This window comes from Lepisosteus platostomus, chromosome 1 (genome assembly GCF_059453375.1).
Source record: "Lepisosteus platostomus isolate fLepPlt1 chromosome 1, fLepPlt1.hap1, whole genome shotgun sequence".
NCBI lineage: Eukaryota > Metazoa > Chordata > Actinopteri > Semionotiformes > Lepisosteidae > Lepisosteus > Lepisosteus platostomus.
In genome coordinates, this window is record NC_142611.1 from 45,126,873 (window position 1) to 45,271,051 (window position 144,179).

Consider the following 144,179-nt stretch of genomic DNA (forward strand, 5'->3'; position numbering starts at 1 on the left):
TCTAGTTGAATAGACGGCTGCAATTACTTGGCTGAATACAGCTACCAACTGTTGTGGTACACATGGGTAAAGACCTATTTTTACTGTGTGAAGTAGAGTAAATATGAATGGCAGCACATGCCTGTGCAGAATTTTGGTTTCATTCTAATATTTCTTCCATTTGATTTATACAGTAATATGTTTAAGTTTGTTAATTTTGTGTTGAAATCAAGGTATTTTGAGTTTTGTGAGAAATACTTTTTTTATTTTAGCATTTTCATCATAAAATAAAAAATAAGCAACTCCAATATTAAAATTTAATCTTGGAAACAGTAGAGGAATGCTGAGGAGTAACAGTTGCAACAGATGAATACAGATGAGCAGATGAAGTTGCTTGTATTGTTTTAAATGAATCTGCTTCATAATTTCTGTTACATACATGCTTTTTAGATATTTTTATATAATTACAGATGATAAAAGTACAATTCTTTCTTAAGAAGGTTAAGGTGCTTGAATCAGTTAATTGCTGAAATGGTCAAGGACTTCAACAAAATGCAAAAGTTCAGTTCTGACCTGCTTGAATGGTTTTCTAACCATCACGTACAAAAACAGCATATAAACTTTGGTTCCAGTTATTCCTTCATCTCCATGTCAAGGAATAGAACACCTGTACTGTATTGATAGCTATAGAAAATGATGCACCCAATAAGGTTTAGCCTTTTATGTATACAGTGCTAAGTTAAATAGCAGTTATTGGAAGGTGGCTCAGATGCTGGTTGTTTAATTTTTTAAGCAATACAGTACCTCTTGTAAGATGTATATATTATAATTTTTTTTCTTTCTCTTAATGTGCCATTTCACAAGGCAATGAGGAAGGGTAACTTTTGTGGATTCAATTGGCTAGTTCTCACACAATTCTATGAACCGAGCAAGAGCACAGATGCATGTTTTAGATACTGTATAAAATACTGTGACCTTTCTTCTTCATGAATCCCAAGGATTATAAAATCCCAATAATAATGCAGTTGAGCAGAGTTGATCCCTTTTTACTGGTACAAGAAAACGTTTAATTTGTGACACTGTATGACTTTTTTAACCAAAGTGTCATCATTATGTTCTCTATTGAGTTTTCATAAATTGCAAAACAAGTAAACAACAAAATATTTTATGTCACAGACTCCACAGGAAAATATAAAAAAATACAAAAAAATATTCTGTGTTATTTTACGTATCGATAATTTAATGGACATTTTTATGGGAGTAGTCTTGATAAAATGAAAACAAATAACATGCTAAAGGCAGATGAAATTTAGAATTTTAGATCTGCCTGGCAATAATGAAAAATTAAAGCTACTGTATTTTATTTTGTACTTTATCTTTCATTTATGACCACTGTTCTGTTGCATTTTGCTCAAATAACAAAAGTTATCTTTTGACAGATGGCAGTAAATAATTTATAATTCAGTATTTCCAAACTTCCAGCAGGGAAGTGACATATAAGAACTGTCAATGTTGTAAATATTTTAAATTGTTTCCCCAAGTGACTTATCTATATTTCATACAGTGGTGCTAAACCAGTGGTGCAGGATTCATCTTGGCAACTTGTGCTCCTGGTGGAAGCACGCATGTGTGGAATGAAGAGATTTACTTCAGAGAGCAATTAAATAATTAAACAAAAATTCCTTACTGAACATAAAAGCTTACAGATATGACTTATTTTAAATTCAGCATGCCCAGAGAGTTTTTACATTTCTTTAAATTATGAATCATGAGAACATTGATTATGTTACATTACTTACCTCGTCATAGTCACTTCTAGTCCTTTTACTGTAGGTGTCGTTGTCACTCTAGTCAACTGTATACACTGCAATTTTTATATCCTGCAATATTAAAGTCATAAACTAAAAAAAAAATGCAGTATATAGATTAGCAATATATGGAATGACAGTACTTACAAACTTATGAACACAGACCCAATCCGGCAGACCAACTGATCTGTTGTCATTTTCTACTGTATATACATTCAATACATGCTCTCGTGCTTCAGATTATTTAAAAGCTTTCTGAAATACTGAAGACTACTATAGATTTATTGTAAACAACCACTATGTTTCTAGAACTGTGCAAAGCTACATGTTCATGTTTCTTAGTTTGTCTTTGTTGTCTGATTTGCAATGAAATATTATGCTGAGTAATTAACATGACATGGTTAAGAACATAAAAAGAAAAAAAATGAAATATCTCCATACCAAATGCCAATAGTGTTAATGACCCTGTAAAAACAAAATTATCCAGTTCTGCCTAATTAAAAAGATCTATGTTATATGAATAAAATAATATGTCAGTAATTTTGGTCTAGTTCTTGGTCAAAACATGAAAGAGGTAATGTTTTCACCTTCTAAAATTCTAAACTGTTTGTTGTTTATTGTTGCTTTAATTAATTTAACAATTGTAAAGCTATGGCAACAATTTGAGCTTCCTTTCATCTTTAGAAAAGATAATGACAGAAAATTAATAACTGTATTTTCTTTAAAAGCTAAAAATGTAATGGCTACACTGAAGGCCCAAAGAAGCACTTCAGTACTGTATGTTACATTCCACATTTTAGATTTTGGTCACAGACAGACAGCATATCATTGAGAGTTACAGAAAAGCTTTGTTTAGTTTTCAACATTTTTCCATTCCTCTGCACATACTGTATAAAATAAGCTTACTCCTCAGCTTTCATTTTGGATTACATTTTCTTTTCTTAATGTATTTGTTTTGTTAAGTTAGCTATTACTATATAATTTCCAGGTTGGCTAGCTTCTGTTTATCCTAACTGCTGTTAGAAATACTGTATATTTAAATTTTCAAAAAGATTTCTCAGTATTAATCTGTAAATGTTTCCTAACAAACAAATTATACACAAAATAAGGGCTGTCATTATTTATAACAGTCCACTCTGTAAGGTATGACGTGGTTGGTGTTAGTAGTGGAGGGGTGTTAGATTCCAAAGTAGGAAGAAGCAGCCAGAATCCATGTGTCAGCCATGAATCTTCACCCTCGAGCTGGTATATAATATATTACCATAGAAAGAAGAGAGACATAGAAAAAAATGTCTACAACTACAGCATTTGCTTTCATTGGAACAGAGCAGTTAGTAACACAACAGTACAAAGAAGCCAGACAAGCTATGGATTGCAATGCTGTTTGGCCTTATTATGACCAAATATTTATTCATTGACATCAGCTTTCACAGCAACATTGATAACTATATCGAGGAAGATTTGGTGACAGAAGCAACATATCATTTTCTCTGAGAAATTGAGAAGTTTATTAATAATTAATAGTTCCTTGTACTTATATAATTACAGTACATCTTTTCATCCTTAAATATCTCAAAGCTCTTTACAAATAACAAGAGATCCACTGCAACCACCACTGAAATGCAGCACTGGCCAGCTTTTTACCTAGAGAACTAGAAATTGCTTCACCAATTGAATTAAGGTGAAATTTCAGAAAGGCTAGATTTTATAAGACCAGGGTAGAATTTAGCCAGGACACAGGGGACAGTCATGACTTCAGATTTATATCTTATTTGAAGAACAGCCCCTTGTATTCTCTCCCCCAATGCCATGCTGGCTTTAACATTATATTTATTTTCTTTTCAGCATGGAATAAACCTTTACTTGATCATTTTTACAGGTTGTTTTTTTTTCTCATTGTTTATGTGTTGTCTATTATTCGACATGCATTCCATGCAGTGGAGTAAACTAGTTGCATGTCTTTATATTTAATTCTTGACTTTCAATTATAATATCCATAGGAAACTTACTGTATAACAATTATTATTAAATTAGCTTTAGCCTCCCCTCACATACCACAGCTAGGTATGGTTTAAAATAGAAATGATAATTAAAACTAAATTAGAATACTTACAAAACAATGGGCATTTTAAGAGGAAGCCAAATGGATTAAGAAAGTGAATGTGGTTTTTAAACTTCTTTTCATTGAACAAGCAATGACAGTTTATTGAACTGAAGCATATGACATAATATAAGATTTCCAGAAAACATTTGTCAAAATTGCTCATTACAATCTAGTTCTCAAATTCAAAGCAATGGGAATCCAGGGTAATTCATACACATTAACGGAGAAATGGTTAGCAAACAGAATCCAGTACATCTTAAGGAAGATAACCTCTAAGTAAGTATAACTAAGCAGTAGATCCTCAGGGATCTGTTTTAGGCCCATTTCCTTATCCACAGTTTTCAATTTAGATATAAGTACAGTATACTGCTAATTACATTTTCAGAATATTTAAAAATAAGAGGAATGGCAAACAGCCACAAGGCAATTATAAAAAAATCATGGACTGGGTAAAAGCTTGGTTAATAAAATGTAATGTTGATAAATGTAAATGATCTGCGCAAGAATTAAGAACTCTATAGATATTGCATGGATGGTTCTGAAGTGCAGGAAGCTAGAGATTTAAAGGTTTTGAGTGTTTATATACTGTAGTGTCCTCATTAAAGCAATGTGGGAAAGCAAAAAAAAAGCAAACAGAACTGTACAAATTAAATCAAGTGAAGATATGATCAAGCTGTACCATGCACTAATAACATCTCATTTAGAATATTAAACTCAGTTTGAGTCACCAAACCATAAAAATAAGATAGTACAGTTTTATGAAGAGTTCAAAGAAGAACATAAAAAATGATTCCTGGTCTTAATAGGTTGTCATATGCAGACAGATTAAAGATGCTACATCTTTTTGGTCTAAAGCAAAGGAGATTGAAAGATTAAGAGGAGATTTGTGTAGTGCATAAAATCCTAAGGAGTACGGACAGGATCAACCCTTTCACTTATTTTGTGCTTAATCATGCAAAATGGCCATAGGGTTACTTTTGGAAACCTTTAAAACTTAAGATACTGTAGGAAATGCTTCTTTTTATGAAACATTTGAGGTTTCTAAACAAGGCTTCTGGCCAGGTTACTAAAAACCAAGCTCTGAGTTCCTTTAGGACATAACAGGACAACATTGCATCTACTGTAACTTGTGGGCAAGATGGGACAAATGGCCTCTCACACTTCCTTAGGAGCAGGGAAATCAAAATCCCCAAATTTGTACAAGGTAATTATTCAGGCTTTGGGAATATACTGTACCTATAGGTCATGTTATGTTTTGTTTAGAAGGCAGCTTCATCTCATCTGTTAGCCTTTGTAGGTGTTATACTGTATAGGATTTGAAAACTTAGTATCAGTCTTGGATTTTTGCCCAGGAGGCAGACTTTAAATATGCATTGTTTGGGAGTTTGTAAATGGCTTAACTTCTATGTTGTATGTTATGTTGGGTGTTGTTTAATTTGTTTAATTTAGTGAATGAAGCATTCCGGTGCCTCCTATTATACCAAACACTTGGATATATTCTTGGAAATTTGGGGATTTTCATTATTCCTGATATTCACTGTTTTTAAAATGCCTATTTGTAACAATACATTTTCCTAGACATCTTTTTTGTTGTTTTTTGTTGTCTGCTACTCAATCCAAGAGCTATTTGGAATTGAAGGAAAAATAATATATTTAATATAATGTTGAAGTATGTGCCAAATATTAAAACAAACTTTTGAAGTAAAATACAGTACATATCAAGGAAACATACATAAAAATACAGATGTGTTAAAGTAAATGTAATAACTTGAATTGCAGGCCTTAACCACCCTCCTCAAATGTATTCTCCAATCAAAAAACTAAAGAGAAACAGTGAATTAATTATAATGATCTCTTTAATTTAAACTTTAATTACACAGTTGAAAGCTTAAAGAAGGAGCAAATTAAAATGTGTATAATATGGTTTACTTTTTTTCTTGTACTTTAAGACCAAAATTAAAAGTTTAATCTTATTCAGAAAAATAACAAGTGCAGGATTCAGAGATGTTCTATTCTATAGGTGGTACTCTGCACTAATATTAAAATGGAACTTTAAAGATGTAAATTATCTTTGACAAATAAATAAAGAACTGATTTTTTCTAAGAATGTCCCTGAGAAACTATATATTGACAAGTTATATATATAAATGTCTGTTCAATGTCATAGAGTTTTATTAACCTTTACTTATATGTTCATTGTTTGCCAAAATGATATCACAGAGTTGACAGCGAAATTGAAAAGATATGCATCTTTGAATCCATGAGGGAAGAATAAATCTAAAACTGTTATTTCATTTTATGTTATTATTATAACACGACCAAATCAAAAGCCTTGGCAAGATATGGATACATTCAGAAGTTTAATTGCAAATCTTTTTTTTTTCCATCAAATTCTTGAAGATGTAAAAGACAAAATTATTTACAGGAAATATGGTAAATGGTGAACTCGCAAATCAGCTGACAGTTAATTGCTTTTTGCATCATACATCTGTTTTATACAAAGGTAAATAAGGTATATGACTGTCTATTTTTAGAAAATGCATTGGAAGAACATCAAAAATGTAACTGCAGGGAGTTTTTAAATGCATATTACACTTATGTTTTTTGTTTTGTAAAGTCTAGCTTTTGTAAAGCAAAAGAGAAGGGAGCTGTCTTAGGGTGAGCTCAGGGTTTCTAGCAAACTGGTGGATTGTGGACCCTGACCGGGGAGGCACACTCCTGGTGCTTCAGGATCGTGGACAGCCAGATTGCTAGGAGTTGGCTCCCCACTCCAGGATGGTGAAAAATCTGACTGCACACTGCAACTGAGTGACAGTCTGCTGCATGGCCTTTGACGGGCACTGTGTACTGGGGAGAGCCGCTGGCAATTGGTGGTTGTATGGGTGCTGAGGGAGGTACTGCTGCAGGCCATTCATGGGGCAATTTCAGCAGGTTGCTTTGGAGTCAATATCTATAGGGGAAGCTGCCAATGGGACACCCTGCACTTCGCAGACCTGGCAGGCATAGAAGGGGAATACTGTCCTGTCACAGGTGTACCTGCAGCAGTACCTTGTGTGTATAATGATGATGTGCACTCAGACTGGAAACTTATTTAGCCTTGTGGAAGACACCCGTAGTGGTGGACACACTGCTGTAGGTGCTGACAACCCACCTTTGAGGTTCTCAAGGGGCTCCACGGCCATAAAGGGTTGGAACTTTGAGGAATTATATTTCAGGTCTGTTCCACCTTCAGAGTGATGAACTACGAGACCACCTACTTTTACAAGCACCCAGAGGACATTTACCACCCCATCTACAGGGAGACCAACAGTTCCTCTGGCACAGGATCTGTATCGTTGCGTGTAACAGGAAAATATCAAGCTTTTTTCAGTAAGTTTCTAAAAAAACTGCAGAATACTAATTTGCATAGATTTGCATTTCATTGCTGTCTTCTGCATTTACAGACCCATGCTAATTATTTTAAGTACTCACAGGTGAGCTAACGCATACAGTATATCTGATATTGATGTGGTTCTACTTAGAAATAACATGGAGATACTTTATTTTCTGTGCTGTTAAAGCAGGATGTTCAGAAGTGCATTAGCATAATCATCTCCTTATTTATAAATCATTGAGAAAGCAATAATAGTGTTTTTAGATCTTTTGGATTAGATGGTTGTGTTAGAAACACAATAGAAATAAAACAAGACAGAATTCTCAACTTATCCGTGTATAAAAAAGATTGATTTTAGCTTGAAACAAATTAAACTGTAGTTAATAAAGCTGATAATTTACTATTACCTACACCAAAGATTAGTATTTAACTTGTTAAAAGTAAACTAATACCAGAAATCACAGTAACATACCTTAGCTTCTGTCTTTAATTATAACTAATAATAACACAAAATCAGATTTCATAAATCATATACAGTACACACTGTATCTAAAAAAAAAAAAAAACAGCTGCGGTGCAATCATCCATTTCTACATGAGTCTGGCCTTTCATATTTATGCACATGTTTTATTGTTTAATAACATACCACAAACACAGTAAAGTAAGAACATGTGACCATAAAATTGATATTTCATTTTTAACCAAATTTCTATTCACAGTCCAAAAGGATACATACTTAATCTGCTACCCAATATGATCTAAAAATAACAGTGGTAAAAAGGAATATATGTTTGATATAAATTAATTGCAGATAGCCTACAGTATAACTTCTCCCCATAGTGATTCATTTTCATCCCACTCAATACTAATTAAGAGGATCAGAACTATAAAATGAAAGTTCATTTCATAAAGAAAATGTATTTGTATGATGTCATAGAAAACCACTCAGTCCTGCTGAAAAAGACATTGCACTACCATTCTTTCTGCTGTGGTCATAAACCAACATGAAGCTGTTCATACATTCCAGTAATGAATCTTGACATTATTATTATTTGAGTTACTTTATGTACAAACAGATTTTAATTCTGTTTTGTTACTGATGTGCTGAATCAAGGGTTCCAATCTGGTGCTACTTAACCCCTTTCTGTGGACAGAGGATGACTCTCACAAAGAGAGATTAGGTACTGTTTGGATAATTTTATCAGATCCTCAGGCTAAAAGTTCAAGGGAAAGTATATTCAGGGTTGCTTTTATCTGCATCCTATTTGATCTGATTCAAAAATTGTCCTGTCCTCTGTTTTAGGATCTGAGACAGTTCTGTTTTTCTTCTTTTTGTTTTTTTAAACCAGTGGAGTCCATGGTGCTCACATTGTAGTTGTTCAAGTTCTTTGAAAGACAGTATAAGCCTAAATAGTGGAATTTCAGATATGTAATAACACAAAAAACTAGTTTGCACTTAATTAACTAAGATTCTCAGCTCGAAAGGTTTTTTATTGAAAATATGAGAATGTATTTGATCACAATCATATCTTCCTTTTTTAAATTGAATGAGTTCTATAGTATGAAGCTTACATTGCTGGTATTCTGTATTTGAGTCCAAGAAAAGGTAGCACATGTGAGAATAATGGGAATTAAAATCTCTCATTTTTAACAAAGTGGTATACACATTTGTTATACAGAATATTCAATATTGTAAGAGTAATTGAAGGAGGTAGCTGCGTCAGCATGCATAGACTGCAAAGGAACAAGTTTTATTCCATTCTGAAAATAGAAAAAAAGAAACACAATGTTTCAGCTGTGGAGCCTTCTTCAAATGGAATAAACCTTTACTTGTTCCATTGTAAGAGTAATACATATTTAATATACCTACCTGATGAAGATCCCACTCAGCATTGCCAATTAAAAGTAGTGCTAAAAGAAAGCGATTACAATGCCATTGGGTTCTCAAGATGTACAGTATAGGAAAAAGAGTTCTTGACAACAGTCTGGGTTGCAATGATCCCATTGTATTTAAATATTTGTATTGATGTATTTTCCAAAATATTGTACAATATAATTTCCCAAAATATAGAATACTAAGAGTATTACTAACAATAAAATATTTTTGCTATTTTTTTCATGTTTTGCTAATATTGTCATGTGTTTGCTCTGAAGTGGCACAAATATATTTGAATCAATTTGAAATATTTGAATAGAAAATGCTTACAGTATATAGTCATTTACAAGGTATAGACATTCCTGTATACACTGTATATGAAAATGACACAATTTTTATATCCGGTTGCTCGTTTAATACGACACATAAATCATACAGTACATTACATTGTTTTACTATTCACTGTTCTTTTTTAATGGACTTTTTGGAGGAAGCACAATGTTTATCAAAGATAAACCAATCATTAGAAAATGCAACATATATCATTTTATAATGGGCCACTTCCAAAGACTGATAATAAAAATACATTTTTCCAAATACTACTTCTATTATTACAATTGAAGACTGGTGAATGGGAAACAACTTAAATGGGACTGGCTTATGCATTCATAAATATCAGACAAAGTGTTCTGCTTCTCTTGTACAGTATGTTGTACAGAGGAGCAACAATGCAGGGAAGCTATCAGTCCTTCAATTTTCAGTTTGCTTTTCTTAACTCTATGTGGGGGAAGATGTTTAGTGAATGCTTAGCATCATTTGTCGAGCATTCTTCAAAAACATGCAACTGGGAGCAAACATACAACTATGTTGCTTGGAAGGAAACAAGTCTGAGAAATGTATTGACAGTGAGTTCTTTCAGAATTTTAGAATTCTTTAGATGCAGAAAATGAAAGTGGAGAGAATTATAAAATGAGTGCAAGCTTACATTTTTTCAGTGGAAAGTAATCATATTAAGAGGGAAAAGCGCAGAATAAGTTAATCTTAGAAACAAAAACTTCTTTGGACATCTACAGTATTTGTTGGATTAATTTTGTAGTGGCTGCTCGTTTGCAGAAACAAATGGAACATGTTGCTTGTCATGGTGTTCACGGAACAATGTTTTGAAAACCATTATAGAGTTTCATTTATATCAGTTGAAGATTCCTTGGTATTTTATAAAGATTATTTTATCAATATTGTCAAAAAACTATGCACCATTTAAGAGGTTTAGAGTTCAAAATCATAATAACCCTTGGTTAAGCCTTGAGCTGTCAACTTTAATCAAACAAAAGAATTAAACTTGATGAAATACTAAGGCCTCTAAGGATTCAACTGGTTTGCTTACCTTTAGACAAATTCAAAATAAATGCACTCAAGCTATTAAGAGCTCCAAAGTGAGTTATTACAGTCATCAATTCTCCAGCCTCTTAAACAGTCCAAAGAAATATCTGAAGTAATTTAAATGTATGGATAACAAATCATTCTCTTCTCATTTACCTGTTTCAATTATTTACAACAGCAAAAGAACAAATAATGCATCCATTCAAATGTGAATTATTTAATTCTGCTGGTGTGTATAAAGTTGCAGGCTCTGCATTGAGATCCCCTACATTTCCTCTCTTGGCATCACTGGATCCTGGCATACCTTCATGTTATTTTAAGGAAATTTATAATCTACAGGTATGTTGCCAATGGAGGTAGAGGTGGGGGTGTTGGAGGCCTGGTGTGCTGCTGCTGACACAGAGCCTTACATGATGTTTAATTGTAGATGTTTGACTGTGTTTTAAAAGTCCTCCAATAGTAACCTAGATATGAGTACTAGGGAGGGGGGTGGGTGAGGAGTTTTTGCATGAGATGAGAAGATTTTTTTTTTATTTTGTTTTCAGGACAACGTGGTGGCTAGACAGACCTAGGGTGCTATCAGTGTAGAGTTAGAATATTCTCCCCATGTTCACACTGGTTTCCTCCGGGTGACCTGGTTTCCTACCACAGTTCAAAGACATACTGTGCTAGTAGGTCAACTGGCTTCTGGGAAAATTGGAAAAGTGTGAGTGTGTGCGTGTCAGTGCTTGTGTCTGTCTGCCCTGAGATGAACTGGGATCCCATCAAGCAAGTATCCTGCTTTGCGACCACTAATTGCCAGGAGAGGCTCCAGTTCCCCTGCAAACCTGAATTGAATACAGTGATAGAAAATGGTTTGACAGATTTAGTTTTTTTTTTGTACTTTGAAAAGTCACTAAAAATGATTATACAGTTCCTGTTGTGCTTTTGTTAGGTTGAAGTTTAAAAATAATAAAGATTCAGATGAGTTTGATGCTGTCGAGTTCCAGAGTCCCTTCCTTTTTTACAATACAGTCCGTTACTGAATCAGAAGCTTACTGACCTAATTATAAATACGATGTCTTGTAAAATTTCCAGTAATAAGTACACAGGTTAGGATCATATTGAACATTTTTTTAATGAAACTTGCTGCTCGTTTTCTCTCTAGTCTTCTGACCATTTTTTCAATCTTTCATTTAAAGATTAAAATACCAGCAGACTGGATGTGTTGCCCTTGTTGACTCTTTTCAAAGGGGTTTGATGAGTCAGGCATGAAATGTTATAGATGTATTACAATTTTGCCTTGCCCCTCTGAATAATGGAAATAATTGTCAATAAGCTCTTTTTAGATAGTGTCAGTACCGTATATTTTATCATATGTGCAGTCTGCTTTTTTATCTGGTCATGGATGTGTTATAGTAATCTTAAACGTTTTGTCTTTATGATAAAAAAGTTTTGTCACAAATCTTGATGAAAAATTTAACTTGTTCAGATATCTTTATAGATTTATCTATAGAGTTGCACTGGTCTTGATGTAACTTGTATGCTTTCTGAATAATTTAGAAACAAATGTACTGTATTTCTGATAAATGTATTTAATGACCTCATCCACTTATTAAGGGAGTCCAGCAGGACTCTTTCTGGGCCCTACTCTTCTCCATTGATAATAACAGTATTAGTCAGGCAGTAGGTAACACTTATATCCACATTTCTTATATAGGCAATTCTTATATCCACATACTTATATTCAACTAGACCCACGTTATCTCCAGTAATGTCCAACTTTAAACTAAAGACTGACAAAATTAATTTTCTATTCTGTTAACTTCAATAAAAGTTATCCTGTTCAAAAATACCTAAAACAGCTTCATTATAACTTATTTGCTAATATTATAAGTAAGATGAAGCTGTAACAAGTCATGTTTTATAAATGTCGAGGCATTTGGCCAGAGAGACCTTTAGCTTTTCAAGTCTTATATGAATAAATTACAGGCAAAAGTCTGGCATAGACTGGTTGCCTTTATCATCGTCTATTACACATTCCTCTAGAATAAAATAGTTAAAATATCCCTGTTTCCAGTCTTAGATTATTGTTTACAGAATGGCCTCAAAAGCTGTTCTTAGGAGACTTACAGTATCTTATTACACTCTGCTGTACAGTATGTATCACAGGTGTACCCTGTCACCTTTTTATTGTGTTCTTCACTCTTTGATAAACATCTTTCCTTCATACTAATTGAATGATTTGTTGGCCTAAGTTATTTTCTAGATTATTTATTTGGAAAACACCTTCCATTCTCACTCATTTTATCTATCTGTGCAGTCGGACAATGTAGTGCCAAAACTATGCTAACTTTGTATCTTAGAGCATCGTCTGTCTGATACTTGTAATATTAAGCACACGTGCTATGCTACAATCCTGTTAATTGCACTTTATTTATGCAAATTGAATTGACTGTCCTTTATTTTGCTATATTCTGTAGCAATGTAGGCTTCTGGGATACATGGATGATCTCCAGGTCATCTTTGTTAATGAGAGTTTATTTTTATATGACGTAGCTGGTTAAATAAAGGCTAAAATAAATAAAAACACAGAGTTCAGTGGCTTGAATGGAACTTTCTTGAGAGGACCCAATATCACATCCAAATGCCACTTGCTCAGTCAGCCATGATCTGAGTGCCACAGAAACAGCAGAGTCTGTCTCAGTGGGAGTATCTCACTGCCACAGCAGATGAGGAAACCATGTCCTCCAGAGACAGAACAAAGTCACCAGAAGATTCATATAGAATTAGGAGACGAGGAGGAAAAAGAAACCTGGACCGCCTGTGCACCAGTACAGTATATACTGTACAAGGCTAGTCAGCCTCATGAGTCCAAAAGGGAGTACCAGAGCAGTCGGATTGTTATTTCAATGTAGACCAAAGACAGAGATGAGAAAAAAGAGGATTGATCCCTTTTATTTGTGAGTTGCTGACAAAGGATAAACAGAGAGCAAAAAGATTTGTCTGACTTGTCCTGCAAGTTGAGCAAGAAAGAAAAAGAGCGTCAGTGTAGCACTAGCTTGATCTCAAGGGAGGGAAGGATCAAGCAGCATCACATTGGCTGAGCTTTAAACAAATCATACCTTCTCATGTCTCCGACGTAATTTCATGGAGCGTGTCTCGGCTTGTTTTGATTGACAAAGAATCTTAAGTGTTTCCATTTTCAATCTTTTCCAGTACTGAATTTGCTTGCAAGAGAAATCTATTGTTGCAGTTGCATAGTGTAGAAGTGCCAAATACAGTATACGTTTTGGTTTCTTCATACTGTATACTCCAATTGTTGGTTTCATTCTCAACGTAATCTTTTGTTAACAAGTGGATGCAGCTAATAACCTTATGTAATCAATAACACAACATACTGTACACTAGCTTTTCATGTGTGATAGTTTAAGGCTACAGCAATGCATTTGGATTAAGAAAACAACAGAAACATACCATGCATTAAAATCCATTGCCTGAGAAGGTGAGTGCTGGAACACAAAGCTGCAGGACATTTACATAATGGAAAACACTGAGGTCATGCACAAGAGGTTAAAATGTTAGTCTGAACTATGTAATGCTAAGTAAGAACAATAGTAAACAAGAGGAGCCATTCGAATTTGAAGTTTGCTGGGGTGCCTTTGACAGTGCCTTTGAGGATGTTGAATGTTTGCATTATGTCCCCTCATAGTCTATCTAAAATTTAAAAAGTTCAGTTTCTTCAGCCTGTAGGACATTCCCTATCACCTGCACGTACAACCCTACAGTGTTAACACCCTTAGCCTTAGGAACACTCCCATGAATCTGTAATAGCCTGGTTTTAAGTGCCATCTACTAGTCCACCAACACCACACCAAAACCTGATTCTCCATGTACTGTAGGTCTTCCATTCAAGTATTGATCAGTATCAGTCTTACATACTGTAGTTAATGAAATATAATGAGATAGGGCAAGGTGGTGGTAATATTATAAAAGTATTACAAAGCCTAAGGTTGAGCCTATGAAGTGAATGCCAGTGAAATTATGTTCAAATTTATGAAATTATATCTCAGAATTAAGTGATTCCTTTATTCAATCCAGAGAGTGTTCTCTTTTTCCCACAGAGCAAGTCATTTTAGATACAAGCAGGAACTAGGTTAAACCAGTTTTTCAAATTTTGAGACCTTCCCTTACTTTCATTATTGTTCTTGTTTTTGAAACACTTGCCTAGTGTTTTGCTCTGAAGCTGAAGATAACATAGTCCATTGTTTCTTTATTTTTATTTGTCGCAATTGATACTAAACCTGGGAATGATCACGTTGTGCGATCAAATACATACAGCACTAAGTCCACAGTTTTGTTGCCCTTCACTTATTCATTTACACACAGTCTTTTAATAAAGCTTTGCCATTAACTTCTGTAGTATTGTCTTGAAGAGTAGATTGTTATTTGTTCAGATAACAGATCACTGTATATCAGAAATATAAAAAAACAGAGTGAAGATGAATATGTAAAATATGTTTTTTGCAACAGTCATATTAAGGCTAATATGGTCTAGTAGATTTACATAGTTTCGTAGTTTTACATAGCAACATCGTTGTTTTTTCTATTACAAAATCAACATGCTGTGCCCAAATAATGACTTCACAGAACTATTCAAATATACTGAAAGAATAATTACAGATGTGCCAAGTCTCAGCTGTGGACTCCTGGAGGTTTCTTTTAAGTTTCCAAAATTAATTATAAATATGTTCTGGTAGATTTGTATAGTTTCATAGTTTTACATAGTAACATTTTTTTTTCTATTACATCAACATGCTATGCCCATATAATGACTTCACAGAACTATTCAAATATACTGAAAGAATAATCACAGATGTGTCAAGTCTCAGCTTTGGACTCCTGGAGGTTTCCTTTAAGTTAAATGAGGTTTTTCCTCTCCCCAGTGCTGTGCAGCTCTTTTTTGGACGTCAGGAGCCGCCCTTGAAGGGGGGTACTGTCACGCCCTATACACCTAGAGGATGCTCAACTTCTACTTCCTAGTTCCCTTTGATTATTCAAGGCTTTTCCAGTGTGTCTTGTGTACCCAAATTACAGTACTTCCTGTGTCTGCTCTGCATCTTGCTCAGCATTGAGGGTACGTACAGTATATCATGAGACCCGCCTATTACCAGGTCGCCCCACGTCCGTGGCCTGAGGGCCTAGGTTTCTACACCAACATCATCCGACCCCCTGAGCTTGGGCTAACCTCTGTGTTGCTCCTTTTGCCGCTACGCATAGGGTCTTTATCGCTCTCCTTGTCATTCCACGGCATGCCCTTCCAACATCCGTGACACAAAACAGGTCTACTTAGTTTTCAGAACTTAAAAATGTAATTGTTCTGAAATTTGTTTAGTTGTATTTATTGTTGCAAACTGGAAGCAATTCATTTAGAAGGACAGAATTCTCTTGGCTATTGAATGTCTCTAAAGACCAGTGTGCCTTATGTCTCTAAGCTTAAACAATGCAACTAAATGTTCCCTAACAGTAATATCTGAGGCTGTCTAGATTTTAAGAATAGTGTTTTTTTATGATACGAAAATAAAATGCAAAAGAGTTTTGAAAAGCAAAAAAATATTTTAATACAAAAAGTTTTCTTGTTGACCTATTAATGAACAAACAACAGACAAATAAACCATAACCATACTTTTTACACCTCAAAACAGCTTTACATCCTACTCTATGCACAGTATGCAAAAATACAGTATGTTCTTAATGCACTGTTAATAGTAATGGTACAATTTGTAATGTTCTGTTGTAGATCAGCAGAAAGGCAGAATAAACATTCATTGAGAAAACACAGGGTGGCAAGATGGTACAATGGTTTGCCCTGGAGCTACCTGTATATGTGTGGAGTTTGTATTGTATATTCACCTGTATATTCACATGGGTTTTCTCTGGGAGCTCTGGTTTTTCACTCACAATCCAAAAACTAACTTGTAGATTAATTGGCTTCTGGGAATATCGTCCTAGTGTGAGTGTGTGCATGTTTGTGTCTGTGTGTATCCTGCAATAGATTGGTGGCCCACTCAGTTTGTATCCTGCCTCTCGCACGTTGCCTGCTGGGATAGAGTCTGGTTCCCCTGTGATCCTGTGTTGGATAAAGTGGTTGGAAAATGAAAATATGCATATAAGTATACATTTTACATTGAAATTTAAATCTTTAATAGAATCCTTAATCCAAATTAGTGGATTACTCAACATACTTTTACAGTGAATTGATTTATGAAGTTCATAAAAATGTTCCTGCCAAACGTGCAAGTTTTTATCATACATGTAACAATGTTACAGTACATCAGTTTAGATAGGTCTTGAAAAGACACATCTCATTTGAAATGTTTATTGATATATTATTTTAGTTTACCATCTTTTACTACTAACACAACCTATTTTTAACATAATAATTTATTTGCTACCAAGTGAAACTTATTACAAGAATCAAACTTATTGTCAAGGCTATAGGAAGAGTCAAAAGACGCTTATTCAGTACAGTATATCAGATATTTTTAGCAGACACGGTGGTGAGACTTTACACTTCCTGCAGTATTCCAATTTTTATTTCAAACGTTTAATGGATATCTGAAAGCAATAAACACATTGGATATGTACTGTATGTTTCAGTCTCTAAATTCTTTTTAATCCTTTCTAAAGGCTAGAAATGAGCAGGATAGTGTTTAATAAACACACAGTTTGAATAGTCTCTTTCTTAACTATTTCAATTTAAAGCTGGAATACTATTTTAAAATGCCAACACCACTGAGGGAAATGTATAATAACATACATATTATAAGTATCATAAAGTAACTAATTTTTCCAAATAATTTATATTATATATTGCAATTAGCAAATAAATCATTTCTGGTAATATACAGTTACATGCTCTAACAACATTTAACATAAGTGTACCATCTAAAGAAGAATAACTGGAATGTTCATTCTGATTTATTACTTTGCAATTGGCTTTGCATCTCATTGCTACAGATGCAGCCATTCCATACAGACACGTACCGCAGGTAATTGGCTGCGGTATCGCGTATCATGACGCAAGACGACGCGGTACGTAATTGGTTGACCGACAGGGGCACTTGTGGTCCATTGGTCTGTCGTAGAAAGACTTACTGTAAACGTCTTTACTGTGCCCGTTGTAGATATTGAATTTTACCACTGAAGGGAAATCTTAGTAGCTGAGCATAAAAAGAATAGGAGCATACTGTAACGCGTGTAAAGGCCATAAACGATATTAATTTTGGAACATAAACATACAGTATATAGCTGGTCTTGGTACTTTAAAGAAAAAAATACACACCAGTATTCCATTTCTCCCTAAACATTTTAAGCTTCGAAGTCTTTAACTAACGTGATACCGGAGTCAACAAGCATACTTTTAGAATTTGATTAAAAGGGAATATAATATGGAATCGCGTATCTCAAGAAATTAATAACGATATAATTATATTCATGTTGCAAAAGAACTGCAACGGACATAAAAACTCCTTTGCTTTTAACAGAGCGTTCCATAATTTCTAACTACGAAAATGATTTAAACTGCGACACTTATCATTCAACCATATCATCGAAACTGATTATATAATTATACGAATTACACGAATATAATTATATCTTATTAATTTCTTGAGATACGCGATTCTTTTAATACAGTCTTTGCTGTGCTCTAGAGGATCCTTGTGATATTTCGAGCTCTGGTTGAATGATAAGTGTCGCAGTTTAAATCATTTTCGTAGTAAACCAACGCATTAGCATGTTAAAGCAATTCTATTGAGGGAGTAGCCCAGCCACCACTTAACACTGTACTTCCTACTTTGAATACCTCTGAAACCTGTTTAATTCATCACAGCCAGCACTCCGGGAGAGAGGGGGTTGAGTAGTGGAGGCAGGCGAGATTTCCAGCGAAAGACACCTCCCCCTTAAAAACCCAGTAAGCAGTAATGCTTTACAGTAAGTTTAAAATTGAGGTAGATTTTGAGGATGATAAAGAGGGTAAACTGGGATGGGAGGAGGGTTTGGTTTTGCATAAGGGTTTTGCATAAGGGGCAGAAGATTTCCCTTCTGCTTTGTGTAAGGGAATTGAGTGTAAGTAAAATTACCTTACACTCAATTTAAACACAAGCTGTCTTTCTGTATGAACCTCTAAACTGGTTCATACAGAAAATGTAGAAATGCATTAGCCTGATTATGATTAAAAAACACATAATTAAACACGCATTTGCGATTTAAATCAGAACACGATTTAAATCAATATAAATGTTTATATTGTAACGCATACTGTCCAGCCTCCATTTCTCTATAAAAATTTACTCTGTTGCACACACACACACAATAGAAGCAGGAACCGCTGCCAGAAGGGAAGAAGGTGACTATTCATTGTTATCAAAAATGACTTAGAATCGATCATGTTGCGATATTTTGAAATATAAAAGTCAATTGATTGTCCATAATATCGCTATTCTATTTTTTCGAAGAAATGTTTGTTTAAAGAAAAGTCCAGCACCAGCTGGATTCAAACACACAACCTGTGCGTTGTTAGTCACGCACCTAGACCAGTAGGCTACAGGGGAACTCGCATGAACAGGGAGGCGAAACAGCCTTACACAGCCCTGTCGCAGTACACGAATATAATCATACCGTTATTAAATTCTTTAGATACGCGATTCCATATTATATTCCCTATTAATCAAATTCTAAAAGTATGCTTGTTGACTCCGGTATCACGTTAGTTAAAGACTTCGAAGCTTAAAATGTTTAGGGAGAAATGGAATACTGGTGTGTATTTTTTTCTTTAAAGTACCAAGACCAGCTTTATACTGTATGTTTATGTTCCAAAATTAATATCGTTTATGGCCTTCACACGCGTTGCAGTATGCTCCTATTCTTTTTATGCTCAGCTACTAAGATTTCCCTTCAGTGGTAAAATTAGATATGAATATTCAATACTTAAACGGGCACAGTTAAGACATTAAATATACATATACATACTGTATACAGTACAGTTTGCATACGGTAATATGTTTATGTTCCTAAATCAATCTCTTTTATGAGCATGTGAAAGGCATGGTGAATCACTGTACTTTGCATGATTGGAAAAAAATGCGTGATTGCGAAATGCTGTGGTGTTACTTTTACAAAGACGGTCAATGAAAAAAAGAATGTTGACCAGGGCAATACTTTGAGTTTACACTTACAGCTTGTCCAAGGTCATTCATTATTAATACTATTAGTAATATCTTCGTTAAAGACTGATGGCCACAGCTCAAACATGAGAGGTTGAGCTTTATTAGCTCCACCTTGCGGAAGTTCCGGATACTATTATTTTGCTTGTCGTATTATAGGAGAATTTACAGTAAGTAGCGGTATTTACCGGTAACTCGCGGTATTTACGGGTAGCTTGCGGTAGACTGCGTACAGCGTACCAGAAAATAATGCGGTATCGCCCGCGCATTTTGAATGGTTGCATCTGTATGTGGTTGTTAAGATGTTTCAAGATCAGATCAAATACTCATATTTTATTTTCAAGGTAAATGCACAGTAAATACTTTAAAACATCAATACCAACTAAATTGGAAACATGTTACTATACACAATATTATATTATATACAGTATGGTGACATTAAACTGTCATAGAAACCATACATTAGCAGTATGTGTCCTTGTGGTAGAAAAGGAGTCATTATTATTTAAATTAAATCTTCAGGGCTATTAGAACGTATACAAATGAACATAAAAACACTTATACCCCAAGTTACTGTGAAAAGATTTCATAATAAATAATGAATTAAAAATGCATAAATATTACTATTATCTTTGTAAAATTCTGTGGTTGTGATGATATTCCATTTTAATCAGAATAAAACAATATTTTCAACTATGTACTGTATGCTTTTTGTTTAATTTCAATGTAACATCATAGCAGTAACATTTAGATAAGTTCCTTTGTTTGACACACAAAGATTTATATCCATGGACTCTCACATAATCTGAAATGGCTGCTTAACCAAGGGGGGTCATTTATATTCTGTGTGATGAAATAAGATGAAGAGAAAGCAGCTATTTGTGTGAAAATGGGCTCATGATTTGCTTGCCCCATTTTTCTGGCCTTATACACTGAGCAATATACTGTGGCGTTTGTCTCAAGAGAAGAAGAAAAGAGCAGGCCTCAATTTTTCATTCTCACTTCTTTAGTTCATAAAACAGTCCAGCAGCAGGGTTCTCATCTGAGAATGGTTGAATCCACTGAGATATTTTCTCAGCATACAAAATAAACGGAATCAATTCTGCTCCTTGTATGGAGCAGTTGAATAACCTTTTCCTTGCTATTGCCATGGAAGTGGCTGACCTTGGTAGTCAAGTTCCATATACAACACCAGAGAAAAATGAGTCCCCAAAGCTGCCAAGTGGTAGGTCCAAATGAAAAAAACAACACATGCCACAAGGTGAAGAACATACAGAACTTTAAAAATAGTGTCCAACATCAAATACACACACATTTAAAAGTGGAAGCTCGAGTGGTTTGTAGATCACAAAACACCAGAAATGTTATCTTGCATTTTTTAAAATACAGTACATGGATACCTCTTGACTTACCTTAGAAAAAAAAATTACACAGGAAGCAAACAATAAATACTTTTGAAACAGAAAAGAAAATGATCCGTTTGTTAAGATTGTCCTTGCAATCTTCTTGCTTGCTTGACAACAAGTGGAACCAGTCTAAATCACCAAGAAGACAGACTCTGTAGAAAACAATGCTTGTCTCAAGAGAGCCAAATTCAAAATACATAAAAACAGAGTATACAGTAAGTGGTTCATTTTTGCTAATGCATATCTTTCATGGTACTCTAGGAACTAGCTGTTGTTATGTCATCAAAATAAGTTTAGGAACTGCAATACTAACAAGCAGCATGCATACAGTAATTTGATTTACCTACTGTACTGTACGTAAGACAAATCCCAACGCAACTGTCTTTTCTGTTTCATTCCTTTTTTGCTTGATATTTTTTTTATTTCGGAATACAAGCAAAATACTTTGCATCAACACTAAGGCAACATTTCATTTTGGTCTTTGAAACTTTGACATGATCAGAAAATAATTGTTTTTGAGTAAAAAAAACAAGACGATTTAGCATAACATGGACACATAATATATATATATTTTTAAAAAATCTGTTTTAGGCCAATTCCCAAATTTGCAAATAAAAGTAAATAAAAAAAAACTTTGATTATCCTGTGTTTGTGGTGTGTGTGTATGATGTCTGTCTCCAGCAATGTAATGAAGACATGTTCAGGTTGCAATCCTTGTATTTTATGTTTCTGGGGTAGACTCTGCATTGCCTCAACTTTTACCAGTAATAACTGGCTTTCTGATAATGGATAGTTTGATGAATTCCAGTAGTAATAGGCTGTAGACATGTTCATTTTCAGCATGGTAAATAGAATTAGGAACTTGTTGTTCACCTTTATGCAATATCTTTAATCTATCAGAACAGCTGGGAAGTGCCTTGTCATTGCTTTGGCTCTGGGTTTAAATTGATTGCTACACAAGAGGAATATCAAATAAAAAAAACATTAGGCTTTGCATTGCTTATCAGCAGCAAATAAGTATGTAACTGTTTGTCTATCCAGTAAAACAAAACATTAAGGGAGTCATAATAATTAATTTCCTGGTTTGTTACTATTTCCTTTTCAGGAGGATAAGGTTTCACTTACAATAATGAGCACACTACAAAGTGCTGAGTAATCCTAAGGCGTGCTTGTGGCTGATGCAAACCTGAATATTTTGCATCATCATAAGCAGCAGTAACTGAGTGTGGCAGCAAATTCTATATAATCTGACACAGAAACAGGAGCTGGAGCATGATGACAAGGCAGCTGGTAGGGAGAGTATTCAGTTGAGAATAGGCTCAACTTACAGTAAGCTGGGGAGGCAGTGTCTCTTTTTCACAGCAGCCACAGAGGGCTTCTGTCAAGTGTATGAGAGTTCAAGGCAAAGCCAGAACTGCCAGCTAAAGTTTTGACTGCCTGCAGCAAGTAAGATCACACATATCATCATGTCCAGGACATCTGCTGCTGTTAATAATGCCTACACTAGGGGATATATTAGAGGGAACTCCAAAGGGAGCCCAGGTGTAGAGTCGCGTAATCAAGATGCCACAGGTAAAGTAGAACTAAGAAAAAAAGTAACTTTGCTGAGAGGAATCTCAATTATAACTGGGACCATCATCGGAGCTGGGATATTCATCTCACCCAAGGGCATCCTGAAGCACTCTGGCAGTATTGGAATGTCTCTTGTGATCTGGAGTGCATGTGGGGTCCTGTCATTGTTTGGTAAGAAGCTGATATTTTCATTTTATACTACAGTTGTGTAAAATAAAATGATAGAGATGGAAGACACTGAAAATAAGACAAAGTGTAATTGATGTCTTTTGCCCAGTTAATGTGTTCTGAATTATGGCCTCACAGTTATAATATAAGTTGTTTATTTATTAAATGAAATCCAAATGGTATTTAGATGTTTATCTATTCACATTCATTATCTTAGGCCATATAAGTTAATGATGAACACATTAATGATTTATTTTGCAAATACCTTCACAGTTTACCTAATAAAGTTTGGTTAATTATATTAATCTTATGTGAGCAAAAGCAATAATAATCATCAAACAAACACAAAAATTCATGTGAGTTGTTTTTTTAAAAGGTTGAGAAATGTAAATTACAATTCTACTATGGCAAACACCCTTAAATAAAGAAAAGGAAATGAATGTGCATGCTCTCTTGTTCAAGCAAAATTATAAACATTTTTGAAGCACCTGTACTGGTGCTCTCAGATGAAGGTATTGGAATAAAGTTTGAATATTTTAATAAGAGGATTATTTAATTTCTAATTAAAAAACACACAAACGTGTATTTAACTAGGGTGTTACTTGAGATAAGTTTTTTTTTAACAGTGACTACATCAAGAGCATGAAAACAGAATGGCAGAATCACACAAGCAAACATACATGTATGGGAAATGCAAATTATATGACTTTAAAGTCAATAAGGACTGAAACAAGAAGGATGTTTGCACAGAACTGCTTTAAGAACAAATACTGTAGGTATCAGTATTCCCATGTTCTCCACTGGCTGTAGGGTATAAAGGTGGGTCACCAGACCAACACTTTACAGCATACGCTGTGCATCACATGCAACAGTCAACTCAGTTCTCTTTCTTTTGCTGAGTTTTTTTTCTGAACTGCTTGTAGTCCATATGACCAAACATCATCCTGCAAACCTAATAGGATAAGGCAAACCTTATACCATACTTACTCCATTGCGTGTCTACTGCCTTGTCCTCATGGCCAGATATTGACTCTCAAGCCAAGCACATTAATGTCAGACATTTCTGTAAAATGCTCTCTTTTCTCCAATCATTTTATCGTAACTGTCAGAAACTATGAACCGTCACAGCCTGTTACTGTTATCAGCATTTTGGTGTAATTACATTGATTACAGAAGACCTGGTTGGTTTCTGGAAGTTCCTGACTTATTTTTCCACATCTGCAATTGCCTTATTAGGCTTTCATATACAGTACGTTCTGATTTAGTAGAAATAAGTAAAATATATTGGATTTGTAATAAGAGTGTTTTTTTAAAGAAGCTAAGGGAAATCTAGTAAGACTTTTTAAACTGCAGGACTGTAAAATCTAAAAAAAGAAAAGCTTTTCATTGGTAAAGAAAAGTGAGACATTTAAAATATACCAAAAGAAGCAGTGAAGAAGTGTTTGTAAGCACTTAGAATTTTTGTATGCCCTTTTATGCGATAGTCAGACTTTAACATCCTTAGTCAGATTTCAGAGTTACACTGGTAAGTTTAGTAAGTACTCCATTGTCTTGAATTGTATTTTACTTAAACAATATTTTCTTGATAAAAATTCAGTAGATTAAATTTCATTTTTTTTCCATCTAACTGCTTTATCCTATACAGGGTTATAGAAGAACCAGTTCAGGGTCAATTTTCCCAGAAGCCAATTAACCTATCAGAACTATTTTCTACTGTGGGTCAAAACTGGAGTAACCAGAGGAAAGCCAATCAAACTCCATACAGATAGAACCCCTAGGAATTGAACCCTGGGCCCCATTAGCACAAGGCACCGATGTTTTGCATGGCACCACTATGCCACCCAAATCTGCTTGTATTTTTAATGTTTAATTTGTATAACAGAAGGATTAAAATAAAAGTAATATTACTTTTACGATTTTAAAGATGTGTTAACTGTATTAAGTTATTCCATTTAAAATAACATCTGTTTCTATACACTGCACCGAAGCATGAGGCACTCTTCTATCAATATGGAGCAACTCTAATTTGCTATTTGCTGCGGGCTTACTTCTGTAACGGAAGCCGATCCAGGCTCCCATGAAGCGTAGTTCAGGACCCTATGCAGACGGTATAATCAGGAAGTAAATGGAAAAGGACAAGGGGAGGAGACAACGAGGATTAGGAGGGGTTGACAGACAGGGGGCATGACGATGGTGAACTGGTGCTCGGGGTGTGTAGCCAAGGTGAACAAGTCCAAGGAGTCCAGGGGGGAAATATGGGGTGAAGTCCAAAAGTCCAAACGCAGTGATCCAACCGAGACGTGACAAAACAGAGTTATGAGGTACGAGATCCGGTACAGGGATGGGGAATAAAACCGGGATGATAAGGCCAGGCGCTCTGAGCCCCACACTCAGCTGCGTCGAGACGCCGATAGGAGGCCCACATCCTCAAGCTGTGGACGTAGGGCGACTTGATGCTAGGCGGGCCTCTGGGCGTCCGTCTTCCAATGCAAAGCCCAGAGTAGTGAGAGTACCAGGTTTAAATAAGGAGGGGCAGGTGCATGAAATCATCAAAAATGTGAAAGAGCCGGAGCACCCTTAAGAGGAAGGATTAAGATCATGACAACTTCAAAGGAAACTTAATGTTATTCTGAATTGCATAGTTTAACACACAAGTAGTGCTAAAAAGCATCATCAAGATATTTCAAGACCACAAAGACAGTGTAGAAAGAGAAGAAACTATTTCCATTCCTCTTGCAATAATGTTAATACTGAAATTAGAGAAACCATTATTCAGTTTCACATTTTCACATTATCTTTTAAACTCCCATTCAGTCAATATAATCTATCATACTGTATGTTTGTCTTAAATCTTCTTTAGTCAAAGTAAAAAAAAAAGTGAAACTCATATATATATAGTATATTGTATATACTATATAAGCAATATGCTGTCTCTATATCATATAATTTGTATTTGTATACAATATACAAATACAGTACAAGTTGAAAACCAGTCATGCATCATAAAAACTCCTCAATTGTTGCACAAAAACCTGACAACTGGGTTATTAATGGATTAGCTGGAATTTAAACTAAATTCTGAAACAAATTCCCAAAAATTATTTAAAGAAAAAAAGTCTGAAAATTAGTTCTTCCAAACTGGATGCACATGGAATTGTTCTAACCCGACCACTGGGTTATTAATGGATTAGTTGGGATTTAAAACAAAAATCTGAACCTAATTCCAAAAAAAGTATTTAAAGGAAAAAATATCTGATGTAGCATAAGGAACTAGGCAATATTGTTTTTCTTTGAGAATGTACCTTCTTTCAATAAAAGCGTGGTGCAATTTTAACTAGCATCTCCAAACAAAAACACTTTAGGATATATCCATTTTTTATACAAGACTTCAACAGTTATTAAAATAAACAGATCTAATCATTGACATTAAAATATTTGAATAAGCTGAACACGTTTTTATAAATATTAATTACAAAGTTAATTACCAAATTCTATTGTTGTGCTGGAATCTCATAATGAGGTATTAACATTCAGTGCAATGTAATGTCTCAGTCCACAGTTTATGAGTGCTATTGAAAAACAGTCTTATGCCAGTATTTAGTAGTTCACTAAGCAAACTTATGTCTTTAAGAAAATACTTATCCTATTTAATAGTGTGTGTATTTCTGTCTGTCTATAATCTATTTTATGTATTTAATAAATCAACCTTGAAATCTCAAAAATGAATTCAAATGTTAAATTTTAAAGCTTATCTCACAAGCAGTTCAATTGTGCTATCTTTTGAAACATCAGAAAATTAGTTTTCATAACACTTCAATAACATTTGTTTATTTATGCTTCAACTCCATTTCTGTGATAGACAACTTTCCAGTGACATTATACCGTACTGTATGTTACCAGAATACAACCATTTATGAGTTGAAGTCATTAAAGAAACGTGTGGCTGTTTTTTCATTTTCCAAATCCTTCTAAATGATACCACAATGCAGTATCATATGGTAAATAATGCCATTTATTTATTTTATGTTGCAAAATGGAAAACTAAAATGGGGAAATGTTCATCAAAGTTCTGACAGGTAAAGAGAATCAAACATGATATAAAATCCTGCTCTGAGTTAGTTGAAACCACACAACCTATCACTTTATATACAGTATATACTGTAGAGTAATAAAAATGGAAAAAATAGTATCCACTTATCTCTAAAAGTTGATGTCAGGTCACAATGTAGAAAAAAAAAACTTGTTATATTTTAGGTCATTATGCAAATCATTTAAAGTAAAACTTGAAACAGTAATAGCCTATTTTGCATCTACTGTATGCTCTTTGTGTTATTATTATAATTTTAGTGTTAATATTAAAAGTCATTGTTTATACTATTTTGTATGATACACATCTGAAACAACACCATTGAAATGAAAAAATGATCATTGCACAAAATCTAAAGTTACTATAAGAACTGGACAAACCAGTAGTGTGTATTAAATCATTACAAAAAAAACAGCGGAGACTGTTAATGGTCTGGGTAAACATTGTATGGTCTCAGGGCATAATAAAAACAATGCTTGTAGACAAAATTCAAGGAAAAACATCTGGCCAACAATAATCTAGGACAGGCTGCGCGCAGGAATGTGACATCTTTCATGTTGGGGCAGACCTACTCCATCTACTACCTTATAATTAGACAGAGACAGATCTTTTAAGTTGGTTCTGTAAGTCTTGGGAAGTTGGCACAATGACATTTAAAATAAGATTAATATGATTCCAATGAGTTTTTATTCAGAGTCATTTAACATCATTTTGATCTAAAGGCCTTAGATAAACAAATTGCAAAATCAACTTTGCTAAACACACAGCTGTATTAATGCACTATAGCCTAAAACAAAGTTAATACCTTGTGAATCAGACATTGCATTTGAAGCAAAGAGCTTGGTATTGTGTTTAATTCTGGCCAAACTTTGTAACTTCACTAATGCTACCAACAGTTATTTTTTTGGTTAGCGAGTATATTACACATATTAATGTATAATTTTACTCAAAAGCATTCTAATTAATTCTTCTCTAATTAATGCACACTGAAGTACTTTAACATCCTTAGATGGATTTTATGTAGATAATAGTAAAACATAGTACAGCCAGCAGCCATGTCACCCTGCAACTTACAATTGGCAGCCCACTGAAGCTAAGCAGGTGTGAGCCTGGTCAGTACCTGGATGGGAGACCTCCTGGGAAAAACTAAGGTTGCTGCTGGAAGAGGTGTTAGAGAGGCCAGCAGGGGGTGCTCACCATGCGGTCCATGTGGGTCCTAATGCCCCAGTATAGTAACAGGGACACTATACTGTAAACAAACGCCGTCTTTCGGGTGAGATGTAAAACCGAGGTCCTGACTCTCTGTGGTCATTAAAAATCCCAGGGTGTTTCTTGAAAAGAGTAGGGGGCCTGGCCAAATTTCCCATGCCTCCTAATAATCCCCCTCGATGAATTGGCTACATTACTTTGTTCTCCCTCCCCCCCCCCTCTGACGGCAGGCGGAGCGACACACTGGTTGGAGTATTCTCGGTCAAAGATTTGGTTCAAACCAAAAAGGTGTGCCGACAAGCGGATTAACGCTAGGATGAGAGAGAATAGTAAAACAGTACAGTTCTTCTCAGTGCAATAGCTTTATTAATAAATTATCCTATTATGCATATTATTTTGATTCTGCCAATATGAAGCTAACCCTAACCCTAAACTTCAGTTTAGTTCATCACATATAATTATAGGCATTTTGTTTAGAACTCTAAAACATTACTTGTTTTAGTTTAATGTAAATGTCTGATCTTGTCATTCCTCAATCCACCATACTTAAGTCTCAGAATTGCTCATTACAAACAGACGCTGTGCTTGCTAATTGCTATTATTTACATCCTTATTTACATCCTTGCTCTGAGTATTTCCAATGATTAGGTATTACATATACTGTTGAATAAATACATCTGCAATATTGGAAACCAAACAACATATCAGCATTACACCATCTACACTATTGCTTCAAAAACTTTTATTTGTATTTTATTAAAAACATTATTTTTTATAAGTGGCAGGCCTTTATGGCAATACACAATATGCTTGTATAGGGATGCAAGATGCCACAGAAAATTTCAGCGAAGGAAAGGCCTCCCAGAGATCACATTTGGACAGGTCCCTATCTGACCTCCATATAAATGCTCACAAGACCCTTCTGTATTCTAAAACATCTTCAATTACAATAGACTGCATTTAAAGTTGCAAATTTTTTATGACAAGTATATTCAAAGTAAACATTTTGATTTTTCATACAGATTTCCACATACTATTACTGCAAATAGCAGTATGTTTCTGATGCACAGCACTTTAATCATTATACAGAAAAATCCTACACTTTGAATGAGAAATGATTATAAATAAGAAACAGTACATATAACCAGTGAATGCTCATATTGGGGTGGTATTATTAGTGGAGGGCCTACAGAGATAATTACTAGGACCACAGCTATTCCTATTTATATAGAAAATCTAGATTCTGGTTTAATTAGCAAACTAGTCCAGTTTACAGATGAAACCTTATTAGGAGGATTAGCAAAAACCTAGTATAGAAGCATCCCATTACATTCAAAGTTTTACATAAAAGTAAAGACTTCAAGACTGATGATAAATGTAGACAGGTGCAAGGTTTTGCCTGAAGGTATCAAAAACAAAGCATTGATACAAAATGGGAACCACAAAGCTAGAAGAAGAGGAACCTTTTTTTATTCTTGAACACAGAAGACCACAAAGGGAGGCGATTCAAAATATTAAAAAATCCACAAATCCCACAAAGACAAATTGCTTGATATAGTCAATCTAGATGACTTCTCCAGAATGAATAGTGAACCACAAACTGGAGGACTCAAATGGAGACTAGGTGAAAGTCCCTTGAATATTGAGTTCAATATCCAGACACATTGTTGAAGTGAATAACCTGGCTTCTTTCAAGAAACAGCTGGATGAGATGTTTACATTAATCAGCTAGTGATGACAAAAACAGGCTAGATGGGCCAAATGGCTTCCTCTCATTTGCAACTCTTCTTCTGTTCATATTACAGTGTGTTGGTACAGTACAAGTTGGCGGAATGTGTGTCAGTAAATGCCACATCTACATAATAAATATGAAAACATTGGCCATGATGGCATTGCAATGCATTGAATGCTACTGCTGTATATGGCTTCAGAGAAGCAAATATCACATCAAATATGAATAACTCAAGTCTTAATTAGCGAATGATATACCCTGGGATAGAATGCAGCCTAATTTCATGTTTCTGCAGGAGCTGTATGAAAGACTCTGAAAAGAGCACATCCTGACTCTGACAAGAGTATGCAAAACTCAAAATTTTGATAATTAAAGTATCTAGTATCATATTTTTCATGAATTTTTCATTTATTTTTGTAATCAATGTTCATCTTTTAAATTAAATGTTATTTTTGAAGCCTTCCATATAAGTATTCCACATTTTCCTGAACAATTATTACAATTATTTTACCAACAGACATAATGAAATGACCATGACATGTGAATGTAATGTTAGAATACCATAATGTGTACCAATGAATTATCATTATTTAGTCGTACATGGGTATAGTATAATCAGTTTTACCCAAAATAAACTCTACCTGTGTCCTTTCTTATATTGTCATTACAGTCTGAAAAAAAAACTGGAAAAAGAAAAGATAGACAAAACCATGATTGAAAAAATGAATGCCAATGTCAAGTACCAGAGCAGCACATGAACAAGGCTCAGAATTTTACTTTTTTGTGCAAAACTTTAAATTCATTTCCCCATGGTAGTTTATTAAAACAAGGAACATGGAGAGGTGCTGTGGTTTTTTTGCATAAACAGCATTTCTTCAGGATACAAACTAACACTTATATTAGTTTTAGAAATAGGATACAGTGTGGAAGGTCCATTTACTGTCAAGGTGTTTGATAGGATTAACTTCCGACAAAACTGTATGCTAGATTAAAGAGGCATCTTGTATGAGCTATGTTACAATGCCAAAACTATACAGTAAATAGCAGATTCAGGCCTGAAAGTTAAAAGGCAGAGGCTATAAAAGATGTGCATAAGCACAGCGTGAAGAGTAACCCTAAACTGTTTTTTGGCTTTTGACTTTTTGTGCAAGTGACTTTGTAATTCATCCTATCTATTCTTTACAGTAATGCAAAAATACAGTACATATTAAAACTATAAATACAAGACAATATATATGTTTATATACACACAATTTAGGCAAATTTCATTTATTTGATTTCAAATATATAATTGTCAATACAGAGTAATACACACAAAATGACCATTGTAATAACAACAAAACAACTTGTATTTTGAATTTTATTATTCAGTCTGTTGATAACTGAATAGTAGCCTGTATGACATGTTGTAGATCATTTACATTTTCTTCTTTTTCTACTGTACAATTATAGTAATTGTCGGTACAGATGTGATTGGTATCACAGTTCCATTATTAAGCCTTCATCCTCAATAGTAAGAGAAGTTAGCAAAGAACAAAACTGTGTCTTTAACACTTCCAATTCCTGCCCCTTACTGTAAAATAATTTACTACTGAGAATTTACTACTACTAATATTCTGTGTAAACTGAGGACATTAAACATCCTATGCCACTTTTTGTAAATATTCAGGTGTTTACTCTATATCACTTAATTTAATACCAAAAATTGATATAATAAAAGTAGGCATCATTAGCAACTACCTTAAGTGTACTTTATGTTTGTCTCTTACCTCTATTAAAAGAGATCAATCCAATTATTAAAAGTTCTTTAAAAAACATATGCTAAAAACTGTAAGCTTGAATAATTTCTGATTCAGTTGCAAGTACATTCTGTAGAGGCAGCCATATGTTGACAATCATGCCCTAACTCTGATTAATTATCTACTGTATAAGTAAACAAAACTTAAAATAACACAAAAAATAAAAAAAAGATGTACACCCTAAAGGGGACACATTCAGTGTTTCTGAGTCAGAGGCCATGAAGTCTACGTAGTTTTGTGTGGGAGTGATAATTTCCTGTTTGTTCAATGTCATGGTCACAGACTGCAATAGACACAGGATAAATCACCAGCTTTATAGAGTAAAGGAAAAAGAAAAAAGGGAAGAGATGACTAAACTCTATAAGGTTTGCTTTCTTTAAACCAAAGTTTAAAAAGTCTGTGACTCAGCCACTGCCCACAACATTTTCACTTCTTTTCTTGAAAGTATTATTTTGATGTGTTTTGAAATTCAAAGGCAAAAATATATGCAAAAATCAAATTCAAAGATATTACTATGATGCTGTTTCCAGTACTGTGCTCACTTTGTACAGAGTCGCTTGCCCTTATAAAGTATTCCATAATGCCCCTTAAAGCAGAGGCAGATTAGAGAACAGACATCCAAACCTTAGATGGGAAAAAAAATAAACAATTAACATTTTAGATTAAATTAATACACTGAAGAAAAGTACAATACCCCATTGTGTAACTGCAAAATAATTTTTGGGCAATCTATACTGGAGATAACCTGCACAAAAAGACTGCTACAACAGATCACTTTAAATAACTAATGTCTTCTAAAACAGCATTCCTCAGCAGTAGAAAGAGAAATGTCTTAATACACTAAACAAAAACTTCATTACACAATGAAACATAGAATTTACATTTACTGTAGTTTGCCTCTTGTACTAAAAGGTACTGTAGAATTGGTGTTTGCTGTTTAAACTGACTTATCTTTGTCTCTCCAAATAACCACAAGGTCACACTATTTATTAGAGACATGCACTGTCCTGTCTGCATCTTTTCAGACTTATCTTCCTTAATGGAAACAAATGAATAAGTGATTTAAAAAAATAAGCAAACAATTATTTTCTCCCAATGTAATAATATTTTTATTTAACTTTACAGTAATTCAGTTAAACCTGCTTTTCATGTTTGACCTATTCTTTCTTTCCAGCTTAAACATTTCTCAAAAAATCTTCTGATCTTCTTTTGTAATCCCTTTCAGGTGATAGCTAGTCATTACATTATGTTACGTTAAGACTATAAATCCTACTGTCAAAATGCATAACTTCTGAAGTGACAGATGAAGATGTAAATCAGAAACTAAAGAAGTGATACTGAAGAAGAAAATTAAAACAAAAATTAAATGTTTAATGTAGCTACAGTCATTCCAGAAAACAACAATATGGCAATAAAGAAAATAGCCTGTCGTATTTATTTGCATCCGCTGTTCATACAGTATAAGCTCAAACACCAAATGTTGAATGCCTGAATAAAACTAAGCAACCATACAGAGAGGGAAACGAAGAAATCCTCTCTAACTTATTTAGTTTTAATATCTAATTTGTGGACTTAATGTAGATACTCAAATGTTGAATCTTTCAGGTATTTGAAGAAAAAGACATTCAGTGAAGTGAAGAATATTCTTCAAAAACAGTACACACCTTCTGCTAAGCATAATCAGCTTGGAATTTTTTTTAGTGATCTTTCAATGATTCACAGGCAAACAATACTTTATTTGAAAGAAGACCCTATAAAGTTGTTTTCCTGTGTTTTGTTAAGCCTAACATTTCAGAAATCTGCTTATATATTAAAATCTTTTCCAAAATATTCATATTTATTGATAGTTCTTATTTTACAATTTTCCCAAGTATTCAAGGTTGATGTAAATATTCACTATGTTTGTGATGTCTTTTACAGGAGCCTTGTCATATGCTGAGCTTGGCACAACTATCAGGAAATCAGGCGGCCATTATACCTATATGCTGGAAGCTTTTGGCCCACAAATCGCCTTTATAGGACTTTGGGCAGACTTGGTTGCAATCCGGTTAGTAATGCAAGCTAATTCATCCTTAAGTTCTTTAAAACAATAATGACATCTATAAAGCATGATAATGTTGAAACAAATACTAGAAGTTCTTTAAATATTTTTACAGATCCTTTTCATGCATTTCTATGCTATATGCATGCAGACTATACAGTAAGTAGATAATTGTACATACAGTAGCATCTAATACTGTAGTTCTTGTCAATTGCTAATTTGCATTCTTATTCAATGAATTTGCAAAGAAGTATAAAGAACCTAAATAAGTTCAAGAATTGCAATATACAGTATAACACTAGAACAGGTAGCATTCTGCATAACAAAGCGTTGAAGAATAAGGTCTTTTTTATTCTTATCTTCCGAGATTTCAAATAATGAACAAATGGTGATAAGAGCTTACAGGTTGATATACATATCATAGGATTTATAATAAAAATTGAGATTTGAGCTGACAACTGAAAAGACAGTCCAAATGCCTGCAGACAAAAAAAAAACGGGAAACACTGATACAGAAGTGCCTACTATGAAGAAAGACTTAGGTGTTTATGTTGACACATTGCTTATATCTTCTACTCAATCAAAAAGCAAACCAAAAGTCAGGATATATAGTCAAGAACTTAAATCAAGGAATGTTATATTAAAATTGTACATTGCCCTATTAAGTCCTTATTTAGAATCTTGTGTAGAATGTTGGTCAACTCACCACCTCATAGAAAATTCACAAGAAACGAGAGCAGCTGAAGATTGTGCGAAAATAGAATCTTATTGATTGTGTTGAAAATTGACTTAACCGACTTTGTTCCGGGCCAACCTCCCAGACATGCCCAGGACGTGGACCCCAATGCCTGGTAAAAAGGTGACCAAAGGTAGTAGCAAAGGTGGCAATTGGGTGGAGGAGGGATGCAAAACAAGGAAGAGGAAGAGGAGAGGGTGACATGTGGTATATATAGGAATCTTAGAAATTAGGTCAGAAGTAGTTGTGGGTTGCAGAAGCAGAACTTAATAAGCCCATGGCTGCTCTTGTCCCTCTCAAACTTTCATTACAACTCTGTTATGTTCCTGAGCTATGAAATTAGTCTTAAAGTGTCATTTACAGAGAAAATTATGAAGTGACTTGGTGCATGTATGCAAAATCTTCAAAGGCATTGATAAAGTTGACCTATTTGACTTCTTCAGAATCAGAAGTGAAGTACAAAACTAGAGGACACAAGTGAGAATTACTAAGAAAAGGAGGCAATTCTTTACCAAAATGGATGTGGGAGTATGGATGTGGGAGCTACCCAGCCATGATGTTTAAAAAATATCCTGGTTTTCTTTGAGAAACAGTCGGATGGAAATCTTGGACCAATTAGCTATTATCTACTAAATGTGCTAGATAAGCTTCTATTCAATTGTAACCATTCTTATGTTCAGATACTGTAACTTAATCTAAAAAAGGGTTTAAAACAAAGAAAAATGAGCAGGAACATGAAATAAGAAAACAAGAAACAGATTCAGTCAGTTGGCCAGGAAACCTGAGGAGAGTAGATGAGAAGGGGTACTGTATAATAAGAGACAAGACATTACGGCCAGCAGCCATATCACTCTGCAACTCACAACTGGCAACCCACTAAAACTAAGCAGGTGTGAGCCTGGTCAGTACCTGGATGGGGGACCTCCTGGGAAAAAAGGTTTCTGCTGGAAGAGGTGTTAGTGGGGCCAGAAGGGGGCGGTCACCCTGCAGTACATGTGGGTCCTAAGGCCCCAGTACAGTGATGGGACAATATACTGTAAACAGGTGCCGTCCTTCGGATGAGACATAAAACCAAGGTCTTGACTCTCTGTGGTTATTAAAAATCCAAGGGTGTTTCTCGAAAAGAATAAGGGTGTAACCCTGGCGTCCTGTCCAAATTTCCCATTGGCCCTTACCAATCATGGCCTCCTAATAATCCCCATCTATGAATTGACTTCATAACTCTGCTTTCCTCCCCACTGATAGCTGGTGTGTGGTGAGTGTTCTGGTGCACTATGGCTGCTGTTGCATCATCCAGTTGGATGCTGCACATTGGTGGTGGTGGAGGGGAGTCCCCATTACCTGTAAAGCGCTTTGAGTGGAGTGTCCATAAAAGAGCTATAGAAGTGTAAGCTATTATTATAAAAGAGATAGGAAAGAGGGTGACAGTCGTGACGAAGAGAGCAGCAGGCAAGAATACAAATCTTGTGGAAAGCGACAACCAGCCAATAAAACAAAATTAATAAAAAATAGGGCCTGGATCAACATATGAGATAAAAGAGCTCCTATAATAAAATGTGGGCGCTATAGACTGCAGGTTGAAGGAAATTTACATTGCACTGTGCTGTAAAATGACTTGGAAAAATATTATATAGTAAAGGTACTTCTGCTCAGTATTTCTTCTTAATAAGCTTTGAGAGATCTTCACAGAAGCCTTTTCTCTTCTGCAGTATATGTATATAGCAAAATAAAATGTAAAAAATATGTGCACCAGGCTAGTTAAACTTTGTTCTAAGAAGCTATAAGTAACTATATGACATATTAATTGAAATTTTGTCTCTAGCCCTTCAGCTATAGCTGTTATAGCCTTGGCTTTTGGGCAGCACATTCTGGAACCCCTATTCATGCCATGCGCAGTACCGGAAATTGCAGTGAAACTTGCCACAGCCATCGGAATAAGTAAGTATTCAGAAAACATTCTGTTTCTAGAGAACTGACCTTAACTATAGAACATGTACTGTTACTTGTGTGGAGAAACCACACTTATTTAGAAATTCTCATAAATTATTTGCAAATAAACTTTACTTAAGGATAAGTAAGATAAGGAGAGAAATGTTAAAATGGTAACAAGTGATGTTAGATGTGGATAAAAAAAAATCAGGAAATGCCACCTGTTTTCAGATGAAAAGAGATTGTATGTCTCTCAATTAAAAGGGTTCCAGTAATATGCCTAGTGTAGTATGGAAGCGTTTTAACTATTTTGGTTTGCTGAGTCAACATAGTGATGTGGTCTTTGTGGTGTGTGAAATTCTCCCATTCTGGAGCTGGAGCTGTAATATACAGAAAATGAATGGAGAAGTGCCCTAGATGCCGTGTGGAGGGTTATAGAGAAAAACAGTTCTTCACCTGTTCCTGGTATGTGCAGTAGCCAAAAAGTCCTGAAAGACAGCAGAGACATTTTGGGGGTTATTCCTTAAAGGCAGGCATTTGTCAATGAAAATGTTACTGTTTGGAGCACATTTGAGAGAACTGGCTGAGGAGCAGTTCGTCAAATCATGGATGGTACTGACAGCACGCAATAAGGCATTGTGGCAAAGAAAGTGAATTCCACTGAAAGAGAACACCCTCCTTTTAATAAACAGAATGTTAGAGGTAACAATGGATATAAAGAAAGGCTACGTGAGGAGAGAATTTGAAAGTACTGATCAGGAAGAGGCAACGAGCAGATAGATGGTGAGCTTGGTTTTTGTTGTTAATGTTTTGAATCATTGAAGCAAAATAGCTTGTTTTGAAAGGACATGTCTTTTGTATGGGAAAGATGCTTTCGTAAGCAATGATTTATGGACCAGTGTATATGTAATATACAGTATATTTAATGTTAAAATGTTTTGGTTAAAGGTTGTAATTATTAATATAATAAATATTATTGTTTTGTGTGTTTACTTTTTTAAGCAACAAAAAAACTTTGAAACAGGGGTGATTGTTGGGGTACAGTATGTTTGGCAGCTCAACCTGGTTCATGAGCAACAATGTCTAAGTTGATGTCAGCTTGTAAATGTGAAGTAAAGACATCATCATCACAATGCAACATTTGGAAGAACCACATACTCCAGGATTATGTTATCCTTGCATTAATTCTAAATACAAGGCAGATCAGGTGAGCAACTGCAGATCAATTGACTGGGGAACCTACAGGATAACAATGCCCTCATCCACAGTGCATGTGTGGTTGCCCAGTGGTTTGATGAGCTTGATACTGCTGGTACCCATACTGTATGTCATGGCCTTGCCAGTAACCAGATCTATCCCAATCAAGTACTTACAGGATAGTGTTTTTCACCTCCAACAGCCAGGCATGGGTTGATTGAGCTTCTAATGGAAGAATAGCAGCACACGGCATTATGCAGCAGAGATACTGCACCTAGACTCTATGTTGCTTTCCATTGATGTTTCAATTTTTTTGGCCACTACTTGATAGTTGGATTGTTGTACAGTTGAATTTGTGAAAGACTGAATATAACAAATTATTAATTTTTATGTCTCTATTGTATGTCTTGAACTGCCAACCTATAAATCAATTAAATGCCGTTTTTATTTTTATTTATTGCAAAGTTAATCTTACTGAATGAAATGACATTATTTAAACTAGGAAATACTGTTTGGAAAAATGAATCCGCGTTCATGAGAAAATATTTATGAATATGTTAAAAACAGTGTTTGTTTTCAAGCACACTAGGAAGAATGGTTAAGTAAACAGTGATTAGTTATTTAGACATATCTTGCTCTTCTAAAAATGAACAGGGAATCTTTTCAAGAATCTTCCCTTGAGCCCAATTTGGTAAAATTGATAGCAAATGATCTGAAAAGCATTATTATCCCATAAGTATAACAATTTATTCTACTAATAAATAGTGAACTAAAAATGTCAAAGCTAACAGTGAAACATAACCTAAGGGACTATTTACAGGTTAACAAACATCTGTGTCGAATGTATCTGCTTTCAAAATATATTGCGTTTTTATTACAAGTTAAATAATAAGAATACTACTACAGTATTTATTTTATGAAAAAGGCCCTGTGTAATACACTTATGAATTTGAATCATTGAGGGAATAACCTTTTGTTTTAGTTTGATTCTAGTCAATCCATCCAAATACTACATCAGCTACAGTATATTACTTATTAGACATATCCTAGTAATGAAGGAAAATTAAGGTCATTTCGCAACAGGTATTTTTTTAAGGTAAGGGCCAACAGCTATATGCTTATTATTAATGTGCTGATAAAACAAGTTATATGATGCTTTCTTTTTTGTCATTATTCACACTTCTTTTCTTTTTTCCAGATAGTATTTCTCACTAAAATTCAAATCAGTTTGTGTGATCTCAATCTATTTGCTCATTGCTCTAGGTTCAAAAGATATGCATGACTGGCCTTTAATAATTATAAAGCTTTAAGCAGTTATGTCAAATAAGAACAACAGTTTGCTTGCCATGATTAACTGGTACCCATTTATACAACAGGGGTATTTAACCAGGACCATCTGCTTGAAGTACGTTTGCTCAAAGAGCATCAGCAGTGCACCACGCAGGGCTAAACACTCATCCTTTCAGTTACAAACCTAGATCCCAAACCATTGTTCTACACAGCAGACTACTTGAAGGTTTGAAAAACTTTAAAATCAATTGGCACAATTAACCATGTAAATGTTTTAGATTGACTTTATTTATTCTTCCTTTACCCAATGTACATCTCTTTAACAGCCACAAAAAGCCTATGTTTACGACACCTTGTTACCCCAAGCATGATTCTAGTTGACTAGAAGTTTCTTCATTTAGTGTCTCATAACAGATGTGACAGACATCCATACCGCCTTTCTGAAAATCTGCTAAATCATATTTTTTATCCATAATGCAATGATTATGTTGCAGCAAATGGTTGTAAACCTACCCGCTGGGAAGCATTCTTGTGTTATTTAATATAATTTGTATAACTTTTTTTCAAGCAAATGTATGAACCAGTTTAATTTTCACAGTCAAGTAAAGCGTTTGTTAGCTGCAATTCAAAATAATGGTGTTTTGTTATAAAAGCTTGCTTGTTTCACAACATGAAAGGCCATACTTTTGACAAAACTATTCTTTGGCTAGAGTTTACGTGGTATATACTGTACCATACAGTACATATTACATGGGCATTAGACAATGTTTCATAGATAGAGTTAACTGAGTGATAGTATTGGAATGGAATTGATGACAAGTATACTGTATAATTTTGACTGTTTGCATGACATTTACTTGTCTGTATAAAAGTGTAGACATGAGGTTTATTTGTAAGTTGATAGACTAAAACAGGTCCCCAAGGTAATATGGAGTTGTAGCAGAGCTAGTGTGGTGACATCAGCACCCTCACTGCGCGTATCAGGGTCCTCAGCTGCCTGGGCTGAGGGAGGTCCCCTTTAGCTCACGCGGTTGGTGCCCTGTTGCGTTACGCCGGAGACTCTGTTTTTATTTCAAGAGGTATGGTTTGGACAGGAGCTTTATATTTTACATGCACCTATTGATCTGCTGTCTGTCTTTTACCCAGTCACTCTGTGACAGTTACGGTTCTGCATGGGGTCGTGCCCCCCGCTGCCCATTCCGGCCCCCACACCTGGGGGCACGACCCCGCGCAGAACCGTAACTGTCACAGAGTGACTGGGTAAAAGACAGACAGCAGATCAATAGGTGCACGTAAAATATAAAGCTCCTGTCCAAACCATACCTCTTGAAATAAAAACAGAGTCATATTATACAATATTTCTTTGTCCATACTCACACATCCACTTTATTGGTTTTAGGGATTAATTCAGATTTACTTTGTTATAGTTGCAATCAGTTTTGAGCATCAAAGAACAAAGCTGTAAACTGTACTGTAAATCTAGCTCTGCATTTTTTACAGGTAGTAAATTATAGCACATATCGCACACACAATAAATGTCCTTTTGACACAGGAATACCTGCACAATATAAGGGGGAAAAACAAATCAAAGGATTGTTTTGCAAAGAATACTATTTTCATACCATAATATTTGCAAACCATATACTGTACTATCTTTGTGACCATGTGGAAATCAAAATTAAATTAATTTCATAGTAATTTGATTAATAAGATGTACTTGTACTTAGACCCAGATTCATTAGTTGGGGAGGGGAGTGTTAAGTTCTCACCTGTCCAACTTTGAATCTATCCCAAAAGCCAATTAACCTACCAGTATGTTTTTAAAGTATGCAGGAAATTGGAACGCTGAGAGGAAATCCACATAAACACAGGGAAAACATACACAGATAGCACCCCAGGCCCTGAATTGAACACAGGGCTCCAGCACTGCAAGGCAGCAATGCTAAACTGTCCCACCTTGCAACATTTTAATATCCTACAGTATATTATAAGAATGGAAATGTTAATTTTAACCTGATAAAAAATGCACCTGAAATCTGACCTTTTAAATTATTATTAAACAACCTTGGGTTTGGAAAGGTGCTTTATGAATACAAATTATTATTTTTTAAAATTGCAGAGTTTGAGGAAAAAAACACAAATCAACACACCATTTCAAGTGAAGAACTGATTGATATAAACATTAAAGTAGCACCAGTGTTGAACAAAACACAAATCTACAGTATATAACCCTAGTTGCAGAATATAAAAATGTCTTATATGCTTTTAGTTTCTGATGACAATGTAATCTCTATCTCTTTCAATAGAAGTTTTCTCACTTATGATCAAGCATGCATTTACGGTATGCCTAAACCAACTCCCCAGCTTTTGTCTAATCATCCTATATATTGAAATCTTCAACCTGCCGCTCACTGTTCCCATTATATGCATGGCACTTAACATTCTGTCTTCACAGTCCTGAAATGATATTGTTTGATTCTTGTTCTGGCACAGAGCCCAGGGCCAAGGGAGACTCCTCTTTCTAAAACACCATCTTTTCTGCTAAGCTGTTGCCAAGCAAACATGTCACACAAGCAGAAAGCATAATTCTCCTCTGAAAGGAAGATGTAGAATCTTTCACTTTGATGGTCCAAATGTGACCCAGCAATCTGAGGCTCTGTGGCCTAGCTCAAGCTTCAGTTGCTCAGCTTAGGTTCAAATAAAGATTTAAGCCAGGATTTCTTTAAGAATACAACAATTTGGGTAAAAATCAGGTAATGTTAAATGTTTAAGTTCCTATAAATGAAATAATTGCAGTTTTATTAATTACTTCTTCTACGTATTTTGCCAGGCCTGAGACATTTATACTGTACACGTATCTTTACTGCCAACCTAATAATTTATCCTGGTATATGCAGTACAGTAATAGCAGTTCTGTGTAACCCAGGTGGCTGCTGCACTTTGTTGGTGGCTGAAATGAATCTGCTCTTATACCTAATGCATATATAGGATCCTTTAGGATGAAAAATGCTACAGAAATGCAAGGAATTAGTTATACAGCAATTTAATTTATCATCTACAGTATATCTAATTCAATAAAAAATTTATTCATAGCCAGGGCATAAGATTAGAGTAAGAAGATGGTTTGTTTCTATCACAAATCTACTGTGTTTAACTTCTAAAATGTCCATAGAAGAACATGTGCTTTTTTTAAAATCAGCCACTGAGGCAGCAAGAACAACAGGCAAAATGTTTGGTACAAAACAATCTCAACTAGACCTACTCAGGCTTTCTCTAAAGATAAAAAAAGAAAAAGGAAAAATCAAATTTTTGGAAAAGTAGAACAATACTGAACTGTATGTCTTAATAGTAAACCATACCCGTAAGTGCATAAAACATATTACAACTACTGTAATATATCCAATTGTTATAAATTTTATACATAAAAGAATATTTTAGAACAGTAGGACCTAGAGCATTCCTTATGGTTCACTAGCTATTACATTATCTACTGGCTATTAATGCTTAATGGCCACAGAATCCTTCTATAAATGTTAATATTTTCACTTAAACATTAATTCTGGTCATAAATCATTATACAGTTTTTTAGTTGCCACATTAATCGTTTGTAAGAGGAATACACTCTGTTCATATTTGTTTTTATAATGGGCAAACATTTATTTCACAAATCAGAAACTTTTATGCCTATTATGCTGGTTTTGACAGCAAGTGAGTTTTTTAAAGCAAATTCCATTTATCTTTGGACATTTGCTTTCTATATTTTGCATTGCATTTGATTATCATCATGAGAACTGTTATTATCATTAAAAATAAATGCATATCTGCTATTAATTATTGCATTTAGAAAAAAGAATAGACCAATGAGGAAAATAATTCACATAATCACATAACTGTATACAAATTACATGGGAACAATAACAGACTGATAATGACCAAAAGGTATCAAATGAGCTAATTAAAATGTTTTATTATTTGCAGCCATAAAAAGTGGAAGGAAATGAAAGTGCAATTTACTGGGCTATTTGGTACATTTCAATATGTTATGTATTGAATATGGATTATTTAATTTGCTTTACACTGTCAAAGGTGCTTAGTAATTTGAGAAAAGAAGCAACTATACTGTACGTATATGACTGGGAAATATCAGTTGTCAGCCAAATGGCAGTAGAACTGTTACCCTAGATTGAAATAACCATTTGTTGTCATTAGATGAATGGTCACATCAAAACTACTGTCAAAATTCAAACAGAAAAAACAAGTAAATCTAGGTTTAGCAAATTATAGAATGAATAGTTTAATGACAAAATTAAGAAAAAAAGAATGAGGAAAGAATGAAGATAGGCTTTAACACCTTGAAAAAAAGGCCAAACATTCATAAATAAATACAGCATTTATGCTCAGTTGAAAATGACAATGTAAGTAGGGGGATTTGTTTAATTTGCTTGCTAAAGAGCTGAAAACATGAATAGGAGGAAATGTATACATAGGAAATAGGGACTCTCTGCACTATTTTTAAATTAATAATAAAACACAAAGATAAAGCTGCACAATTTTAGTTTAACCACTTTGCTAAAAAAATTACGTGTTTTTATTTTACAGCTGCTGTGATGTACCTGAACAGCATGAGTGTCAGCTGGTCTGCAAGGGTACAAATCTGTCTGTTTTTTTGTAAGCTCATTGCTATTGCAATTATCATCATACCTGGGATGATTCAACTTTTTAAAGGTACCAGTATCTTGGTGGTGGGTGCAATACCATGTGTAATGGTGGGTGCCTTTGCAAAATAATTCACATTTTGTTAGTTTTCAAGCTTGATGCCATTTTAAAATAGTAATTATTTGTTATATAAAATATACTCTACAATTCCAAACCAAAAAAAAAAAAAGAAAGAATACAAAAGAAAAATGAAAGTTTTGATCATTTAAGTATTCCAATCTTTTGCTTTGACAAACCTGTGTTATTTTAGGATTTAGGTGTACACACTTACAGTACTTTAACAAGCCACACAATTAAGTGAGTGACCTTTATCTGCTTCCAATATGAACAGTTCACATGATTTTAGAATAGTGTAAATACATACATCAACGTAACGGCCCTCAATCAAGTAGTGAATTTAAATCAAATATTAACTATGAAGAGCAAGGAGCTTTCAAAACAATTTAGGGAAAAAGGTATAAAAAGGCACATGTCAGGAAACATGTCAAACATCTACAATCACAATACAGGAATCATATCAAAGATCCACAATATGTCTTTGACCACTGTGAAGTAAATTTTTCAAAAGTAGAAGTCATTTAGACACTGCCTAAATCAGGCTGTCCCTCCAAAATGAGCAAGGAGGGAAATGATTAAGAAAGATTAAAATGTCCAATGACAACTTTGAAATAAGTCAGTTGTTGTCATCGGAGAAAATGTCAAAAATATACAAAAGGGGTTTGTATTGAATTGAAAAATAAAACATTCTAAATCCCATATGGAGTTTGCAAGAAAAATATTTTGTGGTTAGGCAAGAAAAAATTGGAAGTTTTAGCTCTAAACACAAAGGTCTTACACTGTGGATCAGTTAATCAGCAGCAATCCTCCTATCAAACATAGAAGAGCAGCATTGCAATAGTTCTGTTTCTCAAGAGTAGGGACTTTGAAGCAAGTCAACACAGATGGGGACATAAGTGGAACAAAGCAATAGTAAATCATGGTGGTAAACCTGCTTCAATGGGACAAAAATTAAAGCATGACATTGTCACAAAGTACAAGGCCAAAGGTGCACTGGGGTGGCTTAAGTATAAGAAACTGAATACTCATGTGTGGCTCAATCAGTCCTAATTTTCTATTGAATTCAGTGTGCAAAGTTGGTACACCTACACTAAAGGATTTGCATCAGTTATTGCAGCTGAAGGTGCTTGTATGAAATGTTGCGTTCACTCAAGGGTCTGAATACTTATGTAATCAACACCTTTCAGTTATTTTTACTTAATTCTTACTATCATTTTTAAAATATTACATTTAAAAAATGCATATTTAACTTTGTAATTTTGCAAAGTAGGACTCCTAAGGATACAGGTTATAGAGAAACACACAATGTACAGTAAATGGAAAGTCTCAGAAAAAATAACATAGCATACTGTATTCTTCCTAAAATCCTCATTTCTTAGCAATCTTTTTATTTTAAAATGATGTTTTCTCCTGTTCATATTCTCCCTAATACCTTATACCATTTCCTTTGTTGAAAAATTCTATTTTCACCTGTTGGCATAGCAACAACTTTCCTGTGTGCATTAATTCATTTTTGTGCCCGGCTCCCCTTGAAAGAACTGCTGTTGTAAACATTTTGTGCATGTTCAAACTAATTAGGTTATCCTGTCTTTTGGGAATTAGAAGAAGCAATGACGTTGAACATTTTTAAAAAAGTAAATAAAATTACTTTTACTACAAATAGAGCAATGGGCTTTTATTCTAAAGGGACTATTAGCTCAGAAAAGTATTGAATCTTTTCCAAGAAAATATATGATATGCCAATTTTACTGTTGCACAAAGATGTCAGATCTTTTTGTCATATGTACAGTAACTAATTGAGAATTCTATTTAGAATAAACCACAAAAAGAAATTCAACACTCAAATCTTATGGATTTAATCAAATATTGACAATGCAAATATCAAGAAGTCATAGAAACTATGAACAGACTGAAGACTCCTAGGCTTTCCATGTGTCATGTGACATTAACAAAATTAAAATGTTACAAAGTTTGTTATCAAGTATGACCTGATGCTCATATTCCTGACATGGAACATCAACACAATCCCAGCCTGAATAAACAGTTTGGGGATTTTCTGTTGATGTACAGTAATCAGCTGGTAAAAGTTGACCCATTACAATTTCCTTTAATTGATGGCATTGGAGATTTGGTACTGTACCATACAGTTTATTGGACAGATAATGTATAAGATAAAAATTCAGTCAGAAGAAGAAAAGTTCCTTGGCAAGCCATTGACTACTGTATATACTGTACTGTATAGTGACTGTATAGTGACACTGTACAGCACTGGATTAATAAGATTGTAAATGCATTGAAGCAGTAAAATAAGTATTTTTAACAATTGTTAGCAAAAGTGCTGCACCACTTATTTTAGAAGAAAGGACATTTACATTTTACTGTTTTAACTGAAACTCCTCAACCTTTTGATATAGAAAAATAACAATTTCAGTAGTTGCCTCATTTGAGGGCTAAAGATTGAGTTTACCATTAGGGTCAGCATTTGGGTACTATAAAATAGGATTATGGAATAACAATAATTTGATTAGCTAAATTAACATGGGGAGTAAGAGCTAATATACCACAATGCTTATGCATTGGCAAGAAATGCTTAAGATGCCCACTGATTTATTGCTTCAATGCATCTGCAATTATGAACATTAGCAAAAAAAACTAAATCAGCATAAAGGAGCACATGGAGCCCTGTATTGGCCAGATGGAAGATCTGGTTTGGCTTGGCAGAGTGAAAAAAAAGAATAGGCTTGTTTGTCATCAAAGACATTCATTTAGGGAATTACTGTATACATCATCATAGTTTCACCACTCTAGCATTTGGTTGATAAATGCATCAGACAGAACAACACTCACTTCAATGTTTTCACACATCCTTCTATGTGGCTTATCAAGGGCAAAACAATATTCATTGGTGAAGAAAACACTCCACCACTCTCTGCAACCATCTCAGATGTTCTTTGACCCACGGGGGATGGGTATTTTTTCTCCTGGCTGTCCATGTCACCCTCTGAGCATGAATATCATTGCCATACAGATGTTGAGCTAGATTTGTTCTTTTGATGTGTAGGTTATTTCTGCATCAATGTTTCATTATTGTACATGTGACTAGGTACTGTATGCATGAAAATCTGTATGCCTGGATCCTAATAGAATATTTCTAGAAACTATTTCTGCATTAAGTCCTTTCATTATAATCTAAACATTGTGTATTAAGAGAAACCATTTTGTAGAGATCATGGACATACCAAGAATCTTGAGAAAGAATATCAGATTATTTAATTGGAAATGGAAATCTGCTACTGTTTCTTCACCTGTCTTGGTGACCACCCAGAATCATAGTACTACTGCAGATTATTTGTGGATATGTACACATCTTTTTCAGTGTGTTTTCCACCTTCCTTGACCAGAAATTTGATGTTGACATAATGTTCAATTGTAGTGAACAATTCATTTTGTCCGTTAAAAAAATGTTTTAATTCACTATACAAGCCAGAATGATAATCCGTTGCAAAAGAACAAGCTCACAGAAAAATCTTTGTAAGAATTTACATTAATTTGCTGCATTAACTTATTGCCTCATACTCATATGAGTTACAGTATAACACATACAGACAAAATGAAGCCATGAAAACAGGTTTGCTGATATAGTGGTAGAGCCTTAATTTAGAAAATGTATAGTAGGATTTTCCTTTACTTAAAGCATCAGCTATGTTGAAAGTGTATTTGACATTTGTAGTAGAGTTGTTGTCAGTTAAAATTGCAACTATTCACTATGACTAGTTATTACTCTAATTCAGACCTGCAATTCACTGGAAAGTGTAATTTGAAAATACACATTCATTCAATCTGCTGTCAGAGTGAATAACTATATTTTCAACTAATGTTAAGTCTATATTATGTCAGCACTCAGTTTTCACAAGGTAGACATTCTTATACAGTACATACTATACACAGGTCTGGTTTTCTATGTAGAAAATTCATTGGCCTATAAATATACAAAACAATTCCAAAATCAATACCCCAGTCTAGTGGCAAGGGACACTGCACTGGAAGTAGTAACACTCAATTGAAAACGCTGGTTCCCCAACACATACTGTATGATGCAGGGAGGAATTTCATTCAGTACAATAATACCTTTTATGCAGATTAAGGGTAACTTTACTTCTCAGAGAGACATTAACAAAAGTCGTCAAGTCAACAATTTTTGTGTTGCTGCAAGCCAATTCACAGCTGCCAATTTTCCAGCGGTAGAGTTCAAGACTACACAGTTCTAGAATTACAAAGCATGACTTTGAAAAACAAAGATGAGGTCTTGCTATGGCCAGTTTTGTCTTCTGCCCTGATAAAACATCAATAGAACATCAATGGAGTCCATAATTCCTTAGTTCTGTTCTTAGTTCCCCAAAGTGGAGCTCAAATGGCCAGCAAAAATTTGGGAACTGCAATTTTCCAGTGCTGACCTGCAAACTCATGTAACTCAGAAGGTTACCTAAAAGAGGAAACCTGAAGAATATTGATTATAGATATCAGATTGATGTTTTTATATAGGATTATTCAGTGATCTGAAACATTTCAGGCATTTGCACTAAAGAGACTCAGAATAAAGTATATGTAGGGAAAGACGCTACAGTACATTTTTTCCATATTTGTTCCAGTTTCTTAACCCACCTGGCAGAGTCTGCTGCTCTTTATTTATCTGCACCTTATTGTAAGGGCCAATTGACCTGCTTTTACTGGATTATTTGTTCTATGAATAACCTTTACTTTCTCATATAAAAATTAATATCTTTTTCTGGGTGTATTAGGTAGGGTCCGTCATGGTATTAAATGTTAGAGTTTTTATGCTCTCCAACTCATTCCAATTGTACATATTAGTCTATATATTTACATACTAGTAGATACTAGTTTATTCATGATAGTTGGTGTGTTTCTTCTTTGTAGTTTAATAAGTCTTTTAAGCTCCTGCCTAATTATCAAATTGTTCACAGAAAATTAAAAAGCAACGTGACCTGCTCAGTATTCCCTGACCAGTGGGAGTGTTTTATTGTTAAATTTAATTGCAAGTTCATTGTACTGAGGTTATCAGGACTGACTAATATTTAAACTCTATTAACTCTTAACGCCCCACTAAGGTTACAATTAGTCATTAAAAGAAATAATTCAACTTATAATGTATTTTTCTTTTGTCTTTCAAACATGAAATATAACTCTATTCAATATGTACAGAATGTATTATTTACAGTATGTTATGTTTTTGGTATATTACAACTTTAATTATTTGTCTTTTTATTGTTTAATACATAATACAATTGAAATCAAAGGTTTTTTTTTTATTTCTTGTGTCATTAAAGGTGAAACCCAGAATTTTGAAAATGCATTTGAGGCTAAAGAGGTTCAAATAATGGGACTACCTCTTGCCTTTTACTCAGGAATGTATGCCTATTCTGGATGGTAAGCTTAAAAAATAAACTTGTTGTCATGGTAATGTGACTTAAAAAAGAAGCAAAGAAGGAAAGAAAGAACCAATTTGCAAAACAACACAGGCATCAAAAATATTTTGCCAGTTGCAAAATATCATATATGATTACAAATTCTAACTCAGTTTCTTCATATTTTTCATACAATATATTAAACAGTAATTGTTCCCAACACCCTGCTATACAGTATATGTTGCATTTACAGTGAAAGTTTGTGTTTAAAGCATTAAATGTAGTCAACAAAATATATACTTTTTGTTTATCAAAGGTTTCACTAAAAATGACAAATATTACAAACAGGACTCTATGAAAGAAAATATATTATTTGCTTTTACTTACACTGTACTTAACATTTTTTTCATAATCTTTATATGTGAACAAGATGACAGTGGTCTATTTACCTATTTCTACTTTTGTGAGACAGTAGCTTCAATAGCTTTTGTTTTTTACAGCTCATCAGTACGACACAATTAGCTTTGTACAGTGAAAGGCATAAATCAATGTGTTTCTTAAATATAACACCTTTCATAGTTGTGTTTCAAGTTGTTACTTTACAGTATAGTGACTGCTTGATCTTTAAAACATAGATGTCACATGTAATATTATGGTTATACACAATAAAAGAATATTATAATATTAAACTAATTAACAGTCATATCTATACATTTATATATACAGTACTTACAGAGAAAATTAGGTAGAGGAAACAATCACAATACACATTGGTATGGATTTACTACTGCTTAAAATGTACAGAGATCACTCATGCTTATTAATGGGTGTGAATACTGTGAGGACTAACACAGGTACGGTAAGTGTTTGCGAGAGAACCATCCAACAATGCCCCAGTACTGCCAACAACTGCAATGGTCGATTGTTGAGAATATTGTTGTCAAACACAATGATAGTACAGTTATTACAATGTCAAACAATGACAATAAAGGCCAAGCCAACCCTTAAAAGAATTACTGAAGTACCCTGGATGTACAGGGACAAGCATTGTCATATTGGAAAATAAGCTGTCCATGTGTAGCTGGTTGCGTTGGAAGGAGAACTGGTCTCAAGTTGCTGTCCACATAGCATTTGGACTAACGTGTACAACAATAGGTATGGCATTTGCTACCTAATGTCCCATTTCAATTTGATGTTGGTGAGTAAGAATTGTTTGCATCATTATTATTAATAATCTTCTTTACAATTGAAGTCCTGTTACTGTACCTATTCCCTCTTCTTTTGAGGGTCTTGTTTTAAATGTCTCTGTTCCCCACTCTACTATAATTACCACTGTTTATAGAACATCCAAAGCTAACAAAGCCTTTTTAGGTGAGTTTGCTGATTTACTTTCATTTTTATGCCTCAGATTTAAGAGGAGACTTATTCTTGGGGACTTTAATATACACATTGACTCAAGGTCTTCCAGTTTGGCTAAGGATTTTCTAGCTCTGTTGGGATGCTTTGATCAAACTCAGTTCTACACGTAACAAAGGACACACCCTAGACTTAATCACTGCAAATGACTCTTTTGTTTACCACTGCTCTTACCTTGATCTAGGCGTCTCTGACAACTTACAGTAGCTTTTCTTTTCAATCATGCTTTGTAAATTTCCGCAACTGTCAATTAATTGATCAGCCTTACTGGCTGAAACGTACATTATCTGGTTTGGACAGATTACTTGTCTGAATATAAGGATACGATAGAGTCTGCTAGAATAACCTACTTCTCTCACATCATTGAAATAAACCATAACAACCCCAGGCATCTTTTCTCCACGATCAACAGACTGCTGAAGCCAAACTACCCCACCACATTCCCTCCCTCATCACAACTTTGCAACACGTTTTTAGATTTCTTTAGCTCCAATATTGACAACATCCAGCATCACATTCTCTCCACAACGCATATCATTCCCACACCTCCTCCCTGCTTGTCAAATGTTTCTGGTTCCCTTCTCTCTTCTTGACTCTGCATCCCTCAATGAACTAGTTTCACACATGAAATCCACCACCTCTATATTAGATCCCATTCCCACCACTTTATTTCGGTCCTGTTTCACTTCTCTCTGCCCCCTTGTCCTCAATATAATAAATGAATCTTTTAGCACTTGTGTTGTACCAATGGTCCTCAAAACTGCTGTCATTACCCCCATGACAAAAAAGCCTAACAGGGCTCTGGACAATCGAAACAATTTTTGCCCCATCTCCAACTTACCCTTTTCTACACAAATTCTATAACGTGCTGTCACATTTCAATTACATAACCACCTCATTGTAAACAACCTTTTTGAACCCCTCCAATCTGGCTTCCATCAACTTCACAGCACAGAAACTGCCCTGGTCAAAGTTACTAATGATCTTCTAATAGCTTCTGATTCTAGTTCTCTCTCTATTCTAATTCTTCTTGAGCTCAGTGCTGTTTTGAAACTGTTAACCATGACATCTTTCTCCATTTGTCTTGTTTCTGACACTGCTCTCAAATGGTTCAAGTCTTACCTCACCGATAGCTATCACCTTGTCTTTCTTGGTAATGTAGGCAGATTTAGGTCTGAAATTGGGCTGGTTAAGTCTGGTGTTCCTCAGGGCTCGATGCTGGGTTCCCTACGTCTCAGCATTTACGTGTACTGTACGTTTCTACTTGGTCAGCTTTTAAGACCACATGGCATCAACTATCATTTCTATGCTGATGATACTCAAATATACATCCATAGCAAACCTGACACTGATGTGCCCAATCCTGTAACCCTGTCTGTGGATGGTACTGTACTTGAGCTTCAGTCTAAATTGAAAAGCCTTGGGGTGATATTTGATTCAGGCTTAACATTTGACCCACATGTGCAGCATATTGTTAAAACATCTTTCATCTCAGAAATATCACTAGACTATGCCCTATGTTATCACTAACTGTGGCTGAAAAGCTGATCAACACATTTATCTTCTCCCAAATTGACTACTGTAATGCTCTACTCACTGGGATATCTAAATCTACATTGAACAAACTCCAGTATGTCCAAAATTCGTTAGCCAGAATCCTGACCAGGTCTAGTGCAAGTAATCACATTACTCATATCCTGGAGTCCTTGCACTGGCTTCCTGTCAAGTTTTGTGTTGACTTCAAAATCCTCATGCTCATCTATAAGGCTCGGCATGGCTTGGCCCATCAGTACCTGTCTGAGCTATTATCACCCTACTCCTCATCTCGCAACCTTCACTCCTCTTATTCCGGTCTCCTAACTGTTCCCAAGGCCCATCTACACTCTATGGTTGACAGAGCCTTCTCCTGTTATGCTCGGGAACTCTCTCCCCAAGGATATTGGAGTCACCTTCTCTAAACTTCTTTAAATTCAGACTCAAAACCTTCTTTAGAAGAGCCTTTAATTAACTAAATTTTTTGGGTCAACCACCAAAGGTATTAATAGTATTGTAAAGGAGCTTCTGTATTTTTACTAAGTGCTTTGAGATATGAAATGTAATTTTAGTTCTTGATTGTGAAGTAATGAGAGAGTGGCTATGTGAGGAAGCTCCTTTTGATCCAGAACTTCCTTGTCTGATCCTGTTTGGTCAGGGACACTTGTCCGATACAAACACTGGCTTCTCTGACACAGCAGCTGTTGGATTTCCCATTTCCATTCTATCACTGAGACTCCCCATCTTGTGTACTCAACCTGTACCATCTCTCCCTGCATTGCCAAACACCTAAGTGTCAGCTTAGGTGCAAACACTTCCCATCAGCCCAATTTCATCAGGCTACTGTAGCTCTGTCCCTTAGCAGTAATCCCCATTTTGCCTGGCAAGCACCCCACTGTGAAACCCACTTTTTTAGAACCTGTGATAAACTTTGCTCACCACTCACATTCCTTCCCTACTGGCATCTAGACACAGACTAAAATCCTTTTCCTCCCAGCTGCTCTTAAAAGCCTCTTAATTAGCACAGAGGAGTTACTAATTCCAACTAGAGCCTATCCTGACAGCTCCTTTCCCTCACATGGAATCTCAATTCTTTCTGAGAACCAAAAACTCATTCAGATCAGCTGTGATTCATTGTGCAGATTTTCCCAATTAACAGGTGACCTTATTGGCTCAAAGCCACACCATTGGGCCTAAATATAGAGCCAAGATGGTCAATGTCTCACAATGTCTCTGTCATCTATTGGATATATTTATCCTGAGAATTATTTTGTATTTTGCAACTAATATATATAAAATAGTTTTCAATCCAGAATTTTTTTTTTTATCCAGCATGAAAATAGACGTAGATGTGCAGTACAAGTTTTACTAATTGCAGGCTGGTTTTGATGCTTTGATTGATACATTGCTATAGAATTATTTGCAGGTTATATGATGAACGTATAGTATGCAGAAGCCCTTCAAATGGACATTTTATACCAAATATACCAAATGCTATGTGGACAAGATTATGTTAATTACAAAACCAGTTCATGTATTAAGTACAGTTTAAGTCAGTATACAGACTTTTTATTAAACATAATAAAATAAGTAGTTCATATACTGTAGCTGTTTTTAAAACATGTATACAGTAGCATGTGCAAAACTGAAACAGCATTTTTTTTTCTTTCATCAAACTTCACGGTTTGCTACCTTTTAATGATATAAAATTTCTGAAGCTTTGAAAACCCAGATTTATTAAAACGTGTGGAAATTTAAAAAAAATATTGTACTGTACTATATACCTATATTATTTTTTTATGTTTTATGTTTGTGCTATTACAATATTTACTTTCAAAGTCTTATTTTCATTCTGTGTCATTTTATAAAATAAAAGTAATTGTTTTTTCTAGTGTTTTGTGAAATTAAATTTGGATTTCAGAATAATATACTGTACTGTAGGAACATTACATTTTTGTTGTGTTTGTTTTTTTATAAAGGTAAAGAACTTAAACAAATTTTAGGTAAGGTAGTTTAAACTGCTGTTTGGACAGCTTAGCGGTTAATTTTCAACTCAGGCTATTCCTTATTTTAGATATATATATTAATTCTTATATCTATGTTTTCATGCAGGTTTTACCTCAATTTTGTTACAGAAGAAGTGGAAAGACCTGAAAAGTAAGATTTTTTTATTTAATATGTATTGAAAATTTTAGCATCATAGCTCCAGAGCAATAAAAGCAACATCATATGTTTATATTATCTTTTTTTCATTGTACATTACAGATTACAGAACTACAGTGACAGTTTTGTACAAGTTGAAAGTAATCTATCACTATAAAATATTGATGATAGAACAATATTTGATTTTGAACATCCAGCATACATTATAAAGCAGAAGTGTGTAGGAGTAGTTTGGAGTAGAAGTTTGTTCAAATCCCAGATAGGGCAATGATGTTGTTTCCTTGAACAACATTCTCAAATTGCTCCAGTAATTTGCCAGTTTGTATAAACAAATCTAAGTATAAGTCACTTTGAATAAAAAAAAATCATCAGCCAAATAATAATTAGGGAAACTTCCACAATGTTTCCTTAAGAGGCAAAGTAATCTACAACTCCACTACTAGGCTGGTTTCCAACCCAGGTCCTGTAAAGCCCCAATCAAGAAAATTATATAGATAACTCTTCATTAAGATTTCTAAAGATTGACCTGTAAATGATTGATGAACTAAGTAATCTGGTTAAGTAAAAGAATCCTGGTCTGTGAGGGATGAAGAGTATTTTGGTTTGATAATCTTTGATAATAATGATAATGATGACAGAATCACCTTTAACCCCAAAATTGATACATTTAACTAAATCAATATCTATATACAATAACTGATCATTTTAAAGTAAGGTATGTTATAAAAAATATTTTTTTCATCATTTTAATTTCTAATCCAAAGCAATTTTATTTTTATTTTTTTCCAAAAATCCAGTTCAGACATTGTGGTTGTTAGTTTTCTAATAATTAAGCTGTCCTGTTCCATCAATTCCTGACTTTGGTCTGTTTTTTCCTACATACAGCAGTAGATCTAAACAAAAGCATCTAGAGAAAAAAAAACACATTAGTCATGGTTATCAGAGATCAAACTCATCATCTATAAGGGTTAAAAGATTAAAAGCTTATAAATATCTTTAATGAATAAATCATATGTAGAAGTTGCTATACTGTACATGAATGGAAAGACAGAATGAATGTAAAAGCGCTTTGAGTGGAGTGTCCAGAAAAGCGCTATATAAGTGTAAGCAATTATAATTATAATTATTAAATAAATGAGGTCCTTAATCTTGCTCCTTAACAGGATTTCAGTATTCACCCATCATTACCCACTCTTTCCAAAACAATATTAAGAAGCTCAACCCTTTTCTTGTATTAAATCTATGGTACTTATGCCACTTTGACCCTCCACTCCCTTCCAACTTAACTGGAGAGTTTAGAGCACAAGGTTTTAATAAAAAATATCAGAGAAAATTTCCCAGGAAGAATTGCACTTTGAAGTCTACACTTTCACTGCATGTGTATTCAGCATTTTTCTTGTCTGTCACACAAAGTCCAGTTTTGAGATTGTATGGTAAGTAGTTAACATCTGCGAGTTTCAATTCACACCTATTGTAGTGTGTGACCCCACAGCCTCCATTTCAGTTTTAATAAGCACTGTCGGTGCTCCATTGTCTCAACAACTACGGTACCCATTTTAATTAGTTTAGAAGCACAAAATTCTTTCAGTCAATCTTCTTAATTGAGGATGAAGGAGATGAAGGTTCAGTCTTTTCTGAATTTGATACTGTACATCTGATAGAGTGCTACAGGTAAATGTTGTTTTTGATAGACGGGTAATTAGTCTGTCCTTGACCTTATTCAACATTCAAAATTATAATAAAAAGTTCTAACATAACCTAACCCACCAGTGCTATTTCAGAAAGACGTTGTAGACAAGTGACTACTCACAAGAAAATCCTGCTAGACTCTGAGGAAAGTGTGTGTGTTGGTCAAATCTTTTCATATTGTGACTTAAGAAGAATTTACTATGACTTAACATGCAAGGACAGAGAAAAAATCATAACAGTTCTCTAAAATATGATATGTCAGTATTTAATGAATTGTGCTGATGTCTATAAAGCTAAAGCTGGGATGGTTAATGTGCCATTTTTAATTTAAGAGAAACAATACAGTGAAATCATGGTTACATTAAACAAATTGTGGTAAGCTGTGAGAATTCAAAATAAATGCAGAATGTAATACCAAAAAATACTCACAGAAAAACAGTATACAAAACCAGAACTTGAAGTGACACCAGAAAGAGAAAATAATTTGCTTTTCTGCCCTATTGAAATGTGCAAGTGTTTCGGCCCAGCAGAAGATAGTGTGCAATCCACAAAGCAGTGTTCTGTGGCAGACACTGAAGTGAAATGGGTAAAAAGTTACTGGGAGAGTCCTCTGAATAGTCTTCTCATACACGTGACCATTTTTTACCTGTGGGAAACACAAGATTATACTTTTTTTTCTAAAAAATATAATGTTTCGTATAAAGGAGAACAAGTAAAAAATCAAGTAGCTACACTGTCTTTAGGCTTATTGTGCTCAACATCGTTGGACAAAGTAAAACATGGAATCCAGAATTAGACATTCTATAATTACAGCAATAGACTAAGAAGTAGAAAAGTGGAAAACCCAGAACAAAATAGAAAGTAAATGCCTCCTGTGGAAACAGTATCAAGCTATTAAATGTGAACTTGAAATGGTGGCAGACTGAATGTGTGCATACTTTCTTATCTAGTTAGAACATCCATTTATATGTAAAACATATCTATTTTTTGTACTTTTAGTAATATACAACAGATTGGCTAGTATTTAAAGAGTGTGCAAATTCCTGTTAATGGAAGCTACTAATGTCCTATTAACGAAGGAGCCATGACATCAATGGTTGACTTTTATAAGTTTATTGCCGTGAAAGCAAATCAGGCCAAACCTGCTTTCAATCAGGAATATATATAAAAAAATTAAATATCCTGCATAGTAAAACAGCCAGATACTCGCAGATGTAAAAGTAATAGATTTCAGCTCCTTCTTCAATCTTTCTGCCTTAATAAGTGGTAACTTGTGACATAACAGATTTGATACTTCTTCTAATCCCATTGGTTTTCAATTTAAAGTGATCTTATCTTATCATCAAAAGGTGTGCACACTTAGGCCTTTACAAAAAATATTTTTGTTGTTGTTGCTTTTGCTGTACATTCTTAAAATAAAATATAATTGATCATTATGCTGTTACAATATTTACTTATCACAGCCTAATCACTAATCACATACCAGACATATTTGTTTGGATACATTTCAACCACAGTGCCTTTTCTAAATTCAGAGTATAATTATATATCTAATCTAGTTACCATGGTGAATATATTTTATATGTTTAATGCTCAAGACTTCAGTAGACATTTACTATATTGAATTATTGAGTTGTTAGTTTTATTGCTGTAATATCATATTCCTTAGCATAATAGTTTGAACATAAAACATTTTTAATTTTACTTCTAAAAATAAAACCTTTTAAAACAGGTGGCAACCCTACCACTTAGTGTTGCAAGCAAATCCATGTGTAAACAAATATGTATCGATGTTAACTCCAGCATTTAAAAAGTACATTTAAAGCTGCAGATGTAGTTGACAATGTCCACATTAATTTCCTGTCCAGTCTTATAAAATACTGCCGCATGACTCAAAACTATTTTTGGAGTAGTTACCATTGTAATGGTGGAAGCAACAATTATATAATAATAACACATGATAAATCTGAAATCTGAAGTGTGTAATTAATTTATATATACTGTATATATCCCCTAGGTATTACAGGTTTAATTACTGTTTTTTCACCATCTGTTGCCTCCACCTGTCTGGTGTCAACCTTCATTACCTGTTGTATGAGATGCATTGGTATCTGAATATCAACAATTTGTATCCATTTAAATTTACTCTAGAATAGTGGAGGTGTATGCTTCCATGAAGGTCAGATCAGTCAAGCTTAGATTTATTTACTTATCACTAGTCTGTTAAATACAACATTTCCCTCACAACATTAAGTTAACTCTGTGCATTGAGTGTCATTAAATTGTTATGAAATAGTTTTGTACTGATGGGTAGTTAATTATCAGAAGTGTAAAAGCATTAAAATGTCATGTTTATTTTAATAATTAATTTTCACTCTTTTCTGTTAATGCTTTGTCTTACTATTTGCTGTTTCAGTTCTCTTTCTTTTTCTGCTTCTGTATCTAATTTTTCATAGATTCACATTCTTTGTAAACTTTCTCTGCCACACTACCTCTTCTTACAGGTCCCTAACGATCTTTAAAATGGATCACTCCACTTTTGGAAACTGCAAACTGGTGAGCAGTAGGTCATAACTAGTGTACCTTTGTTTCACTGAGAACATTTAACATGAAAATATTAAAATCCCCCAAATCTCAGAGATATATTTTATAATATTTTTTCTTCTTATTATTATTATTATTATTATTATATATCCTTTAAAGATGTCCAGTCTAGGAGACATATGTGTCACGGACGTCCAAAGGGACTAACCGTGGGGAGCAGGAGAGCGGAAAAAGACCCATATGCGTAGCGGCGAGACGGGAAAAAGGCCCGGGCTCATTAGTGCAAAGAGTTCAGGAATGCCGTATAGAAACCTATGCCCTCAGGGAGCGGACGTGGGGCGCCCTGGTGCTAGGCGGGTCTCAGGACATCCGAACGTCAATGCTGAGCAAGGACAGAGTGCAAGACCCGGAAATATATAGCCCAAGGGAAAGAGAGGGACAGGAAGGACAGCAGACCGGAAACTAAGGACAGGACAGAGAAGGAGCGCCCTCTGGCTGCAGAGGGCGTGACAGTACCCCCCCCTTCATGGGCGGCTCCCGACGCCCATACAAATAAATGAGCTGCCCAGCACTGGGGGGAGGAAAAACCTCATTTAACTGAAAGGAAACCTCCGGGAATCCACGGCTGAGAGCTACCCCTTCCTCCGGGGTATAAACCTTTATTGGGTGGAGGAAGGGGGGGTAGAAAAGAGCTCCGGAGACTTAAAACAAAAAAGTACACAAGCACAAACACAACAGACAAAAACCTGGGAAAGACCAGGGAGACAAACCACAAAAAACAAATAGGAACCAAAAACAGATAGGAACCAAAGTTCCAAGACACAGAGAGCAGGGGGGACCAAAAAGGAGGGGAAACCAGGAAGAAAAAAAATCAAAACAAAAGGCAAAAAACCACAAAAACCCCGGGGAAAAATACCGCAGACTGGGCAAATGGCACGTTCACATTCTAACGCTGATATCAGAGTGTACAACCTGAGGAAAGCCAGACCGAAGCCCGCTCACAGACACAGCTGCCCGGAGTGATATCCAGCAAAAGGCATGGAGGAACGGCAGAAAGCTTACCATTCTATCACTGATATCGGAGAGAGCCAGACCAGGAAGAGCCAGGCACGAAAACCCGCTCCAGACACAGAAGCTCGGAGTGATATCCAGTAATAAGAATAGGCAAGCCAGCTCAACATTCAATCACTGATATCGGAGTGATCTACCCGAGGAAAGCCAGGTACAGGACCCGCTCACAGGCCTGGAAGATCGGAGTGATATCCAGTGATTAGAATAGAGGAACTGAAAAAAAAAACAGCCCAGAGAACAAGAAAAAAAACTGCGGCAAGACAAAAAAAAAGCGCCGCTCGTAGGGTCAGTAGGTGGCTCAGCATTCTGTCACGGACGTCCAAAGGGACTAACCGTGGGGAGCAGGAGAGCAGAAAAAGACCCATATGCGTAGCGGCGAGACGGGAAAAAGGCCCGGGCTCATTAGTGCAAAGAGTTCAGGAATGCCGTATAGAAACCTATGCCCTCAGGGAGCGGACGTGGGGCGCCCTGGTGCTAGCCGGGTCTCAGGACATCCGAACGTCAATGCTGAGCAAGGACAGAGTGCAAGACCCGGAAATATATAGCCCAAGGGAAAGAGAGGGACAGGAAGGACAGCAGACCGGAAACTAAGGACAGGACAGAGAAGGAGCGCCCTCTGGCTGCAGAGGGCGTGACAATATGTCTCTGTTCTTTAAATCTTATTGTAGATTTAAAGCCCTTAAACTCAGAGATTAGGGCACTTACAACAGGTCAAATCTGGTGGGATCAAGAAGCTCTTTGGCAAGCAACATCCATTGTTAAATACTAACATCTGAATTTAGGAAGTATAAGGAATAAAATGCCAACCTGAGGCTACTGCATTAATTGGTAGCTGTGAATATAGCAATAACTAAACAATGGCTAGAGGAGAACCACAGGGATGAATATATAATTGATAAGTATATGTGTACTGTATATTGTTTGGAAAAGTAATTGAAAAGGTAGTGGGGTAAGACTAGATACTGAATGAAAAATAACCTGAAGTCTAAGGAATCAAAGCAAAACAAAAAAATTGCAATACATATATGGTTATACTAGATACATTAAATAATAGATAACAAATGTACAGTGCCTAATGCTGACACAGTACTGTTACTATATGTAGCAGAAGCAATATAGTTTTAATGGGGGTTTCATGTTTTACTTTACTTTACTTTACTTTACTTACATATAAAGAGACAGCTAATGTGGAATTAGAAAGAGGTTATCTTGCTAAACTTAGTAGATATTTTAATAATCAACAAAGACAGTTTTTACATTTTATAGAAGGTTTAAATGGTTTAAATAAAACTATTGCACAATGTTTCACAAATTCCTTATCTATCTGGTTAGAAGGAAAAGTTAAATAAACCACATAACAGATTTAGATTTCCAGAAAGCCTTTGATAAATTTCTCAAATAACATGCCTTAGGAATCCAAGACACATACTGTATAACATGGATTGAAACCTGAAAACATTGTTTCATCTTAAGGAGAATAAGCTGTAACTGGAACAGTGTACACTGTGGTGTACAACAGGTGTCTGTTTTAGGTGCATTCCTCCTTCTGATCTAAATCAATGATTTAGATTGTGTTATAGCAAATTATATATATATACTGTATACAGATATAAAAAACGCAAGCAACAGAAGCAGTGTTGAGGCACTCACAAGAAGACTCATGGATTGGGCATATCAAATTTTAACATTGACAAGTACAAAGCGATCCACACAAGAAATAGGACCAAACACTATACAGTACCTATCACATGGATGATTCTGAGCGACAGTGGAATAGCCTTTAGAGCATTGACCCTCATTCTCATCCCTATAATCACGTTCAGATTTCTTAGCCTGAACTCCAAGACTCAAAAGAAAAAAAGTCTTCTCACATTGCTGAAGCTTCTGAAAAGAAAAGGGTGATGGTGATGATGTACCTTCTTCTCTCTCCTTCTCTCTGTGTCTTTTTCTCTGTTACTTTCTTGTTCTTACCTTGCCTCTGTATTTATTTATAGCTCTGGTATTGCCATGAAGTTAATTAACCTGTGTAAAACATTAGAGACACCTTTCATCTGTGTTTAGCTGCTTTATTCCCACTTACCGTACACATAGACAAACAATTTAAAATGATGCCCGTTATTTAAAGCTTTTAGCTCGATCTTGTTGAGAAAGCAAACATAAGCTTAACTTTGCTACCATACAGTAAGATTATATTGTAAATACAATAATGGAATCTTTGATTTTTTTTTACCATATGAGAGGAAACCAGTCATCATTTTACTGTCCTTATTTAAAAGAATTGCATGAATTCAGACGATCACTACATTTATTTAAAAGAACATTGTGATGTGCATGAATGAAGTGCACAATTTGCAGCCTAGATAAAAATATAATAAGTAAATGAATACATTGTTTGTCTTAAAAAGTATAAAACTCATACAGCTGAAACTCAATCTTTGAAGCTGTCTAAAAATGTGTGAAAATAATTGCTTTGTTAAGTACTTAGATATGCAGAACATAACTAATGATAAAATCTTGCACTGCAGCAATATTCACCTGAACCTTACACTGATTGATCATGATTATGAAAATGATGTAGAAACATTTGTTTGAAGTGCTGAATTTTATGATTAGAAAATTCATTTTAATTAAAATGCAATATTCCAATTTTAATGTACTGCAATGAAGTGATATCTAAAAATTGCTTTCTAATTTTTTTTTCAGAATTTTACCCCTTGCCATTTGTATCTCAATGGCTATTGTCACCTTTTGCTACCTGCTAACAAATATTGCCTATTACACAGTAATGACTGCCGAGGAGCTACTTGCCTCAGAAGGTGTTGCTGTGGTAAGTAATTAAAATATTTAATTTATAATGATCAAACCATTTGTTTTTTTTACGCTTTTTCTGTGAAATAGTTGAACAGCTGTTACACCTACAGTATCGAACCCTCCAGTAGAGTCAAAGTCTGAAAGATACTGTATATCAATGTGCAATTTAAACATTGTAAACGAAATAGCTCCTTAAAGTGAAATAAAACATCTATTTTACTTCCCCAGTGGTAACTGTCTTACAGACTTTGCTAATGTAAAATGGTATCCTCTACTTTTAACTAGAAAGAGGAAGTGTATATACTGTATTAATACAACCACAATTATGTGCATTTTGTGCTTTAGACATAGGGCCTGTTTCACTAAAAAAGGGAAATTCACATTATCACTTGGTTAAAGGAACCCACACTGTCAACAATCATTCAGTAGTTGCTTCCGTTTACTGATGTGCTACTGATGTGCATAAGTAATGCAGAGAAATGTGTATTTTGTATGGGCAGTAGTCATACTGTGTGGATAGCAAAAGTCTGGTGACAACAAAAATACCCAAGAGAAATGGAAGGAAACACACACCTACATAACCAGGAGCTGCACTGAATGCAGCCCTCGTCACTTTTAGTGAGGACAGCTGATATTACAACCTACAGTACAGTGTATTGCCCTTGTTAACAAGATTAGAGAATGCCATGCAATACCTTCATACTCAAAATACTTTGTATTGTCTGGCTTCTTTTCTTAGAAGATTTCCAAATGAAAAAGCAGATTTTACAAAAATATATTTTATACATATTTCTATTTTTTTTCTGCATTTGTGGCCAAATGTATAGAGCCACATCAATAATCCTACTAAAGTATTACAAAGCCATAATGAAATGCCATGGTGAGCTGATTCATGTGGCAGTCTATAAATGGTTTGAATATATACAATATTTTTATCTTTCATTTATCATTTAATCTACTAAATTTCTCACAATAGTCTCTCTCCTCTTCACTCTCAAACCTTCACATACTTTTTTTCCCCTCATTCAGTAATGTCAACTGTATCTTAGTGATTTCAAGAGCTTGTTTCTACTTCATCATCATGAGTTTCCCTTGTGTGTGCAAGGCTTCACTTTTTATATAATAATGCATAATAATGACAATGATTGCATACCCCAGTCCTGCCTGTTCATAGCCTTAAAGTAAAATACCATAGGTGGACTGTAACAGGAAGGGAAATAAGGCATCTAGTATAAGAATTCTATGAGAGATAATGTATAATGATATTTTGTGACAGAATCATTAAATTATGTGCAGTTTTCATTTTTGTTAAAATTGGGTATTTCAGGAATTCAGGCCTTCAGACAAACTGAGGTGGTAAAAGTTTACATGCAATCATTTTCTAAAGCTCCTTGCAATTTTGGGGATGGGGGAGGGGGCTGATTCTATCCTGGTAAACAACAGGCACAAGGCAAGGTACACCCTGCATGGGATGCCAGTCCATTGCAGGACACACATAGACATACATATGCACACAGTCATACCAGAGCCAGTTTTCCCAGAGGCCAATCAACCTACCAGTATGTGTTTGGACTGTGGGAGAAAACACCAAGGAATCCCATGAAATCACAGGTAGAACATACAAAAATGTGCAGATTGTGCCCAGAATGTTTGAACCATATAGCAAATATTTCCAAAATTGTCACTGTCATTACAGTATATTATGATAGATAATCTATAACCTTTTATCACAAAACAAGTTGCAGAGAACTGTTACTAATATTTCTTTCAGTTATTAAAACTGGTAATACCCAGCTAGTTTTTGAAAGTGTCTTTACCTGTCTTCACTGTTTATCATTATTAAAGAACATTTTCATACATGGCATATGGATAATATAATAATTTTATTTTCTGTAAATAATCATTATTTTATTAAATATTGTTTTTGCATTTTAACAGACCTTTGCAGAGATGTTGATGGGAAAGTTTTCCGTAGTGGTTCCAGTATTTGTTTCATTGTCTTGCTTTGGCTCAATGAATGGTGGGATTTTTGCAGTTTCCAGGTAGGCAGCAGAAGATATTTAATTAAGTGTTATTTGCTTGTAAAACTACCCCTTGTATGTCCTTATACTGTTTAACAGCCAAGTGGTTAAAATGTTGCAAGTACCAAAAATGTTTTGAAAACTGAAAAGCTGATGTGCAGTGCCTTGCAGACCCTTAAACATTGTTTTTAATTTTTTGTATATTTTGTTGCTTTAAAAATTGACACTTTCAAGTCAGAATTAATAATTGCTTTAATTAATATTTGTTCTATACACAACCTATTCCTGACATTCAGTGAATGTGTTCACAATTGCCTTCATAAGCCACACAATCAGTTGTGCAATAATAGTGTTTCACATGGTTTTTAAGTGAAGTAGAGAATGAGGATAAAAGGCATTTTAAAAAGCTTTCAAAACCTGAAGTAAAGTTGTTAAAGTCACAGATCATGTGAAGAGCATAACAAATTCAAAGACACTGAGTTTCCCTTTGTGTATGGTGAAGCTGAGAAGAAGTAAATTGCCTTCCCCTCTAATAGCGGCCATGTCACCCTGCAATCCACATCTGTTAACCCATTGAAGCTAAGCAGGTGTGAGCCTGGTCAGTACCTGGATGGGAGACCTCCTGGGAAAAACTAAGATTGCTGCTGGAAGAGGTGTTAGTTAGCTCCACCCTCTGGTCTACAGTATGGGGGTCCTAATGTCTCAGTATCGTGACGGGGGCACTATGCTCTAAAAAGGTGCTGTCCTTTGGATAAGACATAAAACCGAGGTCCTGACTCTGTGTGGTCATTACAAATCCCAGGGTGTTTCTTGAAAAGCGAAGCGGTGTTACCCCAGTGTCCTGTCCAAATTTCCCATTGGCCTTTACCAATCATGGCCTCCTAAAACTCCCCCTCTATGAATTGGCTTCATCACTCTGTTCTCCTCCCCACTGATAGCTGGTGTGTGGTGAGCGTTCTGGCACACTATGGCTGCCGTCGCATCATCCAGGTGGGGCTCCACATTGTATTTTTAAACAGGCCACCATTACTCAGCTCTTTATAAACTCACCATTGATCCTTCATCTCCTATGAATTATAGTTCTGTCCTCCCCTCTTCACTTCATGTCTAGGCAGTGCACTAACTGCTCTCTACATTCCTCTTGCAGCATTCACTCTTTAAAGACTGGATTTCCCTTGTTACCCTCTACTGAGACTTTCTTCCTTTCTTTTACAGATTATCTTCATCCAGCCTGTGATACAGTATATCAATTGATATCTCTATTCTCCTGTCAATACTTACTGACCTTCCTGATCTTAGAATTTGTGGTAATGCTCTCACCTATTTCTCCTTGTGAGAAGGCAATAGGTTTAGACAAGATAGAGATCCTTTTCTGAACTGAACCATATTTGCCAAAAAAACTGCTGGGAATGAATTTCTGCCCTCAGTTACCTGACCAGTTGGTAGAAGACAATTGGTCAGGTGACAGTTTAAAACCCAGGAAGGAGCAGCTTACAATAGTTGGTCTTTTATCTGAATTATGGGGTCAGAGAAGCCCTGTACTGTTCTCTCACCATTTTATCTCCATCTCCCTCTGTCAAGAGCTTCAGCATTAATTTCGACTGTACCCCTTCCTATTCCCAAAATATTTCCCCACTGGTATGAAATTTCCACTTCTTCAGCAACATTCACAACCAAACCCTGCTACTATTTCAACTGGGCTTTTGTACAGTAATTTGCTCTCTGTTAGCCTTCCTGCTAAATCTACTAATCCAGTATGTATCCGGTAATGATTCTCTTCTTTATTTTTCTCAAGATGTCCTATTACTGTAGTCCTTCCACTTGCTCCCTGGTGCATCTGATCTGATTCTAATCCCTATTCTAATCCCTACCGACTGCTGTCTCAGCCACTCTGCTCCTACCTATTTCAGACCCTTACCTCCCACTGTCCACTCCTCTCCCCAGCTTCCAAATGTTTCGCATCCAAATTCACTTTTGCATTTGTTCTCCCATGCTCATTTCCACAGAATGACTCCTCAATGAAGACAGTTACAGTATCTCACAATCTTAAAAATAACATTTTGATATCCCTAACAACCTTTTGATGCCTGGTCAAGTTCCATCTCTCTAGGCATCAACTGCGGTCTAAAATGTACATGTACAGCAAATCTAGAAATGTATATGTAAATGTATCAAATCAAGTAAGTATTACAATAGTTGGAAAAGGCAGAGATACTTCAATAAAAAAGTAGTGTACTAAAAACAACAAAAATATGCTTAATGGGAGTTCATAGATGTAAAGCTTTTTCAAGGTGTATTAACTGACCCTTATTTATATATACTACACCGTATATTTTCAATTTAGACATTATATTTTATCAAATATTATTACAACAAACCTACAGCTATGAAACACATCAGCTACTTCAGATGGCAGTTGCATTCACCCTGGTTTTGCAGGTTACATTAATTGTAATTGGAAAAAAGATTGCCACAGCACTTCACAGTTTTCTTTGTTGTAACAACCTCTGCACAACTCTTTCCCATTAGGACATTTTATGTTGCTTCTCGTGAGGGTCAGCTTCCAGAAATACTCTCCATGATCCATATCCGCAGGCATACACCACTCCCTGCAGTAATTGTGCTGGTAAGTTCAAAGCAAGAGACAAACAAAGGAAGAAAATATGTTTTTTTTCCTTGACAAATTTTGTTAGTTTTTACCCCCTGGTTATTAAACCTAGAAGGGAAATATATATTTAATTAGAAAAACTGAATGAATTAGGTCATTTTACCTAATGTTTAACCTCTATGTTTGAATAAGCTGTATCCTACATTTCTTTTTTACCTGTAAGTCTAAACTAGGTCATGCACACAAAGTGTTGGGATCATTGAACTGATTTGTTTAAAAATATTTTTAAAGAAGGCTAGATTTATATTATTTTAGACAAAAGTAGATGAAATTGAAAACTGTGGCTGATTAGACTATATATTCTATAGAAATATTTTTCCATCTCTCCAGCGATAAGTACTAACCTGATTTGTTTTATTCTTTCCCATGCTTGTAGTACCCACTGGCCTTACTGACATTGTTCTTAGGGGACCTCTACAGCTTACTGAATTTTATGAGCTTCGTGCGATGGCTTTTTATTGGAATTTCAGTTCTTGGACTTATTTATCTTAGACATAAGCACCCTGAAATGCAACGTACTTTTAAGGTAATGTATCTGATCAAACATGTATAATTCTGCATAAATAGCTATGACACTTGAAAAGATTCAAAGCATTTGTAAATTGGAAAAGGAAATATAATTTAATGGATTGCACTACTGTTTAAAAAGGTTGTCTAATGAAATGCAACTGAGCTATATAATTTCAGAGTGTCTTTAGACAGTTTTCCATTGTGCTTTATGATTTTACAAATCATATTTGGCATTACTTAGATTGTAATATGTTAATCTGATATGAACCTGTAAAAAAATGCATTTCCTATGAATTTATTATGCGTAATCCTCAGAAATAAAAATAATAGTAATGCTGGAAAACAAATTGGCTAGATTTAAATCCTGTTTAGAAAACCAATGTGAGAAAAGGGTATTGCATGTGTAAAATACATAACATAGCCACAACACAGAGTACAGATAAGGGGTAAAAGCTAAAATCGCAGTTATGAAATTTGTGGAGCATGTCAGGAATCTATTAGTGAACAACTAATGCTCTTCTTTAACATGATGTCAATGATTTGGATTCTGACATACAGTAGCAAGTAAACCAGTCAGCTTCATAGATGAACACATTAAGAGGATTGCCAAATATTTAAAAAAAATCAAGATGTGCACAACCTTGACAGATGATATGTAATGAAGATAAGTGTGGTGTTGCATCCAGGTAGCAAAAGCTTGAAAGGGGTATTTGGAGAAAAAAAACTCTTGTAGTCAATATCAGTTTCTAGACACCAGAAGAGTGGTGGAGTCAGTAAAGAAAATGGAACATTATGATATAATCTGTCCATTTTCTAACTGATGGTTCTAATTAAGGGTCAAAGGACCCTTGCCTATTGCCTATTCAGGCAAGCAACAGATGTAAGGCAGGGTACACCCTGGACAGGATGCCAGTCCATCACAGCACAGACAGACACAAACACAGACAGGATCACACTCATACTAAGGCCAGGTTTGACAGTGTGTTTAGAAGAGGCCTTGAACTATTAATATTTTAGAAGTAATTTCACTGAAATGTACAGTAAGAAGCAGAAAAAATAACCAAAGGTTAGTGTACATTTAAAAGTAGAATAACTATTTTGACATTCTTCTGATTGCCATTTTGTTTATTTATTACTGTTTATATACTCTCAAACTCATTATAATTTAAAATAATTGCATTCATTTGTAATCTTATTATATTATTGATATCTGAAATACACTCATCTTTTGACTTCTAAATCAGTACGCCATGACAGGTCTCCAAGTCTGTGTTAGGGAACCTTTTGATGGATCCCACACAATTAAAAAAGGCTGTGATATGTATATTGAGGAGGCACATTCCTTATTGATATTGGACTGTATGAAGTGTAAAAAGAGATGTATACAGAGCCCCATATTTGATGTGACATTTCTTCAAATGTATAGTCTCTAGATATTCATGTTTTCTTAAAATAAATATGTAATTAAATAAGCATAAATGTAGAACTAGTCAAATTTATATAACTGAAATATTTTAAAAGTACATTATGAAGTTTTCCTTGTCTTGGTGTGTTGTACTAAAATCAGACCAACTCAGTTTGTCACTGAAATAAACATAAAGAATCTCAGGGCTAAGAATGAGGTAAATTATGTACATTAAGGATTACTTTAGGAGTACATTACTTTAGGATAAATGTTGAAAATGACACAACATAATTTAAACCAACAAGAAATAAAATCTGAATTATATGTCTACATAAATATATATTAATGTAAACATTCTGAGAGAACTAAGTCACCTCTAAGTATACCTACTGTATGTGAACAGAGTCGTGCAAGACATCACAATAAGGTTAGAGTGTGAGTTTATTCCACGCAAGCCCATTTTGGAGGGCAAAACAGTGATACAGAATATATCTTTCATGGTATGCTCTAACACAAGCTTTTCTGAGGGTTTTTTAAATGTTAGAATATGCTTATATACTGTTTGATTTTAAGAAGATATTCTAGGTTATAAAGAATCAGAAGAATCATTGTCTTTTTTGCAAATAAAAAGATAAGCTTCTTAAAACATTAAAAATGTTATGGTGCATTAGATATTCTACAAATTTGCCTTTATTAACTTAAGAACTCTATGAAAAAATTGTTTTCCTATAAACATTCAATTACCTTAAATCAAATACTTTTCTAGAATACTCCAACTAACCTTTTCTTATTGTTCAATTTTTTTCAGGTTCCTTTGTTTATTCCTGCATTTTTTTCCCTTACATGCTTCTTCATGGTCTTTCTGTCACTGTATTCTGACCCCATAAATACTGGGATTGGATTTGCTATCACACTGACTGGTATTCCTGCTTACTACCTCTTCATTGTGTTCAACAAAAGGCCAAAATGGTTTCAAAGGATTTCAGGTAAGATTACATCTACTTAGTACTACAAAATCACTACATTTTTTCAATGTTGCTTTGTATTTTTTAAAAATAACATGGTCTACAATCTCCTGTTTCCCAATCAGTAATCATGTTCATGTTCTTCCCTTACAGATTCAATAACCAGGTTCTTACAGATCCTTCTAGAGGTGGTGCCACCTGAATAATCACTGAAATTATAAAATGACACATTGACGGTTAACCAGATTTGCCTTACTTAACATACACTAATATTTTGTTTAATACAGTAAAAATGTAACCATGCAGATATGTAAAAAAAGACTGGGGATGTATTTTTGTGAGGTATTGTTTAATATTTTCAAATTATATACTTTTAAATATATGTACTGTACATATTTTAATGATACAAGTTTTTTTTTTAAATATAGTGGTATCCAGATGATAAGGTAGTTTTTGAGTAAACCATGTGACAAGGGATAGGTATATTACATACTATAAATGGTGCATCTCTGTACTTGTTCAAGACAGTATACTTGGTAAAGAAATTTGTTTTATGATTTCTAGGTGCATGATACTTTTGTTTTAAATGGCTCTTGGATTACAAAATTGTAATTTCACTCTGAAGAGATATCCCCATAAAGCATTAAATATGCTCTTAGTTTAACAATTAACTGTATACAGTAGTTACACTTCTATTTAATAGGGAATATTAAATTCTATACAATGAATAGAAACTATCTTAACAATTAAAATAACTGAAGTCCATTGCCCCAACTAATCTACTGTATAGCTTTTTATAAAACTATCACTAATTGTTAAAACATTAAAAATGAAACAGAATGGAAATATACTGTATTTTATTGACATAAATATGAGCTTTTCACTTATAAGTACATTCAATTAACAAGAAGATAGTTACAGCAATGTATAATTGTATGCCCTACTTAAATTACTAAAAAAAGAAAAGCATAATTTAGTTTAATATTAATGCAATACTTGTTGTTTCTGCTTTTTGCCCGTGCAACTAAAGATGATAATATACCTGTAACAAATTTGTTCTAGCCAATGAAAGAGGTGACCTGTATCCAGCCCAAAGTATTTGCTTCATTTAATGACCATATACAGTGACTTGCAATAGTACAGTATATAGACGCATGCACAGAGTTGCTGTTATATTTTATTGCTTTAAAACTTAGTCATGACACTTGAAGTAGCAGTTAATATTATTTATATACTGTATATAACCTATTCCACACATCAAACCTAGAAAAAAAATAGAAAATCAATATGAAAGACAAAGTAATGAATTCTTAAGTAATCAAACTCTTTGCTGTAGCAAATAAATCTATATGCATAAAATTAGTTAAGTGAACCCTGTCTGTGTGTAATGATAACAGTTCATATGATTTAATAATACGTACAGCTATCAATGTACAGTACTGTAAGGTACCTCAGTCAGGTAGTAAATCTGAAGGAACATTTCAACTACAAAATCCAAGGAACTTTCAGAACAACTCAGGAATAACGTTCTATAAATCCACAGATCAGGAAAAGGGTAAAAACACATTTTAAATACTCTTAATGTCTCTTTGAGCATAGCTAACCAATAAGGAATGGAATGAATGTCCATTGGTTAGTAAAATCTCAGTAACTCCACAAATGGGGCTTGTACAGAAATGCAGAAAAATATAGCAAATCCCACATGGGTTTTGCAGCAAAACACCTATGTAATACTGTAAAAATGTGGAAAAAAGGTTTTGAGGTCAGAAAAGATTACATTGGAAGTTAAGTGTGGTCTACATGCAAACCATTACATCATTGCATTGCAAAATCAACCTAATGCATTACTCAATTAATACCATACCTACTGTCAAGTCTTGTGGTGGCAGTGTCAAATAATAGCTCTACTTTTCATCAGAAGGGACTTGAAAGCTTGTCAAGAGTAACAGGAACATAGAGCTAATAACTGACAAATCTTTGAGGAAAACTTTCAGACCTAAAACTAAGACAAAAATTCACCTCTCAGCAGGACAATGTCCCAAAGTTCAAGGTCAAAGCAACATTATTATTATTTTAAGAATAAAAAAGTGAATGCCCTTGAGTGTCCCAGTCAAAGACTTGAATCCTGTTGAATGAGACACAGTAAATATAGAATATGTGGAAATACTTGAAAACTGCTATACATAAGCAATTCCTAGAAAAACTTGAGAGATCTTGAGGAATTCTGTTAAGAACAATGGGAAATTATTACACAAAGCCAGTGCACAAAAGTTGGTAAAGACCCAAATCAAACCCAAAAAGACATGCAGATATAATTGCTACCAAAGTGTTAGGAATTAGTAGTGAGCACCCTAAGCAGAAAACCAGGGCGATTCCCAGAGGTGTAGTTGATAGAACAATCCGAGGTCCGAAAGCCGAAGGCAGACAAGCCGGTGCAAAAGTACAAACCAGAAGCAAAGCCATAAATCGTGACGAAGCCGAGAGTAGAAACCAGAACGAGAATCAAAGTACCAAAACCGAAAACAAGGAGACGTAGTCGAAAAACAAACCAAGATCAGGAAGCCAAAAACCAAGTAGTAAATAATCGCGAGAATCGAAGTAGCTCTAGCCAGGAAGAACCCTAATACTGAGCACAGAGGAGAGTGTGAAGCAGCATTAAATAGGCTGGGGGTACAGTAAATGGGCTTATTGGGAACAGTGCTGGAATGCGAGGTGGAATGCCGATTCCTCCGGAGACAAATATGATACTACTGTATATGAATCGTCCAAATAATTTTTCACGGCACTATATACTTTTAGTGGATATGAATTAACAAAACAAATGTTTGTAATGTACTTTTGAGTGTGTTGTCGATGTGGACTGGTCGTCCTGAAAGACCAATGCACCTGCATTGAGTGAGGGGCATTTAAGCCCCACTGAAAACAAATATGTAAAGAAACCTTTTTTGAAGGCAGTGTTTGTTTTGAGTTTTAAACGTATTTGTAAAAAAGTGTTTTAAGTCAAGGTTCACATTTTGATATTCTTAAAAAAACTGCATGTTTAAGGCTTGGTGTGGACATGAGCGTTAACAACTGAAAGGGCTGCCACGCAACTATGCACGTATGAGAAATATCATGAAACATTGAAAAAAAACTAAAACAATTGTTCAAGGTAATGCTGTAAATGGGATTGACAACAATTAAAGTCAAGGATATCACATATTCCATTAACACAATTTGCCTATAAAAATAATAGAATTGAATGCTCTCCTTTTACCTCTTACCATTAGTAGTGGGTCAGAGAAAAGTGCATAAATGTTAATTAGTACTGTATGTGATCACCAAGTGATGGGAGCACAAGCCATATAATTAACAAGGCAGTCATGAAATCAAATAGCTCAAGGAGCAAATGGAATGGCTCAAGCAGGGTGCTTAAGACTTGACATATCACCCAAGTGTAATTGGGATGAGATGTGGTGCTTTCAAAATCCACTACATTTTTTTGTTGCTTTTTTTTTTTAATCCATGGAAAGTGTTACCCAGAACGGCCCATTAAAACAGTCTAACCAAAAACACCTGGTCAAGGCTTGGGTTAGATATGTTCTGCTGTCTCTGTTAAAAGACATCATCCACTATGATTCCCTCTTATGACATTTAGATGCTAACATTTTACCTGTTTCTTTCAAGGACTTGATGTTAACATTGCAATAGCTATCTGTTTACATATTTGTAGTAAATGAGTTTCAGGGAGGTCTGCACACAGCTCTGTACTGATCACCAGATGATTCGGTGCCATCACAATTATTACTTACAGTACTAAGCGCTTTGAGAAGCCACCTTTAAAGGTGCTATATAAAATAAAGTTTATAATTTTTACTTGTTGCTGGAATTGACCATTGACAAGCTTGCAGCCAGTATCTACTGTATGAACTCCAAAACTGCTTATACTAATTTTGGATGTTGAAGTTCTATGAGAATGATAAGTCTCTCTCAAATCCATCGATTTTAAAATTCCCAGAATCATAAAAAAACTTTTTACCATATTAGAAGTCACATTTTCACAAAATGTTTTACTTGAAATAAGAGTTTTGTCATTTGAAGTGGAAGTTCCTGAAATTTGTCATATTGTGTTATAGAATTCGTACTTCTTTTCATCCAAATGTATTTTTTACTGTATTTTAATGTATTGTTTTTCAATAGCCATATATTCAGTTCATTAAAAAATAAGAAACTGACTGAAATAAATAGACTGAAAATAAGAAAAATAAGAACATTCTGATCCTGAATGTCTTCAGGATGAGAGCTGACAATTACTGAATAAGATTATGTTGCATGAAAGGTTTGTTCATACAGATTTGTGAACTGATGTATGGGTGCTCTGAGTTTTAATTTTATATATTTGCAAAAGTAGTACAATACAGTACATAGCACTTCTACAATAATAGTTGTATAAAACATGAGGCCAAGTTACGTATTGAGCATTGGGGTACCACAGTCAGGATTATAGACTGATGGAATAGAGAATGAAGCTAATAATACAAATTATAAAAAAGCATGAAAACCTATTGGGTTAGGTAACAACTTTCACTGACTTTCTAGTCATTAATGGCCAAATGATGAAACTTCAATGAGATTTTGGATCAAGTGGGATTCTGACTGACAGTCTTACAAATAAATATTAGGATGTCAAATCCCTAAAAAGTACATAAATAAGACTTTTGCTTGTAACAAAACATAATTTCTTTAATGCTATTAAATAAGACATACAGTTCCTTGCGAAAGTATTCGGCCCCCTTGAACTTTTCAACCTTTTGCCACATTTCAGGCTTCAAACATAAAGATATAAATTTTTTATTTTATGTGAAGAATCACCAACAAGTGGGAAACAATTGTGAAGTGGAACGAAATCTATTGGATTTTTGAAACTTTTTTAACTAATAAAAAAATGAAAAGTGGGGCGTGCAAAATTATTCGGCCCCCTTGCGTTAATACTTTGTAGAGCCACCTTTTGCTGCGATTACAGCTGCAAGTCGCTTGGGGTATGTCTCTATCAGTTTTGCACATCGAGAGACTGAAATTCTTGCCCATTCTTCCTTGCAAAACAGCTCGAGCTCAGTGAGGTTGGATGGAGAGCGTTTGTGAACAGCAGTTTTCAGCTCTTTCCACAGATTCTCGATTGGATTCAGGTCTGGACTTTGACTTGGCCATTCAAACACCTGGATACGTTTATTTGTGAACCATTCCTTTGTAGATTTTGCTGTATGTTTGGGATCATTGTCTTGTTGGAAGATAAATCTCCGTCCCAGTTTCAGGTCTTTTGCAGACTCCAACAGGTTTTCATCCAGAATGGTCCTGTATTTGGCTGCATCCATCTTCCCCTCAATTTTAACCATCTTCCCTGTCCCTGCTGAAGAAAAGCAGGCCCAAACCATGATGCTGCCACCACCATGTTTGACAGTGGGGATGGTGTGTTGAGGGTGATGAGCTGTGTTGCTTTTACGCCAAACATATCGTTTTGCATTGTGGCCAAAAAGTTCGATTTTGGTTTCATCTGACCAGAGCACCTTCTTCCACATGTTTGGGGTGTCTCCCAGGTGGCTTGTGGCAAACTTTAGACGAGACTTTTTATGGATATCTTTGAGAAATGGCTTTCTTCTTGCCACTCTTCCATAAAGGCCAGATTTGTGCAGTGTAAGACTGATTGTTGTCCTATGGACAGACTCTCCCACCTCAGCTGTAGTTCTCTGCAGTTCATCCAGAGTGATCATGGGCCTCTTGGCTGCATCTCTGATCAGTCTTCTCCTTGTCTGAGCTGAAAGTTTAGAGGGACGGCCAGGTCTTGGTAGATTTGCAGTGGTCTGATACTCCTTCCATTTCAAGATGATCGCTTGCACAGTGCTCCTTGGGATGTTTGAAGCTTGGGAAATCTTTTTGTATCCAAATCCGGCTTTAAACTTCTCCACAACAGTATTACGGACCTGCCTGGTGTGTTCCTTGGTCTTCATGATGCTCTCTGCGCTTTCAACAGAACCTTGAGACTATCACAGAGCAGGTGCATTTATACAGAGACTTGATTACACACAGGTGGATTCTATTTATCACCATCAGTCATTTAGGACAACATTGGATCATTCAGAGATCCTCGCTGAACTTCTGGAGTGAGTTTGCTGCACTGAAAGTAAAGGGGCCGAATAATTTTGCACGCCCCACTTTTCACTTTTTTATTAGTTAAAAAAGTTTCAAAAATCCAATAGATTTCAATCACTTCACAATTGTGTCCCACTTGTTGGTGATTCTTCACATAAAATAAAAAATTTATATCTTTATGTTTGAAGCCTGAAATGTGGCAAAAGGTTGAAAAGTTCAAGGGGGCCGAATACTTTCACAAGGCACTGTATAAGAATGTGTTCAAATCATATTCACCATTCTCTGTTGTCAAGTTGTTTATTATTTTTGTATTGATTAAAAAAACATTGTAGGTGTTTTCAAGCTGAAAGATAGATTCAAATAAATGCAGTTTTTGGTTGGAAATTAAATCCAGGTTTAAGTTTGAAAATTTCATCCAGAAAGGAAAATGTAAGGTGTGTACCTGATTATCTGGTGCAAACATGAAGCACTCTGTTAAAACTGATATTTTAAAAAGAACAATCCTTGCACTCTGGCTTGCTGTCTTCATTGAGGTATATCTACATAGTGTTTAGCCAGAAATATGAAAAATATTTGATCAGTCAGCATCTAATATATGAGTCAGCATTTTATCTGGAATGGATTTCTCAGAATCTAAAAGTGCAACACCCATATAAAAACACTTTAAATTGCTCAATTATTTGAGCAATACTGACTTTGAATTGCAAATATACATGTCTTAATGGCATTAAACTGGCCTGTTAACATTAATGCAAAAATGTTGATAAACAATCTTATCTGTTTTGATGATTTAATTATTCTGGTAACATTAGTCATAGCATTTACTGTATACTGTAGCATGTGATATGGTTAAAAAACTGATAACATAATCACCCAGTGTGTGGCCAAGACAGCTGTTACTTCTTTTTCAGTCAATCACCATATCTGCATATCAAGTAAAAGAGCACTTGGGTGCATGCGCATGATCATAATCTTTAGCTGCACAACTGTTTATCTGGGGATAGCCTTTGACAAAACTGGGGATAGCCTTTGACAAAACAACAAGTGTTAGGAAACAAATACAGCATAAAAACAAATACAATATATTATTTGTAGTTAGTTTGGACGTGTGCTAAAAATACTGTTATGATAATAGAAGGATAAATTGTTTGTATGTTTTGTGTTAAATGCTGATACCTAACTAGAGTCAAAATAAGAATCACCTAGTCTGGCTTGTTCATTTTTCAGGTAAAATCCCACTTTCCACCCAGAAACATGGAAATGAAGAGAAAGAGATTAAGCCAAATAAACATTTTTTGTGCAGTTTTTTTTGTAAAACAATCATGGAAAATGTAATTATACACTGTAAACATTTTCCTTAATCTCAGAAAGCAATCCAAAATAACCAGGGTAGAGGGCATTTTACACAATAATTAAAGGAAGGTGTTAAGCAGATAAAGAGTGTCTGTTTCCTGTTTGTTGAATAATTTTTGTTTTACTTCTCTTATCCACTGTAAGAATAAGCTCTTCATACCTCTGCATTCCTCATCTATACTACACACTGTCAGCAAGCCAGCTTGTCTTTTGACATTTTAAGTGGCCTGTCTCCAGTCTGCTATACCCCCTCTGGGATCATAACTCTCTCATTTTGTTATCGTTTCAGAAAAGTCTCAGACTCCTCCATCTGCAGGTGTTTCCAAGGCTCTTCTATCAGACACACAGATCTCTTGATGCTTGTCAGACTCTTCAAACCCAGGCATTGGAATATTCATATACAATCCAGTTCACTGCAGGGCACCTACAGTAGCTCTCTCTCTCAATTCATACATCTTCACTCTTATTACTCCTCTCTTAAACTCTTTCACATTCTCTCTTCATTTTCTTCATTTCCCTTATCGTGACTAGAGAAGCATCTCTATAACAAACATGTGTGTCCTTGACGTGTGTTCTTATTTTCTCTCACAGACTTCCCTCCTGTCTGCAGCTTTTAAGACACAGAGATCCAACCTCCCACCTGTAGGGAGAAGGTGCTATCTTGCCAGGAGATACCCTACTCTTTGAGTTGCTAACACCTCCATACAACTCTCATTCAGCAACCTAACCTTGTTCACCATTGAGCCATATGCGTGAGCTACCATGCATGTCTGTCCAGAAACTGTATCCAGAAACCCTTTTAAGCTACAGTATATCTCCCAAAATGTTACCTCATCTTTCATTCTCTCTCCTTCTCTGTTGGAGCCTAGATATGCAGACTTTCTTCCCAACTTGTTTTATAAACTTCTTAATTAACCCTTTAGAAGCAGCAGATTCCACACAGAATCACCAATGATGACAGCTCTTTTCCCTTATGTGCAATCCCTCTACTACTGAGTGCCAAAGACTCACTCGGACCAGCTGTGCTTCATTTTCCAGCTTTTCTAAATTAATAGGCAGCCATTGTAGCTCAAGGCCACGCCACTGGGCCTGGGCTATAAGCCAAGATGGTGGCTTCCTAACAGAGCCAACTCTCCCTACAATACATTCACATTTTGTTTCAAACCTGATAGGTGAATAGAATTATGTTTTTGACAAATTCATGTTTCAACTCACTAAATGAAAAAAAAGATGATTAATAAAATCACCCAGCTCATATCACCATAACTAAGAACCAGTAGTAGTTTAACATTTTTATAAGTCTGTGACAGAGACATTCCTACTACAATTCCCATGCAATCTGGATTGGGTAATGTCATATGTTATGAAATATTTATCATCTCAAAATTACTAACCAACATACTGTATCTGTATACTTTTGTATCCAGTATAGATTAAAAATAAAGAACATTTTATGTAAACAGTCATACAATATAACAGCTTTATTAAGCACAGGATACAAAAGCATACAGTTAAGATATGTGGTGCTGGTGAAAATATGTTAAAGAAAAGATGTACCTGCTTTGACAAATAAATTATTATATTAAACAACAATATAAGTACAGTAGGTGACTGTTACTCAGCCCATCCTGTTGGTTAATATAATAAAGAATAAGAAAAGTCATTTACCAATGTATTCTAAAGACCAACCAATTTTGTTTCTTTAAAATGTTTTCTAAGTCCCAAATGCACTTCCTATTAATTGTGTCATTGGGAATTCTAATTTCTGTTTTCATCAACTTTTATACTGGATATTTGATGTACATTACATGGCCTACCCTGTGTGGTAGAGGTAATGTTGAAATATGGCAACACTACGGTTAAGCTAAAAGCTCAAGAGCAACAGTTTCTAGCCATTGTTAAAGGAAAGAAAAACATGTCTGCTCATATGAAAAGACAGATAAAAGGATGAAAGTGTAGTTTGTCATTCATGAAATACAATTGGCCCCATTAGTGATAGTTCGAAGGAAATCAAATCACCATAGGTCTGCATTTCCCAGGGTGATTGATGAGTTCACAAGAAGTTGTAAGATTACTTTTAATGTGTGCTCCAGGCATACAAAGCCAACAAAACAAACACTTTGTGCTTTGAAAAACAATTGTAAACTGAGGCCAGACAATCAGCTGCATATTCGCCGAAAATATGTATAGTCTCTAGAGTTTGGTACATAATGGAAGAGAAGGAAACTGCTATCCATTCTTACCCAAGAACAAAATTAGTCTTTGACTGCAATGGGAAACAATCTGCCTTCCAAGATTTCTTCTGCATTGTTAAAACTGTTTTTCAGTGCTCTCAGACAAAAATTGCAAGGAACCATCAAACACAGGAATTACAATTAAATAATTCATGTTCTCTGTCAGATTGTGGGGTGATGGGCACAATTCAGGGTTTTCTCTGGTTACAAATGGTATCTTGCTAGGAGTTATAGATTCTTCACTAGACTTGAAAAAGAACAAATGCATATCTACCCTATTATTCATTTGTTAAATACATACTGTATAACATCTTTATGGATAGCTTCAGTTCACATTAGCTGTGTGCTAAGCCAAGGCATAATGCCAGAAATTGAACTCATTGAACATATGTAAAAAACATATACTGAGCAATTGGAAAGTATTCCAGTTAACTGGCTTCTCACGATCCTATCATGCACATTCAGTGCCAAGAATGTACTGGCTTCTACAGATCCAGGATCTTGTCCAAATAAATGTGCTAGTAAATTGTTTCCTTTTTAGTCCATTGCATTGCAAAGACCCTGTTATAAAAGGGTTGTCTGGCTGCAGTATATACAAGCAATGTTCTTTTTTTTTCAAAAATTACATTTCTCTGCAATTAGGTTGTTGAGAAAATGAGAAGATGTGAGTGATGAATAGCTGTCATACAAAACTAACACACAGTGTTTTACACATCTGTTATTTGAAAAGTGTATAAAGATTTGTCCATGACTGTAATTACATTTTTGATTCTGTATAACGTGTTAACTTAAGCAATGCTCCTGTGGTTTATAATGCCACAGGAAGTTTTTTTTTGTAATTTGGTGCTGATAATGCATTACTTTATGCTTGTGTTTGGCTTGGGGTTGTGTTCTTGCTTTTTATACAGTACATGGCCATTCATCAAAACAACAACCGTGACTGATGCAGGTGCGCTTTCTTAAAGAGAAGGCTAGTTGCTACTGATTGGACAGCATTTTTCACTGTCCACTAATTGCTGATTATACTCTGAAAAGCAACATACCTCAGCTCTGTGCAGAAACTGTTCTAATTGCTACATTTGGATGGGTCATAATTTAAAACACACAGATGTGAGATTCATTGGCATGCTCCTGTTCTTCACAGACTCTTATCAAAACTGACCCCTACAGCTTTGTTTTTAATATAAGACCCATGGACTTTTCAATTACATTTCAGTGAAAAGAGGAGACCTTGGGTCATCTACTTGAACTTTCAGAAATGCTGCACTTTTCAATTGTTCCAGTGTAGTGCATCAGACAGTAACATTAGTTACGTAATGTTTTTTGTACGGAACACTGCACTTAAAGACATCTGTGCCACATCTCCAGTGTATCCTAATGAAATAGTATGTTTTTAATTTCTACCTGCAGATTTTTTTATGACTTTTAATAAATATGTATAAAATTGAAGATACATCTAGTAAGTGGTGATCTGTCTTATTCTTATGAACTTGTCCAAAATATATACATTTAGTGAACATTAAATAAAAAGAGTATCTTAGAATTATTCAGCCTTTTGAGTCATTAGCCTGGAAAGGCTTTATTAGCCTGCTGAGTTACATTATTAAGCAAATGTATGTTTTTTAAGTATCAAAATTGTACTTTTATCATCTGCACAGTTTTGTCTCATTAGAGCCTGGAGGGTTTATCTTCCTTTTTATCGTAACAAGAATAAAGCTTCTAGGAACACTGGCCCTGGTATGAGTCAGTGCCTGTCTGTTTGTGTGTGTGCCCTGTGATTGACCAGTGTCCTGTACAGAGTGCATGCTGCCTAGTGTCTTACTTGCTGCTTGCTGAGATACTGTAGGCTTCGGCTCCCCCACAACCCTGTATTGAATAAAGCACTCCAATACATTTATAACTTGTGCACTATTATATACTACTTTGAGTTTAATTAAATGCCAATTAATACAATTATGTTATTTCTTATTATAATAAATCCAGGGTGTACCCTGTCTTGCACTCATTGCCTGCTGAGTAGGTATTTTGGATTCTATATTTAATAGAATATTACAGATAAGATATGATTGAAACATACAGTATCTGTATATGCCAATAATCTTATTTTGATAGCTATAGCTGTACTGTTGTTTATGACTTCAGGAGAGACTTCTGGAGTACACATTGGGTTACCTGAATAAAGGTCACAGAGTTTTATTAAAAGAAAAGTTCCTGTTGAGTAATGAATATTCATGAAGAACCATACATTATGGTTAATGAAGATGCTCAAAGTGTCATTACTAAAAAAAATGCTGGATATGCCTAATGTACAAAATGCTGCAAGTCTATTCATTTATCAGGTTCAGTGGTGTTAATCAGTTTTAGGTCCCTTCATTTTGCAAATCGGGCCCATTGTTATCTCAGCTACTCTATGTGCTGCATACTAATGACAGTTTCTAATAGAATGTGCTTGAAGTGATTCACACCACATTGCCAAATTTTCTTTTGCATAAACCTCAGCATCAGTCATCTTAATTTTGGTAGTGATGTTTTCAATTTCTGCACTCTCTCAGCAGAAAATTGGTATAAGCAATCAACCCAACATGTATTTAATTTGTACTGTACAATACCAAACTTTTAACTAGATTTATCAATAGCCATAAGCTTAATAAAAAAATAAAGAACTGAGTTCAGGTAGGTTACAGCATACTGTATGGTACAAAATGTTACATACTGTATGAGTATGGGCCAGTTTTACCCTCTTGCTACTCACATGCTACTCACAGTTAAATTCAGAAGAAAATCCATTTGTCACGCGAATTAAAAGCGTAAACATCACCTGGATATTCCAAATAATCATTGTTGTCCTTCTATCATTCACATTATGAGAACCATAAAGTTTCCACTTACTACATTATTTTGCAGTGCGTGTTATTTGTGAGGAACATTTCTTTTCACCATAGTCCAAATCCAAGTGCTCCTACCACTTCTTCACAAAGTAAGATCTTGCTTCACAAGGTAAGAGATGCTTCCAAATGAAATTATGTCTGGATGGTGAATAAGACATTTCTCACCATTATTTGGGCCTCATTGTCATCACTAATGTTTTTATCTTCGTGTGGCTTCCTTCTTGGGGCAAACACAGAAAAGGTCAGTGGTGAGAGATCTGGATTGTAAGTCAGGGAAAGCCTCCAAATGCTTCTCAATGCATTGTACTGTTGCCAAAAACCTTGTGTTGGAGAAGGGCAGAATAACTTAGATTGCCATACAGTACCTTTGTTGCTGGTGGTATCTAACCACATACTCTGTAAATGTAAGGATTTTTATGTTATAATTAAATCAAAGTCAAAATTCCATAAGACACATTTATACTGTAAATATTTCAAATGCTTTTGTCCTCAACAAGCAACAGTAGCCAGATTCTAGATTAGTTTGACAGTACCCAAAATGTTTTTTTGTGTATGTAATCAAAATAATTGTAAGCACCTAACACACTTAACACACTGGCACACACTGTGAGCACATGAGAAAGAAGTAATGTTGGTTGGAGGTTGGACTAAGTCAGGACAATTTCTCTCACTGTCTGCAATTCTCTGGGTCAGCAATTTCTTACCTGGCAAGATATTATAACCAAACATGTCAGTCAGTGATAAAGACCACAATCCATGATGCCTTGCCACAACATGGGGATGGCCTAGTGTGATGTTGAAGATGGGAGAGTCAAGAAGCTACAAAACACCACAAAAAATTAGTGATTAATAGCAACATGCCTGCAAAGCGGTGATCATTGTTTTGGACCTACCTAATTTCTAATCTGTCTACTTTCTAACAAGACTATGTACAGTATGTCCTTAAGTTCGTTGCTCATAAAACAATACCTTTCTTGCAATATAGGAATGTAACATTTTTGCAGTTGGATACTCTACACATGAGTCCCATGAACATGTATGGTCTGGGATAATGTATGGTATCTACAGCTCATAGACCAAATAATACTTGTCTATGCTTGTCCAGGTTTTTTGAAAGAAATGGGACAGAATTCAACAAGACACTACCTGAAAACTGGAACGATGCATGTGTCTTGGATGTAACACGTATATTGCTTCCAACAGTGACCACACATTTTACTAGCCTATGTCTTTCACAGTAAAACCTGTTGATGACAAATGTTAATCTACATAATGACTTTACAAGTGTCCTATCGTGGCATGTCTGTTTAATGCAATGCATATGCACCTGCTATAAAACTGTTTGCTTACTGAAGCATCAGAAACTGGGAAACTCACAAAAGCACATTATAAGATTTGTTTTTATAAATAACAAATGACAGGCTGTTATGTAGGTTTTTTGGCATTTAAAAAAGCAGTAAAAATAATTTAGGTGAACCGTCTGAACTTGCATAAAAATCATCATCATACACTACACTGTACCCCTTTCAACTGTGTAATGCTGGATGCTTTTGAAAGCTCACAGTTGGTAAAGTGTTTGAGGTTGACGTGAAGAGGTTTCTGACACTCAGCTTCTTGTCTCATAAACTAAATGGGGACATCCTTTTCTTTTAACAGGAACCACAGGTTATTCAATTATCGACTCAAAGTTTACAGTACTGTATCTTATTAAGACCTGCTTAGTAGGTATATTAGCATAATTACCAGATAATAACTGTCAGATAAAGGAGTGAAAGAGAAAAACACTTCACCACCAGACAGGCTGTCTCCCAAACTAAAATGTCTTGTAATCTTGTTTTAACTTACCTTTGTTAGTAGAAAATTCAATTATATTCCTGTCAAAAAAAAGATATCTACAGTACAATACTGTGGAAATTAAACCCCTTAATAGACTTATCTCTATATTTTTGGTGGTCTGCTGGTGTACAACAGGTAACCAAAGAGGGCTAATGTTTGTACAAAGAATTGGACCAGAGCAGTGCATGATATGTTATGGAATTTAAGACCAAGATACCTATGAACAACTAAAAAAAAAAAAATCAATCTAAACGTGTAGTATGACAAACCCTTAAGAGTAGTTTCTCTGATAAATTCACCTCTATATTCCAATCAAGATTCCATAGGTTCAGTTTGTGCCCTGTCCAGTATATATTGACATTCTTTCAACATCAGCACACAGAAATCAAATGAATGTAATGTATGCTGTACCGCTGGAGAAAACTCTCCCCACAGATAAGACTTAAATGAGCTACTGTATGTGTTCAGTCTCTGTCAATAAAAAAAAATATCATTTTTAAATGTGAAAACAACTCAGCATAACATCTTTTTACTCTCCTTCACCGTATTCAGGATAAGCCACATAATACTGGATTAAATATCTTGTTTTCGTTCGTTCAGTTATGATTCTGCTGATTATACTGTAAAATTCCTGAGGCTCAAGAACCTTGCAGATTCTTCTGAATAATTAGTTCTTTATTCTAACACTAGAGGGAGCCATAATGCAAATCAACTATTGAAATGGAGATGAAGATTAATTTAAATACTCAGAGCTGTGACATTTTATTTTATTTTTTATTTTTAACGAAAAATGTTGTAAGCTTCTAATAATTTGAAAGAACACTAAAAGAAAGAAAAAAACTTCAGCAGTTCAGTTCTTATTAAACAATTTAAGAAGAGTTATTAGAAGAGAAAAAATATAAATTATTATAGGGGGATAAAGCAATAAGCTAAAAAGGTTGTGGGTGTTAATTAAGTGCAAAAGTGGATTGTGAAGCCTACTGGCTTTGCCTATGCCTTAAGGTTGTTCTAAATAAAAGTCTCTTCTCATTATCTTTCTTGCTTGTTTGCAGCCCATCTGCTTAATGTTTTTTTTGACGTTTTATCTCAATTTAATGTGCTGAGATAATCATCCTATTGTAATCGATCTGTATTTAAAAGTCAGAAGAATATGTTAGCTATAATCATCTGACAGGCTTCAATTTAACAACTTTATTGTTGCTTATTTTTATAATCAAAGATTTTACAAAATAACTACAATTGACTCCAAAGGCACAACACCATATGCTATACTATGACCCTTTCCAATTAAGGCACCATGAATGAATGTTTCAGCAAGAAAGCATTATGCTTTGTGAATGGAATAACATAAAAATCAGATCAGTAAAGGCCACAGATAGAGAAAGGATGAATAATAGTAACACCTGAAAACAAAACAGTGCCAGGTATAATGTTTGAAGTTAAGACCTGTCAAGTTTGAAAATGAATCACCTACAGTATCACCCATGAAATTCATATTACATTTAATCCAACAAGGCAATCTTGGAAAAGTCATCAATTTGATTCTTATTTAGAAAGCAAAATGTAAAGATTAAGCAGTTTTGCTTAAACACAGTCATAATTCATATACACATTATAAATAATGTACATGCTTCTATGAAGAACCATAGAAATAATGTTCTATATATCAAAATCATCCAGATATGAGTCTTCCTGTCTTTTCCTTAAGGAAACCAATGCTGATTTAAAGGATACCAGGTAAATTTAGAGAAATACCTATATATTTTCATGAAGGCAGATAGTAAGAATTTATGAGGTTTTAAAAATAAAAGCTAAATGTTCAAACCTTTTGTTAAAGCCACGTAATAAACCTTTATACTGAGATAAAAATATCAAGACTTAAACTTAAAACTCAAACTAACTCTTTCAAAAGATACTTGTGCAACCTTCAGAAATCTGCAGCAGGCACAAGAACATAGTTATAGTCAAAATGCTCTAAGGTAAAGAACCGACTGACCTTCAACAGGAAATTGCTGCTGGTGACTTATAAGAAGTATGAGAGTGAGAAAAATTTCTGATGACTTGGGCATCCTCAAGTCAACTATGGATAATGTAATTCAGCATTACAGGACAACAGGACAATCTGAATCTGATCAGTGCCAGAAGGCTTAAGTACCATCCTTTTCAAAAACTCTGAAGGTGCAATATTCAAAAAGAAACATTTTCACACCTGAAGAAGGCTCCACGGCTGAAACGTTGTGTAAGTAAATATAAATATTCCATTCCACTTTGTGTTCTGAGGTTATTAGAGTCAACTTAAAAAATTCACAAGTGAACCTTTTTAAGGCTGATTGTCAGTTACCTTAAGATTGCTGTATGTTATAATGCTATAATTAAATACACCCAATAAAAAGAAAACACAGTATTTTTGGTATTTTTTGTGTTATGTTTAAAAAGTGTAAAAGTATAGGCTCCTTTCTCATATCCTGGCAAATAGGTCTGCTGGAAAATGAGTATGTTAGCTTCATGTGCTTCCGTACATACATTTTTTAAATAGCCACCAAGAAGTGTTATCTCTCACAAACTAACAGTGATGAGAACTAGATACAATGATTCATATAATTTAAGAATCATATCATGTAAGAATGATGTAAGATCATTAACTCATCATTAACAAATTAAAAATGTTAGGCTTTTTGCAGGTGCAAAAAAGGAAATGCCAAATTTCCATTAAAGTTTGGACAGATCATTCACTTACAATCAGCTCTCCAGAGCTACAATTCCAAAGGAAAATCCAGAATTTAAGGTCACCAAAATCTCAAAGAAATGAAATATATTAATCAATTATCTTTTGCTGCTCTTCATACTGAACAAATTATACTAATTGTACTGTAGTATCTGCACTCATGATAATTATGAAAGATTAAGTTTGACAAGACATATGGTTATTCAATGGAATTTACTGCGACTGAAATTAAACCAAATAAAGAGTAAATCTCTTAGTTCTGTCATGTTGGGCATTCTTTATGTCTAAACTTGATGCATTCATTGTGGAAGAGAGCTAAATGATTATGTATATATTTTTAACCTTCAGTAAATGCATTTCTGGAAAATTTTACAGGAGTCCAGAAACAGAGCATTTTTTTTTACTGAAGAGTACAGGTAATGTCCTCAAAAACTAAAGAGAATAAAATGAATTACACTGATTGCATAAGAATTTAGACCTATGAAAACAATATTTTGTGCAAGCACTTTGACAGCACTAACTATGTCTCTACCAGCTTAGCACACTCGCATGATGTCTTTTTTTGCCCTTTCTTCTTGGCAGATTTTCTCAACCTCTCTGAAGCTGCTTTGGGATTGGGCAGCTGTTTTCAAGTATGTCAGCAGATTTTCAATAGGGCTTAAGTCAGGACTTTAACAAGTCTACTCAAGATCATTTAATTGGTATTCTTCAGTGTACTATAGCTTTCGTCTTGTTAAACTATTAGATAATTTTCCTGCTGAAAGGTCGATTTTTGTCTCAGGTTTAAATCTGATGCAGGTTCTCCTCTACGTTTTATCAGTACTTTGCTCCACCTAAGTTCCCATCAGTCTTCATGTCTTTCCAATCTTCCCAGTCCCCGATGAAAAGCAGATCTACTGTATAACATAAAGCTGCCACCACCATGCTTAGAATGAGCAATGCTGTTAACTAAGTGATGCCCAGTGATGGGTTTGCTTTAGATATAAAGCTTTCCATTTAGATCACAAAAGGTTTAGTTTTGACTTGACAGAACACAAAACATTTTGCCACATGTTTGTAGTATCATTGCATTAGGTACTCTGAATCTCTATGTGGAATTTGAGGTGTTTTTTTTCCAGTACATAAGGATAAAATCAAAACAAATGCAAATGCAAATTGCTTTTTTGCAATAGAAAAGAACCATGTAAAATGACTGCACTAACCTTAAGTAGTGAGTGCAACAGTCTGAGGCAGCAGGGTGGATCCAAGATGAAGATGAACAGGCTGTAGAAAGCAGGCAGTCAAGTCGGTGAAAGAATCAGATTCAAAGACAATCAGTGAAGCTCAGTGTGAAGCCGTAATCAAACACAAAGCAGTGTTACAAGCTGAGAGGTAACAGGGCGAATGGTGACCCACAGGAGTAGTTAACGAAGCAAGCCAGGTTCGTAACACAGAAGTCAGTCCAAAGCAGGGTTGAAGTGGGCTGGGTTTGTAACTAGAAAAGGCAGACAAAGCAAAGTGGGTGATCCAGAGATGTAGTAGGAATGAAGCGTAGAATGAGACTGGTGAAAACAATTAAGAAAACACAAATGAAAGCACTGTAATGCTGAGCCAAGATATGAGACTTTTTGACTGAATGGACCAATACTGTTGTAATCATAGCCGGACCAGGGACGCCAAATATGTAACGTTGTAGTGGCTCTCTGAAGGCACCAGTTCTGTAGGGTTTGGGCATTTACTGGAACAATTATTAATTGTAGCAGTAAATCACAAAGTTGATTCTTTTGATGGCTTTAGAATCCAACCATGCGACATAACTCAAACAACGCACACACACAGGTACTAATACACGAGGATACATTTATTAATACATAAAATATGCATATAAAACTAACAGATCTTATCGAGAGGGTTATCAGAATATAAAAGGTATATATTCAGTCAGTTACGAAGTGTTACATATATCAAGAGGACATACGTTCAGTATATCATTCATTTAGACCGTTTCGTAAATGAACTTGGTTATAACTTCTACATTAGATACTCAAAACAAGTACATAACTCTTAGGAATTAAATTGATATCAACTGGTTGGGATAACAATTGAATTCTCGAGCTGTAATGCATTGAAGTTGAATACTCATCCAATCTCTGGGGATTCAGATCTCCTGCGGGCACAAAGAAACAGTTGCAGGCTTGTTGCTGTCCAATCCGCACTCTCTGGCTAAGTGCCAGGCTGTGCTGTGCGGCTTGCGACGGTGCGCTGCAGATGCTCACTGACCGGCTAGTTAGTGTTGGCTTTAACTAGCACAGTTTGTGCACAGGAGAAAAGATGACTGTGGGTCCCAGCAAGTCAGGAAGAGGACCGGTTCGTTCCTGATGAAGAGCTAGTTCTGAATAGTGATTCAGCTGTCCACAGTTCCGACCTGTTCACGAGGCCTGCTGCTGGTGCTAACCTCAGGTGGATCCTCTGGTTACTCTCTGGCAACCTCCGCTCTAGACTCTCAGAACAAAGGAAAGTTCTGGCACTCGGACACACTGGCCGTTCCGTGGTTGTCCGGGCTGAGTCTCAGGATGGTCAGGAGGCGCGCTGCGAGAATGTCCTGCCCTTGGGAGCCTTCTGCTCCTGGGCCATCCTGCCCTGGAATTCTCCTTTGAATTCCCATTAGAATTGTCCACAGAATTCTCTACTGAATCCCTTCTGAATCTCCCAGGCTCTCTGTGTTGCCTGTTTTTACCTGGAGGAACTTCAGCTCATTGATTGGCTGAAAGTTCCATGGGCATCAGAGTCCCACGTGGGTTACTCGGCCCTACCAGTCCCTGATTGGTTGATCAAGGTGAGATATGAGTCACTTACTCCTGACTCTTAGGAATGCACTCCAGATGTCCATCTGGCACTCCCTAGACAGATAGGCGCCAATGGATGACCATTGATCATGAAAGCCAAGCTTAGCTAAGTGCATCCCCCTTTGGGAGCTTGTTCCTTATCAAAAGAAAACATCTTAAATCAGCCTGCATGAATACTTTCTCTGTGGCTGCACCACAGAGATGGAGGGTGAGATGGGGCCTCCTTTAGGACAGCTCAGAACACTTAATTCTTTCTTATTAATAAGCCTCGCCGCTACACTGTCAAGGCTGGACTTAAATACTAGTTTGGTTAAAGGTAAGTGATAGATTAGTTGCACACAAGTGGAATTGATCTCTGGCCATATCGTGTCATCATGGCAACTGACTGATTGACGGGTTGAGTAGAGGCGGGACTGGTTGCCATGGTGTTTCAGGTGCGCAAACCAGTGCTACCATAGGAGAAAGTATAAAAAAACAGTTCAATTACAAGTCAAGGGTGACATGGAGGCTGCCTTACATGCTGGGGCCCCAGTTTAAATTCTGGTCCTGGTGCTATCTGTATCCAGTTTTTATATTTTTCCTGCGTTCACATGGGTTTTTGCTGGGTTCTCCGGATTCCTCCAACAGTCCAAAGGTATACTGGCAGCTATATATAAAGAGGTTAGAAAATGGAAGCATGGATAACTAGTCAAGGACTAGCATATGGTTAGTGATACAGTTCTCTAAACGTATATTTTTTAATCCTACTGCTGTCAGGTTCCTAACCTCAGTCTTAAATAAAAGGAGAAAGGTTGAGTATATTCCTCTTGGTACAATTAGAGCATTATAAATTGTGTGCTAGGAAATTTAATTCGCTGATATTGATGTCGGTAGCCTGGCAAAACGGTATTGCTGACCAGGCCAGCTGAGAATGAAATCTGCCAAATTCTTTATGTTTTTTTTTTCTGTTGTCTTTTATTAAAGGAGAAAAATTCACAATGTAAAAAAATATTTAAAATAGTCAAAAGAAATTAAGAGATATTTCTTAGAAATTTTAGACACAGAAAGGCACACTTTGTGTAATTTAATGACCAGCAGATTATATAGTCTTCTTGATAAATTAATTTTAAAATATGTTACTGTATGCAGTTCATTGGCATCCCTCAGATGAAACCCCATATAGACCTCCTGCTATTACACTTCATTGAATTCTCACTTCCTCTTCAGTGCATCACTGACATTTCTTCTCCACTGTCTTGGACATAGAGTATTGCCTTTCATTTTTTTCAGAGGAGGCTTATTTAAGTTAGGTTTAAGGTCATTTTCATTTCACATTTGCCATTAGAGTAAAAGATCAATTCACTTGAGGTTAAACAGTTCCATACTACATCGTTTCCATTGTGTGGTCCTTTTATGAAGTTTAAATTGAACTTGCCTTTAGACATACAGAGCTGGACACTTTATACTGTACATATGGCACACAGTGTCAGAAGCAGCAGCTTAACTTGGAACATTCTGTGAAAAAATATAAAATATGTCTATTTTATGTCAATATATTACATTATTTTAAATAAGTTTAAAAAGCTTCTTAAGCCCATTAGTATTATAATATTATTTAAACTGAAATTCAAATTGAAGTAAAGCAACTGTTTTCGTTACTAAGAATCTTATCTAAACAAAAAGACCAAAAACAATGAAAATGTATGATTAAATAGTAAATTCTATTATTAAATAAATATGTGCTAAGCCTGTCTAAAAACAGTGTCTGAAACTGCATGGACAAAATAGTGTAAGAGTTACAGTAACCAAAAACGTAGAGTAGATGCAAACGTCGATACATTTTTTTTCATCTTATTTTGTTGTCTTTCCTTTTTCCTTTAGTTGTGTGATTCATTCTTTTAAAATTTGGATCATAGTTTTTTGTGAAATTTAACTAAACAAATGAAAAGGTTTGGCTCCTGAACAACCAAAACGGCACATTTTTTAACTTCTTTTACATTTGCAACGTATACACATAACAGAAATATCAAGTTCTGCAGGTTTGTATCCACAATGAATCAAAGCACATCTCAGTAGAATAGTATAACTTTGTTCTGCAATAGTCTATTTCTCAATTTTCCGCTCTCTGTCAGACTGATAGATGAGTTCAAACAAGGCACTAACACAAGAACTTATTAGTCTTTCTACAGCAGATAAATGAACTTGTCCTAGAGGTTTGGGCTAAAGAGAAACCTCCCTAAGAGACCAGTGTTTTATCAAGGTATAAAAAAATAATAGCGCATCATCTAAGGTCAAAGCCAGCCATTCTGAGAGGTTCTAGCAGGCATTATGGACAATAGCAAATATCTGCTTTATACTGTACATTATCAGACTGACATTTTATTATAAGAAATCAGTAATAATATTCACATAATTTAAGACTGTGCAAATATAATGTGTTACTGTCATGACAGATGACATCTAATGTAGACAAGTGCAGGGCATCACATACAGGTAATGAAAACACAATCTAATGTTCAGGTTTACCATGTCTAATGCAGGGAAACTGAGTTTTAAAAAGCTATGAAAAAGACTCAGAGGTCTGTTTTGTCACATCATTTTCATATTCACAATGTGGGAAAGCAGCGTAAAAGGCATAATGTTAGTACATACAGTACAAAAGAGTAGATTTAAATGAAGGGTTGTTATATGAAAAGTGTCAAATCTGCTGATAAAATATCACTGAAAATATTCTGTTCAGGTAGATATTATAAACGCAATGTTTTGATGCTCTGAATCATTGCAGTGAAAAGCTTCTATGTACATTCCTGTGCTTAAAAGAATGTTCTACGGTAACCTGCTACAAGAACTGAATGCTTTTAGTCATGAAGAGAAAATAGTTTTTAGTTGAGCTATGGGAAAGTTCCTTTAGAACTGAGAACAGAAGACACAAAGAGATGTGGAAGTCTATGACAAGCTATTCAGCTAAAATGTTGATGACAAAACTCTGGCTTCTTTTAAGAACTGTCTGGGTGGGATCCCATTTGCAAGATGAGCTGGATGGCCTCCTCTCATTTATAACTTTTCGTGTGTTCCTTAGGCACTTACAAAACAAATGATTACACATCACAAGTAATAGTTTAAGTAGGTAATTTCCATATCCAAGCTACATTGGCTCTGTGGTACAGAGTATCTCCTGGTTTCTGTGGTGTTAAACCAGTGAGAAAGTATGTGGCTCACCCCCCTCCCCAGCCTGGAAACTGGTTAAAGATAGGGATTCCCAACAGCAGTGCACGTTCCCATGTAAATAACTGGGTGGACAGGAGCAACTGGGGTAAAGTACTGTACTCAAGGCACAACAGCCGGCATCCACAGAGGGGATGTGAACCCACAGCCCACCAATTATGAGACCTGAGACTTACTCACAGTACCCCCCCAATAACAGTTTACACATCATATATTTAAGTACTGTATAATATTAAATAGAAATGTCCAGTTTTATATTAAAATTCAATAGTCATAATACAAAGCCTTCTTTCCTGCAAATAATACCAGTCCAACAAACACAACAAATGTATTTTTACAGGCTGTTGTTATGCTTCTGTACACTTACAAATATCCAATATATAATGTGTCACTGTACTTTTAGATTATGAACTTTTATACATTGACTATACCAAAACAAAAACTAAGAGACCGACAGACTACAGGACTTTATCTTGTATCTTAATTAATCCATTTCATTTATATACAGTTCTGTTCATCCTAAAGTATTTTACATATATTCTTCCACATACAGTATACTGTATCCACCCACCCATTTTCTCCAAAGTGCAAAGCTGCAAGATCTACCCCTGATATCCAGCTGTGATACTGTAGACTGTATTGAATTGTCTGGCACTTCTTGTTTAAGACTTTTTACAAAATTATATAAAGCACATATTAAATGCAGAAGTTAATAAGTAGCATCCAAGACCTTTTGTGTAAGAGTCTATAAATGTAATTCCCCTTGAATATTGTATCTTGTGCACTATACAGCCCTTACTATTATAATTCGAAAATTGCCTTTAAATTTGCATCTACAACATTTATGTATACATATAATATAAATACAGTAGCCCACACCTACTACTGTATATTGCAGTGAATAATTTACTGAAGGTATACTGTAAAGCACTCAGATATCACAGCCTTAGGCAAGATTTGAAAGGTGAAGCAATTGTCCATCACCTGTCAGATCCAGTTTAATTCAGTCTGAATCTCTTGGAAGGAGCCCTGTGTTATTTGTCTGTACATTCTATTCTATTCCCACTCCATTACTCTGCCATCTTGCAACAGTATAGTTATTAAAGTACCATTTCCAGCAACCAATGTGCCACTTGGGGAATCCTGGTTACTGTCAGTTAATGGTACAGCCAAATGGGGCCCATTCTTGGCTCTGAGTGCAGTCTTTACCAATAGAGCCCACTGGGAGACTATATTCAGAATTGTTTCAACTCTTTATAATAAAAGTATATCTGTATGGGTTTGAAAAAAATCAAAACAATTAAATATTCTAGTAGTTATAACAGATATTTTGGTTAGCACTTCATAAATAACCATATTCCATCATATTCCCTAGTGCTTAAGTTAATTGTAAATGTGATCTATTACTGATGGGATGCCTGCTACTTCTGGCCCTATAAATACACAGTGGTCTGAGCAGGTGGCCCCCATGGTGATTTGTTTGCATGGATTAAATGTCAGGTTTGGAAATATGTTATTACAGTAGACCTCTGGAGCAAAGCACAAGGGGGCTTCAAAAAAGATACAAACCGCTGAGTTTTTGACATTGCATGTCATATTCGGTTATGAACACATACGTTTTGTTGATTTTTTCACCATGCAACAGGGTCTAAAAATATGAGACAGACCTTTCAATATAACAGCAGCAACACAAAATTTCTCATACTTTCCTAGAATGTGTTTGACTGGCTCCCTCAGTGCTGTCAAAAAACATTAATGCAGGTTGAATGCAAGTTGAATTGTGCACCTTTTAAATAGATGTGTGTTGCTTCTTGACATCTTAATGGGTATTATTTCAGAGTGCAGTACAGCAAATATGAATGGATGGCCACATCTCATCATCAGCCTGTTAAGTGCTAATTGTAGAAGTATTTCTGAAACTGGAATTGATCCCCAACCTGACCAAATCTATTCTGGGCCACATACAGTACACCTAGTTTATCTGGTCTGCAGAGTAATTTAAAAATAATACAGTGCTTTCAGAGACAGATTTAAGCAAATCCTTTTAAGATTAAACAAATCATTGTTTTATTATGTTTCAATTTTAATTTATTTGAATGGAGTTGTTTAAATGACTTATTATGATCGTTGTCAATTTGCAAATTTGGTTTGTATTAAAATACTTTATAAATACTTTAAGAATATATGTATTCAACAATATTTTATTTAATTTAACATTTGAGATTTCAAGCTGCAGAAGTTTATTATAGTTACAAGTCTTTAAAACATGAAGTGTTTAAAACGAGCATTACCACAGACACCCCTGCATGAACTAATCTGCATGTTGTTAATAGTTTTCATAACTATGATATTAATTAATCAAATAATGTTGATAGTGTATTTAGTATTCAAGAGTACACTGTGAAATGTCTTAATGCAAGCTATAGAGACATGATTAATATTGATAATTCATTTGAGATATTCTGTTGCACTATTTCTTTTTAGATTAAGACTAGTGACATTTCAACAAAAAATATTTTAAAACACCTGGAATATGACTGCATAAGAAATACTAAGATTCACTTGTCATTACAGTTTGAGAATTTAATTGTAATCAGTTTCTTTATAATTAGGGAAAAAAAGAAATATGTATTTAGTAGAGATGCCAAGTTACGTTTTATGCTTTTTATTGTGTGAAAGCTACAGTGCATTCACCAAGATTTCATCGTTTGGCAGAAATCATGCAGTTGGAATCTATGGATTTAAAGTGTTATGACAAATGTAAATATGAGTGGCCAAACACAGAGACATACACACAGAGCAAACACACAACTGCACACTGAACACATGATATGGAATAGTTAGATTTTTAGAAGACTTTTTATTAAGTTCATTGAAAGACTGATTCCCAAATTACAAAGGACAGACATTCAAGAAAACAAGAAAGAAAACAGAGAGTACAGAGAAGGGGTGGATACTCAAATTGGGGTAGGTAATTAGTGGAGTTCCACAAGGTTCTGAACTTGGTCCACTGTTCTTCTTAATTTATATCAATGGTCTAGATTTAATGTAGTTAGTATACTAGTCAGGTTTGCAGATGACACCACATTAGGATGATTAGCACATACTGTAGAAGCAGCAAATGAAAAAAATCAGGGCTGGGAAAACTTGGCAGATGATGTTTAATTTAAACAATTGCAGGGTATTACTTGGAAATAGAAAAACACCAGCTACTGTATGAATACAAAATGGGAAACATTGAGACAGAACTGGTTACATATGAAAACAGTAGGTGTTTATTTTAACACATCTTCTAGACAATGTGAGGAAGCTATCAAAAAGACAAAATGTCAGGATATATACTGTACAGTATGTCAGGTTATAAGCAGATATTAAATCAAAGAACATTCTGATATTTTTTAATATTGCTCTACTATGTCCTCATTTAAAATATTGAGTACAACAGGCTATATAAAAGATAATGCTGCTCTGGAATCAGACCTCCAGAGAATAGCAACTAGATAAGGGAATGTCATACACTGACAGGCTGGAGGAACTGAACCTTTTGAGTTTTGAATAGATGAGATTATGAGGAGACTTGCTTCAAGTATTAAAAGGCCCTGACAAATACTTAGCCCAGCTGACTTTTTCAGAATCAACACTGAAACATGAACCAGAGGACATAAGTGGAAACTATGTGGAAGTGCAATTAAAATCAAGAACACTCCTTAACCAAAGTGTTTTGGGAGCTTGGAACAAACTGCCCAGACTTACTGATTTTAGTCCAACCCACTACATTAGATACAGTAGTTTACTGTCTCCATTTGAACTGAATACAAATAAACTCTCTTTAGCAAACATGAATTTACCACAACTCCCACTACTGTCATTTCTATATTTAATGTGGCCAATGTGTTTATTTATGATGATCAAGTGTATAGTAATTGAAAACTTTTATATTGAAGTATAATTAAAAAATTATATGAACATTGGAATTAATTTGAGCTTTTAATGCCTCTGCTCTCAATATACTATACTGCATGTACAGTACGTATTTGGGGTCCTATATAATGTACAGTAGGTTATAAGTATAATAAAGAACGGATCAATTTAGAAAAAAAAACTTTCCAAGTTAATGCATGGAATTTTATCTTCTCTGCTTTTCTGTTTGACTTGTCTGAATAAATAATCTGAAACCAGTCATAAGTAAAACTCATATACTATATTTACATTTTGTTATTAATGGTGACTAGTTTATGGACAAAATACTTTACTTCAGCATTATGGAAAAATATTTTCAATGTGAGTTCTTGCATTTATGAGTTACTATGCACCAAAAACTATATTCAGATTCCTACTATATTTTTGAATTTCTGTTGTTGCATTTGTTATTTATTTTGTGTTGTTTTCATGTGCCGGTGGGAAAATACTGACACTCCATATATTTCAAAGGAAAACCGTGTGTTACCAAGGGCCTTTTTTCCACTTCTAAAGCCTTAAGGAATGATTGTAGTCAAGAACTGTTTTTTTTAAGTTTTCTTTTTATGTATTGTATTATTTGACATTTCTGAAACATTTCAAAGCCATAGAAAAAGAAAACAAATAACTAACCAAGCAATCCAAAACTTTATAGTTTCGGGAAAACAAAACAAACAAACTAATAAATAGAGCAGCTTTGAAATTTCTAGTACAGGTTTGAGCAGAGAATGAAGGAAACCTGATTACTGACAAGTCTAGACTTCATTTAATCTTCATGCAGCCAAACAAATAATTATGACAGAATAATATCTTGGATAAGCCCTTGGATGTGCTGTAAATAAAAAAAAGTGTGAATATTTATAAATTATCTCACTGTCATCACTCTTATCTTTCAGGGTAATGGATTATGATAGATGGAGGAAAGACAGCTACTTCAGCATCTTTTCACAAATTTCATCTTTCAAATGGTCCTGACAGATGAGGATATTTACATCAGGCAGCTTTGTTAACAAACACTAATGACATTTCAGGACTATGCTTGTCTCCAGCAAAGATAAGTCTTTGAAACTGCTAACAATGTACCACAGTTTCTGAAAACAATGGCCATTGCATCAGTGGACTATTGCATTTGCACATCTGAAATGGCTTCATTCTGACCCACTATACACAGCAAGCTGTCAAGGTCTTTACTCCCCAAGCTGTGCTTGAGTTGCCTTTCTGTCATTCTAACAAGAAATCCAGAGTGTACAACAACTTCTTACAAAAGCATTCTGACACAAACAGAGATCCTACTGTGCAGAACTTTGTGGAGCAGTAATAAATGTGCTGAACAGTTGTAACGACAAAATAATACCTTCATTAATCTTCTCTTTTGTGTAAGTCTGTAATATTGCTTATTTTCTTTGAAACAAAATCAGGGATATCACATGCATTAGATTTTGCCCTTTTCTTGAAGGGTATTGAAACATTTTATTTGTTTTTGTTACTGCTGGCTGTGCAGATTCTGCTCCATAAGACATGGAATACCACAGAGGGAGACAAGAAAACTGAAATTTGCTTTTTATAAGCATCAAACATTTTTAATAAAGTAGCTACAGTAATGATAGAAAAGGAATGATTTTTTAAATGCTATTGTGTCTGCAAAACAGAAATACACATGATTTTATTTTACCAAGTTCTGCAGAATATTTGTAGAACACGTGTTTCTTTTTATGACAGGTTCAGACTTGTTAAATTATCCATTGTCTAACCAGTACTTCCAATTCAGGATCATAAAGGAGCCAGAACCTATCCCAGCAATCAACAGGAACAAGGCAGGGAACACACATGAACACAATCACACTAAGGGCCAGTTTCCACAGATGTCAATTAAACAGTATATTTTTGGACTGTCATAGAAAATCCACACAATCTACATACGGAAGATAGCATCAGGTCAGGATTTGAATGCAGGACCACAGTGTTATGAGGCAGCAATACCAAACACTGCCAACCATGCCACCCCTGATAATGTATTAAATGCTAAAACAATAATTCTTTAAAAAGTCCAACATAAAATACAAAGAAAAATGTGATCACAACATACTTAGCCACAAAAATGTATTATTTTAAACTGTAAAGCTGTACATATACTGTATAACCCACCCCTTGCACACGTTTGCAGATGCTGTCGTGATTAATTCTGTCCAATTTTGTTATATAGCCTGGGAAAACATATGCCTGTGTACTGGCCTCTGAGCCCTAGATGCCACATGTTATTCCAGCTCATCCAGTGTTTGATGAGGCTCAAGTCCAGCAAGGAGGACATCCATAACATACTGTACAGTAACTGTTATATTCATATCTCAAAAGAAACCATCTTATACAAGAGAAAAAGAATATACAGCACAGTACACTGTCCAGCTGGAATGCTGTAAATATAGTTCCAGGTATTTAAATTACAATCAATCACTACAAGTCCTGTTGTGTTTAGATAGCTCTGCTCAGAACATCAAATTTTTCCTCTCAATCAATCTAGGTGAAGTGTTGTGACTTGTAATCTCCCACAAGTCTTGACCTACCATTGGCTGACTGTGGTCAGTTGTAATGTCTTTCCAGGTTACAAATTGCTAGCAGTTACCACCCCAGACAGCAAACAGTGCACTGAACTAGTCCACTTTCCAACATACCTCCTTAGCTGTGCCCAATCAGCTCTGTCACTAATTTAGTGACGGTCAATGTCACTCCAGTTTATTACAGTCAATCAAACAATGAAGCTATTAAACAAAATTCTGCCAACAATATTTAATCATCAATAAAATCCTCTTATTTATTATTTTTAAATACATAAAAAGGGACATACATTGCAGACATCCACATCATCATAACTCATCATGTACTCATGCTTGAAGCTGATTGAACCAGAGGCTGATTTTGCACGATTTCATTTTCTAAATAATTAAAATCGCATTTGAAAAATGAAGTTACAAGTATTTGTTGACAATATTTTGTAACCAACGGTATAAGAATACAGAATTTCAAGATAAGCAGGGACTCGAAGCTGATGGTGACTTATTGTGTAATGTGGTGGGGGAGGAGAAGGGTGGCGGTATAGGTGATTTGGACTTAGAGATTGTTTTCCATGAGGCGTATGGCGCACCAGTGACACGAGCCATTTGGCCGTGGAGTGAACAGGTGCACGACAGGTTCCAATTCCTCCGTCCCTCCAGCTGCCGCACACAGACTCGCACTGCTCCATGGACTCGGGCTGCTTGGATTTGATCCAATAGCGACACTTTCTGGCCGCTGTTGTTAATGTTGGACAAACATGGGATTTCTGACGTGTGGTTAAGCTCCTGTGCATTCTGGGACATGATGGCTGCGATTCACTTGGCGTCCAGGTTCAAGACCATTTCTTACTGCATGTGCCGTAAAATTGGCGCATTAAATCTACTAGAAATTTGTGCAGAACTTGCAGGAGGGCTTAGGTTAGCTTAGGCATTAGGGAGGGAAAAAAATAAAGTGGAGTTAAAGGGGGAAGCAGAAAAATTCTTAAGATCTGCATCATGTAAACTGCTTTGTTAGACCTTTTTGCTTTGAGCAGTTTTGAGTAACCTGTCACTTTCTGGAATGACAGCAGTTTAATAAATCTTGTTTAAATGTGAGAAAAGAGTAAACGTTTATACTTTGATAGGTATTACTATGTTCTGTGACTGCTTAGAATATGATCATTGTATTATCATTATTATTGATATATTTTTATAATATTTCATTTAATACAATATACATTTTATCAACCTTCATCAAAGCTATCAAGCAACTATTTCCAAAAAATGTTGGATGATACATTATTAGTGCAATTAGGAGCACTGTGGTAGATCCCACTGACACACTGTAAAGTTTTTACATACTGTAGGTACAAAAGGCTACATTAAGAAATTGGCCTATTTGACTCCTTCTCTTCCTAACATCTTTGTCTCCAAAGGCTATCATCATTGCTTGCCCAACCTTAGCAAACAGTAATAATGTAATAATGTGTTTTGTATAGGGCAATTCACTTGTATCATGGCATACTTGCACTGATGCTATTCCACAAAATGTGTACACAATTTCAGAAACAATGCTGCTAAAATATTTTACTCATGACAAGGCATTCCCCATGAATTAATTTGTAATTCAGATTGACCTACGTGATTTATTTGAGCGAACAATTTTGTGCATGATTTATCTCATGAGGATTAGAAATTTGATAAGGAATTGGAATTTTTATGGAAATGTTTCTCTAGAAATCAAATTTTATTTTTCCACATCTGTGAATAGGTAAAATTGCCTTTTATTTTTAAGAAAAAGATTGTTATAGTTGCCTACCAACAACACTGTGGTGCAAAATAAATGGAATTACTAAAAAATCTCTCTGCACAGTACAACTACAGTACTACATAATATGACATGGGCCATTCCTGTAAATGGTCTGCAAACTTCAGTGCACGTGACACATAGTGTAAATAAAATATATTTTTTTAATTATTTCTTTTGAACAAGGAAATTCAGATCGTGTTTGGATTTACAACATATGACAATGTTATTAATTTAATGGCCTACTGATTGTGCTTGTTTTAAGACTTTTTACAAATGTGTTGAGTACCTCCAGCCTTGTTTAAAGCCAGAACATCTCTGGAACCCCTTAATTTTGTTACTAGTCAGACCAGAGGACACAAAGCTTATGATGCTGATTCAGAAATCACTTTCTTCCAGCCTAAGTCTACTGTTGTTTTATGAAAAAGATAAATATTGTCATAATCATGAAAAACAAACAAAAACCATCTGTTTTAAACTGTTTTATTGAGTCTTACGTCATTTGATGGAGTCTTGAGTCTTTTTGCTGTTGTGTAATTGGAAACAAACAGGTGTAAACTTTCATTATTTATTTCCCTACTCAGCTATATTTTTTTATTTTTAAAAAATATGATCTTATTACTAACATGGGATGTCAAAATTATACAAAATTGAGATGATTTCTGACGGTGATGTCAGACAATTATAGTAAATACTCAGTTTTACTCAGCCATTGTCATCTTTGTTGGCCTTATTAAATGCCTTTTCTTTTTCTAAACAGTAGGTGGACCTAAAGTCTGTATTGTCCCCAGATTGTAAGATTTCTATGATGCACATCTCACTTAAGATGATCAAGGGATTTCAGCCTTTCATCCATAATGATTGTGTCTTAGCATTTTCAGCCTGAAATAGTAATTGTACACCCCTGAATAAAATGCATTTAGTCATATCTACATATTTTTTAAATTGAGCATTTAAGTTTTAATACAGCATATTGCATGTATGTTTAATCATCTAGTGAAGTCAAACTGTGAGGCACAAAAACAATAAAATAGATATATTGTATAGTAGATAATTTTTTAATTCTAGAATAAAAACCAGGGTAGGTATACAAATATATTGTGCACAACTTTTAGTAGAATGATAGTAACATTATGTTATGAATAATGTCTTTCTTTTGTCCTAATTATTTGTTCTTACTGACCATAAATCAGTTAAAAGGTAAGATATTCTTATCTGACCCTTGCTTTCACAGCATCTTATATCCAAAACAATAACTGGCCTACTGAATACAAGGTAGTGCAAAAATACTTTTTTGTGTATTAAAAACAAAACAAACATCAGTGCACTTTAATTTTCAATAAGTGAAAAAAAACAATTGTGTCATGGGGTTTTGAAGCACAGGGATATTTGGGAGATTAGTAGCCATTGGGCAATTTCCCTGGAAAAGATGAAGGGTCAAGCATGGTAGTTTTGTTTGAATTATAGATATTGAGTGCAGTTCCCATAATAAAGTTTATTTCCTTATTCTTATTGAGAATTTGTCACAGAGAAGTGGTACTCAACTTTACTGGCAGGTGGAATTTAACATGAAAGACAAAGAAAAGACTTCTTTCACTATTCCAAGAAGGCTGTGTGACTTTGAAAGGATGACTTTTCAAAGTGTAAAAGTCCACAACTTTCCAGGGCTTGATGCAGAAATGTTTTCGACTAAAAGTGAGTGAGTGTTCATAGATGGCATAAATGTGTACACACCTGCTTTTGAGGTTCATTGTCTGCTTTGGAGAAGATGTTTTTGAAACTCTGAAAGCATGCCCTAATGTTGCAGCCACAAAAATGTGCACTCCTTTGCCAAAATATGAAGTACTGTGATATGTTGTCAGTCGATCTGGTGTTGAAACTGACCAAGAGAAGCTACCAGCAGTAGGAGATTAGCCACCTTCAGTGACTGTGCAAATACTGTACAATCCTTTTAGGGATATTTGAGGGTACTAATAATGGTGTATTCTATTGAACATTTTTCAAAGATTGTAGCTCCATTACATGGTTGGCAAGGGACTGCTTCCCTTGGGCAGAAAAGGAACAAACTTAGTTGTCCACCAGCCTTCCAGGAGCCTTTTGAAAACAGAAGTGAGTGGCCCAGTTAACAAGTTTTCATTGATAGCAAGTATCGGCAAAGGTCGCTGACTCATACTTCCAATCTTTTGTATAAAGGTCATACTGGGATTATGACAATGGTTGCTCTGGTCTAGCAACCTAGTCTGGAGGAGGTGAGAGCTAAAACTGGGTTACTTCTGGAGATCTACGTTTAAGGATCAATGATAGCATGAGGGTCCTTAGAATTGAAATGGAAGGAATGGAAACAGGGCTGCCCAGTAATGATGTGGTGCAATGGCACTATCAAAATGATGATGGGATGGGTAGCGATTGGGTGGACCTGGAACACTAGGAAATACCTGCAAGGTGCAAACTAAGAAGAGCTTTGTTGGGAACACCATAGGCCACCTGAGGTGTTAGATGAACCTGTTAATGTTACTCCAATACTTTTATTGACCTTAGATGGGCAAGGAAGGGACTTGTAAGTGTTTGCAGTCTTCCCACATTATAATAATAATAATAATTGCTTACACTTATATAGCGCTTTTCTGGACACTCCACTCAAAGCGCTTTACAGGTAATGGGGACTCCCCTCCACCACCACCAATGTGCAGCATCCACCTGGATGATGCGACGGCAGCCATAGTGCGCCAGAACGCTCACCACACATCAGCTATCAGTGGGGAGGACAGCAGAGTAATGTAGCCAATTCATAGAAGGGGATTATTAGGAGGCCATGATTGGTAAGGGCCAATTGGAAATTTGGCCAGGACACCGGGGTTACACCCCTACTCTTTTCGAGAAGCACCCTGGGATTTTTAATGACCACAGAGAGTCAGGACCTCGGTTTTACGTCTCATCCGAAGGACGGCGCCTGTTTACAGTATAGTGTCCCCATCACTATACTGGGGCATTAGGACCCACATGGACCACAGGGTGAGCGCCCCCTGCAACTTCAGGGGATAACCCCCTTGGTTTGTAGCACTATATCCCATCAAAGTGTTAGTGATTTTGGGAAGCCTGGGGGATTCTTACTTGTATATGCTTGTGATGATTGACTTGTTTTCTGCATATACCTGGACTATACTATAACGCCTAGAGATCAGTGTTCCGAAATTCCCCGGCGGTGTCACGAATGTCAGAAAGGACGAACCGTGGAAAGGCAGGAGAGCGTAAAAGACCCTATGCGTAGCGGTAAGAGGGGGGTTAGCCCGGGCTCAGCTGTTCAGGAAATGCCGTATAGAAACCTATGCCCTCAAGTAGAGGACGTGGGGCGACCTGGTGCTAGGCGGGGCCCAGGACATCTGAACGTCAATGCTGAGCGAAGGCAAATGAAAGACCCGGACATATATAGCCCCAGAGAGAGAGAGACACCGGAAGGACAGCAAAGCACCGGAAACAAGAGACAGGACAGAGTAGGAGTGCCCTCTGGCTGCAGAGGGCGTGATGGGGGGGGGGGGTCCTGTGGAAGCATGTGATGAGGCTGGTCAGTTGTCCCGAAAAAATATATACTTGGATCACAGAGTTCATGGACTTTTCACAGTTAGGACAAACCTTTTTCCCCTGCTGGCCTGATGGATCAGGTTGTTGGGATCCAATGCTGAGCTTGCATATCCTAATAGCCTATGCAATCAGAACCTGTAACACCAAACCCAAGATTGCAAACCTAGGAAACCTCAGCTACAATTTGACAATAGTTTATTTTCTCATTTCTTAGAAGTTTGTTGTGCAACCAAGCATCTATTTTGCATTGCAAATAAATATAACCTTGCATCAAATACATTAACCACTACAGTACATAGTCATTGCACTCCCCCTACACTCACCCCACGTCACTAACATTGCACATTATTCCTTCATTTTTTTTCACATAATCCACTGATTGCACTTTAAAGAATAACAAAAATACTGTTTATTGTGAAATTTATTGATTGACCTCACTCAAATAACCATGACGACAGACCCTGCAGGGAGAACATCAGCCCTGAATTTTGCAGAAACATCTCATGATCCACTAGAACCAATGCTCCACACCTGGCCTGGAAGGTTAAGCCACTGAAATTGGGACTCCCAGAGGTTTATTGTCTCCTACTGGGAGTTTTTGTTTTCCTCTCCTCCCTGCCCTATTTTCAACTGTTATTATATTTTGGCAAAGTGCTTTCGAAGGGAAGTGCAACAGATGATTGAGCTATTAATTGATTGGGAGGAAGAGCATTACTGGTGGACTGCACAACTCTTTGAGTTCACAAGACTCTGAGTTGTCCTCTTTATTATGATGTTTGGGTGGCGTGCACAATTGCCGGTGGAAATGGTGGTGGGTGTGCCCACAAAGAGGTGATGATGAGTTCTTGGAAGGTCAGGTGTGAACTCATTACTCTGTAGCTAATGTATCAATATGTGTAGCGGGAGGTTAAGAAATATGAAGACAATTGCTACTGTGACTGAAAGAAGAGGACATGAAATTGCTACCAAAAAATGGATATACATGGGGGGTGGGCATCTAAGGGTTGGATCTCTGAATTTTCACTACTATGGATGTTTGGGTCCGAGATGACACTTGCACATGCAATGTCGACAGGAGACCACAGAGGGAGGGGGGTATTTATATCCCAGTATCAGCTCACTCCCATAGACTGAGGGAAGATTAGAAGAACGGAACAGAGGACCAACGGAACAGAGGCTGTTTAGTCAGTGACTTGGCTTTTTGTTTTGAGTGATGCTGTAATCTACTGTACTTTGTGCTTTTGTTGTGTTTGGCTGTTTTTTTCTTGCTCCCGGGTTTGTTTACATCTGCTTTCCTCCTGTCACTACCTAGATATTAAAACCCCTCATTACAGTTTTTATTTGTAATGCTGGCCCATGTAACTAACTCCTGCACAGTAGATTGATAGACCAGAAAAAAAAGACCCCACCCGTGCAGGAGACAGTAGAACGTTTTTTTTCCCTTTCTTCCAGTTTATTTTATTGTGGACAGCCAGTGCAGTGGGAGGTCTCCTTTAGGGTTGTGTGAAGAATGGAATAATTGATTCAGCATTATTAGGATAAGAGAAGGCACTGACAAGTTATTTCAGGTACTATGTCAATTTTTTGCCCTTTCAATTAAAGAATACAATGCCAGGAAGCTGGGAGTAAGTTAAATAGGTGGGAAACCAGAATTATTACTGCATATATTTGTGTGACTTTGGCTGAGAAAAACTGAGTCATTTTTTCCTTTGCAAAGTGTTCAAAAGATTTGTGGGGGTAAAGCTATTTTTATTTAATTTTGCTATTGTTTTTTCTTGGATGGTTCATGGGGCACTCGCCAGAGATATAGACAAAACAGCAAATATTGACCCACCTACCTTATATTCTAGTCCTAAATCCTAATACTTTTTTAATGGCTAGAGTACCTGCAAATTGTGTCTCTATTGTGACAATAACATGTAGAGGTCCTTAATTATGCACCATTAATTTCTGTCCAGGATGCTCTCAGAAAGATCTCACTATTCTTCACTGTAATGAGGATGGCAATTATTGTTAATCTGAAACTATCACCACCCCTTTAATGGAACCGATGAAGCTTTCTTTTAAAAACCCAGTTCTCTTGGCATGATAGAAGCTTACTTCCAGGAAGAGGAGAGAGAGCGAACCTCCAAAGTTGATAAAGTTAGGTACATAATTTAAATAAGAATGGTTTTGCTGCCCTGGTTTCTTCAGTTTATCTCATCTTCACATATACTATACAGTCCTTCCAAATTCCTCCTTTTCTGGACAGCACAAATGTAATTGAACACGTTTCAATCTCTCATTTGTATTCATGTCTTGTATAACATCTTCAGACTGTCAATTCTTGAGACTTCCACAGACATATGGAGAGATGTAAAATGTTTATTGCATAGACCAGCATTATGTGAAAATAAAAACAAGAGGATTCCCAAGGAAAACAGTTACCATGCCTGCAGAAGAACACCCTTTGTCAGAAACATCCCAGTACATTATTTTCTGTGGTTGCCTTAGAAAAAATCATACTATGTGCCTGAAGCTGACAGACTATATGACATGTGTCATTTTCTGACCAAGACAAGTTTACTGGCCTTAATCATTTAAAACTGAAATGCAGAATATGAAACACTGAACACCTTTTTTGTAAGGTGCATAAGTTTTTAAAGTGTCACCTCTTACTTAAGGCTGCACTTTACCAGCAATTACCTGAAGCCTCCAAAGTCACACTCGTCTTCCACCAATACATCTGCGCTAAAATGTTTTTCAGGGCCTCTATGATTTTCCTAAAAACTCATGGATATAGAACAAATTTATAAAATACAAAAAAGTGTTACTCTGTGAACTTCTATAGACAATGCATTGCTTGATGTAAAGCAGCAAGAAAAGTTTCGAAGCATAACTGAAAATATATTTTAAGAAAAAAACAAGCAAAAATATACTGTATTTACTGTCACTGGATTGCTACATAGTAATGAAAAAAAAATGCTAAAAATCCTCCAGAATAATACATTTAATATTTGTATATATGAATATATAAATTCATCTTTTTCTAATAATGAGTAGTCTTGTTAGTGTACTTATTTTGAGCTTCAGAGTAGAGTGTCCTTATTTAGAAGTCAAACAGAATAATGAACCTGGTTGCTTCCACTGGGGGTTTGAACCCTTCATCTCCTGGATGAAAATCAAATTAATTTACAGTACATGACTACCGAACTTGAGAATTGTATTTGGCTTAATTAAATATTTAAATCATAAAATGCTCCCATGTTAATAATTTAGAGATAGTTAAGCTTTAGCAGACACTAAAGTAGCAGTAATGGCACACAATGGTGTCATTTTTAGGCCAAAGTCGATCTTTATCTGCAAAAGAAGCTTTACACAATCTCCTTAGCAGAAGATTACTGTGTCAATGTTTTTAGTGTACACTTTTACATATATTGTATATTTGTATATTATATTCAAACATTGTCAATAATGGACAATGTATTGATTGTACCTGAAAAAATAAACCAAATGGAATTGTGAATATAGCATACTGTATTTTTAATTAATGCCCATGGTTCTAAAAATCTTTAGATTGATTGAATAATATTTTTTTATCCTTATAGAAATGTTATTTGCTGCATACTCCAACTCCAAAGATCAGCACCTGTCCATTTCTGATCATAGGTAATAGCTGCACAATCAAGTTGCTAATGTGTTTGGAAAAATCAAGGTTTATTAAATACAGCCAAAATTTACTATACTCATAAACTCCATGCTAGGAGTTAATATGTAAGACGACAGAAGCACTGTCAGAAGCTATCATATCAATTTTGAATGGGTAACATTTTCTGACAGAGAAATGCTGACCAGTGATCTGTTTTTCTGTTAGAAACTTGTTAAATAGTTGAGTTTTGATTCTCTTCAGGTCTTGATATCCTTAATGAGATGTCATTATATTGGTCTCAATTGCATATCAATTAGCAAGAAAAAAAACAATAATAAATCCAATACATACTGTAGTCTCTTCCTACAGTATATCTATATAGCATCTTTCTAAAAAGTATCCACTCTTTCTTTACTAATACAGTAAGTCTACACACCCTCTAGTTTAGGCTCTGGTGCGTTCCTGCCTGGATTAATTTAACTCCCTCAAGCAAGCCTTCCAATCATCAATGTTTGTCCTCAACTCAATCAACTCAATTGTCCTCTACTCACCTGATATTTTTTTTACCTCTTTTCTTTCATGCCACACTGTTACTCTTGTCTCTCCACTGGCACATTATAGTTGCTTGCATCCTTTAAACAAACATGCTGTTGGTTGCCCATGACTTTAACCACTCTCTTAAACCACACTGAATGCATAATTGTTCAATAGCCATTCTTTTCAGTCTTCTCTGCATACACATTGTACCTCTAAAATGTACCTTCTTCAGTCTTATTCTTTACCTGTCCTGTTATTTAATTTTTGGAAATGACTGATAGCCTTGTCACAGAATGAAATGCATTAATTAACATATCTTCTTAAAGGTACACAATAACAATATTTCACAATATTTCTTTACACTGGTGATATACTGTATTATATAATGCAGCATTTAGTAAATGCATTCCAAAACTAGTCAAATCAAAAGTTATAAGAAAACTATCGAATCCTTATTACTATTGTCATTTAATGTGCATCTAGTTGTTTAACTGGAGTCAATGCGGGAAGATTCTTGTAACCCAAACCCTACTCTTGCCTGAAATGTATGCTCAATTCACTAGTATTTTTGAAGGTGGTGGAAAATGTGCGTAAAGAAGACACTTCCAACATTTCCAACAGTAATTTTCAATGGAATTGGTTTAGACTCAATTTTTTTGGTTTGAGGAACATTTTCAAATGTGATTACTGGAGGGCTTCAGAGACAGAATGCAGGATTGGTCTGCTGAAACTCCAGCTAGAGTTATGGTTAGGATTACAACACTACCTAGACATTCTTTACACTAACTGCTGGATTTTGGGGCCCAAGGGAACTTTAGGATGAGTGATAATTTGCTCCTATCTGCAATTTTTTTAGAGACTTTTGGCTGCTCACATTGTATAATGCAGTGTAGTAAATGTTTTCCAAAACCACGTCAGATCAAAAGTTGTAAAAAAAACCTTTTCAGCTGTGGAATGCTTCCAACTACTTCGTGTAACGTGCAACTAGTTGTTCTACTGGAGTCAACATTTGATGATTCTTGTAACTGTAAGCCTACACTGGTATGAAATGCATGCTCATTTTAAAACTATTTTTACAGTAGTTTTAGGATGATCAAAAATGTGCTTAAAGAAGAAAGGTCATGCAATAAGAAACATTTCCAAGATTGGTTTTCAATGGAATATGTTGTTTTAGATGTAAATGTTTTTGTTTGAGGAATATTTTCAAATCTGATTACTTGAGGGCTTCAGAGACAGATTGTAGGATTGGTTAGTTGAAACCCCAGCTAGGGTTAGGGTTAGCACTCCCACACTACTTAGACATATTTTACGCTCACTTCTGAATTTGGGGTTCCAAGGGAACTTTAGGATGAGTGATGAAATGCTCATATCTGCAACTTTGTTTTCAGGGACCTTTGGCTGCTTAATTGTATAATGAAACATTTAGTAAATGTATTCTGACACTGAGAGAGATCAAAAGTTGTAAGAAAACCTTTTCAACTGTGGAATGCTTTTTTTACATTTTTTACACTCACTTCTGGATTTGGGGTTCCAAGGGAACTACAGGACAAGTGATAATTTGCTCTTAACTGCAACTCTTTCTGGACATGTGAGCTTTTTCAGTTATAGTTATCTAACAGGGGATATTTCTATATGACCTTGGTTTAATAACAGTATGTTTACATTAATGACATTTATGTATTATTTGGTGTTTAACATTATCTAAATATGTGTGTACAGAGCAGAGAAATCAACAAAAGATTCTTCCTTTAACCCACCAATGCATCATTTTGTATAGCAATATCATCTTTTCAAATAAGCACAGAATATTTTGGAAAATGACTATCCATTCAAGGATAAAACCTCCTTTGTACGCAAATTCAAGGGAAGGAATATGAATGAATTGAAGATAGAAAGATATTTTCAACCTGACACTCAGAACAAATACACATTTCAACTACTTTCTCCTTCTGAAACAATCCCTTAAAACCAAAAAAAGCAACAGATATTTATATTTTAATTGAATGGAAGTGTTATTTGCTGGTTAACCATCAAGGAAAGTTAATGCTACATTTTAGCCCTTTAGGCATGATAAAATGAAGAAAAGGATGAGTGTTCTTGCTGGTAAAGACAGCACATTTGGTTTTTACTTCTTATACTTTTAATGGAAATCCTGCTGGCTTTTCCAGGCTGCAGAGTGAAGACTGACAGATGTTTCTTAGTTATGCCTGGGGGTCCTTCAGCCACTGAAGATGCAGAAAGGTAAAGAAGGAACATGTCAAAGGAAGTCAGCAGGATGGCAGATTAAAGAATCCTTTTAGGAAGAAGACCTAAGGACAAGATTCTGAGGATTCATCTTGTGCTGCATTCTTTTGTCTACCCTTATGAAAGAACACAATGGTGTGGGATGGTAACAAAGCAAAGTACAGTAAGTGCATAATAAAAAACTATCAAATGGATACAGGACACTTACAAAAAGAGTACTGTAAAGGATGTAGACTACCAAGAAAAAGAATCAAAATGAATTAATGGAAACAATTATATATATAATGTTGGAAGAAAAGAGAATTTGAAGAGAATACCTTCTGTTTATTTATTGTTTATTATTGTCTACTTATTATTTAGTAGAAATTACAATTACAATTAAAAAAGACATTGTTATCCACGGAATGTATTGTTTAACCCAACCTGCTTTACACAAACACTTAGAATCCTCTTTGTATGAAGTCCCCCAAATAAATTTCATTTGGACAGAACCTCTTTACTCCTTATCTTCCTTTGCAAAATAACCTTTACTCAGATATGAATTTAAACCATGAGATTATTCGCTCTGCTTCAAAACTGTTATACATACTCAAACCCTTCCACTGACTAGATGATTGTAACAGGAACACCACAATATAATTAGTATTGTTTGCACATAATTATAATAGTGTATTTACAACCATGTTTAAACAGTCACACTTTAATAAATCCACTAAACACATCCTTTGCTAGTAATCCTTTAAATTAATACTACAGGAAACAAAAATCTGTGATTGCTGTAAACTACCTTTCTGCTCTGTATAATGGGGAATAATAAGCATACACAGTCATGAATGTGCTCAGCTCCATTTAATAACAAACAGCCGTTTGCCTGAAAGTTAAAGAAAATACACTTTTGCCTAAAATGTATTTCCGTTCTAATAATGTATATACAATTATACAAGAAAAGAAGGTAACACTGCATCATATCTCTGCACTAAAAAGCAAGCCTGCAGACTTCACCCTGATGAATGGTTCATCAGTTGCAGTATCTGAAAATGGAATTCATGACTCGTAGTTTATTCAAAGTTGTAAATTTATTCCAGATGTTTAACTTTAGATCTTAATTCTGGTTAATAATTCTGACCTCTTTTTAGAAGGTAAGACATTGAGAAGTGCAGCCTCAGCACCATACGGTCAACCATATGGGGTTTTTCCTTTGAGTTTTGCAAAGGAAGAGGGAGTTCAAAATTCCTGTTCCAGTAGATGTTTCTTTGGATGAAGTAGGTTTGTGCTTGAGATAGGAATTCAAATGTAACATTCACGTAAATGTGCTGCAGTGGTGCAGTGACATAGACCAAACCAGTACCAGTGGTACAAGTCAATCACTGATCCTGGTGTGGAGTTTAGAGAGGCATTCCCGCCCTCTAAAACTGTTATTACAATCCCTGGTCCTGGTGGAACACTTGGAACACTGTCTCTTTTGGTTTTCATTCCAACTGAGGTCTGTATCAACTGTGCTAATTGATCCCTTTAATTGTTTGAAGATCTAAAAGCAAATGTGTCCCCAAGTAGAACTTTAGCCTGTAATTAAGCCCTCAGCTGGAGCTAAAACTAGAAGATAACAGTGGTCCCCTGTGACCAGGGTTGGGAACAACCATTTAAAAGTCAAGAGTGTAACTTTTCTCAGAATATCAGAGAACCTGTTACATTAATAGCATTCTTCCTGTCTCTAATGAGCCTTGAAAACCCTTATGCATTTAACACAATATAGAACATCATTACCCAGACTTTTTTTGTTAAATTCTATGATCACTCAGAAAATATTTTAATTAACTCCTGGTGAAGTCCTTGACACCCTGGTTATTGTTAACACAGAACTGCATAAATTTATATAAAATGTGAGTGCAAGTCTATAAATTTGTAAAAGCAGAAGACCATCCATTCATTTATCTTCTAACCACTTCATCCAATCTAGAGTTGCAGGGGAGCCAGAGCAAATGCCAGCAGGCACAGACAAGGTACACCCTGGTCAGGACACCAATTAATTGCAGGGCACACAGAGACATAAACACAGACAAACACACATCCCCAATAGGACCAATTTTCCCAGATGCCATCTAACTTACTGTATCTCTACAGTATTATAGTGTATAAAACATAGCACTCAGAGGGAAGAGGCAAGAGCATAGAAGCTCCAGACAAACAGCATCCCAGGTATGGAATTGAACCCTGGGCTCCAGCTCTGTGAAGAAGCAATGCTCACCACTGTTCCACTGTACCACCCAAAGCAGAAGATATTTAAATTAATAAAAAATGATTGACATATTCCAATAACTGCATAACCAAAATGTTTGGATTTCATCAACATATTATTAATAGTTTTATTTAAGGGAAAATAAAGTCAAGTATGGCACACTTTTCTGCTTGCAACGTGAATAGAATGCACATCTTAAAATTCCTGCCTGCATGTAATGAACCATAACAAAAGCTGCAGGATATATAATATATATGTGAAATCAACATTTCCCTAATTAAATTGCTAGAAATCTGAATTCTGAATAGAGCTGCAAAGCCTGCAACTGAACTAAGGGGTTCTTTTTCCAAATCAAGCTAGAGTAAGTGTCTAAGATAATTACAAGTGTTGAGATCACAGTCATTTTTTTTCCAAGATCATTGTCTGTTTTTCGCCCTTTGAAATCTGTATCAATTAAATTCTGAAATAAATATTCTTGGGAAATAAAAAAAAAACAAGTTTCACAAAAATAAATAACAAAGGCTTTGGCCAAAAAATGCATAAAATACCTTATACTTTAAGGAACACAGAGCACTTCTGAAATATGATTTAATTACTGCATACAGTATATTATATTGAATTGGCTATTATTTCTTTACCACAATACAATGCACCATGACTTGTCTCCAAATGACAAAGTTTTCAGAAACAAAGATCCACCAGCGATATGCAGTGAACTTGAAACTTCTAACAGAGACTCAGAGACATGTAAAAGTTTGATTTTGGCCAATAAAGTATTAAATTAAATTCCCGATTAATATTTACTTATGATTATATCTGAAGAGATTTGTTAGAAACATGTTCTTGATCGATCTACTTCTATATATTCTGACTTTGGACGTTTTTTAATTTATGAAGAGTGAAGACAGCTCAATTACATTTTTTTAAAGTAATAAAATGCAAGAATCCCATTGAGAAATGTTGAAAAAGCTTTTCAGGATCCCACACCATTGAAATCCAAAGTACCTTTCCACGATATGAATTGTGCAGTGTGCTAAAAGACAATCTCTTCTATTAAAAATATTGAAACAAATACACCAATAAGACAATACGTTTTTTCAGTTTTTTAATCAGCCTGCAAACCTCAAGACGGAATCTTACAACAGACTGATTAAACATTAAACAGAATCTCAGCTGCATTACTTTAAGTATTACGTATATAAGAAAAATATAAAATTCAGTTCAACATTTAAAAATATTTAAGCTTCCTTTGTTAAACTGCAAACATTTTTTCAAACAGATCCTTAAGTCATTTCTGATATCATCATTAAACCACAGAAAATAATCCTATGGATAATGCCAATGTTGAAAAAAGAATTTCTGAACCAACTTTTAAATTATGGCTTTAAGCATTTTTCTGATAAGGAATGCATCTTCTCCTTCCCAATAGGGACAAATACGCAAATATCAAACAAAGATAATTACACACATAATAGAAATAAATGTGAAATACATACAAATCCTTTGCCCATGGTCAAATTTATTTTCTAATAAACACCCTTTAATCTGTACAGTATCATTAATTGTAATACTGTATGGTGTCAGGTGATAATTGTGCAATGTGATGTTCTTCTTCTGGATGAGATGTTAAACTGAGATCCTAAAGACAAGTAGTAATTAAAGTATCCTATTTCAGAATGACAGATGCACTAACCCACATACACTGACATCACATTTCTCGATCTAAATTTTATTCTAGACTTTTGTTGACCTTGAATTTTCTCAGTCCTGCAACTTATCTGTGGTATAGTGAATTTCTAATGCAAGTCAACTACTGAAAACTGCCCCTGCAGTTGCTACACTTGAAAGGTGTCCTACCATTGTCACGGATCAAGTAATAGGTTTAATAGGTTTCCATGCTGAAAAAAAAAGAAGAAAGAAAAAAAACACAACGTTTCGACCGTGGAGCCTTCTTCAGGTGGTCTTCACTTGTTCCTTTGCAGCCTATGCATGCTGACACAGCTACCCACCTGAACTACTACCATTGTCATGCCCAGTACACCTAGAGGGCGCTCTACTTCTCTCGTGTTCCTAGTTCCCTGTGATTATTCACGTCTTCCTGGTGTGTCTTGTTGTGTAGCCTATTTACTTCCTGCTTTTGCTCTGCTCCTCGCTCAGCATTGAGGTTCAGATGTCCTGAGACCCGCCTGATCGCACCTGGTCACTCCTGTCCATGGCCTGAGGGCATAGGTTTCTATACGGCATTTCCTGAACAGCTGAGCCTGGGCTAACCCCCGTCTCACCGGTACGCATAGGGTCTATTTTCGTTCTCCTGCCATTCCATGGTTCGTCCTTTACAACATCCCTGATAACCATTCTCTAAATTGCTTAAGGGTCCTTAAAGGATGAGAAATGCTGCAGGACTGCAAGGTAATGTTATTGTTAAAAATGATTAATAATTATTATAATTTTCTAAAAATGGGGATAGTAATATTAATGGATTATCTGAATGAAGTTACTCTGACATAACCCATTACTTATAATACAGCACATAATTACTTATAATGCAACAAAAATAACTGTACATTTTTTTTTACAAAACCCAAAGTCCAGCAGTGTATGTCTGCTGTTGCTCAGGGATGTGCATGAAGAAGAAATGGCTACTGCAGTCCAATCACCAATTATGAAATTATATGACAGGTCCACAGTAAAGCGTATCCCAACAGCACATTTCGAAATAAAATGACAGTGCACTGCTATAAATATGACACAGAGCTACAGTAGTAACAAAGAAGCAGATTCAGAACAAGCTGGGATTTTGGCTTTTTCTTCCATAGGTTTCACTTCAAATTTTGAATAACCTGCCAGCTGGCTGTCTTTAAGATTATTTAACACAACAGGCTTAGCTTCTAGATTCAGCATGTCTTAAAGAACGGAAGCAAGTAAGGGAATTAGCTGAGGATGAGGTAAGACTTGAATAAATTGTGCACAGTGAGAACAGATTCTCTGTATAGGATCTACTTACTGAAAGTGAATTCACAGAAACACTGAAACAGCAACCTGACACTGCGGGACAATACAAAATTATATAAAAGAATTCCTTCAGTTCTTTCTTAGAAACTCTTTCAGAGAGCCTTAAAAATCAGCGACCATTATTCTTAATTCAGAGCCATTTGTGGCTACTGCTGAATAAAGTCCTTTACATTAAAAAAGAATATCTTACAAACTTGAAAAAGGCATGCAGGCAGAAAAAAAGCTTGTGGAAAGATTTGTGAAGAATTTTTAAAATTGAAAAGGAAAAAAAGAATCTAAGCGAACAACTGCCTACTTTACAGCCTTACAAGCTTAGTTTAGCATGCTGAAAGTTCAATGTCCTGTCATCCAGGAACTAATTTATCACCAGGAGATTCTAAAACTCAGGTGCCAAAAAGTATCATAAGGTGTTGAAAGTTGCCTTGTGAAGGTAAATCTGATCACATCAAGACATGTCTGAAATTGTTAAATCAGATTTCTATTTTAAAAAAAACTCATGAAAACATCCCTCACAGCCCAAATTAACCTTTTTACTGACCAGTAGTCTGGAGAAAAACCCTCCAGATAGACAGCTATCACTAGCAATGATGCATATTCACTTTATCAAGTCTTTATCAAGATTTCTATGCATACAGTACCTGTATGTACAGTAAAGCCTTTCTTAAAAGAAAAGAAACAATAAACTTACATTTACAATCCCCCCGAAATTAAATGTTTCAGATTATAGTACATGAGCCCAGATTACAATTATCATTCAACACTGAAATATTTACAAAGACAATAACTAAAAACCTTGTAACTTTTATCATATGTGGCTATTTTCATCACTGATTTTATCATTATGCATGAGTTGATTGCATATCTGAAATTCAACTGGTAGAAGATATACTGTAGCATCAGGATGGAGGATGGAGATGCAGATGGGTATTGTGCCTCAGCTTTTTTTTAGTTAAGAGTTAAGAGGAGACAGAACAGGACAGGCAGAGCCTGTTGGAGAAACAGGCGCAAAGTGTTTGAGAATGGTCTGAGATCATTGCCGAGAAGCTGACAGAGGGAAGGGTAGAGAGAGAGAGAGAGAGAAAGAGATTGTTTTCCTCAGGGAAGGCAGAATAAAGTGCCAGAACTTAGGAGCTGGAATCTCAGAGACCTGTAAAGTCTACACAATTTCTTTCTAGTGTTTAAAAACATGAAAGAGTGTTTTGTCAGCAGGTAGGTGAGTTGTGCCAGTTTACCAAATGTGCTCAATCTGAATGCAAAAGGCAGTTTTGGTTTTGTTTGGTTTTATTTCTATTCTGAGTGATCTGAACTGCTGCACTTTGAAAAGTCTCAATAAAGAGTTTGTTTTTTGTTTACTCCTGTTTCAGCACGTTTTTTGTGTGTGTTAGATCCTGCCTGTTAACAGTGACCCAGATATTTCATCCCCCGGGACATCAAAACAAGTGCATGCTATAACTTAATCATCCACATATACAGCATTCAGAAGTTTTAATATTTTAAGTACTTACTATAAGCAGATCACATAGCCTCCTTAAAGGTTTAAACAAGCACACCATTCCTCATCTCACTTGGGAAGACCACTAAGGTCCTACTTTTGTGGGGAGAAACATGCAAATAATCAGAGCCTTTGTACCTCGTCATTCCACAGTTTGGGCAACAAATGCGTGAACCATGTAACATACAATGGAAGAATGTTGTTTTACCAATTCAAAACAATTCAGCACCTTTGATTGTGTACAAGGCCAAAGATCATGTGACGATAAATACTGCCAACAAAGAGAGAGGTTTGAAGAAATCAGTGTTGCAGAAAGAGCATTTCTTAAATCAATCATGACAGATAGACAGAGATATGATATGACAGAAGGCTCCACAGCCAAAACTTTGTGTTTCTTTTCTTCTTTTTTTAGCATTGAATAAACCTTTATTTGTTCCTTTGCAGCCTATTCATGCTGACGCAGCTACCTACTTGAACTACATCAGCAAACGTTTGCTATGACATCCTATGTTTTCTGCTAATTTTTTTTTCTAGATCTACTGTATTCCTCATTCCTCTCCTCCTCCCTAGTTTAATTGCCCTTTTCTCACCAAGCCAGCATTCCGTCTCTTCACAGCGATATGTTCCAAGACCAGGCTTTCTAACCACCTCTTATTCCTTTACAGATGTTGTCTTTACAATATCATTCTTAAAGGATTTAATCTGAAATTTAACACTTTTTCCTTTGACTCTGACACCACCACAGTATAAGCAATAGAGTTCCACCCACTTTGAACATGAGTTATAATTACTATACCTCTCTTAGTACTAATTCTCACAACACTCCATTCTCTGCAATGCATCCTCATTTCTAAGCAGGTCATCGCTGCAATTTATGGTTTCTGTAACACATCCATGTCCAGAACAACAAACTTGAGTAGTATTTAAAATATAATTGGTGTCTATAAGAGATTAACTGCTTGTTAACAGTGCTAAAATGATGAGAAAAAAATAATTTAAATAGGGTTACAGTACTCACATCAAGGGCAAACCTCCAATCCACTTAAATTTGCTTTTTCTAAAAAGAGAATAATAGAATAGTTTTTATTTAATTGGCAAAAACTAATGATTCAGTATCATAGTGACCAGCACAATTATTAGAAATTTTACTGCCAGTTTTTCAGAACTGGAAATCACATCATGAAAATGGGAATGTCCTGTAACTACCTCTCACAGCATTTCTCTTTGACACCCTCATAAATATATTGAATCCCACTATGCTGTAAAATGTTCTCTCTGTATTATCACGTGGCTAAAATTGACAATTAGGAAGAAATACACAGCTTCTCTCAGGCTAAGCTGGACAGGAATAGGTTAATACAGGTGTCTATTTAGAAAAAGGCTGACACCAGTGATAAAGCAAGCTCTTGCTCTCCAGAGTGGCACTATCAGTAGTATGGTAGAGCAAATGCTAGCAGAAGCATTTGGCCCAATCAATGACACAATCCGTGAGAACAACACAATCTTTTGCTCTCTCAGACAGGTTTGCACTGCTCAGGTCAAGATAATGAAAAAGCTTGCTGGCTATGTTGACACACACAAAGCAGAACTGCAACAGGCTAAAAAAGACTTTAACTACTATGACCAGATGATTGACTTTATCTTCTGAAGTTGTTTTACATTAAGGATTGGATATGTAGTGAGGGTTGCAATTATATGATCAATTCATATTTATTTCTCACTCTTTACTGTATATGATAGAGTGAGATTGGAATGCTAGTGTTTGAAATCGCTGTGTGTTCATCAGTGACCTGTCTTGTGGGGTTAAGGCTGGAAAGGCATTCTGTTAGAGGAAGAGTAGACTGTCTTGCTATTCATTGCTTTTCCATGCAGGGTTCTCCGATGGGTGGTGAAGGGGAGGTGTGCTCTCTGGTAGGAGTGGTGTACTGTCAAGCTTTCCATTTGATGTCTGTTTTGGATCACCTAGAAGGGTGGCACATGGGTAGGGAGAGCTCTGGTTAGGGAAGGAATTGCTGAGGACCCTTACTGTATTGGTATTTTGGTGTATTTTCTCTGATCTCCTGACTGTTTCTGTCTTTGAGTTATTTTCAGGATCAGAGCACTGTACTTGTATTCTTTCTTTTTTTTGCAAATGTTTTTAACATGTCTGTTGTCTTTAGATTTGCAGTATCATGCAATTTTTTTTATCTGACCCTTTGTCTTCAATACAAATGAATAACTAAAATATCCTGTCCTGCAATATTCAGTCTATATTCTATTTGCAGTAATTTCTTTAGATTCTGTAAGTCTTGTAAATTCACAGTTGTCTATCTCCAATATGTCCAGTTCACTTTGGATATAAAACCAGCTGATACAGGTATGCTCAGCTTCCTCTGAAAACTTCACTGACAAAACTGATTCTACCTGTAAGCATAGCAAACATGCTACTGGTAAGCATTTCACATATTTTGATGGTGAAATTAATTGTTTTTTAGCATAGCTGAATTTTAAGCACAAATTTGAAAATCTGTCAGTTTTTAATTCAGTGGGTGCAGCTGATCTTAAGAGATTTCAAATGGTTTTTGAATCCGCAGTGCTCAACATTATCTTGTTGGTTGTAAGATTCTAGGTTCTGTCTACCTGCTGAAATACTAAACTGAAGTATTGTAATTCCAGGTGTTTTCTGAGATTTACAATGGGAGCATTTAAGTTAAGGAGTCATCCGCATTGAGTAGGCAAACTGTTTCTCACCTAAACTCTCCATTATACAGTATGTATCATGTGCACTTCATTTTATCAGTGGAGAGCTTATACTTGTTCAGTGTACTGTATATAACAATAAAAATAAAGTATTTGCTTGCATACCAACTTGTAAAGTTTCCTTTTGTAGATTTAAAGAAATGTAAATGTAAAAAGTATTTCAAAGAAAGCTTTAACAGACTGAAAAAAATATATATGTAGTTTAAAAATTCAGAAAGATTAGTAAAAATCTATGCCTTGTTTAACACAAAGCCTGAACTGCACAACAAATGCTGATTCCGTCTGTCGACTCAGATTTTGATGTTTCCGAAAGCAGAAAGACCAAAAGAATGTCTTTTAGTTTAATTCTATCAGCCCTAGGTCAACTCAAATCTCAATGAATCTGTTTCATGTTTTAACCACTGACATTTCCTTTGGATTGCTCCGAAGAACGTCAAAATGACAGATGAGTTCAAAGCCTCAAAATCCTCTAAATTGCTTCTTGTGCATCGCATGCTCACATATGCACACAAAATGAGTTCACCTCAGAGAATTAGGTTATCAAAGGACCCCCGGAAAACCCCAAGGTAGAATCTAACATCAGAAGTTCAGAGGTCACACTCTGATTTCTTATTTTCTCACCTCACAGTAATGTCCTTATAAATTGTACTGAGAATAGACATTCTTGATTACATTGCATCTTATAAGCACCTTAAAGAAAGAGAATTGTCCCCATCTGATTTGATCTGATATATACTGTATATAGATATTTTTGAATGTTAATTAACATACTTTTCTGCTTGGCTTTTTGGCTTGAATTCTCTCATTCCATTGGTAGAAGATGCTTAGATATTGTATGATATTTGCTTAGATATTTCGACATAAAAATATTGTCGAAACATATATAAAAATTATGTGTTTTAGAGGAAAAAATAGAATTATGTAGTTTAGCCCTAAAATGTTAATTTTATGCAAAATAATCTAGCCTGGCAAACTGTTAAGGCCGCTAAGAAACCCTGTGACTAGATACCCAAACTGAAAAATTCTGTAAATGCACACAGTCATTAGAAGTTTTAAAGTGATCCTTTACAACCATTATTCCTCTAATCACTTAAACACTTGTAAGAAATATAAGCTGTTAAAGAGACAGAGTATAAATAATTATACTCTTGTTTACCAGTCTCACATATTTAAGAAAACCAGCATCCCTATCTAGGTAGTAACCCTCCCCTTCATAAACAAACAGGACATAGGGAATCCCTAACCTATGGACCTATGGAGTAATGAGTTCCAAATGTCCAATGTCAGTGATATTTTTATACCTACACCTGGTCATCTCCTATTTTGTCTTGTAACAAAAACCTAATTTGACAAATAACACACAACAATTATTTGTATGGTTATTTATTTAAATTAAATCAGTCAGTATTCAACAAAAAAGTAATTGCACCCTTTTGTCCTACCAATACCATCTCAATTAAGAGGGTATGTAGAATCAGGTGCATAACTGCGTACTGTAGATTCCAGTCTGGTCAAAAGGAATTGTTAGCAGCTTCAATACATGCTTTTATAGAATTCTACAGTAAACAAATGGGAGGCTTGGCATCAACTGCCTCATGTATTTTCAGATTTGTATTAATTGTGGAGGTAAAGTTGTGTTAAAAGTTTTAAGTATAGAATTTTGAGGCCTTTTTTATATAATTTGTCCATTGTACAGGGACAAGAGTCAAGTCTGCCTTTGAGTAATAAAGTTAGTCTTGGATCAAGCCAGGAACATCAGTTCAAAGAGATTCAGTTCAGCTTTGAAAATGCTCTCTGGGAAGCACCTATGGATTGCTTTGGGAACAATTTAAACCAGAATCTGAAGTTTTGAAACCTTTTCTGACTCAGCCTCAAAGCTATCTTAAATGACTTCATTTTTGATGAAGAAAAAACAGCTTCCAAGGGGATGTTAGGGATTTGGAAAAAATTCAGATCTTTTCCAAAGAAAACTACAATTCTTTAGTTTTTAACCAGTTCAGTTTTTAACATGCTAAATGGATTTGAAAATGTAACATGTCATACCACATCTGGTATGTCACATATTGACATACCAGACATACCAGATGTCAATATGTTTTTTGATACTTATAAAGTCAGGCAAAGTAAGGAATTTGCCATATATACAGTAATTTAGCATAATACAATAATTTCCCCTTACTTTAATTTTTAATCCATAAACACCATCATGTTGAATTTTATCACGCCTGCATGACTTTAAAGTTTGAAATACTATCCTGTATCAGCAAAGTCAAAACTCATTATTGCTTTATAGTCAACAAATTTGTAATTGTGTCATACGTTTTATATGAATGACAAGTACAATGCAATGTTTTATTGTAATGTAAATCATTGCATACGATCATATTATTGTAGATCAAAAACATTCAATTGATTGATTTCAAGTAATTGTAGGTATTGAGGCATATTTACTAATTAAATTTAAGAGTGTAAAATTCAGTATTTGGGTACATACTGTATTGGTCCCTTTGAGGGAATCAATGCATTGAGTGCTCAACCCATTAAATTTATATTGTGTAATCATTTCAATGCTTTGCCATATCCATTTTGAGTCCTTGCCTATTCTCAGAGTGTCCCGACATCAGTTTTTTTGTAAACAAAGATTAAAATCTTCAGATCAACTTGAACAGGTTAAGATTCTCAACTTTTTAGCTCCTCATTAATTTTTTGGGTGCATCGGTTGCATATTTTGTGTCATTGTCATGCTGTGTGGTGAAGTATGATTATTCCTCATTATGAATTATGAGTATATCTTCATAATCTGACTTTCTGACTTTCTGTAAGATCAGTGTGTCTGAGTGAGCCAGTTCCAGAGAATTATATGGATGCTAAGGTCATGACATTACAGTACCTCCAACATGCTTCAGAATTACAAAGAGTTTTGGAATAGACAAAACCAAGAAATGTTTATCAAACTTTACATCATGGAGACAGAAAGGAATGAAAGATGCTCCAAAGAAAACCAACTCATCTATGAAGAGGCGTGAACATGCATGGTATTTGTTGGACTCCTATGCTGATGAAAATTCATAACTTGTTCATCATATTTCACACTCACATCACTCATGACATTGAGTGATACCACTGTCTGTAGGGTCATACACCATACGTTTTGAAGGCAGTATAGATAATATGATTCTGCTAAAAAAGGATATGTATTCAGTGTGAAATGCACTGTGATATCTATATGTCTGGTTCCTACTAGGAGAGGAAAAGTCAATTTTATTATACCATATTATTAAATACATTGAAGGAGACTGCTTAAACCATCAACCGATATGATGTGCAAATTGTCCTATCCCTGTGTAGAATGTTTTAAATGAATTATTCTATATATACTGTATCATATAAACACTATTGTGCTGATAAGTACCATAATTGTCCTACCACCAAACTACCAAGCCAAATGGATTTTAAAACTGTTTATTGAAATGTGGCTGCAAAAACATTTTACTGCATCCAGCAAAAACCTAGCTACCCCCAGTGATAAACAAGCCATGTACACACATACACAGTCTGTCATTTATAGTACAAAACTTCAGTACCACCAGACTCTGGTCTTGATTGTCTCCTGCAAGTACTAGACATACAAAGAATAAGAGCAGCACATACTTGAAAATACAGGAAAAATGTAAAGCAATTATTAAATTATTATCAAATTGTTTACATTTAATTTAATTATTTGATTCATCAACATTGCAATTTCAGTTTGGTAGACCTTTAGAATCCTAGGATTAAGACACCAATTTTAAAGACTGGTTTGGTTATCTAACATGTTTAAAAGCAAGACTACTGTTTTGTGGCTCAGTGTTTAATCTGACTGACTGGGACCGTTATAGTCAAGTGACAACTGGACATTGCAAGGCAAGAATTTCTGGAGATCAGAAATATTTTCTCCATGCTGGTGTTTAAAAATATAAATATTCTTTAAAATATGTCCTTTTTATAAACATAACATTTATGTCAAAAAATGAGCCTGTCTATTTCTAAAATTCTAAAAGCATGCAGAAATGCTATTAGAGTTGAGGAGTGAGAAAACGTAATGTCTGTTGGTCATTCTTCAGATGGCCTTTCATAACGCAGTACAGTAGGGTCTTGACATTTATGAATTTGATTATTCGTGATTCAGTCTGGCTGAAGGGGTCTTGTTTGGAAGAAGAACGAAGTGGGATAAAGCACAACTTTCAAATTAGTCAGTCATCTTCCTGTGACAGATTTGTTTTTCAGATCAGTTGCAGATCAGAAGCTTCTGGGGATTTTTTTCCAGACAAACCATTTTGTCTGGAATAGCTGTGCCCTCACAAATGATTCACACCATCCAGGTGCAGATTATTCAAAGGCTGTCTCATATAGGCCTAAAATCTGAACTTGAAGGTAAGGGCCAATCAAGGACATTTACTTTCTTATTGTTAAGTCCTCCAGTACAGCTTTGAATCATCGTCCTTAAAACGTGAATTTCTTTACCAGTTTCATACCCAAAGAAGGCTCCACAGCCAAAACGTTGTGTTTGTTTTCTTATCTTTTCAGCATGGAATAAACCTTTACTTTTTCCATTGCAGTCTGTGCATGCTGACGGAGCTAACTGTTATGTCAAGCAAAACGTTATGTCAAGCAAAACGTAAACCAGGAAGCAAGCAAGTAGGTTGAAAAATGGGAAAGACAACCAGAAAGCAACAATCCAAAATGCAAGACAAAGTTGAAAATGAGGGGCAGGCTAGAAGATCAAATACCGAATGGAGACTAGTGAGGAAATAACGTGCACTTGGGAGCTCTAGGGTAATCCGCAATAGTGAGCGTGGAAGTGAGGAAAGAGGGGAACTAAAATAGTGGCGTGATTAAATGGCGATAGGTGTATTACTTGCGACGTGAATGTTTGTTAAACACAGCGCATGTGGGAATGCGAAATGGGACAGAGACATGTGTGGAAATCGTAACACCATCCTTAATCAACTCCTTCACATTCCAGTGCAGTTTCCAATTAACTAATCAGACACACCTTCTTCCACCTGCCTACTCAAACCAACCTGACACATGACTCCTTGCTCATTATTGGGTTACACCTAGCTAGAGCTGCACTGTTCCCTGTTCCCTGTTCCCTGTTCCCTGTTCCCTGTTCCCCAGGATTTCTAGGTTTTTGGCTCTGACCCCTGGCTTTGTCTCTGACTTCTTCTTCTGGATCTCAACTTGGTTATTGTGGATTTACTGGTTTTTGACCCTGGCCTGACCTCCTGACCCATGTTTTTGGATAAACTCCTGCTGGTACTTTTGAGTTCAGAGCATTCTGCTTACGGTCTTCCACACCATAACAGCTACCTACTTGAACTTGCATGTTTGCATCAAATCTAAAACTTTTCATTTAGACCAAAGGGTTCAAAGGAAGTTTCATTTCACACTTCTCTGCACCCATTCTGACTTCACACCTCTTGATTGGCCTCTCTTTCTGTCCCCTGCTCCCGCCTCTCACTCCTTCTTCCTCCCAACCTTTGTTCTCCCACTACTTTACCTTTGCCTAGTGCCCTGTCTCTCTCACACCTGAAGAAGGCTCCACGGCCGAAACGTTGTGTTCTCTTTCTTCTTTTTTTCAGTATGGAATAAATCTATTACTTGTTCCTTTGAAGCCTATGCATGCTGATGCAGCTACCCACCTGAACTACGTTATGAGATATTTGTCTAGTTAAAGGAGAAGTGGATTCTTAAATTGCCACCCTGGGGATGAATAAAGTCCATTTGTATGGCAAACACTTTACTTAAACACGTTTTTCAATACAATAAGCAAAGGAAACAATCACAGATCACGGGGTATCGAATAGCTGTGACGTAACTGATATCATGAAAACACTGATGTTTAAGATCTTGTGCAACTTGTCAGCCTCATATCTAGAAGACACTGACAAACACAAACATCTCATAAGAACTTGTGGGAAAAGTAACCAGTGATGATAAGAGGCTCGCAAGAAATCTGCAACTGTCTTTTTTGGGGATGCAGTCTAACATGATGACTGTGTATTACAAAGTATAATTGTGTTGTAAAATGTGTCCATCAGCTTGTGCTTAAACTGGAAGGAGGACAGACCAAAAGACGTCTATATAGGGTTGGGCAATGAGAGTAATGTCTCACAACAACATAATGTAACAGCAGGTTCTGATAGGAACTGAGAATTAATTGTTCTCCAAACATTCACTCTCTCCCACACCAAACCTCTCATTCAACAGTTTAGAAGTTCAGTGCAAATTATTTTCCTGGGTATAAATAAATGCAGAAATAGCCAATAGCAAAACTGAGATTAAACCTTATGTCATCAATTAAAATGTCATATTTCAATCTTCTGTGACCAAGGTTATCTTAAATTGTTTCCCAGCATTATCAAAGAAGATGATGAAGAGTAAGGATTTGGCAAAGACAAGGCCTATAGCACTGAAGACTGTAGTCTGGCACATGGTGTAATGCTTGTGCAGTTTTTATAAATATATAAAGAGCTATTAATTTTGTTTTCTCCAAATTAATAACTGCTTTGTCAGTTGAGTTGGCTTTCAATTCCCATACTATACTGATGTTAATGTAACAGTACTAAGTACTTTCATAACCTGTGATATTAATATTTTTATACTGATTAAATAGTACAGCAAATACAGAATTACAAAGAAACCCTTTAAGCTACTTATGCTGGTTTGATTAAATGTAGCTTAGTAGAATATCGCATGAAAACTATACAACACAACACTTTTTACTTACTGTATGTTCAGTCTTGGAAATCCCTTGCAAAAATCCCTGGAATAAAACCTAAGGAAGAAATTGCAACATTAAAATAAATGTCTGTAGTATTACACAATAAGACATGGAACAAGTCACAAATTAAGCTTTAGAGAAATGTTGGTGAAAATGTGTCACTTTTAGATTTTTCATTTCAATTTTAACAGTTACTCTATAAAATGTTAATGTTTTTTTAATGAAATAATACAAACTGGCAAACCTCTTTATTTGGCATCTTAGGTGTTTAGATTTTTTTATTATCCCCAAAAGTCAGATAATACCCTGGCATGTGATCTCTCTATATTGAAGTTTGCTCTGCTGTATTTAATTCCTCAGCCTGGGTTTCTAATTTATAAATCAAAAGAAAGTGATCATTACATGATCTTCAGTGATGCAGCATTTGCCTTATGTAAAGCAAATCTCCGGGCCAGACGTTCTTGCAAATCTCCTTTTAGATGATGGTAATTCTGAAGGGATTTGCTAGTTTGCACTTTAACATTTGCCTGAGGATTTAGCTGTTCTCACACTACATGACTATAATGTAAAGATATAAGACACCCATTGGTTTTACATCTACCATTTCTGATGAAGAGGAAAATGAAAAGCAGGGCCACTGAGCTTTTGATATTGTGTGTTACTTTGGTGTCTTTTTCTGAGTTTTAGATTTCTAAACTAAGCATGTTCAAACAAAAAGAATGTTATTATTTGTAAGTTTTTTTTATGGAAACAGAGTGTACCTTTCACAAGTTTGCAATAAAAGGTATGCAAGACATGTTTGCAAGTGCCTGGAAGAAAACATGCAAAAAAGAAATGTACATTCAATGTCATTATTACCTTACAGTCTGAACAGTGGTAAACATATTTGTCTTTAATACTTGGATAAGTTTGACTGTATTCAAGAAAATTCCAAATGTTTTGTTTTTTATGAATTGTAAAGAAACATTTCAGTTCAATGTTTTATTTTTAATTAAATACCAAATACTGTACAAGGTGTTTGCTGGATGTCATTATATACTGTAGCAAATAACTTTGTGGTTGCAAATTTATGAAAGTTTCTTCATTATTTTTACTGTGCCTTCATGCACAGTACTTCCAGTTATCACAAAAATATTCTCACCAGGCAGTGATTTATTACAGACATTCATGCTTTGCAAACCCAAGTGCTACTGATTTGATTTTACTAAACTTTTTCTTTTCCGTTGTCACATTTCTCATTTAATCTGCTTTAAGTAGGAGATATGTTATACAGTATGTCCAGACAGCGACATCCTCACTCACCTTCACAGCTGATAGGAGGGTGGAAAAAGGTTCCTTTTTCCATGGCAAATAGGAAATCAACAAGTTTGCATGATGGTTAGTTCACTTTCAATTCTTGGGGTCTGGCCTCAAATCAGTACTAAGGTGGTCTTTTCATGTTTCTGTGAGTTTCCTCTGGGTATCTCTAAATTGTCTTTGCATACTTGTGTTTGTGGCCTATGATGGACAGGCATCCTGCTACTCATTGCCTGTGTTTCCAGGAAAGATTCAGGGCTACAACAAACTTTACCAGGAATAAGCAGTAACAGACAAATGAATGGCATAACTGAGATTAAACACTTTCTCATACAAAAAGGTCAGCATTTAGCAGATACTGTAGGTAGAAACTTTAATGCAATTCAGACCAAACCTATTTACTTTTTATAGATAATTTTACAGCCTATGACAACACTTCCTTGTATTTTACAATTTTATATGAATTGTATGTTTGTAATATAAAATGTTTTAATAAAATTAGTTGTTTAATATCATCATCAAGTTCCCTTCGGGATCAATAAAGTGTTATCTATCTATCTTAACTACATTTGTTTTTTAAAGGATTTATACATAGATGTACTGTATTTGAATAAGGTCATCAATGTTAAAGCAACATAATTCAGTTTTTGTTTTATGGCATTTGAGATTGGATTTTGTTATTTTTACATCCGATTACTTTTATCATAGAATATAATGTGTATCAGTTCTAAAACATTTAAGATCTTTGAATTACTTTGTATTAGTTAATCTCTCTTATGTGTATAGTTGTGGTCTAAAATGATAATACTTGTGTGGATTTACAGAAATGATATTATATTGTAAAGATACTGTAATTTAATGAACAGGTAAGAGTTTTTATTCTTGTCATGTCATGTCCCTGACTCTTTTTACAGATATATGAAGCACTAAAATCACTATCTTCAAAGTAGTGATACCAAAACTATTTTATTCAGCTGAGAAATCTATGATATCTCAGCCTTATGGGATAGTAAATCCTTAAAACTCCCTTGAACAATTGAAAGTGTCTATATTTGCAAAAACATCCAATCTTCTTACTTGAGCCTATATCTTTCAAGCTCCTTTTCCAATTTAGCTAATCACAGAATAAAACTTCAAAAGTTTCTGCTCAGATCCAATAATATAGAAGTTGGATCCTCCTACCAAGGCATAATATGTTATGTTGTTCTAGATGAAAGAGAACCAGTTGGAAAAGCCTGTTTGACTCAACATGTTTTTAAGAGAGATTTGAAAACTAGGACAGGCACAGCATTGCTGATGTCCCATGACAAAGCTTTCTACAGTCATGGGGCATAACAACTAAAGACCCTTACACCCTAGGGGAGTGATTTTCAAAGCTTAGAGAATTCTGTTGAGGAAATCTCCATACATAATATTCTGGAATTAAAACAAAACAAAAACAAATTATGTTTATGCCATATTTACATAAGCTCATCTTAGTTGAGCAAAACAGGCCATAAACTTAAGTAAAACACATGTTGCCTTTAATGTTTCTGAATTTCACAAGGATGAATAAACTGGCATCAAGTTAGCAGTCAAAAACTGCATGTATACAGAACTGAAAAATCTAGTCTAAATAAAGATTTTTTTAAATTCCATTTAATTAGCAAAACTATGAAGTGTGTACTTTTTAACATAAACGTATAATTACGGGTAATTTTAGGTGTATTTCTGCCCATTCACTTAAAAAATAAATAAAACATTATTTGTTAATTTTGCATTTTTGCTGTTATGGGATTACTTATTATACATTTCTAAGCGTTACTTAAATAATAAATATAAAAGAGATCCATTATACATTAATGGTTTATTGGTTCATTCAGTTTAGCTGCTTTAAAGTTAGATAACCTGAACATCACCATATTATTTCAGTATTTGTCTTCATGATTTTAACAGTTTTACTTGTTTTTCCTGTACTTCTCCCATAAGAAAGAAATCAAATGGGTTATCCCTGGTCCTGTATATGTGCATTGAATTAAAGTAATGAGCTCCACTGAGGCTAACTACTTGGGTCAGCCAAGAATAAAACAAAACAGAATGAATCTGAAATTTGTATTCAGCTCTGATAAGATGTGGTCTCTCAGTAATTTTCTTTAAATTTATTCACTAAATGCATCAGATAACAAAGCGTCTAATTGTCACTGTTCAACAATCTTCATCAAAGTACTCAGAGTGTATGATTGCTTTAAAAAATGCTGTAATAGAGAACAAGTAATTCTAGCTTAAAACATTTTATAGTCATGAAAGCATTTCTCAGTGATGAGATCTTGTACAAACACAAGCAAGCACTCAGTCTTCTTAAAAAGACAGGCATTATGGGAGTTCTAAGGGAGACTAAGTATAAATTAATTTTCATGTGAAGATTAAAAAGCATTCTTTATATATCCAATCAATTGGAAATTTATAAATGCTGTAAACCTTTACTATTACTAATTAACCAAACATTTCGTCACATTAAGCTGACACCAACGACAGAATCACCAAGATCTTGAAAAAAGTAAGAAACCCAGTGAAGTTAAGCTTGCCAGCATTAATTTAAATTCAATCTTAAGAAGTAAATGCTTGCAAATATTTTCAATATTGCAAATATTTCAATAGTGACAATTCTCCACAACAAATAAATGTTACCAATTTTACTTGATGACAGGTCCCTACATATCCCTTCACACTAGGGATCAGCAGCTTGTCTGTACATAGAGATGCCTGTCTGTGGCAGGGGATATCAATGTCCACAGATGTCCAAGGGAGAGGCTGTACATAAGGAGATGAAATGTTTTCTTGTTGAATTGTCGGTTGCCAGTGGGTGAATAAAAAACACAACAGAAAGAAACTGTTTTTTTTTTCATATTCCAATTTTTACTTGAAAGAAGAAAAAACATGGAGCGGATCAAGGAATCACATATAGTATAGATTTCCAAGATATTTGACTGAAGTGCTATAAATCCTGAAAAGGATTGATAAATTTTGTGCAAAACCTTATTCCAAAACAGATCAGATCTAGATGTAATATAAGGTAGTTAAATGTAATTGCATAGTTGTACTTAGTTCTATAATTTTGAAAACATTATACAGTATCTGTCTCATGGTAATATCAATGTCACATGGTACAAACTTGTACAAGCAGATCTTACAACTACAAAGAAATAATGAAACTAATCTGAACATTACCACGCTAATGCTGCATTATATTCTTTTGTTGCTGCCAGCATTGCCCATCAAGGAATATACTAGCAGTAGACCGCAAATGACTTCTTTCGACCTGTTATTTGATAATGACAGTAGTGGTGATAGTCAGTCTGGGACAGATCCCATGACATGACATAATAGATGAAGTTCAGCTGAGTACTTATGCTATGAAAATACACGGAAGAAGTTTTAGGACAGTTCAGGCTCTGTTTTACACAGAGAGGATTTGGGAAGTCTACTGTCACCAATATCTAAATCGAAACTATCTTCTGAAGCAGTCCCTGGTTCTGTGTATAATGGGCAACAAAGAAGTAAATGAAATGTGTAGGCATCCTCTCACGAGGCACCAGTAAATGTAGGGGTTTTGTGCTTAACTGGGACAATTATTAATTGTGGCAGTAAGTCACAAAATGATTCTTTTGATGGTATTATAATCCAACCTTGCGGGATAACTTGAACAATGCACACACGGGTACTAATACACAAAAATGCATGTATTAATACAAAAAATGTGCATATAAACGTAAAAGATCTTATCATGAGGGTTAGCAGAGTACAAAAGGTATATACTCAATCATGACGAGTTACAAATACCAAGAGGGATATACGTTCAGTATATCATTCATTTAGACCGTTTCGTAAATGAACTTGGATTACAACTTCTACACTAGATACTCAAAAGCAAGTACATAGAAATTAAATTGATATCTACTGGGGTTGAGGTAACAATTGAATTCTCGAGCTGTAATGCAGAATGTTGAATACTCATCCAATCTCTGGGGATTCAGATCTCCTGCGGACACAAAGAACAGTGGCAGGCATGTTGCTGTCCAATCAGCGCTCTCTGGCTCTGTGCTAGGCAGTGTGGTTGCGGCTTGCGACATGGTGGGTGAAGATTACTGCTGATACTCTCTGAAGACCGGCTAGTTAGTTCTGGCTTACTAGCAAAGTTTGTGCACAGGAGAAAAGTGACTGCGGGTCCCAGCAGGTCAGGAAGAAGACCGGTTTGTTCCTAATGAAGCGTTAGTTCTGAATACTTAGATTCAGAGTGGGTTCACGAGGGCTAACCTCGGATGGATCCTCTGGGTACATGCTGGCTACCTCCGTTTTCGACTCTTAGAACAAAGGAAAGTCTTGCACTCGGACACACTGGCTGTTACATGGTGGTCAAGGCTGAGTCGGAGGATGTTCAGGAGGAGCTGTGAATGTCCAGAAGGCGCTCAGAGTCTGAGAAATGTCCAGCAGGCGCTCTGAGGGGCTCTGCGCTGCCTGTTTTACCTGGAGGAACTACCGGTTGTTCATTGGTTGAATGTTTCATGGGGTTAACCTGCCCTACCAGTTCCTGATTGGATGATGATGAGTAACCATGCCCTCTGACCTTAGAGTTGTAAACCAACTTTGAATAAGACTCTCCCTGAATCTCCCAGACTTTGAGGTGGCATTTGTTAGGGTGTTTGATGTGTCTAAGCGTTGGGAGTTGTTCCTTATCAGGACACTCTATCAGCTAGAAAAACACCTTAATTGTGAACCAAATAGAACGGCCTCTCTATATCAAGCACCACTGAGATGAAGGAGAGAGAGACTAGCAAGGGAGCAGAAAACTTAATTCCTGTACTTTAATAAGCCTGGCCGCTACAAATGTAAAGTACTTTAGTTTTCCTTCTGTTATTTATACAGGTTTGCCCTAAATATCAAGCGATACAGTATATACAGTCACGTGAAAAATAAAGTAGACCCTCTTTCAATTCAATGGTTTTGCATATCAGGGCATAAATAACAATCGTCTGGTCCTCACCAACTTCCATAATTAGACAAATCTAATCAGATAACAGACAACACATAACAGATTTCACTATGTTATTATTTGTTCTACAAAAAGTAAGCCAAAATGCAGAAACCAAGTGGGAAAAAATAAGTAAACCCTTACTGCTTCCATAGGAATTAATTCAATTCAATATATTTTTATATAGCACCTTTCACAACAAGGTTGCCCCATGGCGCTTAACAATGCAAGTGAATTAAGAGGGTAATTAGCAGCCAGGTGCTGCTAATCAAATACACTTGAGTCATTGATTATCAGGAAGTGTGACCACCTCTATAAAAGCAGAACGTTTGGCAGTTTGGTTGTCTGGAGCATTCAGGTGTGTGCTAACACCATGCCAAGGAGAAAAGACATCAGCAATTAACTCAGAGAAGCAATTGTTGTTGCTCATCAATCTGGGAAGGGTAATAAGGCTATTTCCAAACAAATATGAAATCCATCGTTCTACAGTGAGAAGGATTATTTACAAATGGAGAACATTCAAGTCAGTTGCCAATCTTCCCAGGAGTGGGCGTCCCAGCAATTCACCCAAAGGTCGGACTGTACAAAGTTCAGAGAAATCGCAAAGAACCCAAGAGTTACATCTAGGGATCTACAGGCCTCGGTTAACATGTTAAAAGTTAAAGTTCATGAAAGTACTATCAGAAAAAGACTGAACAAATATGGCTTTCATGGAAGGGTTGCCAGGAGAAAGGGTTGCCCTTCTCCCCAAAAAGAACATGGCAGCATGACTTAGGTTTGCAAAGTTGCACCTGAACAAACCACAAGATTTCTGGAACAATGTCCTTTGGACAGATGAGACCAAAGTGGAGATATCTGGTCATTTCGCCATGTTCGGCGAAAACCAAGCACAGCGTATGACCACAAACCCCTCATAACAACCGTCAAGCATGGTGGTGAAGGGGTGATGATTTGGGCTTGTTTTGCAGCCATAGGACCTGGGCACCTTGCAGTCATTGAGTCGACCATGAACTCCTCTTTATACCAAAGTATTCGAGATCCATCTGTCCAACAGCTAAAGTTTTGCCTAAATTGGGTCATGCAACAGGACAATGTTCCCAAACATACCAGCAAATCTACAACTGAATGGCTGAAAAAGAAAAAAATCAAGGTGATGGAATAGCTGAGTCCAGACCTTAACCCCATTGAGTTGTTGTGGCAGGACCTTAAGAAACCATAAACGAATGCATAAATGAATGCCCTCAAACATCAATGAACTGAAGCAATGTTGTAAAGAAGAGTGTGTCAAAAATCCTCCAAAACAATGTGAGAGACTGATAAACTCATACAGAAAACGATTACTTCAAGTAATTGCTGCTAAAGCTGGTGCTACAAGCATAGTACATACAGTATATGTACTATGTTCTATAACAGATGGAAAGGGGTAATCCCTTACCTAGTAAAATATAAAAGTTTACTTCTTCGTACCTGGAAAACGATCAACTTTTGCAATCATATTTAAATAAAATATTCACATAAATCTTAATGATAAATAATACTTAAGTTATTTTGGAAACTAAAATAACTTCTCTCCCTTATTGTATTTCAGTTTAAGTTCATTTAGCAGCCCGTGCAGCTTGTTTTTTTTAAGAGAATACCAAGACTGATTCCTTTTTAACCACTTCTTGCTCTGTAACTATGGTTACTGGCACATGAAATTACATCCACAAGTGTTTCTTGTAGGTGAGTTGCAATTAGTATCATTTGAGGTTGTTTTAATCTGGCAGTGAAAATTTTTAAGCTGACAACTCATCTCATTATGGTCTTGTATGCAAACTTGTCTGATTTATGTCATAATGATAGGAATTTGAGCCAATTTCAGGAAGTTTGATCAAGAGAAGAATAAAAACTTTTAATCATTCACCAGTGTGTTGAATATACATTCACATTTGCTGCTTTGAGTGACTTTTCTTTTCAATAAGAAATTGGTGCCATGTCCTTGCCAGCTGTCATGTCTTTTCTTAGTTTCCTATATAAACAGTATAAAGCATCAGCTGCTATCTCTGAGGCTACATCTTAAACAAAGCTTTGAAAGAGAAAATAAGAAGAAGTGAGTAAGGTTACAAATGAGAGGAAGCCATATGGTTCTTAGTAGCTAACTTATCCAAAGATCTGTCTCAAGATTGACTTAAAGACTTAATTGTCCTCATAAATCTAACTTTCATCTTATTTCACCCATAAATAATTTCACTTTAAAAACAAACACACATTATTTGTGATTCAACAAATATAGGACATCAGTGGAAATATATGGATATCTAAAAATGTAACGGAACATGCATGTCATTAGATTTATATATTTATGTTAATGTTATATTTATGTTATACAACTGAAATGTAAACTAAATGTAGGCAAAGTCTGGTTTACACACACATATATATGTGACACAAAACTGTTTTTTTTTTAAATATTTTTTTAAATAGTTTAAAAATATTGATTTAAAAGTGCAAAGAGGAAAAAGACCAAAACTGAAAGTCATGTTTACCGACACAGGGAGTTAGACTCCTCACTATAACAAAAAAAACTAAACTAAGATTTTTATCGGAATTAATCCAGAAAAGCAAAACATTGCTCCCAAGAACAACAAAATGATTTTAAACACTGTAAAGGATGGGTTACAGAACAGAGAATTGTAATTTTTATATACGCTGCGTAGCTTCAAATGTACAGTGACATTGAGTGGCAAGAGAGGGTAATGAGTTAAGACGGCGGCTGTTAACTAATATAGGCATTCACAACCACAATTGTCCAAACATCAAATCTGAGTGCAGCTATTCCTTCCAGCACAATGAAAAAGGTCAGATACAACCAACCACTGTACAAGATGCAGTAAATCATCAATGCACAATACACAGCAATGTTCTGCAAACAATTTGTCCTGTAATAAATGCAGAAAGATGGGACATTCCGAAAAAATAAGGATTGGAAATGCAGAGGGTGAAACTCAAGCCAAGCCAAGTTCTTGGAAAAGAACAGTTGACATAAATTCCTAGGAACAGTGAGTACCAATAGATAGGCCATAGACAGTCTGGTTATTTATGGGCATTAGCAAGGCTGAATGTAAGAAATGTGCTAGAGCAGTGGTATTCAAGCTTTTTGGACCAAGTACAACCTCTGATCGAACCAAAGCATCCAAGTACCAAGTACAAGTCATCTTCTCTAAGAACCACAGAAAATCTCAATGACCAACATGAGTGTGTGCACGCACACACACAAATACAGTAGCACTGAGCACTTACCATTTCAATGAGAGGGGTGAGCCTGTTTAGTTGAGCAATGCCTTGCAATGCCAGGGACAAGGGCCATGAGCTTCAATTGCAGATCTGGCTCAGCATCCATTTTGTTGTGGTACTTTGTCTTGATTGCTGTGAGAGCAGAGAAGCCTTTCTCACAAAGGTAGATAGTAGCAAAAGGCATAAAAAAACACACAGCCTTTAATGAGAGGGCTGGGTATCCAGAAATCTAACAGTGACTGTTGTTTCAATTCTGAGTCGTATCAGATGATAACTCGAGCAACTTCTCTTGGTCAGGACAGGTCAGATCCTTGGATATCCCTACGACATCAACAGTAAAGAGGTTCTTGATCCACTCTGGTGTGGCCTCAACTAGACAATATTGAGAACTGTTCTTTCAATGACAAGAGGTGCACTGCAATCACACCATGAACAGCAGCATCAAGTGCCACATCACAGATAATTCTCCAAAGTTGGGAAAACATAGACATCACTTGTGTTGATTTTATTAACAAAAAGCTGCAGCTTTTTCTTCATAGCAGCGATCTTGTCAGACACTGCAAAACTTGTTAAAGAGAGCCCCTGCAGTCCCATATTCAGCTCATTCAAACGTGTGACTATACAGTATCAACCAGGTACTGTGACACAGCGCAGTGGGCGGCACTCTGTTTTCAGAGCTTCTGATTAAGGAAAAAAGACCTGTTGATCTGTTCTACATACCAGGAAGACAACAGAGTATGATTTTTTTCTATTTGAAACGGTTGTTGTTTTTATGAAATTCATGTACGTTTAACGTTTAATTAAGAAGTAAAAACCTTACAGCGTAGACAGAGATTCTAAACTGATCACTAGGAAGAAAAATCACCAGTTTTTCACGCATAAAAAGTGGTAATTAACTATCGAAACCTGTTTTCATGCAATGTCTAAGCAGGAACATATCATTATATCTAATTTTTTATTTATTTTTTATGAATTAAAAAAAATCATTTGCCCAGCCTAATTTTAAAGACCTCTACTTGTGAAACTTTTTGCAGCCTGTACAAAACATATATACACAATACTGCTGACAGCAGGAAAATTCCTATACTTTACTCAGCAGCATCTTAAAAACAGCACCCATGGTGTTCAAACCAATTTTTTTACGCAGAAGACTGACACAGCTTCGCGCTGTGGATCTGTTTTTCTAAGAAAACATGTGTCTGTGGGGGAAGGTGGAGTGTCTTTCATTGGAAGACTCACCTTATTCTACTTTGAAAATACCTGTGAAACCGGTTTAATTCGGCACAACCAGCACTCCCGCAGAGAGAGATGAAAACCGCGCAGCGCCAGGCAAATGCACAACATGAATGTAGGGTTTTCGGGCTCAAGTGGATTTGCGCCCTACAACCTGCGGTACTGCTGTGTACATACAGTACTAACATGTTGTGATATTTAGAAATATAAAAAAATGTCAATATACTGTAGTGTCCATAATATTTGCTATTTAAGTTTTTCAAAGAAATGTTTATTTGTTAAAAGAAAACTCATAGTGATTGCTGGATTTGAACACCCGACCTCACGGTTATAAATCAGTCACTTAAGCTGTCCCACTACCAAGGCAAGTCATGTGACATGCACTGAAACAGCAATACACATATCAATATAGAAATATAGTTATACCGTTATTAATTTATTTAGATATGCAAATCCATATTATATTCCCTATTAATCCAATTCTAAAAGTATGCTTTTGTTTAATCCGATAACGAGCGTATTTGCACAAAAGGTTAAAACGATCAATTTTCACAAAGTATATAAACGTACAGTAATATGGTCAGAAGGAGCATGTAAAAACGTTTCGAAATAACCACATGCAAGACTTTGATGCTTAAAATGTTTAGGGAGAAATGGAATACTGGTGTGTATTTTTTCTTTAAAATACCAATACCAGCAATATACAGTTTACATAATATGTTTGTAGTGTGCTCTCTGAAGGCACCAGTTCTGTAGGGTTTGGGCATTTACTGGGACAATTATTAATTGTAGCAATAAATCACAACATTGATTCTTTTGATGGCTTTAGAATCCAACCATGCGATATAACTCAAACAACGCACACACACACACGGGTACTAATACACGAGGATACATTTATTAATACATAAAATATGCATATAAACCTAACAGATCTTATCGAGAGGGTTATCAGAATACAAAATGTATATATTCAGTCAGTTACGAAGTGTTACACATATCAAGAGGACATACGTTCAGTATATCATTCATTTAGACCGTTTCGTAAATGAACTTGGTTATAACTTCTACATTAGATACTCAAAACAAGTACATAACTCTTAGGAATTAAATTGATATCAACTGGTTGGGATAACAATTGAATTCTCGAGCAGTAATGCAGTGAAGTTGAATACTCATCCAATCTCTGGGGATTCAGATCTCTTGCGGGCTCTCTGGCTCCGTGCCAGGCTGTGCTGTGCGGCTTGCGACGGTGCGCTGCTGATGCTCACTGACCGGCTAGTTAGTGTTGGCTTTAACTAGCAAAGTTTGTGCACAGGAGAAAAGATGACTGTGGGTCCCAGCAGGTCAGGAAGAGGACCGGTTCATTCCTGATGAAGCGCTAGTTCTGAATAGTGATTCAGCTGTCCACAGTTCTGACCTGTTCACGAGGCCTGCTGCTGGTGCTAACCTCGGGTGGATCCTCTGGTTACTCTCTGGCAACCTCCGCTCTAGACTCTTAGAACAAAGGAAAGTTCTTGCACTCGGACACACTGGCCGTTTCGTGGTTGTCCGGGCTGAGTCTCAGGATGGTCAGGAGGCGCTCTGCGAGAATGTCCTGCCCTTGGGAGCCTTCTGCTCCTGGGCCATCCTGCCCTGGAATTCTCCTTTGAATTCCCTTTAGAAAAGTCCACAGAATTCTCTCAGGCCCTCTGTGTTGCCTGTTTTTACCTGGAGGAACTTCAGCTCGTTCATTGGCTGAAAGTTCCATGGGCATCAGAGTCCCACGTGGGTTACTCGGCCCTACCAGTCCCTGATTGGTTGATCAAGGTGAGATATGAGTCACTTACTCCTGACACTTAGGAATGCAGTCCAGATGTCCATCTTGCACTCCCTAGACAGATAGGCGCAAATGGATGACCATTGATCATGATAGCCAGGCTTAGCTAAGTGCATCCCCATTTGGGAGCTGTCCCTTATCAATAGAAAACATCTTTAAATCAGCCTGCATAAATAGTTTCTCCGTGGCTGCACCACAGAGATGAACAGAGAGATGACGCAGCATTTGGGAAAGCACAGTAACACTTAATTCTGTCTTATTAACAAGCATTGCCGCTACATGTTTATGTTCCTAAATTAATATCGTTTATGACCTTCAGATGCGTTATGCTCCTATTCTTTTTATGCTCAGCTACTAAAATTTCCCTTAGTGGTAAAATTCCATATACATATTCAATATTAAGCAGATTAAAATGGGCACAGGAAAGAGATTAAATGATTAAATCTTTTCACTACCGACCAATGCACCACGAGTGCCCCTGTCGGTCATTTTGGTCAGTTAATCACATACCACGGTACACTGCGGTGGTTTTTGTGTAGATGCGTGCTGTAAGAGTTTGTACCGCAAACTTTGAATGGCTGCATCTGTAGGCTAATTCCACCAGCCACACTGGATCATCAAATAGACTTACCAAGGGAGAGTGCTGGTCATGCAAAAACATTTGTACCTCAGAGTGCAGTTCAAAGAGCCTTGTGAGCACTCTGCCCCTTCATAACCATCACTTCAGTATATAGCAAAAGTTGCACATGTTCGCTGCCCATTTCATTACAAAGTACACTGAACAGATGTGAATTTATTGGTCGAGCCTTGATAGAATTCACAACGTTGACAGCAGAGGCTAAAAGATTTAAAATCCTCAGACATTTTCTTGGCTGCCAAGGCCTCACGGTGGATGGTGCAGTGCATCCACTACATATCTGGAACAACCTCTCTAATTCGTGCAACTACACCGCTGTGTCTGCCTGTCATCACTCTAGTACCATCTGTACAAACTCCGATGCATTTTTTCTAGTCGATGTTATTCTCTTCAATAAATTCATTTAGAAGATGAAATACTGTATGTGCTCTCCTGTAGTTCTTGTTGGTAGCGGCTTGCAGAACAGAAAGTCCTCATGGGACATGCTCTCAAACTCATATCTAATGTAAACAAGCAAATTGGCCAAATCAACGACATCTACTAACTCATCTAATTGCAGTGAAAAGCATCTGCTCATCTTAACGCGCTCTGTCAGCTTACTTTTAACATCATCTGCCATATCAATAAATTTAAAAGTGACTGTCATTTGAGAGGGCCACCAAGTCGAGCTGTTTAGCAGCTTTTTCTCCACAAGTAATAAGTTTCAGCTCTTTTGGCAACGGTAAACAAAGTTCTTCACCAGTAATGTGGGGCTTACCTGCTTTAGCAATCCACAGGCTTGCATGGTAAGATGCTTTTTGTGCTTTGGAAACTGGAGTTCCTTATGGTGGATTTGAGCTGCTTTAGATCTTTAAATTTCCTAAAATCAACAGGCTTATCTTTCAAGAGTGCTATCTCAAATGTGCTGGCTTCGTGCTCTCATTGCTGAGAATCTCACAGCAAATGACAAACTGTGGTCTTGGCTCTTCTCACGTCCCGGTGTATGTAAATCCCAAATTTAGATAATTTGGATTGTGCCGCCTTGTATCCATTTTCCAACACTTGCTAACACTAGCAGGTCCAGCAGCAGAGATAATGTCGGTGGCCAATTATAATCCTCCTCATTCTCAACAGGTGTGCGTGATCTACCAGAGATGGCATCATCACTCTTGGCATCTATTCCTTTCAGCCAAGACACAATACTTGATTTCTGCGAGGTATTCATTTTCAACCAATTGTTCTGCTGGCGAATGTGGGGCTGTTGCAGAAATTTTTCCCCATTTCCCCTTTAAAGGCAGTCAGAAGTCCATCTCAGAAGTTAGAAAAAGTTTTAATTTCATGCGCATGGGAGCAAAACAGATACTTGATTTATTTTTCTCAAACTAGATATTTTTTCTGTTATCTATCACACTTTCCCGTGCTTACGAGATTGTCAAAATCACGCATATTCTCCTACCTCCCTATTTGCTAAAGATAACTTTTTTAAGATACAATTGGCCACTTACATTCATAGCATGCATTCCTATACAATGGTATAGAATTACATAGTAGCTCTTGTGTCCACTCAAGTATTAGCGCACGCTTGAACTTGCAGCTAAGTACGTAGGCTGCGTATTTGACACATGAAACTTATTTTATTAAAATATAAAATTTTAAATAGAAAAACCATCCCAATTTTTCAGTGCACACAACAGATTTCTAGGGTCATCTGGCATACCACCTGGGGTCGCTCTTGTGGTACATATACCACAGATTGAGAACCACTGTGCTAGAGCAAATGTAATTGTTATTCCTTAAGAATGGTAAGATGCAGGTAGATTTGAAATTCAATTTGAAATGGCACACAAAATCATGCAAGGGCCCAGCCAAAAGCTGGAAAGTCATACACAGTACAAACAACAAAGCCATGGAGCAAGAAGTGTACTGTATGTGGATCCAGTACTGAAGTCATCACTATAAGGGTACCCAGCAATCCAAACTTTGGGTTTAGTTGTGAGGGTTGACGTGTTAGTATTATTAAATATTTTACTTGTAAACTAGCAATTTCCCAAGCTTTTCAAAACAGTTGGGTGGCCTTGAAGGCAAGTACAAAACAAAACTGAGAGCAGATGCAAAGCCATACTTTTTGCATTTTCTACACCTTTGAACATTGCACTTCTCCTCAGGTTGAAGACGTGCAATGGAAGACCTAGCTATTATCTCTTATGTAGATGTACAGACTGACAGGTATGCAGCATTAGTTGTTATGTATAAGGTAAATGGAAAGGTCAGGATTTGTGTCAACTTAACAAAGCTAAACAATTCTACACAGAGAGAAAGACAATTACATCCAGCAGTGAAGAACTGTGAGCAGCAAAGTACTCTCTAAGCTGGATACCAACTCAGGAATTGAGCAACAATTTTTAAGGGAGTCAGTTCTGCTAACACCTTCCATGATACGTCAGTTTCAATAGGCTGATATTTGTGATATCATCATATTGCATACAGTATTATCATCATGATATTCCCAAACACAGGAAGGATTTTTCGGTCCCGGTAATGATGTTCTTGTGTTCAAAGAGATGTGAAAGCAGCATGATCAGTGACTGTATATGGTATTGCAGAGACTATAGAATACTGCAGCCACACTTAATGAAAGATTGAACTTTCTAACCACAGTGTCAAGTTTCTTGGATAAATCATACAGGCCACTAGAGTAACAGCAGATCCTGAAAATGAGTGTGAGTACTTGAAATTAACACTTCTTAAGTAAGATGATTCTTATAATGGTGAACTACCTAGGTAAGGATAGCAAGTGTACATGGGAGTCAAAACAGCTGCTTGCATTTGAAGAAATCAAACAAGGTTTAAGCATTTCACCAGGTTTAGCCTTATACACGTTTTTCAAGAAGTTCCTTCTTTTTGTTGTAATAAACAGGGTAACTGGAAAAAATAGCCTCCTCTCATTTGCAACCTTGTTTATGTTCTTATGTACCATATTACTTTTTCATCACTGACACAAGTTTGTATTTTTACTATGGTTGCCAAACCAGACTTGATTTCTTTATTGTAAGAAATATGTTAAAAAATGCATGCTCCTTAAGTCATGTAAGCTTTTATTAATAAAAGCTCTGCTGTAGGTAGTCCTTACATTTTAGATTTAAAACAGAAACAGTTGACTTAAAGCCTGACATTATTACAAGAATTCAGTTTTGATTCACAATTAATCTCTCTGGGATACCGATTATACAGATAGCTGTAGTCCATTTGTGTTTTCTTCAGGCAAAATAAAACCACACTTAATTGTCTTAGTCATGATATTATAAGCACGAAACATAAACAGAAGCCCTACAGG

The 144,179-nt window shown here is 35.5% G+C and overlaps 1 protein-coding gene across 5 annotated transcripts; it reads left to right on the forward strand.

Moving 5' to 3' along the window:
* The first annotated feature begins 22,263 nt into the window (after positions 1-22,263).
* Positions 22,264-81,357, forward strand: slc7a11 (solute carrier family 7 member 11). Of its 5 annotated transcripts, none has more exons than XM_088630160.1 (12): positions 22,273-22,875; positions 33,620-33,746; positions 36,299-36,414; positions 43,492-43,617; positions 49,011-49,110; positions 54,150-54,194; positions 62,208-62,331; positions 64,254-64,357; positions 66,866-66,962; positions 67,381-67,530; positions 69,880-69,905; positions 77,653-81,357. In XM_088630160.1, the coding sequence occupies exons 1-12, from the start codon at positions 22,599-22,601 to the stop codon at positions 77,888-77,890; spliced, it is 1,530 nt and encodes a 509-aa protein (XP_088486286.1). In that variant the 5' UTR covers positions 22,273-22,598; the 3' UTR covers positions 77,891-81,357. The 5 variants fall into 5 exon arrangements, with proteins under 5 accessions (XP_088486323.1, XP_088486286.1, XP_088486314.1 ...); XM_088630188.1 differs by lacking the exon at positions 77,653-81,357 and adding an exon at positions 70,038-72,683 and having other exon boundaries at positions 22,280-22,875; XM_088630169.1 differs by having other exon boundaries at positions 22,282-22,875; positions 69,728-69,905; positions 77,653-77,857.
* Positions 81,358-144,179: the final 62,822 nt, after the last annotated feature.

Bases quoted from the DNA above. Each gene is read 5' to 3' on its own strand.
- slc7a11 (XM_088630160.1), top strand. From the start codon at position 22,599: ATGTCCAGGACATCTGCTGCTGTTAATAATGCCTACACTAGGGGATAT. The intron at 22,876-33,619 runs GTAAGAAGCTGA...TGTCTTTTACAG, and splicing joins TGGGGTCCTGTCATTGTTTG to GAGCCTTGTCATATGCTGAG. The intron at 54,195-62,207 runs GTAAGATTTTTT...TTTTTTTTTCAG, and splicing joins GAAGTGGAAAGACCTGAAAA to AATTTTACCCCTTGCCATTT.